General features: G+C 42.1%; 18 protein-coding genes across 18 annotated transcripts; 9 read left to right on the top strand and 9 right to left on the bottom strand.

Annotated features, from left to right (window-relative positions):
* Positions 1-11,476: 11,476 nt before the first annotated feature.
* LOC128714725 (melatonin receptor type 1B-like) lies at positions 11,477-17,276 on the top strand. The gene is made up of 3 exons (XM_053809606.1): positions 11,477-12,026; positions 14,763-14,935; positions 16,557-17,276. The coding sequence occupies exons 1-3, from the start codon at positions 11,477-11,479 to the stop codon at positions 17,274-17,276; spliced, it is 1,443 nt and encodes a 480-aa protein (XP_053665581.1).
* A 25,928-nt stretch (positions 17,277-43,204) lies between these two features.
* LOC128715717 (F-box/WD repeat-containing protein 7) lies at positions 43,205-48,545 on the top strand. The gene is made up of 8 exons (XM_053810628.1): positions 43,205-46,384; positions 46,456-46,569; positions 46,690-47,208; positions 47,276-47,457; positions 47,583-47,808; positions 47,883-48,093; positions 48,171-48,342; positions 48,434-48,545. The coding sequence occupies exons 1-8, from the start codon at positions 43,205-43,207 to the stop codon at positions 48,543-48,545; spliced, it is 4,716 nt and encodes a 1,571-aa protein (XP_053666603.1).
* Positions 48,546-52,349: 3,804 nt separating this feature from the next.
* Positions 52,350-53,147, top strand: LOC128715720 (solute carrier family 66 member 3). The gene is made up of 3 exons (XM_053810632.1): positions 52,350-52,739; positions 52,817-52,937; positions 53,020-53,147. Exons 1-3 carry the CDS (start codon positions 52,350-52,352, stop codon positions 53,145-53,147), a joined length of 639 nt encoding a protein of 212 aa, XP_053666607.1.
* Positions 53,148-53,697: 550 nt separating this feature from the next.
* Positions 53,698-55,213, top strand: LOC128715719 (uncharacterized). The gene is made up of 5 exons (XM_053810630.1): positions 53,698-53,742; positions 53,804-54,089; positions 54,162-54,666; positions 54,732-54,992; positions 55,081-55,213. Exons 1-5 carry the CDS (start codon positions 53,698-53,700, stop codon positions 55,211-55,213), a joined length of 1,230 nt encoding a protein of 409 aa, XP_053666605.1.
* A 1,659-nt stretch (positions 55,214-56,872) lies between these two features.
* On the bottom strand, positions 56,873-59,952 carry LOC128715718 (NF-X1-type zinc finger protein NFXL1). The gene is made up of 5 exons (XM_053810629.1): positions 59,455-59,952; positions 58,920-59,372; positions 58,197-58,855; positions 57,378-58,131; positions 56,873-57,286 (listed from the first exon to the last, which is right to left on the bottom strand). Exons 1-5 carry the CDS (start codon positions 59,950-59,952, stop codon positions 56,873-56,875), a joined length of 2,778 nt encoding a protein of 925 aa, XP_053666604.1.
* Positions 59,953-60,254: 302 nt separating this feature from the next.
* LOC128715081 (uncharacterized) lies at positions 60,255-61,318 on the bottom strand. Its single transcript, XM_053809964.1, has 2 exons — positions 61,196-61,318; positions 60,255-61,121 (listed from the first exon to the last, which is right to left on the bottom strand). The coding sequence occupies exons 1-2, from the start codon at positions 61,316-61,318 to the stop codon at positions 60,255-60,257; spliced, it is 990 nt and encodes a 329-aa protein (XP_053665939.1).
* An 862-nt stretch (positions 61,319-62,180) lies between these two features.
* On the top strand, positions 62,181-64,373 carry LOC128713450 (phosphatidylserine lipase ABHD16A). The gene is made up of 9 exons (XM_053808310.1): positions 62,181-62,240; positions 62,349-62,402; positions 62,479-62,792; positions 62,864-63,003; positions 63,077-63,330; positions 63,402-63,751; positions 63,837-63,976; positions 64,056-64,192; positions 64,263-64,373. Exons 1-9 carry the CDS (start codon positions 62,181-62,183, stop codon positions 64,371-64,373), a joined length of 1,560 nt encoding a protein of 519 aa, XP_053664285.1.
* A 906-nt stretch (positions 64,374-65,279) lies between these two features.
* On the bottom strand, positions 65,280-66,621 carry LOC128712659 (ribosome biogenesis protein BRX1 homolog). Its single transcript, XM_053807547.1, has 2 exons — positions 66,430-66,621; positions 65,280-66,347 (listed from the first exon to the last, which is right to left on the bottom strand). Exons 1-2 carry the CDS (start codon positions 66,619-66,621, stop codon positions 65,280-65,282), a joined length of 1,260 nt encoding a protein of 419 aa, XP_053663522.1.
* Positions 66,622-67,452: 831 nt separating this feature from the next.
* Positions 67,453-72,351, top strand: LOC128711973 (serine/arginine repetitive matrix protein 1). The gene is made up of 5 exons (XM_053806866.1): positions 67,453-67,464; positions 67,672-68,680; positions 69,006-69,204; positions 69,299-69,925; positions 70,095-72,351. The coding sequence occupies exons 1-5, from the start codon at positions 67,453-67,455 to the stop codon at positions 72,349-72,351; spliced, it is 4,104 nt and encodes a 1,367-aa protein (XP_053662841.1).
* A 3,819-nt stretch (positions 72,352-76,170) lies between these two features.
* Positions 76,171-97,347, bottom strand: LOC128712658 (uncharacterized). Its single transcript, XM_053807546.1, has 4 exons — positions 97,315-97,347; positions 82,437-82,818; positions 77,264-77,432; positions 76,171-76,360 (listed from the first exon to the last, which is right to left on the bottom strand). Exons 1-4 carry the CDS (start codon positions 97,345-97,347, stop codon positions 76,171-76,173), a joined length of 774 nt encoding a protein of 257 aa, XP_053663521.1.
* A 2,428-nt stretch (positions 97,348-99,775) lies between these two features.
* On the bottom strand, positions 99,776-108,534 carry LOC128712657 (nucleolar protein dao-5-like). The gene is made up of 7 exons (XM_053807544.1): positions 108,433-108,534; positions 107,092-107,757; positions 105,982-106,447; positions 103,605-104,986; positions 101,601-103,478; positions 100,983-101,168; positions 99,776-99,931 (listed from the first exon to the last, which is right to left on the bottom strand). Exons 1-7 carry the CDS (start codon positions 108,532-108,534, stop codon positions 99,776-99,778), a joined length of 4,836 nt encoding a protein of 1,611 aa, XP_053663519.1.
* A 672-nt stretch (positions 108,535-109,206) lies between these two features.
* On the top strand, positions 109,207-123,234 carry LOC128712656 (mediator of DNA damage checkpoint protein 1-like). The gene is made up of 5 exons (XM_053807543.1): positions 109,207-109,311; positions 118,438-118,701; positions 118,770-122,139; positions 122,628-122,942; positions 123,020-123,234. The coding sequence occupies exons 1-5, from the start codon at positions 109,207-109,209 to the stop codon at positions 123,232-123,234; spliced, it is 4,269 nt and encodes a 1,422-aa protein (XP_053663518.1).
* Positions 109,378-111,191, bottom strand: LOC128715958 (venom carboxylesterase-6-like). Its single transcript, XM_053810882.1, has 2 exons — positions 109,887-111,191; positions 109,378-109,824 (listed from the first exon to the last, which is right to left on the bottom strand). The coding sequence occupies exons 1-2, from the start codon at positions 111,111-111,113 to the stop codon at positions 109,378-109,380; spliced, it is 1,674 nt and encodes a 557-aa protein (XP_053666857.1). The 5' UTR covers positions 111,114-111,191.
* LOC128715956 (esterase-5B-like) lies at positions 111,363-113,150 on the bottom strand. The gene is made up of 2 exons (XM_053810879.1): positions 111,918-113,150; positions 111,363-111,845 (listed from the first exon to the last, which is right to left on the bottom strand). The coding sequence occupies exons 1-2, from the start codon at positions 113,148-113,150 to the stop codon at positions 111,363-111,365; spliced, it is 1,716 nt and encodes a 571-aa protein (XP_053666854.1).
* On the bottom strand, positions 113,772-115,537 carry LOC128715957 (venom carboxylesterase-6-like). The gene is made up of 2 exons (XM_053810881.1): positions 114,329-115,537; positions 113,772-114,245 (listed from the first exon to the last, which is right to left on the bottom strand). The coding sequence occupies exons 1-2, from the start codon at positions 115,535-115,537 to the stop codon at positions 113,772-113,774; spliced, it is 1,683 nt and encodes a 560-aa protein (XP_053666856.1).
* Positions 123,235-124,073: 839 nt separating the features above from the next.
* On the top strand, positions 124,074-125,665 carry LOC128712655 (60S ribosomal export protein NMD3). Its single transcript, XM_053807542.1, has 2 exons — positions 124,074-124,962; positions 125,028-125,665. Exons 1-2 carry the CDS (start codon positions 124,074-124,076, stop codon positions 125,663-125,665), a joined length of 1,527 nt encoding a protein of 508 aa, XP_053663517.1.
* A 662-nt stretch (positions 125,666-126,327) lies between these two features.
* Positions 126,328-127,372, bottom strand: LOC128713591 (mitochondrial import receptor subunit TOM22 homolog). The gene is made up of 3 exons (XM_053808451.1): positions 127,244-127,372; positions 126,745-126,969; positions 126,328-126,657 (listed from the first exon to the last, which is right to left on the bottom strand). Exons 1-3 carry the CDS (start codon positions 127,370-127,372, stop codon positions 126,328-126,330), a joined length of 684 nt encoding a protein of 227 aa, XP_053664426.1.
* Positions 127,373-127,834: 462 nt separating this feature from the next.
* On the top strand, positions 127,835-128,349 carry LOC128714383 (DNL-type zinc finger protein-like). The gene is made up of 2 exons (XM_053809257.1): positions 127,835-127,964; positions 128,042-128,349. The coding sequence occupies exons 1-2, from the start codon at positions 127,835-127,837 to the stop codon at positions 128,347-128,349; spliced, it is 438 nt and encodes a 145-aa protein (XP_053665232.1).
* The last annotated feature ends 11,506 nt before the right edge of the window (positions 128,350-139,855 follow it).

Genomic DNA, 139,855 nt, shown 5'->3' with positions numbered 1-139,855 from the left:
GCATTGTTTTTCAACAGTGTTAGTAGTCGACAACCACAGCTGAGCTATTCAACATGTTCTATTCGGATGGAATGTCCTACTGGACGCCGAATTGACGACTATTCACTATCCGTACTATTTTCTCAACTAAGATCTTTATGTTCGTCAACCACTCAAACACCTTTTTCGAGTTTACGCTTTACGTAAAATAGCATGAGAATGTTTCCTTCAATAAAAAAAATCAATGACCGGGATTGCCTGTTAGAGACCAATCATTCATTTGAAGGCCATCAAACCTTTTATGATGCGGTCATCAAAACATGCATGCCCAAGCCTCATACAAAGGATTTATTCAAATAATTTTGAGGCTCAAACGGAGGGGCACTCAATTGCTAAGGCTACAAAATAGCTGATCCAAAAGCTAACAATCACACTTCGAGTATTATTTTCTAAGATTGCGAATAGCTAACGTAAAATACCTCGGTAAAATGTTGATGCATTTTTTCTAGAACTTTTTTTGAACCGATCAGTCTATTTTTGAAATGGTTACACTTAAATTTAGACGACGATCCTACTTCTGATCTAAGGCAACCTACTGTCGAAATAAGAAGGTGTTTCTGAGATCCACTCGCGATAAGCTAAATATTTTGACAAATTTACGAGCTTTACGGAGCCACAATCTAGGCGAATTCTTCGGCCGAGGAAGAACACTGACGATGACGAAGGTGTAGGTGCACAGCCATCTCTATGGCTAGACTGCAACTAGCTGGAGATTGGATGTTGGATGCAGACGAGGATGGAGGAGAGCAACCCTGGGTCTAGTTTCCAGGAACCAGATTGGTGACCTGGCCAAATAAGCACGACGAGCTTAACTGGAACCAGACCGAGAAGTAGGAGAAGAAAATTGAGACTTCACTAGGAGACAACCACTTCGAATAGACGAAATATATAGACTTGTGGACGATGTATAGAAGAACAATAAGACTGTGAAGAAAGAAAAAGAAAGGACAAAGTGAAGGAAAATGTCAGCAGTTTTCATACAGCATAAAGCTAACAGTAGCCAAACCCATAGACTTCCTACGTCAGAACCACTTCTTATTTCTCAAACGTTCAATGTGCACACTCAGTGCGATGACTTTTCTATTTTCGTATTTTAACAAAAACCATTGTGCTTGGAAAATTATCGGAGAGCATTTATTTTTCTGCTCTTTACTGTTTAAATTTTTTCATTCTTTATAAATCTTTTGCCGGACTTAACCGATATTTACTTAAAAATATAAACAAAAATCTTCCATATTTTACACACACACAGAAACAGGTTCCTTTCCGTTGGCATGGCAATTCCAGGTGGATTTGTTGGACATTCTCCATCGGACCGGAAAAATAATGCACAGACGAACACCGATATTAATCGTAGATTACCGGTGACGCAATAGCCGAACTCGTTCGTCCGGCAGAATTTGCTATGAACAGGTGCAACATGAAACTTAACGCTGGCACCATCGCTGAAGCAAACATTTCTTTGATGAACTTTCGTTTCGGACGAAACGTTTATCAAGGATGAAATAGGATCCCTCAGTGGTGGTCATAATGGTTTATACGTTCATTTTTATCGCCGATTTTCATCGCCGACAAGATAAAAAAGTTTCATCTTTCATTGTCAGAATCGGCGCATAATGTTTTATAAGCGTATCACATTTTACGGCATTCGTGTTTTTTTTTATGAAACACAAAGCGGAACGTACCAAAACAAACCTGTGATGGTTTATAATTCTTCTGAGGCAAAATGCGTAATTTGCAATCTTGACGCGTTGCACGACGGGAAAATCCATGCCAGCAAATGGTAGCACCAAAGGTTGGCATAATAATCATAATAACAATCATTTGATACCGCAAAAAAAGAGCGTCTACGCAGCGTAATTGAGGAGCTAATTTTTATAGCTGCTGTTAAAACAACAATAAAACCTAATGATGGTAGTTCTGCGTGACTACATTACATTTTTTAACAGGCACAGTTACGTAAATTAACTATTTTTTAGTACTTTTTTCTGTTCAAATTACAGTTTAAAATTTATGTAGAGACCCTTTCACTCTGTCTGAATCGGCAAACTATTGGACACAAGCTAATACAGGAAATAACTTTCAGCATACTTTCGGCACCAAATTCCATTTCGCTTCTTTCGCAAGCATTCCATAACAATTCCCCATCCCACAAAAACGGTTGCTGAAAAAAGGGTTTATCGGAATGAAATTTATGGCCATCACTCGGTTAGGCGGTTTGGAAAATGTGTTGCAAAGATTTATTACGGTACTCGGTACTACCTCACCTTCGTATCGTTACGATTGGTCTGTCTTCCAGCATGTAGGGCCTTCACAAAACCAATCTCAACCATGATGAATATGTGAAAATTATACCAGCAAAAAGCAGTAAAACGGTTTGCACGTCCACGTGCAAGCAAAACTTTGTCCCGAATGGTGACCGACGGTGAAATTCAGCAACAATTTTGAACTTTGAATTCTCCGAGTGTGATGTCCTTTTTGCTGGGAAACTCAAACCCGCTTCCCTTTTCGCTCACTCTCTTACGTTGTAAAGTACTAAAGTATGTTAATGGAATCGTCTATAAAACAGGACGTACGGTCAGTTTGTCAACGAAGTATAGGATGGCTTTTTTTTGCACGATACAGAATTTTTATTGTGTTGTGAGTTATTTGCAGGATGCAACGCTTACAATCACCCATAAAAGTATGCACGAAATGTGTGGCTAATTAACATACGCAAATCATTTGCCAGTCTTTTGTCTTGTTTTACCTTGCTGCTAACTTAGCTAGTATGTAAGGACTAAACCATAAATGTGGTAGTTAAAGAATGAACTAAATGGCTTTTTAGGGATTTATGGATATTAACTGACGTTTTTACAAGTTTCATGAAATGTGTAATAGATCGCAATAACATTTAAATAATGAGTCTTTTAATAAAACTCTCTACATAACATTACATACCTTACCTTAGCGCCAAAAAATCGTCAATTAAAATCTGATTTTGATTTTAGCTACAATCAGTTCATTCACTATGTGTTATCAAATCATACAATTAGAATAAAGGTTTATCTTTCTTCATGACAGCATAAATGTACTGATAAAAAACAAAATTGAACATTATTAGGTGTAACATAGGAAAAAAGAAACATTCGCCACCAGAAGTTCATCGTTACACCATCTACCTTAACAAGGTTAACCCGTTATCAATTTAACATCCAGAAATGCACATCGACCAAAACACAACGAAACAAATGATGGAAAAACACGAACATTCCGACCAAGATTCGCGCCATCAAAAAGCCATCGACTTGTGACGACAATCTTTTCATGCGCAATCGACTGCATAATGTAAGAAGTGGAAAAACGGTCCAGCGCCATTACGCTTCCCCGAGCACGAAGAGTCGCTATCGAAATCGCTAAGCAACGACAATGGTTTCTACCACGAATAACTGACATCACAGTAACGGCAACAGGATACAACTGGTACGGATGTACTGAGGTAAGGCGTAAAGATTGGGTCACAAACTTTCATAGCCAATCGAAACCGACGACTATGGCTTTTGTCCATAGCCATTTTTCGGTCTCCTTGTGCTGCTAAATCCTGGAAGCAAAAGTGTCGAACCGTTGCTCCAAGAGGGGTTGAAGACCGCTAAGGCGCATAAAAGATTCAGATTGGTTCTTGCAATAGTAACAATCGTCGGAATGCTGGGAAATCATCAACTGCTCTGCGTTGCTAGTTAGTGTAACACTCCAGCTTGCAGCTTGACCTTACGGTTTAGATACGTAATTGCTTCGGAAAAAGAACTTATTACACTGAGCATTTTCCGATAAAGTTTGGTGATTTTTTCGGGGAAAAGTATATCCGATGGCTCCCGATCCTTGGTGGATGTCCACTACAATTACATGGTATTATCATAAATGAATGTGAGGGACAATGGTACTTCTGATTCGTTAATTATTGATGAACGCACGGAACGAATTGTCCACTACTAGAAGTAGCGTGACAGAACAGGCACTGAGATTGTTGTTTCACAAGGAAATAGAATTGTGCAACTCACTGTCATTAATATCTTCAATCTGTGATATGTAAAGAGAGATTTTTCTAACCAATACCTACCTCTTTTGAACCCAAAAACTGAAGCTTCCGTAGCTTCCTCCTCTGTAGCTTTTGTGGTAATAAATTTTGACTCTATTCAATGGTGAACAGGCTAGTTCTAACGTGGAACGTAACGGTTCAAACTTTCGCTATCTTGATTGCTGTTCTTCCGCACTGACTGCCAGCAAGACGATCCTTAATTATACACCATGAAAACTCACTAAACAGCTTACCGACCACAGCCAAGTGGACAGACGACCAGCCATACTTGTTGTCGTTTGGGTATAAGGGCCTTTTTGGTTCTACTTTTCAGGTTTTCGCATCACCGTTTTATGCTTACCCGGGCGTTATTCGTTTGAGCGAGGGAGGAGGTTGGGAGTTCTGGCTTGATGTCTTGATATTTTCCTCTTTGTTTCATGCTATCTGCTGTGCTTCGTGTCAGCACGCTAGCAATAATTGAGAACACGATTGGATGTTAGCTGCACTTTGCAAGGGCCAAATTTAGATAACGTTTTGTTGTGCTGTTGGCGTGTAGTGTACACTCGGAAGGATCCATAATTGCATAGTTTAAATTAAAAGACGTGCAGAGCTTCGTTTCGGTGGTGCTTCCGTTTCGGTTGTAGACGGCAAAGAGGGCTTTAAGTTTCATCAAACTGTGGGCATATTATTTTTCAACTTCACATCTTGACCACTTACCAACGGGATATGGACAATGCCAACCGAAGAATTGACTTACTACACTTATTTTTACCACGTAGTGGGATAGTTGACCGAATCGGGAACGATACTGTTGGGATTTGTTGTAGGCGCTGACTTGCGAAATGACCGTTGCTACCATACTAAGGAGTCACATCGTGGTTTTGATCTGTTATCTACATCGACAGTGAAAAGTTCTCTATGACATTTTGTTAAAGATCTTATCACCGAACAATTTTAAAATCGTTTAAAACTGTTTCCTACTGAGTGCGATAAATAATAAAAATAATGTTATTATACTGTGCACAATTATCTTGGCAGAAACAAATGATAATTATAAAAACAAAACGAAATTAAAACACCTTCAAACGTTCGATTTTATCTACATTGTGCAGCACAAGTCATAGCCACTAAAGCTTTTGCGGTGAAAGTTATGCGTAACAATATACGAAAGTGATTAAGGAACATAAAAGCTTTTCCTTCCGAACGCAGTCAAGTCATTAGAGAAACTATAGTTTAATGATGTCGAGGAATGATCATTCGTCCTTTTCTACCATTCGCTAACCTTACAGCACTCCTACTGTTACCTATTAAAATTGTGACATAAATTAGATACCACAAGGACGGTAGTCACACACTCACAAAACAAAAAGATTAATTTCCTCTATCGAAGTAATTTGCAACGTACGGATATGGATCGTCGTAACGAAACAAATCCCTCACCCACACTGCATGTCACGGTCGCACCTTTTTATCCACGGTACCACCCTTTTACAAATAAACTTCCTAAAAGCACACTTTACATCCGAGGGGCGTTGTCGCTGCTTATCGGTACGATATATACTGTCGATGTCGATACTACAACATTGAGCTGATGTCACTAGCCGCTCTCATCAACATTCATCAACTATGGTAGCCCGTAATATTACGCCTAGACAACTTTCTCCCCGGACTGTGTGTGTGTCTGTGTCGGTGTGAGTGTGTGTACGAAACAACAAAAAGCGAACAAAAAAGCTCATAACAATCCCGTTAATAGCTTATCGTATGAATAAAACATTTCGTTTACAACGCCTTTCCACTTCCGGATGGGTAAAAATGAGCATGTGCATAATGCGGGACGGATGTCATCGACGAAATAAATCATGCTTTAGCTCACCGTGTGTTTTAGCTCACCGCATACAGGATCAATGGAAGTGGCTAATACTTGGGCCCGTCACCAACAATAGGTAATCCAGAATATGCATTAAAGTATAATGTAAGCCCATATTGTTACGCCGATAACATCGAAAATCAAGTGCGCAACAGTATGTTGCGAATGGGGGAAAAGTAAAAATTCTTCAGGCTTAATATATCCTGCAAGCTTCCAAAATTCGACAGAGAATAATATGCATTTCACACCCTCAGAAAGCTTTGGGTGATTCGGGATTTGGTTTTCTGGACCAGAAACAATTTCCTTGGCATTGCCATGTTTTTCCAGGGAATTTCATTCGAAGATCTTTTAACTGATCCATTAGAAACTCTTGATTGTGTATATATCAAGAGTATATTATTGAATGATTTTTTTTAAGTTTTAACCAACGTCACCTGTTCATTAACAGTTATATCTCTTATGGCATTGCTCTGGGGAGCTTCTGAACATTCGAAACATTTTTTTCTCTATTTGATTACTATGTCCCTCTGTCTCGCTTTCGTGTTCGTTTTCGTGAATCGTCCTCTGCTTCCTAATATGTATTTTTTAAAACCCGGTATCCAACCCCCCCCCCCCCCCCCCCCCCCATTTATATTTACATTTATTTAAATAAGGTTTGCTGCATCTATTTAAGTAAAATTTTGTTTGGAAACTATTAATTAGATGGAATAAAATATCATATTAGAATCTAAAATGTGCAGTACTACCGTTTGGTTTTGTTTTGGTCAGTAATGAAGAAGCCATTTTTTTGTATTTTAAGTCCTTAGACCGTCATCACATCCATTTCATCCCCTTTTGGAAAGGTTGCATCTCTTCTATCACCATGACCAACCCGTCTTCAACCAAATAACCAACCTTTTCGCCAGGTGTGTGGTTTTATTTTTTGCTTCATTCCTAATTTTAGAATACCTTTAAAATAATCCTTAAAACGAGGAACTTTACGTACAATACCTTTGGTTTTGAGAAAAGTAAACAAGTAAAGGATGTTACAGGTTACTGCAATGGAAAATAAAAAAAAAATCTTAAAGTGTCTAATCCATCCATTTCACAATCAATTCTGGCCGGTTTATCAATCCTTGTCGACCCGCGAAATTGCGGAATACCAACAACGTGGCGGTAAGCCGTTCCATTACCCTCCTACTCAACAGTAACGCCTGCTTCCCGTTGTTTCTTCCGGCGACCCGTCCGTAAATGGGGTCGCTTATTATAATTACGCTTTGCGCTCTTGATCCTTCTCACAAATGCTCCCTCACTATACACTAACGCAGCCTCATTGGTTGTTTGTATGTTCGCAATCTCGCAAAGATATCTGTTTGTGTCGTTTGACCGGCGCCAGTGCCGGTTTGCGATGGGTACACCAATCGCGTGGTGAGTGAGAAAATAATTAAATTCGCTCAACGATAAAGCACTTGTGCGTCTTATCGAGATGATGAAGGCCGGATGTCTGATCGGAAGGCCCACGCTACCCGCCCTAGCCTTCCCACCGACGGATAGATTCAATGAATGCGATGAGGGTGATTGCGTTGATTTAGAATAGCCTGCAAGGCATGGTAAGTTTGGAAGTGGATAAAATATACCCAACAACTGCACCATTCTGCATCGTTCCACTGATTGTTTGGAAATTCTTCTACGGATACAGGATTAATGACAATCACCTGGTGGCTGGTGCAACTGGTGCGACAGAACACGGGGGCTATGGAAATTTAATGAAAAAACTTTGTTCCTTCACGAACCCAACAGCAATACAAATACCAGCACCATTAACTGAAGGAATAGTGGCGGAAATCAACAAAAAAATTCCACCAAACACCATCATCACCACACTCGAATTCTAAATGGAGGCGCCTAGTGGATTGTTCTGTTAATGCAGCAAAGCACCGAGCGCAAAAAAATACGGCAGAAAATGAAAAGAAACGAAACGAATCTAGTTTCGGTTCGAGTTTGTTTCAGCCGTACGCAACCCACACTTCCGCACGCCTTAGGGTCGGAAAAAACTTTCCCGTTCTACTGGTGCCGCACGCTACTCAACGCTAAAAAGAGGTTTTGAGTGTTGATCCGCACGCTTTAATCCGTACACTAATTGCGCACTCTTAACCCAGTCGGTATGGCGCAAATGTGAAGGAAAACAAAAGCAAAAACTTACCGCAAAGTGCAGAAATAGTGGAAAAATAATCACTCTAATTACCTTTCGAATGAGGTCATTTAGTGCCGGAAAATGTTTGCGGTAAATACGTTTGTGTCGGGCGCGTCCGATAAGGGTGCGGTACCGTGGCGTTGCTTCTTCACCATTTATAACCATTTCTTCCGTTTTTTCACCCTTTGTGGTTTGAAGCTATACAGTTCAATTGTAAAGCGTATCGTACCATATTCTCATTCGATGTTATCAACATATGCTTATAAATAAGTTTAACGCACAAAATTAAAATTAATCCATCCTTGGCAAAAAAAAATACCCGTGCACCTTTACAACACACCAACTCACACTCCCATTCCCCCCGGAAATTCCTCTCAAATTTTCTCATCAAAATGTGGCATGAAAGTGTACGAAGTTGTGCTCCATCCACAGTGCCATTCCAAACGACTCTAACACACAACCAAATGCCACAGGCGTAAAACGTGATAAGATAAGAATTGAGGAATGATACATGCGACGGCACTTGCGAATGCTCATCACGTCTTGCACTTTGTGCTTGTGCACAGCACAAAAACATTCTTATACACATACACGTACGGCATACTGGAGACGCTGGTGTGGAAATTATACTTGCCGCAAATAGACAAACAGTCACCATTAGTTGAAGAGAGATTGAGGAAAAACACTTTTCACGACGGACACTAAGAGCGATGTAACAATGACCAGTTTGGGATAGACGACTACGAACAGATAACAGCGCAAATCAATAAAAGCTTTGAAACTTATTAATTCTTGTGAGCAGAGGAAACAGGTTTGTTTAGTTTATTGTTTATTGCCTTTTCAATATTTACTACTTCTAGGACAATCTTTAGGAAAGCAAACGATGTTATTTGTTATTTTTTATACAAGAAGATAACAAGTTGTAATGTTAAGTACAATCAGGCAATAATACAAAATACAAAAAAATAATAAAAGATAAAGATTTATTGGTGTTTTATTGCGATGGTTATTTTCAAGTTTTTTAACTGGCACGTGGTGTAAATATAGAAAAAAAAAATTTCTTATCTTCGACATTGCCATTTGTTTTTAATAGGGGAAACATTATACTGAGCAAACCATATTACAATAACACTCCGAGCCACACCTATACGTATTTTCTTTCCGCAACGAAATGTATTATATATTTTAAAGCATTTGATAGCTTCAGCAGTACCATGCTTGCTTACATACTTATTTATTAATCAGGCGCTACAACCGGTCGCTTCGCTTCGGTCTTGCCCTGCTGCAGGAGTCCTCTATACTAGAGATGTGCACGCTGAGTAAGAGTGAGTGAGTGATTTGAAACCTTCGAGAGAGTGAATGAATATAAATCAGCACGAAGAGTTTTTATGACTCCTTTAACCACTCTTTTGCGTTTATACTCACTCTTACTCTCTGTGCCGACTAGAAACTCACTCAGGAGTGAGTAAAACTGTTTTATCACTCTTTGGATTATAATCACTCTGTAAGAGTGAGTAAAAGAGTATTATCACTCTTTGGATTATAATCACTCTGTAAGAGTGAGCAAAAGAGTATCATCACTCTTTCGGGATTGTAAGCAACGAGGATGAGTGAAAAAACGTCCAGGAAACGACAGGAGATCCCCTGGCGGGCGATGAATAAAATCCAAAGAGAGTGATAAAACACGTTTTCTCACTCATCCTCGGTGCTTACAATCCCAAAAGAGTGATGATACTCTTTTACTCACTCTTACAGAGTGATTATAATCCAAAGAGTGATAATACTCTTTTACTCACTCTTACAGAGTGATTATAATCCAAAGAGTGATAAAACAGTTTTACTCACTCCTGAGTGAGTTTCTAGTCGGCACAGAGAGTAAGAGTGAGTATAAACGCAAAAGAGTGGTAAAAACATAAATGCAGTGTAATATTTTTTAATGAATCTCAAAAGAGTGAGTAAAGGTTTCAAATCCTTAAACCCTCTCTTTGACTCCGATTCCGACTCCGAAAAGAGTGACTATTCTCATCTCTACTCTATACCGCCTACGGTCGAGCGCCGTCGTTAGCCAAACCGCTATCCCGGTCTTTCTGATGGACGCACCAACGCCATCACGACATCTCAATTCACTCATTTTCCCACCGGAGTTTGGCGAGTCTTATTCGCTGTACGATATTGAGTTCGCCGTACAGTTCATAAAGCTCGCAATTGTAGCGGTTCTTCCATTTTCCTTCCACACATACTTTCACTCGAAGTTGGACGCCCCTGGACAAAGTTCATGTCTCGATGTTCGATCGTCACGACATGTGTATTGAGCAGAGAAGTTTCCTCAGATTGTAGAACGACAAGTGGCAGCCAGCACCTTGCCGCGTATTTCAATATCAATGCTATTGTCGGTGCAGACTTTTGACCCTGACATGATAAACCAAATATTTTCTATCGATTGGTACCACAGTAATCCTTAAATATCTCCTTATCATAGATATAGATCCCCTAATAATGTTGTATAGCTATTACTTCTTCCTTTCTCATCCAATTGTTTAGTTATAATAATTTCCGAAATATTTATCAACATTAAAAATGCGGCAACCTTTTTCACAAATAATTTGCCTTAAAACAGTTACCCATAAAAAGCGTAAGTTACTCGGACAGAAATCGATCGTCTGCAGGAGAAACTCAATTGACACCTCACTAACAATTGCTTCAAGTATTCCTAGCGGCCATTGCTTCTAGTTCGTCCTAGAAATGCTTCCATCAATGAGAATACTTTTCCTCACTTCCTACCTACATAATTTCCGGTATCATTCTCCCACTCATGTCGTTTGTTTATATCCCTCACGGTTGGGTAGTATCGTAAGAATAAAATTAATTTACCATCACCAACACCCGATGGGTGACCATTCGGTGAGCTGCCGGTTGAAGGTTCCTAACACACCACAGTCACATCGCAGTGCCCTAATCGATCTAATAAGGTTTAAAATTATTTCATCTTCTCTTGCTCAGGCTCGCCCTAAGGACGATCGCAACAGCAAGGCAAGGATGTGGAAAACACCAACACGCTAACAGAGTTATGCGTCTTACCATACGCCACCGTATCACCACAAACACTGAACACGACGAGGACTCGTTAAAACGAACCTTTGAGTGAACCATTCTTGCATCCATTCCCTATGTTGAGGCCTTTCCAGAGCCTCCCTCCGATACCGACTACCAATAAATAGCGTTCAACGGTACGAACAAAACAAACGGGAAGAAGAAAAAAACAACAAACCAAAAAAAAATACCCCTAAAGAGGGCGCTCCCTTTGCGCGGTACGACCGATCACCGCGGCGAGGCAAACACAAACATGGACAATCTAACAGCCGAGCTGTCAAACTTCACCGCCAGCCCGCCGACGGATGGTTTCGTGGGTCCGGTGACAGCCGGGCAGCTGGCTGGCGCCGTCATGTCAACGCTGCTTGTCCAGCTCGTTACGGCAGCAACAAGTAGTTCCCGAACACCAACATCACCGACTACAGACGACCCCGACCATTACTACGACCCAAAACCCACCACGGCGGACGTCCCCCCGGCCGGACTGATGGAACCGAACGGGACCGAGCCTAATTTATGGTTCGTAACCTCGTTAGCCCTCTCCTCCCGTTCGCAACAGCATCAGCAGCAGCAGCAACAGCACCAGCAACAGCTTCAACAACAACTGCACCACTCGACCACGGGAAACAGCGGTGGAGCGGATGCTGGAGCGGGTGCTGGAGAGGTGTCCCCCGTAACACTCTCAACGGAATGGCCCCGCCTCGCCCGGTTGCTGCTCCTCGCCTGTCTCTCGGTCGTAGGCAGCATCGGTAACGTCTTCATGATATCGTCCGTTATGATAGAGGACCATCTGAAGAAAGCAGGTGCGTTTGTGTGAGGATGTGTGTATGTGGTTTTGTTTGTGTACTTCTAGTATTTCTAGTCCACCAGTTGATCCCCGTCAACCATGATTTTCAATTAGGTTATTACTTTTCCCTCCGATTACTTTAGCAATACGTGAGCTTTTCGGATGCCTGCTTGTGGATGAAAATGTCTGACGGACCACGTTCGGTTCGGAGACAGCTTGTCTTAAGCGACAGTTTGAAAAGTTAATTTACCCAGGGAAGGATAAAAGTTTATCGAATGAAATCATTCTAATTCGTAACTATTTTTCCCAGCAACAGCGTACGATACGGCCAGGCCGTTCTAACGAAAAAAAAAAAAAAAAGCGTAGGGATGACATTATGTTACTGACTATAGAGACTGGCGGACATTTTAAAATCGATTGCTCTTCGAAGGACGTAAAATAACATGGGCTAAACCTCTCTTTAACCAGTTCCGCGTGAAACGTCCACCAGGAGTGGGACGACGAAAGTAAAATTATTTTTATGCTTGCTTGGTTGGAAATTAAAATGTTATATTAATAGAATCCAGCTAGTTTGTTTTATATAATTCATTACGAATGATATGGTAAATAAACAAATTTAGATCATTGCCTACGAATTTGTGACACAAAAATATTTATTTTTCCTTATCGTTTTAGTAAAATACATCTTTCAATTTGAACGTACAGTAATATTTATTTAATTAATACGTATTTGCATTAGTCCGGTCTGGCATTTACCAGTATGATTCTATTACATCTATTAGCAAACTATTACAAATTGAAAATGTCTATATTGTTAAGAATTGTACTCTTTAATAGTGCTGTAACAAACAAAACCGAAGTTTATAAGGTTTTAGGTATTACAACTTTCACATGACTAGAAGAACAAAGCTTTTTGTAAGATTAATTTAAGTGGTACTAATGGCGTGCTTATTGCATCTTTTGACCAAAATCATTCACATGAAAGAGATAATACTTTCTAAAAATTAGTCCACGTCTTCTTCTTTATGGTTGTTGTGCCGACAAGAGTTCTAGGTTTGTTATTTCTGGCTTTCATTGACTTTATTTACTCGTAGCAGGATGTTCAGACCTGCTCACGGAAGATTCGGTGTGATGGGATTTTGGACCGGTCCTATCGTGTGGAGACCGGCACCATTGCCAATACTAGACTCCCCCGCAGACCCAAAAATTAGTCCACTATTAAAACCTCAAAGATTAGAGAGCCTAATTGAATTGAGAGTCCTTGACGAATCATGAATCTGTAAGGAGTCTTGGTTATAGTAACCTTTTTTGCATTTGCACATTTTCATTTAGTAATTCATTTAGTTCCAAGACTCATTCAAATTCATGAATCTGAAACTGATTCATCCAACACTAATGTAAATCCAATATTCAACTCCAATTCAACTCCCCTCCTAAGAGACCGACATAAATAAGATGCTGCACAACTAAGTGGAATGGATGAAGTTGCAAAATCGGATATTGTTTGAACTATCCTCTAGCTGTAAGCTGTCAGTTCAAACTTTCTCCACTACAACCATGAGGTGCAATTTCAACCAACACCCAAATCTCGACGAATACAACGAAAACGCCACTCCGTTTACTCCAAACCCGAAAGCTCACGATTGCCAAAAAAAATTATAAGGTTTCACATTTCGGGCCAACCAATTAAATGTAGAAGTAAAACCTAAAAAAAACTTCGACCCAACTCTAAACGCGATACGCCGAGCGTGATTTCTCTCCAAAAACTCTACTTTTACCTTACGCCAAAGAAACAGTTTACCTTCCGGTTCTTGCTCGTCTACATTTAGTACACTTTTGCCTTAATGTCCATTTGTTTTTTGCTATTCTCTTGTAATGAAACTAGTTTTTACCGGTTTGCCGTTATCGTTAAAATGTTCTTTCTGTCCGCTTACGGCAAAAAAGCGGGAAAAACATCGTAGGTAGCAACGAATTGCTCCGCGAGATGGGATTTCGATAGTCTTTGTTCGGCTTCTGAATTCCTCTTCTAACACCAAACTGAATCGTCAATCAGAACCGCTCTTGGTAGAAAAACCTACGTCAAAAGTCGAGCAGAAATAGGTCAAACAGTTGCTACTTTTTCTTCTGTCCTATCATGCGTATCTATAAAAACTAGTTTTACAGCATTACAGTAGTGTCTGCTAGGTTTTGTAGGCAACCCGTTTTGATCTTGTAGAACTCGTGCACTATTGATTTTTCGTAGGATTGCACCCTGATTTTACTTCTCATGGCAAAATTTTTCGCTATTCTCTTACACTTTTATTGGCTTTTCTTAATCGAATAGATTTCAGTTCCATTTTATCAAGACTCTTGCTTTATAGTGATTTTTAAAAATGTAAACATATTGCAAATACAGAATACTTAAAAATATAAAATTTTAAACACATTTTATAACTGGCTTCTAAAGCAAACAATTGCCTAATTACAAAATTTCGCTGGCAGCAAAGTTAGCTGGCGTACTGATAAAAGGTGATCGCACATAACAAATTTAACCACTAATCAAACGTCTCCCTATTCATTTAGCGATCTAGAATGAGAGGCTCATATGTTTCACACGATTCTCATCCGTTTATCACTAGTCCCTTATCACTAGGTTTCCCCCGTATTCTCTTTTCCAATTTTTTTTTTTCATCCCATGTTGAATCATTCCTGTCCCAGTAACATACGATAGAGATTATGGCTGTATGCAACCAATTACTAATACTATTTACAGGCAATGCATTCATAGTGAACATAGCGCTCGCAGATTTACTTATCACTAGTGTAGTGATGCCAGCATCCACCATCGTCCTGCTGGCTGGCATCGACAATTCCGACAAGGAAGTATGCTATTTTCACTGGTTCTTAGCTGCTTGCTCGTTTTTGGTTAGCATTTTAACATTAGCCGTAAGTATGATTGATACGCATTCAACATTATCTGTTTTGTATCTTTGTGCTGTACCGTTCGTTCTACTGTGTAAGTGTTTCGTTCATGCTGGACGCTTAGCACGCCAAACTTGTTTATGCTGCAGTACCGGCAGTGTATGCTGTGAATGCTTGAATGTGTTATGGAACCTTCCTTTATCTCTGTCCAACCAGTAGAGCTTTAATTCCACGCCCCCACGTAAAATGAGACATTGGTTCATACCAAACACTATGTTACCTCTAGCTGAAACTTAGAACAAGAGATAGTCGTCGAAATTCTTGTACGCTTGTGTGATCGTTTTTATTTAGCCTTTCAATTAAAATTGTTTAATGTTATATTAACTTAAGTAAAACCGTTGTTGTAGTTGTTAAGTATTACTTCACACTGTTGAAACTTCAGCGATGGACTATTTATACATTAATGCAATATACCGTACTTAATATAACACAAATTCAAAGAACAACTCATAGAGTTCAGAAAGGCAACATTCCAACAAGTAGAAGAAAAAAAAAGAAAAAGACTTCCCATTCAACCCAATAAATTAGATTTAATTTGTACTAATGTTTTCTTTTTAAAATGTCATCCAAACTGATCAGTAACTAGAATCAATAAATCGTTAGCATAATTGTAAACAACGCCATCTTTCAGATTTATTCATCTCAATCCACTAAGTAAGGACAACATCTCTTTTTTAAAGGATAGTGCACTCGGATTTGACAATCCGCGAAAGTACCTCGAAATTTATTTACCTTATTATCATCTTTAATGGCTTCTATGGTGATTAATAATGCACTTAGTTCAAAACTATACTACAAATACTGTTTAATTCATTTCGTTCAGTAATTCAATAACCACTACTACAAATTGCTTATTGAAATTATATGTTTATCAAGGTCTGTGAAAGAAGCAGTACTAAAGAACCTTCGTATTGCATCCGAGATTGCGATCGTGTAGATTCATGCAATTACTTCTAAACTACCGCACCAACCTAATTAGGCGAGCTTATATCTATTGTTTTTATTGCTTACTGATCAGCTTTTTGTTCAAATACACGCCCCGTTCGCTGTACATTACACTGACGTAAATTCTTGTGTATCCTCGGCCAGGAAACGCCCCCAAAAGTAGGTTAGTAGCTCATTGTCAGTAGTAGAGAGCCGACAAAAGTAAACCATCGCTTATAGATGGAGGTGGGCAAAATTGGATAGATTGCCCCATTCACTGTAGGCGATGAAATCGAGCTAACTAGTAAAGGTCAACCTGGCCGTACAATCAGGTAAGAGTAATTCATCAGCGTCTCGAAACACTTTGTGAAAACAGACAGTAGCCGGAACCGGAAGAAAATACCGGAAGTCAGCAAAAGCTATGGTTTGCTTTATGTTGTGTTATCGTATCGATGTGTATGTTTGCTTTCCTGTCCTTGAAACGGTACACCGCCACTCGTTTTTGCCAACATGGGGAGCAGGGTGTTGGGGGGCAAAGTAATCTCGCAACCGAAACTGCCCCGGTAACTGGGTACGTGCCGCGCATTACCAATCCAGGACTAATTACTTTATTTTCCCATCACTATCTCCACCCCACTTGCTCTTCTATCGACTGAAACAGATGATGGCGGTTGAGAACTACCTGCGGCTGTGCACGTTCCAGAACGAGCGTGGTTGGTTCAATAAGACCAACACGACCGCGATCCTGCTGCTGATCTGGGCTGTGGCCTGCATCTCGTCCGTCATGCAGTTCGTGTACGACATCCGGTTCGACTACTGCAACTGGCGCGTCCATCAGCCCATCCCGCATGAAGCCGGTGTGGTGGGACTGATCGTGCTGCTGCCACTGCTGCTCACCTTCATAACGCACATTCGCATCATTGTGGACGTGAAGCGTACGATGGCAATGCCGAACTTCAAGCCGAGCCTTGCCTACACCTGGGACCTGTCGCTGGCACGCACCAACTTCTACAGCTTCCTGATCTTCGTCGTATTTTGGCTACCGTTCTGTATCATATTCGCCTACGGTACGGCCCGGTTCGTCTCGAACCCTGTCTTTTACACGACCGTCTGGATCGGGCTATCGAAGTCCTGCTTTCACAACGTCATTTACTGTCTAACCAATCGCCACTTCCGGAGCGCGTACATCAGTCTGTTCAACTACTGCTGCTGCAAAACGACGGTGGCCGTCTCGAGACGTCAGCGGGCGGACGGCAACCGACCAACGGCGGACGTCCGCGTCCACATCATACCCGGGTACAACATGTACTCGTACACCAGCCCGCAACGCTCCGGCAACTGCCACGGCCATTGGGGAAAGCGCGACTGTCACGAGTTATGATCGGAAACGTAGCTAAATTAATCGAACCGCACCGCTCCGTCCCATAGTGCGAGCTGCGCGAGTCGATTAATTTAAACCCGACCCGGTTCCCGGTGATCCCATTCACTCTCTGTGGGTTCACAATTTTTGTTCCATTTCGGGCGTGCATTCTGGTCGGTTTTGCTCGGTTCAAGGATTAGTTTATTACGGGTGAATGGAACGCGTGAGACCATCGGCAGCTGGCTGATGGACTGATGCTTTTTCAACGCTCTTAAGCCCCGATGGGTGGAAAAACAGCGAATAAAGAGATCAGTAATTTGGACCGTTGGGCGGAGACGGTGGACTCCACACTATCCAGCTGGCACACGTTCTCACGTTCTTGCGTAGGAAGCTATTATTATCGTGCTTATTATCATGCCGTGGTTTTCGGGACAACGTGTCCTTCGTAAAGGTTACTATACTACTACGTATGCTTTGATCACGCTGGCATGGGAAATTTCCGCAGTTTGAACAAGTAAAAGGTTACCCTAGAAGCATTATCCCTTTATTTCTCAGTTTATTATTTGGAATCTATAGCGAAAGAGATTACCACATTCCGAGCACTATATCATACAAGAAGAGGGCCTAATCCTACGGGCATAAACACAATGTCCTATTTGTGCTTAGCTACAGCAAATAAACTGTAATAATTCCTCTCTACTGCATCTGTCCTACCTACACTTTTGCAAATACAGCTGCTATAAGCATACAACTAATACTACTACTACTACCACTACTCTTACTGATACTATCTTTCAATGTTTCTCTTTACAAAAAGCTTCTTACATAGATGTGCTAATAATTGATGTTTTAAGTTGACCGCTTATCCTTATTGTTCTCAACTGCAAATATGTACTCACAAAACACAAACTACTAAATAGTGCTGCAAGTTGACACACACTTATATAGAAAAAGGGCAAGGATTGAAAACTTCACTACGACCCGATCGCTATTGCAAATGACTGCACGTTGGAAAGGAAAGCAAATAAACGTACACTTATCATAATCCGATTTAGATGGCACGTCGCCCACACTCTGCAGTTAGGGCTGCGGCATTACACCCATAGACTTGATGTGTAATCGTGACTGTGTTTAGGTTAACGATAACTGGTCGGCATTCTTTAGCATAATGTACCGCGTCACCCCCCGCCCCCCCTCCTTCCTTACCCCACCTATTCGAAGAAACCGATAGTAAAAGGAATTGTACTATCCCATGTTAATCGCACACCAGGGACTGCGTGCACCCGGACTGAAAAGTGCAGCTATGCAGACTAAAGGTTAAACACGCTTGATACACGTACAATGAACAATGAGGCACTGACGAACAGCAAATCGGCAAATTGCGAACTGTTTAGAGACAATTTTAACAATTCGAAACAACAAACAAGGAAAACATAATCCGTTTGGGAGAAATTGGAAAACAAACACAACTAGCCACCGGCCACTGTACACAGGGATGCGTGGCGGGCAAGCATACAATAAACTATACAAAACGTGATTTGCGTCCCGGGTTTGCGTGAAGATAATGCAGTGCTTAGTGCTGCGGAATATTGTAAGGTTTTTTGTTTTACTTTGTACCGGAGCGAATGCACACGATCACTAACCCCAAAGACTACTTGCACGGAGCTGATATTATAGTGCGGACATGTGTCCGTGTCGAGAGAACAGAAGGCAGTATAGGGAGAACTCACTATTTTAAAACCATATACAAAGTCATAAGCGTATGTTTTTGTATGTACATACTCTACAATATACACTATACACATTGATGGAAGTATATTTCTAGGTCGCTAGGCAAAGCGTTTATAGAACCGCGTTATAGAACCGTTATAGAACCAAAAGAAGAAAAAAACGTGTTAAACTGTAACGAATAGATATTGAATATTGGAGCATTATTGTGATGGAGTGTATGAACAGAAATCCTAAACTACAACAGCTGAAACTAAATATCAAACTATCGAATGAAGTGGGTGGTGGTCCACGGTCCTGCATTTCTAAAGCGAAAGATTCTAATACAATGAGAAAAGAACCAGTTGCAGAGTTGAAATGGCAAAAGTTGAACAGATGAAAGTAGAATAAAAACACTCACAGAACCCGGACATGCATCCTTGAAGATGGAAACCCAATACGATTCCAAGGGAACAATAGAAACCAACTGATGGACGAACGTATCGGCACAGTGGTGCAACTGTACGTCAATAATGCAACACAGTTTCGGAACGATGGTGGACAAACATTTCTTTTTTTTTCGATTTGTTTGCCGTTGAATTTTCTTCGTCCGTTTACGTTCCGTTCGGTGACTAACATGTATGCAAACAGTCAAAGTCATTCGAAATAACGCCGGGGAAAGGAAGGAGGCCGTTGTAGAAGGAATTGTACAAAGAACTTGGTCTCTTTATCCATGCCCTTATCGTCCCTTTGCCCTTTTGAGCAACGTCGTTCGTGTTCATGTGATTGTGTCGTTATCGATGTATGCGAATGGAGGCAAAAATACACTACATACTATCGCTGCTCCTTGCTGATAGTGCTTGAATGAAGGCAAAGAAATAGCCTTTTACTTACGTTTAAGTTCCCTCTACTGAATATGGTCCACCATCGATCGTAGGGTAGACCGGTCCGATGTCTGACTGTCCGTATGTGTGTAAATGCGTGTCTTTATGTGTGTATGTCCGTGTTTTACGCAGTTTTAAATTGCCTTTCTTGATACACATGAATAGCTGTGATGATGATATAGCGTTTAATTATCCATAATCGAAGGAACGATGATTCCGAAACCAGCCCCACGGTTTGAACGAACCGACATATATGGGACAAACACGTATTTACGTCCGAAGGCAAATACCTCCTGATGGATGCTAGAGCTTGGCTGTAAGGCTAGGTAATTTTAACGGGCTTGATAAGGACAGTTAAATGCCATGAAAATCCATCCCAGGAGGGTGTAAGTGTGTGCAATGAATGGATATGTAAAATGTGTTTTAAATAGAATAACTACCCACAGTGGGACCTTGGAAGTTGGTGTCGTATCGGGCGGCGAAACCAAATGAATAAACCTATCACCAGTACAATATTCATTGAACGGAAAGCGCCCCCCGAGCGCCCATCATATCTTGTTAATCAATCCCGATGTAATAAACCCGTTCCAAGCGGAACGACTACTGATGTACAAGGCTGTTGGCAATGATATTATACTTTTGTTTCATTCATCCGAAATCACAGGTGCACAGGGTAAGGGGTTAAAATAAATTTCCATACAATGTATATTGCAGCAGGGCGGACAAGGTAGAACATTGGTAGCGGTGTAAGATGACAGAACCAACACCAACTGACAGACTGCAGCTGTTTTGGTTATTCTGCCGCTGGGTCAAGACATGCATATTTACTGTTATACTTTACTTACTTATCCGTGTCTACAAAAGTCCTTTAACCCATTAACGGCCGAACACCGTTGGAAGTCAATCGATTATCCCAATCATCTAAATTTGGGCATCTTCTGTCCATGTGAACTACCTAAAAAAAACTTTACGTGCTGTTTTGTTAGCTTCCATTCTTATACTATAGCCAGTCTACTGGAGCCTAGCTAGTATAATTTGCTACACGAGAGTGAGTCGTACAGCTCGTAGAGCATGTCATTTTAGCGAAACCTCCATTGCCATTCCACGCATACGGGGCCAAAAATGCTTCTGATCATCTTCCGCTCGAACGCGGCTTAGAGGGTTTTATCAGTTTTGGACAAAGTCCACGCCAGATGCTTACTTCTTGCGCTACTACATTTTTGTGAGTATAAACATTTTTATGATCCCAACTCAATCCATCGCGACTAGCATTTCCTTAGACTATAGAATACCTGGTAGGAAGAAAACACCCGGGATCTGGATTGACTTAGAGCAAATTGTACCTAAATCTTCCACATCCTAGTCACTAGGTCGAATCTTGAGTCGGGCGCTAGGTTGAAGAGTAGACAAGCTACCCCATATCTCCTTGGGGCTATAAAAAGGCTCTGAGAGTTTTCCGTCACTTGACATGTTACGATGAGGCGGCCCGGTGGCCCCCGGTATTAATGTTAGCTGCGCCGGTCTTCACACGAACGGACCGGACCAATACCCTGTACGCAGGACTGACTATCCAGCTACGGGTAAATAAAGTCACAGAAAGCCAGAAATGGCAGGCCTAGACATCTTGAGGTTGTTGTGCCGATAAAGAAGAATACATGTTACGATGGTCACTGTTATTCTGTTTTAATACCTAAAATGAATAGACAAAATTCATATTTATTTATCATTTGCGAACAATGTTTTCTAACTAGGTAGTCAATACAGATCCTTAACATTCAGCAACACATTTTTCGTCATTCGTCCAAGGAACAACAAGCGCAAAGAACTGCACAGGCTCAACTTTGAATCAAACCTTTTACTAAAGTCATCATTGTTAAGGATGCTGTACGACAATTCTTGCAAGAAAACGGAAGATATATATGAAACAACTTACCGAGAATGTTTCAGCGACCAACAAGCGGGTTTTGGATGAGATTTGGAGCGTGTAAATAAATCCCACGTCAGGGTTGCTTTGTGCTTTGTTTGGTTGTTGTTGTTGTTTGGTTACTGACAGCTCGAACGTCAAGGATGCACAATGGGTCTTCTTCATTTTTTACAATGCACACTCACACCATTGGAAACTATTGAAATCATCGTTATGGCATGTTTTAAGATTTTAGTATATTCTCTAAAGCGCAAAAAATGCAAACAATTTGGTTTTGGAATTATTTAAATTGAAACACCAAATCTCCTCAAACATGCAATGGAATATACACCTTGATTGGAACGGATTACACGTTCCTCAGCGCCTTTCGCTGTTGCGAACCATCACTACATGCTGTTTGTTGCATGTAATCCAGGGTTTTGTCATCAATGCTATGCCTTCTGTAGGTATGCTGAAAGGCATGTGTAATTATTTGGTTGTTTCCGTGTTAATTGCCGTTCGACACGAAATATTATCAATTGAAAAATTAGCAAATATGCCTAAAATTATATTATTTTACCCGCATCACAGAAAAGTACGAAGACAATTCGACAAAACGGCGTCAGATTTGTCAAACGAAACTGTCAAACATTCCAATATGGTGATCAACGCTACCCGTTGAATACACCTCAGCTTCATTTGGCCCTGGGCTACGAGCGAAGAAGGAGCGCCCATCACTACAAAACAAAACTACAAACGCAACTCGATGCTGTCGAATCGCTCCTAGCAAATTGATCGATTTCCCCAGGAAAAGGTAAAGGTTAGCAATGTCTGAAGGCACAGTGGCACCTTATACCAAATGAGTGTTAATTCAAACAGTGCATCACGTATTTCTATCACGGTGAAAAGCTCGCGAATCCGTGTTGGCGACGCATTCGGCCAAAGGCAAACGCCATCGCGCTGCCATCAACTCCAAGCAAAGCACATTTTTCCAGTGTGTGACGGTGCGGTTTGTGGTCATTTCGTGAAATTCGTAATCCAGCAACGCTCGTGAAGCGGGTGATGTTAGGAGCGTGCATTGAAAAATTTGATTTTGTGATTGTTTCGCGTTCCACTATTTTCCTGTACGGTTCACGAGCTCCGTGCTCTCGTTTTTTTTTTCTTTACACGCAGTTGCTTTTGCGAAGTTGTGTGAGTGTAGAGGCATTGTGTCATTGCGTTTCTTCTTCCATTTTTCTTGAAATTTCTGAATTTTGATTCGACATTGCAGTACGCCATGCTTTGCGTAAAGATGTGGGCAGCATAGTGGTTCGACAGACATGCCCTCCCGGGAAAAGGTCGAATTTTCCAAAAAAGCTTACGAAAACCAAAAGTCATCGAAGACGAGAAGCAGGCGCGGCAAGACGACGGATGCGCCCAGCAAAGCAGCCCACTAGTATGTTGGTGCGTGTGTTTGTGAGAGAGGATACTTTTATTGCGCTACTAAAGACGATTGATAGGTGGTGGAAGAAGTGAGCAGATAAGATGAGGTCGTCTTCCGTCTGCATCCAGGTTGCCATGCACTAAGAAAACACGCCAGCGAAAACGACGTACTCATCCCCGTGCGGAGCACGCAACAGCACATACGCGTACTGCCTGCCTGGTGTTATGCAGCAAGCTTCATTTTCCCATGCCTTTTCTTCCCGAAAGGTGTTGTTTTAACGGCATTGTGTCGGAGAAGGGGTGGTGCTGCTTGTAGTGGTGTTCCCTGCAGTATACACGCATACGTACAATACTCCCCTCTCCTGAAGGGTAGCTCTCCCTTCGGTCTGCCTTCGCACCTTCTCTTCGCAAAGCAGTTTTCCGCGGAATGTTATGCAGAGCAGTAGTAAATGGCCGTGAAGCTGGGCACAAACCTCATGTAAAGTAGGTGGGTGAATGGAGCCCTACTGAATCGGCCAGCGGCATAGCATCGCATATGCCAACATTGAACCTCCGTAGCCGTACCCTTGTATTAGTGCTGGAACGCAGTTCAATGAGTGCAAATTTTCCCAAAATTTGTCTCTAAAGTGTGATTTTTCTCATTTTCCCGTTTTCAGTGTCCGCGTTTTTGTTTGGTGTCATATATTATTTTCACAGTGTGTAAGTGTAGTGTGTATGTGTGTGTTCAATAGCTATTTTGTTGTGCGTTGGTGTAGCGGTTAGTATTTTTGTGGGTTAAGGTGTTGTGTTGAAAAGCAAAAATAAGAAAAAATCCCATTCGTGCGAAGTACAAGAGAAGTGCACATTTGTCAGCAAAAGATAAAGGGGAATTGGCACTGTGAAAATTGTAAGGTAAACAGGAACGGCTACCGGTAATAGCACGGCTTCAGGATGGATAGGGCATACTGCTGAAGCGTGCAAGAGGCAGCTGGCAGCAACGCGGGGCTGCTGCAGCACAACGTAACGACTGCCAACGGAAACTGTTCCAGGTGGAATAAAACGTCATCCAACGGTACTGTCTCATTCGTTGGCCTCTTCCACCGCAAACCGCGTGGCACCGGATCCCGATTACATCAAGGACTGTTGAGCACGAGCCCGAAGGACAAGGAAGCGTCGCGTATTATTTGTCCAAGGTCGAGTGTTTGCTAGAGAAAGAGTGCAAATTCAACCTTTGGATAGCGAATTTATCGGGTAAGATTTTGTTGACAGAATGCTCAGGAACCTAAAGCATATTTCTTCTTACTGTTAGTCCCAATTTTATTGGAATGTACACACAAATGAAGAGGGAACAGTTTAAAAAAATCTCTAAAAATAGTTGTACGACCCTGTATGTCTGGATCTTCCAAATAATGTACGGGTTTTTTAGAGTTCATTTGAATCCCTCCGAACTGGTTGGTCTCGTGAAGGTGGTCAAAATGCATATTGCGTCTGCAATAGAGCTGCGTTTAGCAGTCACTACTTCCGTTTAACGCGAACGCAATATCAAACAATTTCCTTTGAGAAGAGATATATTGTCAGCAAATCAGCAAAACATCGTAAAAGAAATTATTGCATTTTAGCTGCGTAAGCTGTTCAAAGCTTAAGGTGTCAAATAACGTGTAAAATACTGAAATACTGGGAAAGAATGACACAAGGGATCATTTTTGCGGAAGTACAATTTGAGAAAAATCAATTAAAGTTCAGAAATTTAACTTTTAACTAAATTCATTTGTCAATATAACAATATGTACAATATGTAAATCTGATTATTAAAATAATCCATAAATCAAAACATTATCATTCATCAACAAAATCAGTTGTTTTTCATAAAACAATTTGTTTACATTTTTCGCATACGGGAAACATGGCCTAATCTGGCTCTGACCAGCTAGAAAAATTCTTTGTTTCGTCATTTGTCTATGTAGGGTTAGCTGTTTTCATTAGGAAAACAATCTAATCCTTGTCTCCTAGGCTTAACTTGGTTTGTTATTTGCATGGGGAGTTGTAAGTGGATAAGCCTGGAAAAGTCAAAACGCATACAACAAAACTTAAGTATGATTCCGGCCACTCATAGCTTGAGGGGTAAAATCGCTCTATAAACTTTAATAATAATAACAAATTTACAGCCATACACCGTGCTCCAACTTTTAAGCCAACTGTAAGCTCGTTTTTCGATCTTCTGATTGCATATCCCTCCTTATAATGATCATGATCCATGAATGATGACTTTTCATGATCATGATGGACAATCTTTTACTGATTTAATTTTGTTGTATCATTCTGTTCTTCTGTTAAATATTGTAAACACTTGTATTGGGTCGTCCGGTGGTGTCCCTGTCTTCTGTGTGACATGACAGAACCGGTTCAAAATCACATACGGACCCGTTCCTCTGTATCAAGGGCTGACTATTTGGCTACGTGGTAAAATTAAGTCTGGTAAGCCAGAAATGGCAGGCGTGACCTAAAAGGTCGTACTCCAAAAAGAGATAGAGAGAGAGAGAATAGGAACTCTTTTCAAATGCTTTTTAAACTTGGATAGTATCGTGAAGCAATTGATAATTCGTCCCAAAAGTCGTTCACAGTAAACCGATCACGTCTCGTAGTATAATCCTTTCGTAAAAAGTAAAAGATCACCAAAAATACACCAATACTGTTACACTACCGGAAAGGCAAACCGGAAATGCAAAACAGCAGCTCCATGTACATCTGTTTACGTATTCCATGGGAAAGTATGATTTGTTTTTCTGTGTTGTCTATGTATATGCCTAGATCGTCTGCTGTGAGAAAGTGTCTCGTAACCGACAAAGGTGACGTTATTTTCTTCCTTTTTATCGACTGCTTCTAGAGAACAGTAGCAACAAATGGGGGAACAGAAAACAAACTTGTTTATTGAAAGTTCCTTTTTTTCGAAGATCTTACTGAAGGCATCCGTTGCTGTCTGTCTGCCATGAAAAAGGAAGCAATTTATTCTTATTTTGAGGTATATGTTTGTCATTTTTTTAGCGTTTTCGATTTGCTCTATTATTTCAGTTATGGAAAGGGCTCTGTAGGTCTAATATCCCGAGTCTTGATCGTCTATTGACATCAAATTTTGTAGCTTGAAGGATCAGTTGTGTGTTTTATCGTGTATAGTTTCATCATATACCGGTACATCAAAAACGATCACGTACACAAACGTGTATACAGTAATCAGTTACTGGGGGATGTATTTGCCATGCATTTCCTCGATAGGAAAATAAACGATTTTTAGTTTCTAATGGGAAGGTTATGAGATTGTTGGAGACGCCTCTGTGTTTCTTCGTGTATGACATGTTCATAGAAAAAAGACTTCAAATATGATACAGACATCCCTACAACTTTCTTGAGCAGAAAAACGAAGATAGAAGGAATGAAAGAGCAAAAGCATTTTTATTTTTTTGTGAATACGAAAAGTATGAAGAAAATTGATGATGGCGAACAGCCCTGGAAAAGAAGGATGATAAACTGATCCACCAACCCACCACATCGCATCCTCAACTGAGCCCTTGTCTGTGATCTTCTTTTAGGCTACCAGGAAACTGGATTTGGACCGGATTTGGAAATTTTGAATTACAAATATATATTCCTTCAATACATCCCTTTTTTCGCTCCCTATACGGTATGTTTGTAGTTATACGGAAAAACTTCTTAGAAACAGAACACCAGCAAGAATTAGACATTGTTTTAGAAATGTTATAAGACGTTAAAAGTTTAAAAATTCACAACACCTTAAACAATAATCTTTTAATCATCACCAGTTTTTGTGTACATGAATAAATAAATCGATTGAATTGGTATAAATTGATTGGAAAAATTCGTACAAGCTGGGTTATTACGTACACAATTCCAACGGGTTTTGTGCCACAGTACCGATGTAATTATTATACGAAATTTACAACGTACCACTCGTCCTCATGGCAGACGCAGGAATAGTCCACAATTTGCAACTGCAATTGCACGATCTGCCTTAAATGTATTGCGTCCTTTACGCTGCCCTCGTCATTGTTTTCACTTACTTTATGGCCCATCACGACGACGCGCGTATATTAAACGGGCAATTTCTTCTCCACGCATATGCACCATTATTTCGCAATTTATGTGCATCTTGTTTATATGCCTTACTTCTTCTGTTTTACTTATGCGTGTGTGGCTGTGTAGTGCAGCAGGATAAAATGATTCACTTCTTGACGGTTTTGTTCTTCTTTTGTTTGATTTCCTTTTTTTATTCACATACATTGCGTTTGGTTAAACTTTTCCTTGGCACTGTATTATTTTCGTTTTTGTTGAAACATCTTAAGATAAAGAGCCTTGGTATCGTTCCTTTTTCTACTCGCTATTAACCATTGCTATCCTCTCTATCCCTTTGTTTCCATTCTCCATTGCTGTCTTTATTCAAGCAAATGCAATCAATAAACATTTTATCCTTCTTTTTTGTCAGAAACAAACCGAAATACACTTCTTCTGCTTGTTTGTATGTGTAGTTGCAATGTTCGCTGTAGGGCTTTTAGTGAAAACGTGCGTCTGCCCTTTTTATGTTCGTGTTTCAGGCTCGAAGCCATAAGCTGATGAGAAAATGATCAGAAATGAGGTTACATTCTTTCAGCATTTATGAAACGAACCAGTTCAGTGTTGGGGAAAGTAAATTTTGGCAGAAACGAACCAAAAACACAAAAGTAGCGTGTTAAATAGTTGGGGTTTTATTGCGCATATCTTTTAGTAATTGGTATCCTTGCTGACAAAGAAAAGAGAAAGTTTGTTTTTATACCTAAATACCTTCACTACGTGTGAGCATTCATTGCAGGAGAGAATTAACTGTTTATCGTTAATGTTGAATGGATTTGTCATAGCTTTTTTTTAAAGAAAATGTACAATAATATTTATATATATATAGGTTAAAATGAAGAATGAGAGGAACATAGCCAGGGAGCAATAGAAAAATAGAACTTACGATCATCCCGATCCTCCATTTTGTATAAGCCTGAAACACGCTTCAGGGTGGGTACGGTGCTGCACGTTCTGTGTGCCCGTTTCGGTGTGTTGGTATTTTTTTTACATTAAAAAAACCCAGCCCTAACGTCCCAACGTCATGCTTTCAATGGCAAGATGCATTCGTTCGATGAAACCATCATGGCCATCAAACCCATTGCACGTATCCTTTACTATTTTTCTTCGTCTTTCATCAAAAGTTTTCTTCCCTCATCCATTTAACGGTGTTTGTGCGGTGTGTAAAATCTCGTTTGATTGCTTACTGCAGGCAAATATTACTGACTGCATCTAAGTTTCTAAAATCCTTAAAACACTGCTAAAAACTAGGTTTTTTTTCACAGGTGTTTGGTTCATTGATGTTACATTTACATAATTATTGTTGGTTTTTGGGATACCGAATACATTGCATATTGAACGAATACATATTATTGGTAATCGAATTCATGCATAAAAAAATGGTAAAATGGCAAACAAATCAGTTTATTAACATCAATTTGGATATTTTATAACACACTACATCGGACAATTATTAATATTTCAATACAAAAAGTACTATAAAATAAAATTTCATAAAATGGTCAGAAGCCAACTATACCAAGCAAAAAGTTGGGTTTAATTACAAAAAGTTCAGGTATCTTAGCGTGTCTTGATACTTCATAGAATTGGCTCTTTTCTACACATTCCGTTTGCCACGGGACCAGGAACAATTCCAACCCTCCTTTTCTATTTAGGTCTATTCTTCTTTCCCATTGCCCCATTGCACAATGCTGTACTTTTATCCTTGCCGATTGAGCAAGGACAAAATTCAACCGAACACACACATATATATGCTTTACGCTTCCTGCCGGCAAGTGTCCTAGAAATTTCATTCGGCATAAAAACACACTGTTTCGATCCGAAGTTGGGTAGCTGATTTAGTACATATCTTCTTCTATTCGATTCTATCCAAACCGATATGTAGGTACGCTTCTATTGCCCAGTTCCTACATATCCTGCTGAGTTTGTGTCTTTTTTCCGTTCCATTGCTGTGCTGGCATGCTTCGTCGGTTGTTCAAGGCTTTGGTTTTCTACAAGCTCGTTGCTTTGCTGAGCTTTGCCATTTTCCTGACAGTTTCAGCTAGTCATCATGATGTAAAATTTTGCTGCGTCTACCGACATTCTGCACTACGGTGGTGGTATGTTTCGCCCCTCTATTCTGCTTTGTAAATTGTCTTTCTTCTACATTTCCAGTCCAGATGGGCTAGTGTGTTGCTGCTGCATTTGTATATGTGTGGCTTTGATGGTGACCGCTCTCAGGAGGAAAGTGTCCTCGGAATTCCAGAACTTCCTTTGACAATCAGATATACTGCGTCCCGTCTTTAGCGGTAATGTCTTTCCCTTTCCCAAGAACGAACCATTTTGCTGCTGTGATGAACGATTTTCCATTCGTAATGGGGGAAGCTCATTTCTATTTACATTTTCGTTTCACACAGAAAAGCATTTTGCTTTTCTTCGGATATGTGCTAGTTTCGGGTTTTTCATTTCTTTTCGACAATGAGACCAAGTCCATGGACATGGCAATTTTGAATCCATTCATTAAGTATTTGCTTTATATGTGCATTGATTGCTTTTTTCCTTGTATCCTAGTAAATAATTTTGTTATCTTTTTTTTTATTCGTTTTAGATTGATGGTGTCCCGCAACTTAAGATTAAGTAAGTATAATATTTAAGAATTTTTAAAAATTATGTCTATTGCATTATGCTATTGGAGCGATCTGGTGGTGTATTTGGTAGCCACTCCTGACAGGACCGAGCCAAAATCCCATCCAGACCATTCCCCCATAGTTAGAATTGACTTCCGGCTACGTGGTAAAATAAGCCGATACGTCATTGCCGTTCTAAGGAATAGGAACTAGCGACCGCTATACGATTCATATAGTACCTAATGCTTATCAACAACTGGTACATGAAGATCATGAACAGATGGGACCAGATCAGTATAAACTACTATGAGTTGTTGAAATTGAACGAAACCAACTCTGGGGAGTGCTTTTTAAAACCAATTATTGAGAATAAACCGAAGATTATTCGTGAAACTACCGGTTTGAAAAAGAGAAAACATGACGTTACCGCTCAGAACCTATAAAACAATAGTAATATTAGGAACTCTACCTTTATTGTTATTTTATCATATTACACTATCAGAAACACATCTGATTCGTACAATGCCACATGGTTTGGCTGATCAGTAATTGCAATGTAGAAATTGTTATAAGAAAATCTAAGAATGCCTTGATTCAATAGACTATTACTTTTACATTAAACAAGAAGTTAAACTTTAAGTGGTTATGAAGATGTGAAAAACTAAATGATATTGTGTTTGTGTATAACGACAAAAAGACAAAAGCTTGCAAAATTGTATTACAGAAGTCACTATGCCGCTAGGAGGAGCATTACGATCGTGTTACAATGTTGAGACTAACATTTACCTGTAATGTGCAGACACAATCATGCAGACAGTGGAATACCATTAACGTTTAATTATCTCTCCAGAGTCTATTAGGTTTGAAAATGAGTTGTAGACAAGGTAATGCTACAGTTTTTGCTCTGTTTGCATGAGCATTTCTATGGAACGCAATGAAAAACTCCAAACAAAAACCAAAGCGTCAATGTGAAGGTGAGCCAACAGTGCAACATGTGACACACTCGACCGAACAAGGCGGGCTCAGCAAATAGGCAGCAACTTTATGTGGTGCGCCAATTAGTGGCTTACAATGCCGACTAGCTAGTTTTATTGTTGCACTCCCTAGTGTCGCTAACACTGTGGAAAAAGAGAGAATAGCCGCTCGGGGTGTGTTGTTGGTGGTGGCGCTGTTATGTTTGCACCCTTTGCAGGCGCTGCCCGTGCTGCTCCCAAAGCACGTTTCTGTGTTTTGCATCCTCGACAGAAGCTCATGGCGATTTGTTTTTATTGCTAGAGAATGCATTAATATCCTTTTCCATGGATTCGCAATTTTAACGATGGCCAGGTTCCTACCGATGGTGTTATGTGGAATGGAAATGGGTTGAGATGGTAGAGGCTGCATCTCGTTTATTTATCATAATCGATGAATCACTCAATTCTTTTTTTCTTTTCCTGGTGTATGGATTTGCAGTTTTCAATGTCATTTTAATGTACAGGAATAAAGTTTTTGCTCGTTTTTCCCTCTTCCGCCGATTGTGAGTAATAATATTACAAAGTTTTAGTATTACTTGTGTAATAATGTTGTGTACGAATTTGAAAGGTGATTTTAAACATTATTTAAGCCCGATTTAAACAACATTACTTAAGCGTTTTCAACCTTCAGAAATACATAATATAAGCACGAAAGCCAAAATGCTCTTTCGGGCCCGCAATCTTCATTCGCAGTTTGTTGTATGATTGAGTTTTTTTTGTTTTTGTTAATCATCATCGTTATTATAATTTGCAACATTTCGAAAATAGGGAAACCATGGGCTAAAAGCGGTCGTGATGAGGCGATAGCTGAAGATTTTTGGAGAAGAGTATTCTTTTTCGGTACAGTATCCTTTTTTTCCTACACTCACTGTTACTCCTCACCAGTTCCTTAATCCCGCCGTTCTTCTGAGATCGATACATGTGGGAAACGTTGCGGTTGTTCGTGTGTCCCGTGATTCGGCTTCGCGTTTTAGAGGGACAAGGGTGCGTGGGAAGATATTCTTAAGCCTTCCATCCGTAAGTTTCGATTCTCGCCCGTGTTGTGCTGTGTTGTGCACGTTTAATACGTTGAGCGGTTCTTCTTTGGATTGTGTGCCTCGCGTTCCCGACCCATCCCTGAACCAAAGATCAATCTGCTGTGTGCACCTTCAAAACTCCCACGACCCGCGCGACTCGACAAAGGATGGTTAATCTGAAAAGAGAAGAGAAAGGAGAGGTAGGAGAAGACGAAGGAAGAAACGTTTTCTTTTTCATCTTCCTGTCTGCAATAGTTTTGTTAATTCGTGAAGGAAGGTCTTGGTCGTTCAGGAAAGATGCCTGGAAGAGGAAGAGGACGACCGATCAGGAGAATGGGTGTTTGTTCGTTAAAGGAATGATCATCCACCACTGCGTGGGATCTCTGTGAAGTCGAAGCGTATGTGTGTGTATGTGTGTGTCTGGGAAGAGCTCATTAGCAACACATTATTTTGCAACGAAAAAAAAAATCAACTCCTACCATAAAATCTCGTCGAAACGTTAGTTCTTACGCTCGGACGGTACTCTGGCTCTGTGACGTGGCGATCTTGATTTCGTAGTTCGTGACTTTCGGTTTCGTATGAGAATTTCATTGCACAATTCGTAGATGTTCTCTTCTTCAGTATGTTGACGATCTGCACTCGCTGATGTCCGGAACTCGTTCGAGCAACATCCTCAGGGCGATCAATCGCAAACCTCTTCCGAATATGGTTCCATATGTCGCGACTGTGGGGTGATCTTCCACTTCAAATCGCATGTTGTTTATTCTTTTTTAAGGACTTGTAACCGAAGAATAAAATGGAGATCCGTCCGAATCTCTAGGAAAGCAAAAAAAAAAAAAAACAGTCCATTTTCGATCGCGATGGATCGCATTTCCCACGCCGTTCATAAACAATCCTACGCCCTTCTGTGGCTGGTGGGAAAAAGGAGTCTTTCGACCATTTGTGGAATCGTTTGATGTGTGACCCCTTTCAGTAACAGTTTCTCGTTAGCTTCCGTTTCGTTTGCTGGGATAAAATACGTAAGGCGATTAGCTCTACCCGAAGCCTTCAGTCGATAGCTGTGGAGCTGAATTTGGGAAGCAACAAAAGATCGAATTGAAACAGGTAATCCTGTATTGTTGGGCCGGCTGGTGATGATAGCCCGTGAACAAGAAACTTTGTGATAGATTCGATAGCGTTTGCTAGTTTTCACCCGAACACGATCACGTCATAGAGCGGGTTGGGTTTAGTGTTGTTTATTTTAATTAAATATTCAAATATTTCAAAAATGTTTCAGATCGAAATCGTTGCTTATTTCCCACAACATTTACGCGACTCAAAAGATAAACGACATGACCGATTTGGAAGCAACTCTCACAAATCTGGATATGGTTTCTGGTTTTCATCGCCTATATTGGTCAACTGTAATTCCGGATGATATTAGACCCTGGTCCCCTTCCATCGGTTGCATGCCACATTTTTCAGATTGTGAGCGGTTGGTTATGGCTTTAGAAACAGCACAAGAGGGAAAAATATCATTCGCTCTATGCCAACTCCATTTCGTTTTTTCCTATTGGAATCTCAGTGGATTCCATGAAGATTGGCGGATTTTTTTAGTTATTAGTCTGACATCTCGTATATATAGCCGACCCAGGTAAGCTGGGCCGAAAAGCATGCAGTACCGAATCGATCTATGCTCATAATTTTGAGCTCACCGCTAGAACAAACAGTTTTAGGCCATTTTCTATACGTCCTGTATAGTAAAGGGGCAAACATTTCACACATACGCAGTGAGCTTGATAGCAACTCATACTCTCCACATCAACCTGACTTACAGCATCGTTCATGTCCACGGATGAATCGTTCACAATGGTAGAAGCGGTGACCCTCGACTGCGACGACCTTCTCAAGATCAGACCATTCTCTTGACTGCCTTAATCGTTTGCCGTTGCGAGGACCCAGGAATGCCTGTGGGAGATTCCGACTGTTTTCTATTGAAGACTATTCTTCGTAGTTCCTTTCATTTTGTCCCGCTCTGTCTAATATCGTCGATCTCCGTTCCGTCCAGTCGTTGGTAAAACCACCTCTCCGGTTATAACCACTGCTCACCCAGCCGTAAATCTCTTCGGCAGTGATTCTCTTCCACGGCGGTTTGTGCCCACTTCAGATCCGCACTTCAAAGACACACCTCCAAGGGTTGGATGGACCGGAGCGATCTTACCTAGCATATGGGTGTACGTCTGCGTTTGTGTTACACGCCAAGCCAAACCACAGGCTTCGATTCTGAGACCGAGAGGAAGAACGAACCAAAGCAACAGTTCCCAGACGAAAACTTCCCTGTATCTCGACGTCGTGCAGGCTTCCCGCAGTTTGATCGTTTCTCCATTTCTGTTTCTTCTTAAAACTCATACAAGCTCATCGCTTACCTTGGTCCGCCAGCTCTGGTTGGACTTACCTCCAATCCGTGATATGATGATTTACGCTCGGTCTGCTCCATGCGTTGGTGCGTTTATTTTCTACGATCGTTAAAATGAAATCCCGTGAAACGGTGTAGAATATCTGCCAAAAGGGGGATAACAAAAATGTATAATGGGAAAAAATGGTAGATGAAATTCCACAAAAGAACAAGTCCTTTCCGTCCAACGACGCGGGCGCGTACTTATATGGGGAAGTTAGATGTCAGAGTTTTTAAAGCCCACGGTACAGTGTACTGAAAAATTCAATTCACTCCCGCGGTTCAGCCCGTGGTTCGGTGTCAACGGCTCCACAGAGCTCCCTCACCTGTTGAAACTGTTTCTCACAGCCCTTCCCGGTGTCTGGTGATTGATGATCCTCAGACATTTGAGAGACGGTAAAGAAAGGAAGCGAAATATAGCAATCCTATAGCGCTTGCCCGTTTACGATCGGCGAAGAGGCAATCTAAAACTTTACGTCCAAATTTGGTTGTGGAAAGTCATGAAGCCGTTTGCGCAATGAAACAATTGAACACAAGACATCAAATAGCTTCATAAAACCGTTCGCCTGATTTTATCACATATGTTTGCTAGCTTTATTTTCATCCCCCCGGCATTGCCGTATTTAGCGCATTGCGTGTGAATGCATTCAAGATCATCTGATGCGCAAGCCCATTTGGAACACGGGTAAGGTTAACAGCGTCATTTAGGAGTTTAGGACATCTAAATCGTGATGGACATCCCGGTATGTGACCATGGAACTGTTCTGCGTGCCCAGAAGATGCAATTCAATGCCATTCCGATAGGGTTACGGAAACCTTTCTCGACCCTACGTCTTGACCTAGGTTACCGTGCCTCCAGTTGTATGCCGTCGATGTCCGAGGTGGAAGCGACCGTGGGAATATAACAACAGCATGTGTGCGAGTCATCATGGAAGGTCAAACAATCGACCAGTCATTAGCCAACAAATGGCTATTTAAGTATGTGTGCCAAGCATATCAAGCGTGTCTAAAGGAAGTCTTACAAAGGGTTTGCGAGCAAACATAGATAAAAAGGAAGTTCAATACATAACTATGTTGAGTTCTTTTCAGATTTTTAAGTCAGCTTGGATTTTTTTAACTTATAGTTACATCAAAAAGCGCAACTAATCGATCATATCATATACGCGCAATCGTGTTCGATTTTCGTTCCAGCTACAATGTTCCTTGACAAGGACGTTTTAGGCATGGCAGAAAAAAAGGCAAAATCATAACACAAAAAACACCCCATTAAGTCGTCGTCACCGTTTCCGTCGGGTACTACTGGTTATAAATTAAGTTAATGATCCAAAAGGTAGAAGGTAAAATAAAGAGGTATATAATCATAAGTCGCCGAGGCTGATCAAAATATCAGATGAACGTGAAGAAGGATCGGCAGATAAGACAACGATCGCAATCCTTGCATCTTCTGTCCTGTTTTTCCCATCCTTCTGTCCGGGTGCGCACCAAAACTGCAGCCGCTTTCCCGAATCGAACCGAAAGGTGTATTGTGAACGAAGGCTGTTTCGAGTGCCATTTCCAGTTTCAATGTTGAAACATTTCTCACATGAGTTATGCCGGTCCTGAACGTGATACACGATGAGAACGGTGATATGACATGATGAAGGGAGACATTTTAAGGTATTCGAAACAAAATTCCTTTTCGATCGTTCTCTTCTTTTTTGTTTTAATTTTTGACAGCTAAATTGCTACCAACACATCGTGTCATTATAAAAATCACAGTGATCATGACGATCATAATCGTTTCGTCGGGGCCAAAAATCAGATATGCTATGCTGCTATTGCACTGTGGGCTGATTGCTAGTTTTGGTCCATGTACTTCCGGTCATGAAGGAAGGAAGCAGAACGCGCAGGCCGATCTGAAAAACAAATGGACGACATCAACCGGCAGGAAACGGCAAGCTTCTTGCACAATCGTTGAACGTATGGGATATATGTGGTGCGGAGCTTGATTTAATTTCAACCTACGGGTAATTCAATACAAAACCAAGCAGACCCGTTGGTCCGGTTTCTCACTCCTTTCTTTCTCCCTCAATGGAGGCACATTTCACAGATGCAGACGGTGACAAAGGATAATAAGCGCGCTCGTTCTGGTAGGCGATAGTAATTATCTTTTGCGAGCTGCTGCTCTTCGGACAGGAAAACTACAGGATGTCCCAATTTACATTCTGAAGAAAGATAAATTGACCATTAATTAAATACTGGTTGCAAATGATCGATCAATAAGGGCGATTAAGCATAATGGCAGATCGACAATCTGATTTTTATCTTTCTCCGGCAAAATATGATTGATAGTTGTGCGCCGGCTGTGTTAATTGAAGGAAATCATCTTTTTTTGGATTTTGGAATGATGAACAACGTCTTAGTGTTTGCGGATCATCTTTGTGCTACACCCGGCAAATTGCTACGCATATTTGCTTTAACGCTAGTTTGATCCATACGATGACCATGTGTTTATTGAAGTTAGTTTCTATTAGAACTACTGTTTTTTTTTTTAAAGAGACGTTCAAATGGAGATACATTTCGATGCAACATATTAGCTGTAAACCGGAGTGAAAGATAAGTTCGCTTGTGTGTAAGAATAATTTATTATTTTATATGTTCTTCTTTCATCTCCCTCCGTGATATCCCAACTCACATCACCCATCCCTTCTTCTGCTGGTCGTCTATCTTCATATTCGTTGCTTCGTCTTATTATATGTAGTTTCTCCGTTTCCGTTCTGCCCCGTGAGAAGCAACGACTTCTCGTTTGGCCACCCTCGGGTCGAAGAGGGTTGTGTAGTCTGTTTTGTTCGCCGGTTATCTCACGGTTCATTCGCGCCACCAGTGTATGAGAGAGTGTGTGTGTGTGTTTAAATCACCGCACGGCGTCTTACTACGCCTCTTTGGAAATGCTGGCATGCCGATACCTTCTTCGCGATCTTGCGCTTCCCTGTTTGCGCTTCCAACATTACCACCGGTTGCTATCTCTTCGATTGTCGATCGTTACATCTGTTACTATATATATATACACATATATACGTCTCATGTCGCTTGTCTGACACTCTCTTGGACCATCCATTTGGACCCTTTGGACTATTCTTCTTTTTTTTATATACGTTCGTTCGTTCCGCGTTTGTTTGCTGTGTTTGGTTTTTGATCGTGAGAAAAATATGGGTAACGTGAGATTTTTCCTCCGACACTACCCAACCACCAATACCGATTTCCGTCTGCGCCTGTATGCGTCTGTCTTTGCAGACGCTGTTTTTTTTTTATTTAATATTCTTTCGTTGCCCTTTTTTATGCGTCTTCTCTGCTTTACTGGGCTCGGTGATTCGATCGATTCATGCTGTATTGGATGCTTTCTCATCAGCCCACAACACACGCACATATTATTACGCTATGCCGAAGGTTTGTTTAGCAATGTGGTAGCATTCTTTCAAGAAGTGGTCCATATACCAGAAGAAACCGCAAAGTTTCGTTTATAGTTGTAAAATTATCCAGCCATGGTATTAATTGCATTGGCTATTCCGGTGATCGTTACGTGATATCGTTAAGAGATTCGCTATCGTTGATCCGCAAATATTAACATCGACGAGTTCATGGTTGTGTACAAGAATATCGAGAAAGATACACCATTAGATATTATCTAGAGTTCTATTATGTCTGTTTCTCTATAATACAGCATACATCTGTTATTAAATTGATTAAATAAAGCACAATTGAATAATGATACGTTTAAAGTGGGCTTTGCTGTTCGTGGAGTTTATAAGATTCTCCAGTTTAGAACCGGATAAACTGTCGTTTGTCGATTGGCAATTCAGAAATTCTTATTTCGGGAGCATAAAAAAAAACGTTACAGTAAATAAATTATTATTATTTTTTTATGAATCGGTCGGGTTTTATCGGTTGTATCAGGTTGTACTTATTTTACCACATTTCATCAATCTATCAGTCCTTGCTACGGGGGAACGGTCCGGATGGGGTTTTCATTCGGTCGATATACCATTGGATCGCGCCAAAATAAATGTATATACAATATGCATCAATATGCATGAATCTTACAAGATTTGTGAATCTGTGAAAATTCTTGTATCTTTGACGATTTATAAATCAATGGAAATTTTGTACTTTTTCCAAGTGCAAAAATTTATGGAAATTCAATAATAAAGATTCTATATTCTTGAATTTCCATTGATTCTTGCTTCCTCAAAAATTAAAGGGTTCTTTAATCCATGAAGATTCATGAATATTCACAGTGTCGAATTTGATAAGAATGACTTGTATACCATTTCAAATATACTTCTATCGCGTCAACTAGCTGTGTATTTTAATCACACGTATTGCTTTTTTGTTGCCTTACGCACACACGCATTAGGTCCATCTTTACTTCAGCAAAAGTGTTCTTTTTTTTTTACTTGAAAAGTACGCCCGTCTATGCGTACGCATATTACCTATGTCCTAAGCCGATTATCCGCATTTGCATGATGATAAGCGCTGTAAAAAGGAAACCACTTCCTTCTGTGTATGCATTTCCCTGCCATGTGGTTGTTACCTTTTTTTTTGCTGTACTTATATTGTAAATGGTGCCTGTACCTAGTAGCATCGTGTGGGCATCAATGTGCTTGTGGAATCGAAATTCTGAAAGCCGCCCACCAACCATAATCTTTCATTCAGTAAAGCAGCGAGGGCAAAGAAAAAAAAAAATAAGCAGATGATGATCCACTTTACTTACCGGCACATCTCTTTGGGCTATTTTTTATCCACCCTGTCTACTGCATGTTGCGAAGAGGTTGGATAAAACATATTCACACTCTAGGTTTTATCTTCGTGTTCAGTTGTTGCTTCCCTTCCTGCACGACAGATGGTGGTGGTTTACGGACTGAACGGCTCCAAGCCGACTGACCGAAAAGCCACATTCATGTACCCGCGAAAGCACTACTTCGATTATGTTTCTCCGAAAACAGGTGCTATGCTGGCGGTGTGCGAAACGCGTCCGAGGAGCTGTGTATATTTACATAAGCCAATGACCCGGTGTGCACGGTTTGCGGTGCACCAGAAGCAGTGAACCGTCTGTGGTACTGATGCGCAAGTGAATGATCAGAAATCCTGAACTGACAGAACCATGTGGCTCCAAATGAAGGAATCTCATTGTGTGTGGAAGTCGACCTCGTCGTAAATCATCATGTACGAGCCAAATCCATGCCCGACGTCTGTGAGATGCACCTGGATGCCTGGGGAGGCAAATATCGGAGGTTAAAACAAAAACAGCAAAAGGGCCAAAATCCTGCATAAGTCTTAAAACGGCAGATTTTTGCCTTTGCCTCGTTTTACGAAATTGCATGATGAAAGAGAGTTACGAAGGGTTGCCTGTATTATCCTGGCTCGGACAGTGCAAAATTTCTACCAGCATGATTCTTTCCCAGGAGGAAGTCGCTCATTTGCGATGGAAAGAAATGGAAAAAAACAAGAGCGAAAACCTTACGTCGCATAAAATTCCTCTACACATTTTAACCTACGACAGCCAGGTTCGGTGCAACCTGCCATTTCTTTTTAACGGTGGCAAAAATTCAACCTGCTCTTCTCGCTTTTCCGTTTTTCCACACCGCTTGCCCGGTTGAAGAAGAAGGTTATGGGTAAGGTTTCACAAATTTGACTAAAAAAAGAAACTCATCGAAAAAAACTAAAAACAAAAAAAAACACTCCGACCAGGATGAGATGTGGACTGTGAACATCCGGTGCAATGTGGTGTGGAACAATTTGTCTTCTTTCCATAGGTGCGTTTTTCATTGCATCTCGCAGCATCCCATCCTCATCAGCTGTGCGTGTCAGGGATGTTACTGCAGCTGTCGAAGCGCTTTTCCTTCTGGCATCAAGGTTTTTAGCTTCCCAATAATCAGCTGCGACGACATTACCTTTTTCGTCCGTTTTCCGTTGTGCAGCCATCTTTATTTTCTCTCTCACTCTCTCTCTCCTCACACACAAGCAGCTTCCACCGAACCTGGATGTCCTTTTTTTGTGCAAACTTTAAAAACACATGCTTATAAACGTTTCGTTCGATAAATGGCTGCAGGGCCCGCCATAAACATGAGGGACAATTCGATCGACACGGCTGATGGTTGGTGGTGGTTAGCTCGGTCACGCGGACAGGTTGCCGCAGCATGACCGGGAGTGTGCTCAATCGATGGTCATCACACACACCGTAATCATTACCCCGACTCGGGCCGGTGGTGCATTTGTCCGAAGAGGATAATTGCAGGTTTTTTTGCCAATACTGCTGTTGCTCTACCCGAAGGCTCGGAAATCGTTTTGCATTTGTGTGTTGTATTTTCTTGCTGCCATGCAAATTGAATGCGCCCGTATGCTTCCAATAGCACCCGACAGCATCCACCAGGGTGTGCGCATTCCTTTACGAAACTGTCCTACAAAATCAATGAACTCGTTTGCTGGCTGATATTTTGTCTGTTGAGTGTGGATGATACGTAGTGTGTAATGTATTAATTAAAAAGCAAATTTTATTTTATATTTCGAGTTCGAATTTTAGAAAGCACTTCAAGTTGCTGCACCGGCCACGCAAAAAATGATAATTTAATGTTAAAAATATAGTCATAAAGGAACCGATTAAAAACCGGATTGTTATTGGCAGGGCAAAAGATAACTCATCCACCAAATTGGTGTGTTGGGTTGTGTTTCGTATACGCTCCAGCCATCGATATGTTCGTATGCCGTTTGACATTAGAAACGAATCTGATCCGCTCGATCGTTCCCTTTTTTTTGGTAGACGAAACGTGAGACTGTCTGTGGTTGTTGTGGTTGCAGTTTTGGGCTTCTCTTCATACGTGTCTAGTGTAATACGCATTTTTTCTTCAATCGAATGTTATGGATGTTTTTTTTTAATGTATTATACACTACATAATGTTGAGCAAAAATAGCAGCACTGTTCAACGACAACAATGGCAATGGCTATATGCATGTGGTATGAATTAAACAAAAAACCGGCACAGGTTGTCTGGAGAAGAAGAAAAAAAACAAAACTCGTTTTTCCTGATGATAATCAGTGTGTAATACAAAAAATGAACCACCCTCCTTGCTATCCTTGGTTTGGCGATCATGAACGACTTTAAAGTAAAGGGTAACTACAAATTTGCTCTCCTTTTTTTCGGGGAAGTTTCACCGTGATGACCATTTACGTTACGTACCTATATGTCGTATGGATTATCCTGTAGAAATCATGACTCACTTTAAAGTCGTTGATTTATTTTTGAAGGATACATATAGCGATAAAAATGGATCAACAAATCTATGAGTGGTTAAATTCTCGAGTATAGTATGCTCCCTGTCCACAGCATTGTAACTAGTACCTGTATTTATAAAGTGCAATCTAAAAAAACCCATTAATTAGTCTAAATCACCTAGAATTGAATGATTGAAATGTTCTGTGTTGAGAAATAATATTTTACACAATTAAAGATTGCGTACAGCGAATTGGACTCGCCATTAGAAAGTAATTAGAATGGCACCCAGCAACCCAGTCCGCAAAATCGTTGTAGATCTTCCACATGGGCAGAGGATGCGTGGTAGACCCAAACTAAAACAGAGCGATGGCGTTGTTGCACTGGTCAAACCCGGCATATTGCATTGGCAGATGAAGGCGCTCGACCGTGAGTAGTTTAGAGGACTCCTGCAGTAGACCAAAACCACGAAGAAGTTGTAGCGCCGGATAAGTAAATAAAACAATGACCAAATCCATTGAGTTTGAATTATTCAATAAATTTGGACAATTTTTAGTGGTGTGAAATGATATATGCCGGACTTCGGCATAGTTCAAGGCTATAAATCGTTCGGTTACGCTATGTATGGCGTCAAGTTTCTTTAATATGATCCACATGTCACCATTGATAATGACGTGGCAATTGTTTCTACAATGCTGCGTTTCATTTTTTTTCCTTCACAAAGAACCGACATCAACTACGCATTAATCGTCACGGCGTAAGATGCGTGTGGCAGGCTACACCAAATGCGATGACGTCGTATACACGAACGAAGCACTTCAGCATGAGTGTGTATTTGTGTGATGATGTTTTTTGTTGGTTTTAATTGTTTTTTTTGGTTTCTACAGTCGCGGGTTCATTCTGCAACCTGTTTGCTTTTACTGATTGTAGCTTTTTCCGCCTTTCTTTTGACCTCCACGGTCGGCGGGGAGCAGCAGCACATAACATCAGCATTGTGAGGGGAAAAAACACCAATTCAGCCTTTCGGGGTTCTACGTCGTTTGAGTTTAATTTTAGACCACCCTTACACCCGATGCACCGACATGCTATTGTACCGGCTGATTGTGATGATGCTGACGGTGATGAGTATGATGACGAGGTTGATGATGTTGCACATATCACAACGAATTTGCTGATGTACAGTTACTGTATAGGCTCTTCTAACTCTGTCAGCAGCACCGACATGGGATAGTAACCTACCCATGTTCTGTGGAGCCATGTTAGTGCAAATCTGCTGAGTCTGATTGCTGGGAAGGACACAAGAATTGCGGATAAATTCTATTTGACAAACAAACGACTTTCGACTTGCAATTATAAAAATCTGAATGATCTATGTTTGTTGAGCGATTCTTCTGCAACGAAAATGGTTTAAAGAACGTTATTTTCTTTACTTATTTGTAACAGCTTTTCATAGATACAGTATAATAAAAAATGCTATAATATTATTGTAATTTGCAACCCGCATGGTGTAGGCCAACAGTTGTAATGATGCATTTTTTTCTTGTCTTTTTTAGCCTATAGTACACCAAGTCCACAGTGCACGCGAACGCATTACGTTGCCTTTGTCGCCGTGCCGAAGAATGGCAGAACAATGTACCGTCAGCATTGAAGATAGCAAGCAGCAACAAGAGCAATCCGCCATCTCCCATGAAGCTAGCAATCCCGCAAGTCCTCTAACCAGTATCAAATCGCCCACGTGCGTTGCGGCATCTGCGGCAAACATTGTGACGACCAACGCTGACGACGAGAAACAACGCAGGGTGGAGGACGGTACGGATGATGGGACTAGTACACCAAGGACAACCTGCGATCATCGCTCTACCACCCCAAGCAGTGGTGTGACACCACTGTTGTTGGTTGGGGATGACAACGATGGCGTGAAGAAACCTTACTGGTTGTTTTCATCCACCGAAGAACATCGGATACAGCATCAACCGCAGCATCATCATTCGTTACGCATGGATAGCCATGGCAGCGATGATATCGATGGCAGCCTACGACATGAACCGGATCGACAGCAATTGGATTGCTCCATCCTGCTGGAAACGCCCGCTCTTGAGCATGTGAAGATCAGCGATGGTGCAGTGCGAATGTCGAGCACCGATGGCATCAGCGATGGAAGGATCGGTGCAGGTAAGCTGGCGACAATCAGCGACAAGTTGGCGGCAGTAAAACCAAAACGCCTCAGCGACGAATTTTTCTCGGCGGACGATGACAACGATGACGAGGAAGATGAAGACGATGAAGAGCGTGAGGAGCATACGAAATCGAATGGACAAATCGTGCCCGATCGAAATACGATGGTAGATAGCGAGGCTCAGGCAAGCTTAAGTGAAATAAAAAATCTCAGTATCACCTGCTGCGGGAAACGGAAAGAGTTCGATAAAGATGATGTACGTGACGAATGCGTAAAAGACATCCGCATACTTCCTTCCGGTTCAAAGGATGTAGAACTGTTGTCTCGCGTTGTTGAAAGTCCGGAGAAGCCAAAGATATCGGCTTTCCGTGCCGATATTGAAAACACCATCGAAGCTCCTCTGGAACACCAACAGCACGCTGCAGCCGACGATGACGACGAAGAACTGCTTCTGGACGATGTGCAATCGATGGACGCGATCGAACGGCGTGATTTCGAACAGGAGGGAGGTTTTTTGATAAGAAACAGATCACTGATATCTGGCGATAGACTGAATTTAGAATTTTTAAATAACACGAATCCCCGTCCCCCGTCGAACGAGCGCACGCATCCGGAACAAGAACCATCATCGGAGGACGGGTCAGCTGGAGCCCCAGCATTATGCTCATCCTCCGATCGAGCTGTCGAAGTTGTTCCAACGTCTTCTATCTACTCCTCCGCATCGGCGTGCGCTACTGCGTTGAACACTAGAACATCCGCGCAACATTCGACCACGCCGACGAGCAGTAGATATCAGCACAAGCATGATCCTCACCATCACCATCATCATCATCACCACAACCAGCACCATCAACATCCTCGGGATGGTAAAACGATCGTAAACAGCACTGGTAGCGATAGCTTTAGTAGTAGTTTTAATAGGGAAACCGAGAACAATAGTACAACCAAGTTCGCAGTTAATAAGCTTACGAGGAACCTCTCCGCTAGTCTAGCTAATTGCAACGATAAAAAGCATGAGCAGCAGGATGTCGCTTCCGGCACTGGTACAGGGTCTAGCGTCACGCCACCTGTCACGTCCTCATTTGCCACTTCTTCCTCGTCCGCTTCTTCCTCCTGCTCCTCTTCAAACTATTCGCTGTACTCAGCATCAGCTGCAGGACCGGGAGGTGAATGTGTCCCAACCCTAACTGCAGATGCACCAGCCCGAAAGGAATGTAAACCGGAACTTGCCGATGCCTTTTTGAATACAAATTCAAACGATAGCGTATCATCGGATCGTTCGCTGTTTGGCGTCCATGCCACGGAAGAGGAAACGACATTAACCGTATCCGATGTGCAAACGAAGGAGGATACTCATACGCATCACGATTCTTGTTCCACCACCTCCTCGACCGCGTCGTACTCGTCCTCTTCCTCGCCGTCCCCTTCACAAGCAACGACGGCACAGCACAACGACGATGTGCCGATGATTATTTGCTCCTCTTCAGTACTGCCCCCGACTGCATCGCATTCGGCCTCCTCATCGGTTTCGTCCGCACACGAGGAAAACACCTCCGCGAATAGTAAACCTTTGTGCGATGGAGATTTTAATGTAGAAGATCATGAAGCGAAAGCAACCGCAACGAAAAACACATCAGCTGATCATTCTTCAACGGCAGCTCCTTCTAGTTGTTCCGGACGAAGTACTAAGGAGGATTCTCTTGATACAAATGGCAAACTATCTTTCAGTTGTGCTTTTCCCAAGGAGAATGGAAGAATATCCGGTGTAGATGGAAATAAGCAATTGCTACCATCAACTTCTGCCAACGGCAATGTGCTACAGGAGGAACAAGATGGCGCATCGAAAGCTCGTGCCAGTGGCACAGAGCAACAGCCTCAGCTGCATCAGCAGCACGCTCAACATAACCATCGACGTCAGTTTCATCATCATCACCGTGCCGCTGGTACTGGTGAGGGAACGATCGCTGCATCTTCCACATCCTCCGCATCTCGCGTAGTAACAGCGAATGGGTCGGTCCAAACTGGAGGAACAGTTGCTACAACACGAGAGTCTATTCCTGTGCCGGAGGTTGTGGTGGCTCCGTCCTTCCATCAGCAGCGCGATGCCAGCACAAATACATCCAATTCACCCGAATCCAGCGAACCTGAGATCGACGAAGAGGACTGGGCCGACTGTGAGGAAGGCACGGACGAAGAAGTGTGTACTTGCCGAGACTACACCGACGAGGATGGATTTGCTAGCAGTGAAGACGAACTGCCATCACGAGATGTCGATCTCTCCAGCTATACGCACCTGGACACGATATCGGACGATCTGCTACATGATGCACAAACGCCTCGGCTCCATCGCAAAAGGAAGTTGACGGAAAATCGAACTATACTCTATGGCGATAGCAACAGCCCATCCGGCGAATCGCTAAACTACACCAGCCGCAAGCGCCTAGCACTCGATGGATCGACCGTTACAGGCACGGCGTCATCTACAGCTAACGGTAGCTCGTCACCTGGATCCGCAACATCCGGAACAGCGGCAAACACAACGGCAGCATCAACTGGTGTAACACCTTTGTCCAATAGCGGTGTATCCACGACACCCCGATCGTCTCTTCGAAGCCCAATGAATGTAAGTATAATAATAGGCATCTTTCAGCTTCTCGATGCACAGTGGCTTACCATGTTTGCGATATATTACAGATTATAACTACACCAACTTCATCCACGTTGGGAGAGCGTAAGACACCAAGAACCATTATACCGACCAAAGATAATCCTCCTCCAGAACTAAACGAATGGTTGATGCAATTCCAGGTAAGTAGGCGCGCTTATAGTAAATTCAGTAGCATTCAGCTTCCTTCTCCAGCTCCTTACTATTGTTACTTCATTATACTTACCATCATGTGTCTGATGATATCTTTTTTCCTTCAATAGAGATGGACGCACGTTGAACGGTTGTTAGCTGTGGATCGTTTGATCGAACACTGCGAACCAACACAGGTGCGCCACATGATGAAAGTCATCGAGCCGCAGTTCCAACGAGACTTCATCTCGCTTCTGCCAAAGGAGCTAGCGTTACAGGTACTGTCCTACCTGGAACCAAAGGATCTTCTGCGGGCCGCCCAAACATGTCGCAGCTGGCGCTTCCTGGCTGATGACAACCTGCTGTGGAAGGAAAAGTGTAAAGAAAGCGGCATTGGCATCGAACCATCAACGGATCGTCCAAAACGAGGTCGCACCGGTAACATGCCACCGATATCATCGCCCTGGAAAGCGGCTTATATGCGCCAGCACATCATCGAAATGAATTGGCGCTCGCGACCAATCCGAACGGCGAAGGTGCTGAAGGGTCATGACGATCATGTCATCACGTGCCTTCAATTTTGCGGCAATCGTATCGTGTCCGGATCCGACGACAATACGCTCAAAGTTTGGTCCGCCATCTCGGGGAAGGTAATCACAGGCATTGGCTAAAGTACCGGGGCACATACTAATGACCTTTATTGTCACTTATTTTCAGTGCCTTCGAACGCTAACTGGCCATACGGGAGGTGTGTGGTCATCACAAATGTCGGGCAACATCATCATCTCCGGTAGTACTGATCGCACTTTACGCGTCTGGAAGGCTGACACCGGACAGTGCATGCACATACTTCATGGTCACACTTCGACTGTGCGCTGTATGCACCTGCACGGCAACAAGTAAGTGTAGTAGTAGTAGGTGAAATATTAGCAATATTAGAATTATCACATCTTAAAAATTACTTTGATAAACATTGATGATTTCATTTAATTCACCAACTGTTTTCTTCACCTTCCAAACACAGAGTCGTTAGTGGTTCGCGAGACGCAACGTTGCGCGTCTGGGATGTGAATTTAGGTACATGTTTGCACATGTTGGTGGGTCATCTGGCTGCCGTGCGTTGTGTTCAGTACGATGGTAAGCTGATTGTTTCCGGTGCCTACGACTACATGGTGAAAGTATGGAACCCAGAGCGTCAGGAATGTCTGCACACGTTGCAGGGACACACAAACCGTGTGTACTCACTGCAGGTAAATGCATAGGAGATGCGTAATCAAAATGTCGTCTCACGAACCTAATGGTGTTGTCATATTTTGTCTTTCAGTTTGACGGTATCCATGTTGTTTCCGGTTCGCTGGATACTTCGATACGCGTATGGGATGCTGAAACAGGCTCCTGCAAACACGCACTAATGGGACACCAGAGCCTCACTTCGGGAATGGAGCTTCGACAGAACATTCTCGTGTCTGGTAATGCTGATTCCACCGTCAAGGTTTGGGACATCATTACCGGCCAATGCCTGCAGACACTTTCAGGTATGGTTGCATATTCTCAATATTTACTGCACCAAGTCCGCAGATGGGTAATTTTGTTTTAATTTTGCTTCATACAGGACCCAACAAGCATCAATCTGCTGTCACCTGTCTGCAGTTTAACTCTCGTTTCGTCATCACCAGTTCCGACGATGGTACCGTGAAGTTGTGGGATGTTAAGACTGGTGAATTTATCCGCAATCTAGTGGCACTAGAATCGGGCGGTTCCGGTGGTGTTGTTTGGCGTATCCGGTAAGATTTGGCTTTCTCGCGAATGACTTGACATATAGTTTATTGCGATTGTTGTATTTCATGTATTATTTCTCCAAACTTCTCCCTATAGTGCAAACGATACCAAACTTATATGTGCTGTTGGGTCACGCAATGGTACGGAGGAAACCAAACTGATGGTTCTCGATTTCGACGTAGAAGGTGCCTGCTTGAAATGCTCATAATTTTGTAAGATGACTTCTACTCTACACCGCTACCACTCAGCTGCTGTTTTTGCCGCTAATTGCTTAGCTTACTTTTAATTCAGTTTCACATTGTCCCCTTTGCGAAACTGTACTCACACACATACAAACCCTCGTAAAAAAAACCCGCGATACCATACCGTAGGATAACATATTTAAGAACACGAAAACATTCATTGTTCGTCCTTCATTTGTATTCTCCAGTTTGCAAGTAAAGGCTTTCGAAACCTTTCGAAAAGTTAATCAATAATTCGATGATAGGGGAATGAGGTCAAAGTTAATAACGGGGGCCCGTAGATAGTATAAAAATTGTGAACATATGCAGCAACCGCGGCCCTGTAACAAACGATACCGGCGAACGTGTGCACCAATCGCGCACATAGCTTTGTCAGCACAAATTGAAAAAGTTTGTTGTCCCAAAAAAACAGTGATGCGTTCCAGTGCCGGATTGATAAGAAAGGTATGATAGTGTAGCATTGTCTTGCCTGCACATCTTGACAGCAATATGTTCATTTACCATCCGTACTATTCTCTCTGGAGACCACCAAGTTTGAAACGGCGAAGTGAATTTAGTAAGTTTGCTAATTGCTGTACTCTCTATCGAACGTATGCATCATTCAAACCGGGTTGGTGTATGTTTCTTTGGATTGTGGATCTTGTTAGACTTTGCGAAACAAGGTCGTGGATTTTTGTGTACTCACGGTCACATCTGGTTTACGTTTTATGTTTTATTTGTTTCTTTAAAAATCCTATTTCTGTTGGCTATCAACCGTTAATGTTTTGTTTCTACTTAGAACGGAAAATGTTATTATTGTCTTCCCCGAGTATGGTTGTCAACGGTAAACATCATTGCTTTGTAGGAACGAATAAGTAAGATGCCTTCGAATGAACTTACAATACCTTTTTGTTCCGTTAGTTGCTGAATATATTCCACAGTTTTTAAACTATTTTTCGTGAGCACATCAACTTAACCGTGTGTCTTGCCAGTGTAAACATTTCTGGCTGTATAAACTTCCAAACGAAAGAATTGAAACAGCCAGCACTGGATCGCAATATATTAGAAAGCATACAAAGGATTACAAAAGAAAGAGAAACAGAATAACACTCATGATAGCAAAACAACAACAATTCGTGGATAATGCTTTATTTTATATGTAACGTTAGTTTGTAGTGTAGTCAACAACAAACGGGAGGAAACCCCGAGATGGTCGTGTTTATTGAAGGCAATATAATAATAGAGGATTTGGTTGGGAATGAGTTATTAGGAAAGGATTCAAATAGCAAACAAATGCTGCTAGAACTCATACACACAAATATACCACCCGCCACCCACAATTGCGGAACTGCGGAGTTCCATTAATGGAGCTTGCGGAGAAACATTAATTCTAGTGCGTAAGAACATGTGGTCAGATAGCGATATAGTGTAACCGATAAAAAAAATTACACGGCCCGTCCTCACCAATCGGTGGGGTGGGAGAGCGAGAAGAATACAAGAAAAGTAGCTGGAAGGGATTTAGAATGTAACAATCTGAAGTGAGAATGTAAACTTCTTGGTTCCAGTTACGTGTTCTCTCTCTTTCTCTCAACCGACAGAACTGCCAGGCGATGTAGAACGATTTTTTTAAATGTTATCTCACTGTTTATTACAATTTCTATTTTTTGGTTATCGGAATTCAAAGTTTGTCTTTCTCTTTTACGGTCGTTTCTACTACAGTGTGTTTCTATTTAATGAAACGATGTTTAATGTACAATTTTAGTTAATTCGAACGCTCGGTCTTTCTTTCTATTATGTTTGTTTGTATTTGTAGTAATTATGTGTAACAGTCTACTTTCCATGTTTTGTTTTCTGTTCTACTAGTAGAGGAGAGGTGTCTATTACGAAGGTGTGTATGTGCTTTAGTTATCGTAGCTAAAAACCGAAACACGTATTCCAAGCAAAAAAAAAATCAGAACGATAAAGAAATTCAATAACACAACACAAGAAGCCCTTAGTGAAAAATGTAAATGCAAGTCCAATGTTCTATTCTATTTCCAAATTGCATGATGCACAGCAAAACTATATCCGAAATCTGATTGTCTTTTCCTATTCCAGCTTTCGTCGCACATTATCCGATTATCGACCAGAGTAGGGTTAGCTATTCGCTATTGGTTAGATTTATTGTGAGCAATAAGCGTCAAAGATCTACAAACGTCTCTTGAAGAAAGCTTGAGGATGGTCAGAAAGACGATACATTCTATTTATATTTATTGTCATTCGGTCCATCGGTGTATGGCTGATCGGTATGACCAACGCAACGGAGCCTGCCGACCTGATAGAGTTCGTTATTGTATTATTGTTCAAACACCTTTTCTGATTATTTTTCTCTCCGTTTGCAACTCTGCAAAAACTCCATGCCTCAAATGGAATTATGAACGTTTTGTAACGTTACGGCTTCAACCATTAAGAGTTCAGGACCCTCACGCTGACTTTAAACCAATGATAGGTAGAGTTTTGATAGGCACGAAGAAAGTTGCGATAAATTTTGTGTGATTCCGATCGCTGTGATTGTGAATCGCTTATCTGAGGTTTGTATGGTGAGAATGACGAAGGTTCAGCATTCACAATATAAAAAAGGCTATTTCGTCGTGACTAGAAATCAAAGGTGTTAAAATTCAATACGATACATCTCCAATATCTTAAGGAGGTTAGAGATCTAGCTTCAGCGATTGAGTTTTTTATGCAAGACAAAAAGAATGACCCATGTATCTGGCAGTGATGGTGTTTTCACTAAACAGATAATTTCTTGGACGGTGAATCGGTCTCAGCATCTTCTGTACTCGTTGTGAGTAAAGAAGTAAACTAAGTAAAGAATTGGGAAAAAATTTGGTTACTGTTTCGACTTCATGCGTTCGACTATTTAAGTTATGTAGCAAGTGTTTGCGCTATGGGCCGACACAAGTGACGATCCTTAGACAAACAGAACAGATCATTTGTGTTTAAGTAAACTCCTTCGCTTAAAACAGTATATGGAATACATCGTTCGATTTGCTGTTTGTTTTAATTCCAATTTGAAATTATGTTTTTTTTTTGTTTGCGCATGCGTAAAAGCGCGCACTCGCACCGCCAGTGCCAGCTGTCAAAATAAAAGCCGCAACCAATGCGATGGTAAACAAACCTATGCTCATAACGCGCTAGTGTTGGTTATGGCACTGCACCAAACCGACCGTGAACAGCTGTCTATCGGTGGTGAGATGTTCCTGCATGGTGTTTACCCCTATTTTTTCTATTGGCTATCGCCGTCATTCCCGATTACACGCGTCGTGCGTTCGTATTTTCGCTAAAAATGCCGTGTGGTCGATAATTACGTATGTCAGTCCAACGCGTAGAATAAGTATGGTGCTGCAGTTCGGAAACTGGGAACTGTACTGGGACCTGAAGATTCAAAATCAGCAAACTCAGCCACCCCGATACAACAGTGCACGGCAGTGTTTTAGTGATGACAAATATCACCATCATTAAAGTGTATATGCGTTTTGGGTGAGTCGAAAATGCATCGCTCAATTACCCACTACACCATTCAACGCTCTAACGTAATTCCCTGCTTCGTCCCAACAATCGCTAGTTAAATGTTCTTCTCTATTTTTAGGTTCACCATAATAATAGCTGATTTTTTGACCTCGCGCTCTACACAGGTGATTTGAAGAGGAACATCGATTGCCGAAGATACTCTGCACCAAGAAACCAACCGAAGCTTAGTGTAAGGCAGAGGCCATCCTTTACTGTTGTGTTGTTTGTTACTTGTCGCAATGGGTTTGCTGGACGAAAGTGGAATTCTGTACGTGATAGCGGATGTGCTGTCGATCGTTACCATCGCATCATGTCTGGTGTCGAAGGTACCGCAAATACAAACCGTCCGGCAGCTGCAGTCTGCCAAAGGGCTGAGCGTGAACGGACTGCTAATGGAACTATGCAGCTACACCGTCACAATGTTGTACAACTACACCAATGGGTATGCGTTCCTGTCCTACCTGGAATATCCAATTCTGCTCGTGCAAGAGTACGTGCTAGTGTACTACGTACTGCGTTATGAGTCGTTGCTTGGCAACCGTGCATACCAGTGGGGGGCGATCTATGTGGCAGTATTTATTGGTTTTGCTACCACAATTATACCTTCCTCACTGCTGATGATGCTTGTGGTAAGACCAAATTGACCATTTCTTCCATAACCGAGTGTTTCAGTTTCTCAACGGACAAATTTTTGATTTCCTAACAGCCATTCACTACCCCCGTCGGTGCAACAAGCAAGGTAATGCAGTTGATCGCCATCTTGCGTTCGAAGGATTCACAATCGGTTAGCTTGATCACGTGGGGCATTTCGGCGTTTACCAACTCAAGTAAGGATACGCACATTGAGCACTAAAAACGAGTTATTATATTCACAGACATTTGCTATTTTTTGCATTTTCTCGGAAACAGCTCGCATCTACACGATCATGCTGGACTCTGGTGACAAAATGTTGTTGGCCAACTTCGGCATCTCTACCGTGCTGAGCAGCTCTGTATTGCTGGCCGCGTGGTACTACAAAAAACCAAAGAAGGATTAACGCCTCTACAGCACCAAAAAACATCACAACAATCTATTTGCGCACGTATTGCCTTGAGCCGATATATTTCGAATAGTTTTATTTCTCAGCAGCAACCAAACAGGCACCATGCAGGGAATGCATACACCTCAGTAGAGAGTTTCCCTCCATGCTTTTACGGTAGTAGCTTAGGAAATTGATCTTCTCTTAGACAATGAGAAGTTTCTTGACAATTTTTAACGAACTTATTAATTATTAAATGTAAAATAACGATATCTGATGTCTGACTTCGAAAACTACGATCAATAAAGCTAAAGCTAATCGATGCTTTCAAATCAAGTCAAACCCTTATTGAACCGAAATAAAATCGTCTACGGTGGTTGACCTTTGTAAGATTGATTAATTTCTTGCTTCACCGTACATACTAAATTCTGTGTCTGTATACGTGTCGAACGATAATCGCATTTCTTGATGTATGGTTTAGTGGGCCAATGGCAAGCGATAAATGATACGTATGCTCTGTTAAGATTGTCAGTTAATCAAGCATCTAACGTGGATAGAGTACAGAAAAATGTATTCCCTTTTAATTGGACGCACCGCCGAGCAGTTCCAGCAGGTATTTACGCGAAAACAACCCATTTCTATTGAACTTATTGTCTTCATTCTTATTGTTGTAGGATTTTCCTCGATGGCTGATTAATATACATCATCCGGTGGAACTATGGGCACTACTACCGAGTTATATTGTCAGTCAAACTTTCTGCGTCGTTGGTGCATTCTTGTGCTTAGGACACGCATTATATCGACGTGGACGATGGCCGTTCCTGTGGTTGGGCAGTGTTGTTAGTGGACTGTTGATAGAAGGTTGTATGTACTTTTCTCCGTATGGCGAAACAATCTGGTTCAGCCCAACCGTGATCGATCTGTTTGGCCAAAGGATACCCATCTTTATATTTTCCGTTTGTCCGTATCAGAACTCAGGAACATTGTTTGTTGCACAAGTGAGTCAAAATGTTCGCTTCCTTTCTTTTTCAGATCCATTTTTCTATTACCAAGCGTTTTGGGCGGTTTCGAAGCTGCGGCTTAAGTGCCGGTGGTCTGAGCATATCGCCATTGGGATGCTGGTAGTACTATTTGATATGCCATTCGACATGATTAGCATTAAGTATTTGCACTGGACACTCCACGAAACCGAACCGTTGTTAAGCGAGCGGATTTACTCCGTGCCCTGGACCTTGTTGCTCTTCTTTGCCGTTACTACGTTTACGTTTTCTTACTTTTTCCACAATCTACGCACATGGATGGATCGTTCAACGCATAACCGCTGGGCATCCGGGTCTTTCCGGACGGAGCTAGTGGTATCCGTAGGAGCAGCAAGTCTTTCACTATCCGTTGGATCGACTTTGTTCCTGGCAATCCATTACCCGCTACACACCGTGCTCGGCATTCCAGGCAGTGCCATAGTCATCGGTGTGTTCTCTGCTGTGTTGACGATCTTTTGGAAGTTTGATCGCAAAAGCAACCGGAATTCCTCACACAGGTAAGCTCTTTAAACACATATGGCTTATGAACACAGAATAATCTATCACGTCCATGTGCGTGCAGGCAATCGTTTATGGACCACATGCTAAACGGCTACATTGTGGGACACTTTGTAATTTATCTGGGACTGGCAATAGCTCTTAATCCCCAACACGCCGTTTCGCCTGGCAGACATCAACCGATCGGCAATTGTCGCAATATTAACTCCTCAAGCACCGAACTCTGCCTAGATACGTTCAACAGCAGCTCTTTTGATTTTCATTGCGTTGCGAACCCACCGTCCGATGGAGCCTACTGGTATACGATTTGTGGCACATCTCACGAGTAAGTTGCCTGACCCTGTGTCTCCAGTAACGCATGTGGAACATTTGTGCACAATCAATCTACTCAATTATTGCTCTTCTGCCTTCAGGAATCGACCGGAGTTTTTGTACGCAATGATTGTAATCACGTTCGTTGCTTTACTCATACACTGGACAATACATTATGACTTCTCTGTTCATCAAAGTGAACCAACCAAAGGAACTAGGAAAAAACTGTTGTAATGATTTGTTCATACTACCTGTACACAGATATCATAAACACCAAGAAATGGCTTAACAATGGTATGAATTTTTTCAATAAAATGTGCTAATAAACTAACCATTTGTACTCTTTCTTCTTGGCGTAAGGTCATAATGGGTCATGCCTGCCTCACTAGACTTATTTTAATACGTAGCCGTATAATTAGTGCTTTCTGCGAGGGACTGGTGCGGGTGGAATTATGCTGTCGTTTGAAGACCGGCGCCGCTACCAGTACACAACCAAGTCGTCCATTTCCAAAAAAGACTCAATATAAATCTTATTTACTTATCCGGCGCTACAACCGCTTGGCGGGCTTGGCCTGCTGCAAGAGTTGCAAAAGTATTTTCTGTTCTGACGCTGTTGTATAGCCCTCAAAGCAAACAATATTGACTTAATAAATAATAATAATAATATTAAATAACAGTTCTCTAAGCTGCTTACGGTCGAGCGCCGCCGTCAGCTAATCCCAAGCTCTGGCCTTTCTGGTGGACGCATCAACTCCTCCTCATCAACTATGCCTCCTCTGTCCATGTGGGCGACCTAAAATGACTTTACGGGTTGGGTCGTCCGGTGTCATTCTCATGATGTGACCAGCCCACCGGAGCCTGGCGAGTGTAATCCGTTGTACGACAGTAAATTCGCCATACTGCTCCTCCATTGTCCTTCCACACATACGGGGTCAAAAATATTTCTGAGCATCTGCGCTCTGCGCTTAAGCCTCTGTAAGTATTTATGTGTATCTCTGGAGGGACGTGAGAGCTTTGTTTAGCGCCTGGTTATGCGCACGACGTTCAGAACTTGAACTATCCTCCCCCCTCCTGTTTTTCCATGCGTCACCACCCGCGGAGAGCTGTAGATCCTTGAAGAGGTTTTAGATCCTGCCCCATTACATAGCCTCAAACTAAATCGCTTTTCGATCTTTTTTTAATGTTTAATGATATGCAATGATGGCAAATCCTCGAGAAATGCCGTGAATATTACATATTTGAACGTTTTATGATATTTTACGTTGGTGGTATTGTGGTAACCGAAAGTGATCGAGACGACACAAAGTAAATAAATTTACAGAAAACAAATTTTATATAGTTTATTAAAATAATATGCAGTGTCACACCACCACCACGTTATCTCTTCGCTGCTTAAACCCGACTCCCGCAGCCTCATCGGAGACGAGATGATGATGTCCAGATCGTCCTTCTCTCTCATCCCTGGACAGTCGTGCCGGCGTCAGCCGATGAGCGACTTAACGCGGAGAGCGCACGTGAGTGTCCGGCTGCGTACGTACCCATCAGTACGCAATGATTGTAATCACGTTCGTTGCTTCACTCATACACTGGACGATACATGAGATTTCTAACTTGTACTTCTATTAACGCATACACAACGCGTAGATTTATATATTGTTTTATTTGTTTATACATGTACAAAGTGGTTCAAATGCTAACCTATATAAAAATGTAAATATTTAAATTCATTTCTCGGTTTATTGTAATCGTATAGCCTAATTTTATCGCAATTGATCCTTGTTTGCGCTTGTTGATAAGAAAGTTATGTCATATGTCATCTCATGGACTTGGTGCAACAATAGACCCAAGTAGAAGATGATAATTTAAACAAAAAGGGAAAACAAAACACACAATTTATTCCATAAACAAAATATATCCAACTACACCTAGCAAAACTGCCACAACCGGCAGCACGTATACAGCCCAATGTCTTCCTGTTTCCTCCTGTTGCACCTGATGACGTTTACGTTCACGATATTTTCGTTTGTTAAATTTGCGCTCGTACTCCTCCAGTTCGCGCTGATTTTCGAGCTCCTGTTGGGCCCGTGCCTCCCGCTCCTTACGATCCCGCTCCTCCTGTTTCTGTGCCTTGATGGCTTCACATTGTGTGTCACAGTCTAGAGTTGGATTGTTGCGCGCCACCTTACAGCTTACTTCTGCCTTACGATGGGCACATTTGCAGCTTATTTTAACCTTCTTAGAGCACAGCTCCGGATTTGGACAACGTCCAGGATGACAGATAGAAAAGCAGCGGTGTCCGCAGGGGAACTGTAAAGCGCAACAAAAAAAAAAATGTTATTATGAGATAAACGCTGTAAACATCAAACAACAACAAAAATCCGTTGTAATAAATGCTTACATTTTTGATACATTTCTGACCACAGCTCAGAAACGATTCTCGCCGGCGATCCAGCTCGGCCATCTCTTCCGGTCCTTTGTTCTCCACACCGGCAGGATAAAACTCATGGCATTTGTAAAACACCTGCGTGAGACCGCAATAGCAGTTTGCTTTGATAGACACCAGGCACGGATTACAAGGAGGCTTGTGGCAAGGTAGGATACACTGATGAATGCATCCTGTCGGACGGGAAAGGGAACATCCAGCGGAACAGGCCTCACAGCGTGAATCTTGCGTTGTACTGGCACGATGCGTTACCTTGTGACAAGCCAGCGGACAACGATGCACACCGCATTTAAGCAATCGATCGCAGGGCCTACCACAGGACGATGGTTTCGAGATGGAGCACGGCCAATCTATGGTTTCATGACCACCCAGACACATGACCGGCACCTTCGCGGTACATGCCGGATGAGGTAAAGTTTTTACCTCAACAATCTCCTTCGGCACATCCCATGGGCCAACAGGTTTAAAGTTTTTGTCACGTGTCACCACCCGTACGGCATCGTGGCATTTTGCTCCGCACGGATGTTCACAGTTGGTCGTATCGTTCCGCTCACCGCATGGCTGCGTACATGCCGGACATTCTCCCGTGTGGCACGAGTGCGTATTAGAATGATGACATTTGGAAGCCACCCGACAGGGAAGCTTACATTTCGGTGCATTCGCTTTCCTTTCACGACCACACGCCACTTCGACAACAGTACCACCACAACTAAAAAGAAAAAATAAATCAGTGTCAGTAGTTGCAAGGAACATACGGAACCAAAATACACTTACCGGCATTTTACGCTGGATTTTTGATTGCACGGATAGCACGGACCCTGATGGCAAAGTGAGCTGCATTTATGCTTCCCGCAGGGTAATGTCTTCCCGCACACCCTATCACACAGCTGACACTGTCCATCGCAACATTTGCGATTGCACTGATGCTTGCCACAATTGCGTAACTGCTTGCATCGACCCTCGCAAATAGCTTCCCGGTGACATACGATCGGCTTTTTCGTTGAACCGCAACGGCAGACTTTTGGTACGAGTTCCAGACACTTCCCACACGGTCCTTGATGACATCGTTCCGGACAGCGGTGTTGTTCACAAGCAAGTAGCTTATCGCACGTATCACCACATGTTCCAATATGTTCGGCGCAGGATGCGACTCGTGTTTCCGATTTACCGCACGGACAGGACCGTGGTAACCCCAACGGACAGGCACCACAAAGTCCAGCATGACAAACACGTTCGCAACGATGTAGACCACATGATAATGGTTTACTACATACTGTTCCACACTGCCAGCGTGATTCGTGACAGTTGACCTCTTTGGTTTGTGACCCACAAAGACACAGCTGCTCACTGCGATTCTGGCACGGTGGGCAATTGTCGCGATCGTGGCATTGGGTACCGCATTCATGTATTCCACAGCTCAATGTACGTTTACACTAGAAGGAAAAAAGAAACTATACACCAAATCCGACCCATGGATTGTCCACCAAGTACACTCACCTTTTTGGTACATGTCCACGTCTTTTGCGCGCATCGGATTGTTTTCACCGGCGAACAACCGCAGCGACATGAAACATTAATTGTTTGCGGACATGGTGGACACGGTCCTGGATGGCACAGTAACCGGCACGTGTGACCACACGCTGGAGTTAGTTTCTTTTCACACGGTTCGCCGCATGAATGCGGTATCAACCAGGGGTGTGCGCTTGGGTCTCGCTCCTTGCCACAGAAGCACTCATAGTGGCGAGGAATTTCCTCCGGCACATACTCCCGTCGACACTTCGGGCAGTCCCATTGCACATTGAGTGCCGGCTTAGGAATGTACTCCCCACGGTTGTTGTAGTAGCCCTCCTGCTGCTCGTGGTTCATGCGCTTCATAGACATGCTATCATTAGCCCATCGTTGTATGCACATGAGGTGAAAGAACGTGTAGCACGCGCTGCAGGACCATATCTGAAAATAGAACCGTATCGAAAAACCGCATGCTGGAGTACGCGTTACACAATTTTCCTAGCGTTATCCCCCTACTACCTACCCTGTCCGCTCGTTTCACCGTCTCGATGCAGATCAGGCACACGGCATTGCGCGATTCGAGCAGGTTTTGCAAATATTCCTGTGTTTTGCCCACATCCGCGTCGATACCGTGATAATTTTTCAGCACATTACCAAGAATGTTTCGGGTGGCCACATCACTACCTTCTCCGTTGTTTTCATCCTGTTCCTCCTCCTCATCGTCATCCTCGCTCGACACGTACTCGGCAGCGTACTTCATTGCCGTTTCAGCATGCTGACGTTGCACCTGAATAAATTTGTCCTGCGATTTTTTCAACATGCTCGACGACACGGTAGGCAGCGGAATTTTGGACCCGCTCACACTTTGTTCCACGGTGGACGGTGAAGCTGGCTTGGAAGTGGTGTTTCCCGTGGATAATTTGCGCGGCTTTCCACTGACCGGCTCCGGCTTCGGTTGCGCGGGCACATTCCAGACGTTTTGCTCTTTCGGAGATATCGTGGTACGATTACGGGAAGCCATTATACGCAATATCTCGCAAAGTCACCAACAGCGGGATCGGATATGATTAGCGATGTTGACTGTTTGGTTACCGGTGCCTACTGTGATGTTTTTACGTGGAATATGCGCGATTCAATGACATTCCGTTCAATCCCGGTGAAAATTATACATACATTGAATTCTGTACCGTTTGTTCATTTTCTTTACTATTTCATTTGATTCGTTTATTGTTTTACTAATCCTTTATTTAGTTTTATTTATCAAAACTGCAAGTCGAACACCTTACAATAAACACACTGAAAATTGGAAATGGTATTATGATTCTACGACATTCTCAGCTTAGGGATTCGCGAGCGATTGGTCTGTTTGGCCGATGCATTCAATTCTGCACTGCCAATGTTACCGTTGCGGGGTAGCAACTTTTGCTCATCAGTTATCATGTTCTGTTTGGTCTGTCCGATGAGAGCCATTTTGCGTATGTTGTTCGATACCGTACCAATGTTGGTCATACATCCCAACGGCGTACGGTTGCCCGTCCTCGGTGTCAATTTACCTTTTTTCGGCGTTTGTTCTCCCCGGTTATGGTTTTCCTGCGGATCCTGCTGTGGGGTATGTTGTTGCTTTGCAACCTCCGCTTTTAAGTCACCTTCGAGAGCATGAAGATTCTCTACCTGTAGTTCATTGTGTTGTTTCGTTGCCTCTTCATCATTACCGTGCTTCGGCAACACCATAGGCGTACGGGCAATTGCAATGGACGGTGAACGGGGATCGTTACCTACGAAGGGTATTACCTCAGCGTCCTCGAATATGGTTATTTCTTTAGCGTCCGTCGTTGCTTCAATAATCGGTGCCGTTTCGTCGTACTCGATTTGAAGATTACATAAATCCGGCATTTGCGAGTCGCAATCTTTGAATGATGCATCCTTACTGTCCTCTTCCAGTGCGTTGTGGCACACTTCATAGCTTAGTGAAGATACCACGTTAGTCAAGGAGCAATTTGCAACGTCCTCCGGTGCTATGACTAGCGGAGTCCTGTTAAATGTGCTTGGTGAACGTGGATCAATGATGGATTGGAAACGCTTCGGTAGTAGATTGTTCGGCGTCTGGAGAGCATATGCAGATGGTTCCGTAAGCACAGATGTGAGATCTTTCCCTCTGGTGATCGATGCATTGGGAGGAACATCAGTTTGCTGAAGGAGTAATCAGTAATAAATAAATGAAAAACCAAATACTACGCTGTGGGGCCAACCAACGGGATTCGTACCTCCTGAGTGATGGGGCTTCTGTTGATGTAGAGCGTTGGTGAACGTGGATCAAGATATGGTTCATGGTCCGATGGCGGTGTATTTTCACCAGAGGGTGAAACTTTGCTATTTAACGATCCCATTATTCTGTTGTATGTTACAATTTCTCACGTTGTAATCGAAAGCGACAGACAAATTTCACGACGAATGAAACAAAACACACCAACGCCACTTTGCTCGTTGGGATGTTTTGGCGGTTGCAGTTGTTTGAAAGTGTGGCAGTTTGACAGCTAGAACTCACCAGATTCGTCCATCGTTGTGAGTGCCCTGAGCTTCATATTCGAAAATGCGGATGCATTTCATGAAAAAAAACACAGCCAATCATGATTTTCTGTGCAAAATGAAGTACAGCTAAATTTTGCATAAAGAATCAATTCAGCGGGCTTGAGAAAAGGAATTAATGGAAAAAACGCTGCATTCGAAATGGTAGCTATATTTACCTTGGTTGTGTGTCACTTTCAATAAACGTCATCGGAACGAAAAACAACAACAAAAAGGTTATAGAAAAGCAATTATATAAAAAAAAACTACCAATACACCCGAACCTTGCTTTCCGCTTTTGTGTTGTCGATCCGTTTCACGGGGAGATGGTGTTATGTTAGATAAGTGGTATTTTAGTTAGTGGATATGCATAGATTGGAGATTAAACAACGATACCGACCAATCCACCGCCGAACTATTGGATTCCAACGCCTCGAATAATTCCAGCCACAGCCAGGAAGCAGATACTCGCCAAGGCAAACCAGCCTCAGTGGCGCAGCAGCATATTTCTACCCCATTCCAGTGTATCCTTGCAGCAGTAGCAGCAGAAGTGTAAGAGTTATCGGACGAGAAAGCAGTTGTGCGCATACGTCCTTTCACGAACAACGTTTCACGGCTCAAGTGACGAAGCAACGAACAACAAGCACAACCAAACAAATACCGTGTTCGGCCACCTTGGAAAACATGCCATTCCATAAGTACATTTTTACACCGAGGCTACTGAAAGAATATGATGGATCCCGGGTTAGTACTAGCTTATAAACTACGGTTGGCCCTACACATCGCTCATGAGTTGCTTAACTTTCTCTTTTTTTATTTTGACTGGTGGTTGTGTTTTTTTTTTCATACCAGGACAATTACGAACCAGGAACATTGGAAAAATATGGAGATCAGCTACTGACAGCTGTTAGTTTGTTGGCATTATGGGAAGAAGTTATTCACGTAAAACTAATTGCACCACACATTACATTTTTGTCAACAGCTTAATCTGATGTGGAGTTTCAGTTACTACACCTCCCCAATCCTCGTGTCCATTCTGTATCGGCGCGGTTATTTTGTCGCCGAATCGGTTGGCACCTTTGCGAAGGTGACGACCGGTATCGGGCTGTTGGTGGCAGTATCCCTGTGTATGCGAGGTTTGGGACGGTCGATGAATATGGTGTACGTTCGATTTGCGGAAACGCTTGAAAATGCACGGCGCAATAGCGATCGCTGCGGCGATCCAAAAACTGCCCTCCGGCGATACGACTTTGATTTCCATCAATGGCCAATCGATTACACCGTCAAAGGTGGAAGGTATGACCAAACGATCGAACTGGAACTGCTGTAAATACACACAATTCACTAACGGTTACTACTATTCACAGTCGTCAAACGACAGCTCAGCGAAATAAGAATTTCTGGATTTCATCGCTCCCGTGCCAGATTGCGGCTTACGTTGCTATACACACGTTTGGTATTCGAATGATTTATCCTGGTTCGGTGCGGCTACTACAAAGCTATGTTGGTAAGCGTGTATTGATTCTACATGTATATGATTTTCGGACGGATACTTACCGTACATTGTGATTCCCTATTAGAACCGATGCTTATTGAAGGCCGGACGAAGCTAGTTACTCAGTGCAATGGCCAACGTAACAAAGTGAAAACCGCCGATGGGAACGAAATAGATACGATCGTAGTTGATAATAGGCACAAAAGTGCCAACGGTAAAACGCTCGTCATCTGCTCGGAGGGAAATGCCAGCTTCTACGAGATCGGCATCATGTCCACACCGCTGGATTTAAAATATTCTGTGCTGGGTTGGAATCATCCCGGATTCGCAGGAAGTAGCGTAAGTAAGCAGGCGATAGTGTTTTGAGCAACAGAAAAAATCCTCTAATGTGATTGATTAACATGATGTAGGGACGTCCGTACCCGGATCAAGATCAAAACGCGATCGATGCTGTACTGCAGTTCGCCATTCGAGAACTTGGCTTTAAGCCGGAAAATATTCTCCTCTACGGTTGGAGCATCGGAGGATATTCGACACTTTATGCAGCTTCTCAGTATCCAGAGGTGAAGGGAGTTATTCTGGACGCAACGTTTGACGATGTGCTGCAGCTTGCTTTGCCCCGTATGCCGGAACGAATTTCAAACATTGTCAAAATCGCCATTCGGGATTACGTTAATTTAAACAATACAGAACTGATCGTTAGATACAATGGACCGGTGCTGTTGATACGACGAACGGAGGATGAAATTATTTGCTCAGAGTAAGTGACGTCGAGAAGAGCGAAGTAGAACTCGCAGCAATTAGCAATAAACACACTCGTTTTTGTGTTTTTTTCTGTTTCCCAGAGATGCTAATTTAGGTACAAATCGAGGAAATTACCTGCTCATCAGTATGCTTAAGTATCGTTTTCCGAACATCTTCAAGCCGGAACAGGAAGCGCTCGCGAAAGAGCTACTATCGAAACCGGTCGATTTCATCAAGAATGGTGAGTATCTTTTAAATGCAAATGGCTTGCGATGTGGGATGTATAACGTTTTTGTATCCAATTTGTCTACTTTCTACAGTGCCGGAAGAGTATTGCATCTCGCTACTGATGTCCTACCTTAGCGACAATGGCAACAATGGTACCAGTCGAAGCTACCCCATAGAAATTGGTGCCGAGTACACAACCGAGCAACGTAACTCAATGGTTAAATTCCTGGTACAATTCTTTGCTTTGATTCCAGTGTAACATCAACGGAATAGTTAATTGTTCTTCCTCTTTTTCACAGATTAAAAAATACTTGCTGGACTTCAAATCGACCCACTGCACTCCGCTACCAGAAGAATTCTTCCAGTCACCGTGGGAAATTCCATCCGAAACGGATTACGTTTTCACATAAAATGTTTCACATAAATCCTATTAAGTAGCCGACGCAAGTGTAGTTTGTGGTAAGCTACTTTTGTACGTTCAAGCAGTGCAGGGTTTTGTGTTATTTTTTTGTATTTGATTGGTTATTATTTGCATGCTTTAATTCAGAGCTTTTTCGTGTGCGTGTGTCAAATCTTTAATTGTACCATCCTAACTTAACGCCCTCGTGCTGTATCCAATCTGAAGAATCTAGCTTTGTAATGCTATGCTCCGTAATAATGAGAGAGGGGAATATTTTTTACGCGTACACATATTTACCCGTAGCACTATTATTTCCATATGGCAGGAGAAAGTAACACATGTGCAAATTTTGTCATGAGTGCATTTGTGGTAGGAAAATGGGAAGCGTTCTACAATTCACAAGATTCCAGACATTTACTACTAAACCCAAAATCTGAACTGAAAACGAAGAACAGGAATGGAAGAAATGGATAGAATGAGGTGGGAGAAAACCAACCATTACATTCTTATATATGATATGATACATGGAAACTTACTATTGATACACGATAAAACTGAAAGGTGAAGGTAAGGCAAGAGACGAAACTGAATGGTGTCCCCTTCAAGGTGAAGGATTTTTTCAACCAAATATCAGGAATATTTTCCTGCTCCAACAGATGGTAAACAGATCTAAACTATTTTACCCGTAGGGTGTGTAATTCTGATATAATCGAAGCGTGGCTGGTGAAAACAAAATAAAACCTCACATCGTAATATATTTATTATCTGGTGAATATGGGACTCCATGGTCGTTTTTTGTGATAGTTTCTACAAAAATTGGGAAATTTTCAATTCTAAGCTTTTTTAATGCCATTTATTCGTACATTTCTTATGTATTTACCGCTCAAGTTATGTTTATATTTGCGACGAACTACAATTATACATCGCCTCCCTTTCTGTTGATCTTCATTTTGCCAACGTTCTTTACCTTTACCTTACCTTTCTGATTTACCTTATTCGCACCATTGCTCCCCTTTCGAGGGCCATCGCCTTCCTTACGCATTGCTCTTCTTGCGGGGACTTTCGTAGTATCAGTTTTCTTGGCGACGGCTAATTTTAGTTTCCGCATCGCATCCTTTTGCTTCATTAGCTGCTGTTTCTTTTCAATCCGTTCACGTACCTGGTTCTCCTTTAATAGTCGCTTTTCTTGCTTCAGTACCTGCTTTACCTGTTCCTCTACGCTATCCTTGAAGATCTCACCGTGCGGCGTTAGCTTATGCGTGTCCTTCGGTGCGTTAACCGCGCGATCGACCTTTTTCTTCGTCTTTTGCAAATATTTCTCGCTGGCGGCTTTGCGTAGCATCTGACGGTGTTTAGCCGGGCTTTGATAGGTAGCGTTCTCCCAGATCGGGTCGCCACCGAACGAACCGCTAAATATTTTGATAGGATTCATCACAAACCGAGGCCCAACCTCCGTCAATCCGCCGTCCTCCGAAAGGATCTGGAAGTGCCGGTACCAGATTCGATTATCGAGGTAGGTGAATGTGATCACTCGATCAACGAACGGTTGGCTCTTCGGATGGTGGTTTGGTACACCGAAAATTTGCACCAACAGCTCCTTAATCAGCAACAGATGAGGATGCTTAGTGAACTCTTCGCTGAAGGATATCAATGGACGCGAACCACGCAAACAGTTACCGGTCAGTTTCATCTCGCCCATGGTGTGAATATTTTCGATTAGAAATTTCACCGAGGGGCCCACACTAGCGTTGGCTAGCCACATGTACAGGTCACGCTTGCGGCGTCCTTCAAACAACATCACCTTGTTGCAATGCTTCATTTCGCTCATTTCGTTCACCACCTGTAGCGTTTTCCAGCGTTCCATCTTCGGTTCGGCACGATGGTGTGGCATTAGCGTTCTTAAATCTCGCATCAAGTGGCGGTCTCGATGGTTGATGCCGCGAGCACACAGTACCAAAACGCGCTGTTTGTTAGTCCATTTGGTCTAGAAATTTCATACAGTTGTTGTTTAGTGTTCCCAACCACTGTGAAGCTATTCCCTACACATAACACGCTACTAAACATACCTTTCTCGGGATCGGTTCATCGGAGATCCGTGTTTCTGCCAGCGGCTCAATACCTTCATCGTCCGACTCGTCTGAGTCCTTGGGTTTCTGCTTTTGTTTCCCTTGCTGTTTTTTCGTCGACTTCAGTTTCTTTTTCAAATTTGCCGGCTCTTTGCCCTTGGCATTGGGTTTATCTGTTTGCATTAGCTTCATTGTACTTAATTTCACGTAAAACAGTTTTGTATCGGAACGATTTGAGATGGGATAGCACGCGGTTTTGTATTGCCACACACGAGCACCGTGATTGTTTTGACAGTTCCGCCGTTGACAGAACAAACTCACAGCAAATTCACAGCATGGCACAGTTGTTGACGAAAAAAGGCAAAGATCTAGGGTCTTCAATCTAGAATGGAACATTTTAAATTCTGTACAAAGTTCACACGGACTATTCGATACGATCGCATTATTTTATTTGATATATCCCATTTCACACATTGCTGTGAGCAATTAGTTGACCGAAGTGGAATGTTTGAATATCACTCCGAGCACTCGATTGTCGTTCCGTTCTCGATCCATCTGACAGCTCGAATTTGACAGGTTGCCTGTGCTTTTTTTGCCGTATTTTTTCTCTCTTCGACTGCTTGCCGAGAACGCCATTTTGCAAAGGCCGCGCGTACACTTTATGTTTGGAGAGTGAAAAACTTGCTGCCGCAGTGTGAAAATTACAGGCACACCATCCCGAATTCAAGCGCTCAATAATGTGTTTTTCGTAGGGAAAGAAGTGGTGCATCCAGTGCACAGAAAACGGTCGGTGCTTCACCTGAACCACGATTGGTCCGGGTCGCCCTTTGGTCGTACGATTTGCCGGGGCCGACGAAATAGTTGTCGGACGAAAAGGGAGTACAAAAAAGTGGTGAAAATTGGGACGAATCTGGTGCTCGGTGTTTTCCCGGTTTTACCACGCCGCAAAAGATATTCCGACTCTGAAAGTCGACCGTGGTGTAGTTTGTGTTCCGTCGACCGAGCTGAATAAACGGCCTTAGGATGATGTTCACTGTAAGTGTTCTCTTTCCCTTCCTCTACCAGCAGTAGCAGCAGGAGCACCGAAGGACGTATATGAATTGTGCAATGTGCGCTGGGTTCCTTCCTGTTGCCCCCCAAAAACACACCTGTTTTGGTGTTACGAAACTTTCGCGCACATCTACGGTGCTATTTTACGGTTATTTTTTCGCCTGTTTACGATTGTGTATTTTTATTGTCTAGGGTACGAACCAGCAGCAGGATTCCCGGTTCTCCGACAAGGAGAAGAAACTGCTGAGGCAGATGAAGTTCAGTGATAATCTCAACAAACGGGTCGATATGTCCAAAGTGAAGTTGGATGTATTGCGGCCATGGATTAGCCAAAAGATCACCGACATGCTCAACATCGATGACGATGTTATCGTGGAGTTTGTGTACAATCAGCTCGAGGAGGAAAAGTTCCCCTGCCCGAAAAAGATGCAAATCAATCTGACCGGTTTTCTGAACGGAAAAAATGCGCGTCTATTCATGGAGGATCTGTGGGCGCTGCTGCTATCAGCGCAGGACTCAGAAACGGGCATACCGGCGGAATTTATACAGGCAAAAAAAGAGGAAATTTTAAAGCGCGAAGAGGAAGCACGGTTGCAGGAGGAAGGAAGCAGAGGCCACCGTTCAAGGAGCCACACCCGTGATAAGGACGACGGTGGTACAAAAACAAAACCTAACAAAAGCGCTCCACGGCAAATGTACAAACCCGAACCAGAGGACTACATCGACGAGGAAGAAAAAATGATCGAAGATTTTATTGAGGCCGAGGTTCCTAAGGAATCGAAAAAGGTAGCACCGGCTTCCCTACTACCAGTTGCAGATTGCGTACTGTCAGAGGAAATGGTAAAAAGTGAAAGTAAACTCACGGATGTGTCAGAGAAAAATGTAAAGGATCATGCGACTAGCCGCCGCAAATCGGCGGAACGAGGAAAATCCGGTGAACGTAATAGTGATTCGAGAGCAAGAAGAAAATCTCGCGATCGCTCACGATCACGCAATGATCGGAGGGTGTCGTCTCGCGATCGGAGAGGATCTTCCCGTGAAAGACGCTCCCCAAGAGACCGTCGGCGATCCCGCTCACCTCGGCGTTCTGTTGATCGATCGCGCAAACGTTCTAGTCGATCGCCAAGGGATAAAAGAACGAACGATCGCGACCGAAGGCGTTCGCGAAGTAGCTCTCTTTCCAGGAAAGAAAACAAGAACAGTAAGTTGTTGAGGGAAAATCTTTTGTGATGCTAAGTAGTTAATTATTGTTGTAAAATTAACTCATATTTGTGCTTTGAAAAATTCTTTCGCTATTTCCAATTTTTTTATGTTGTACGGTAAATCCATAATTTATGTTTTAGTTGTACCTTTCGGTTGTATATATTTTAGTTTTTTAAAATTTTATGTAAATCTGTATAACGAATTATCTCTGTAAACACCGTCGCCTATAGTAATCTTAGACTAAAGTAACAACTTCAGATGATTCGATATAGTTTAAAATATCTTTCCTGTTATCCAATTATAAAACATATAATTTTTTTCAGGCAATGGAAATTCGGGCGCATTGTCTAAGGTGCAATCTAAGCTGATGAACATGGCGGAGGGAAAGAAATCAACGACAAGCAAAAAAAGTCCTAGCCGCTCGTCAGCAGATTCGCGTTCCCGCAGCAGGTCTGGATCTGCCAATAAAGAGGGTAACCGCAAGAAGAGTGCTAGTCGTTCTCGATCTCTATCTAAATCAAGGTTAGCGCCAGTAAAAATGTGGCACTCACTGCTTCCTGCTGTGGGTACATACTTGATATTGTATGATTGGTTCTTTTGCTTTGTTTACTTGTAGATCGAGAAAAGCAAAAAAGGGTTTACCTAGCTCCCGATCTCACAGCTCGAATTCAAACTCGTCCGGTTCATCGTCGTCCAGCGATAGCGAGGACGAGAAGAAACCAAAAGCCACGACAGGCTCAACAAACGCGGCCGGCAAAAAGCGTAACGGACGCAACAGTCGCAGCCGTAGCCGAAGTCACAGCCGCAATCGCCGCGATACATCGAGAAGCCGGTCCGGTAGCAGCCGTTCGTCATCATCGCGTGGCAGAAAGAAGGATGATTTCGAGATACAGAAGAAGGAAAACAGTGTCCAAAAGAAGCGCCACTATCGCTCGAACAAGGATTCATCCGATTCGGAAGCGGATGGTGGTCGTAGCTCGACAGCCAAAGGTTCCGCTGCGTCACGTCGCCGTCCCGGTGATGGTAACGGTGGTGGACGATTCGGTGGTCGGGACAATAGAAACCGCGATCGACGATCCCTTTCGCGTGGCCGCGGTCGTGATGATGGCCCAGGTCGTGGACGTGGAGGTCGATCAAGCTCTCGCTCGAGAAATCGATCTCGTTCGCGATCGCGCAACCGATCGCGATCGCCGAGAAGACGGTCTCGATCTCCTGGACGGCCAGGTGGACGTGGAAATGTTCGGTAAGCATTATTTCCTAGAAATTGGAGCTACAGTAATTTATGCTCATTATGCCCATGAACCATGCCCGTCATGTGAGTGTTTTTTGCTGTTGCAATCATTGTGGAAGTTGATTTAACAATATCTTCAAATGCATAACGTTAATAATATTGGTATCCTTCAAACTTTCAGTGACGTTAATTATGGTCGCCGTCGTTCTCCACCCTCAACGCGTCCGGGTGGTCCCGGTAGAGGATCAGACCGAGATGTTCGCGAACGGGAAAGAGATCGCGAGCGTGACCGTGAACGCGAGCGGGAACGTGATCGTGAACGTGCTGCGCAGCAACGTTACTCAGGCGGTAATGGACCAGGTCGTCGCGGGTCTTCCCGAGAGCGTGACCGCGATCGTGAACGTGTTCCGAGCGATAGTGGTGCAAGAGGACGCGACACATCCTCGTCTGCTCACACCGGGGCAAATAATAACGCTCACAAATGGCGTCGCTCGGACGAACCGCAGAGAGGTGAACCTCCACGACGTCGGCAGGAGATGGGTCCACCGGCATCGAATCGCTACGATGATCGCGAACGAAACCACCGAGATGCAGGTGGCAATCGTTCTACAGTTGGTCGTCGCAGTAACAGCACGGAACCGCAAGATCGTTTCAAAGGTAACCAGGGTGGTCCAGCTCGAGGTAGCAATAGGAAAGCTTCTCAGAGTCCTGCAGAATCCAGCGGTAGTCGACGGTCGGCGACGAGATTGTCTAACGCAAGAGATTCTACAGAAATGTTTGACGACGGCGGTAATGGTAGCAGTGGTGGAGGTGTGTCACAAGAACGTCCCCACAATTCCACCGAGCGTATACAATCGGATAAAGCAACTGCCAGAGAAGATAGCACCGAAAAGGAAGAAAAGTTGCGTGCGGTCAATTCTTCTGCTTCAACCGGTGCACGCAAACAGCAAGATTCTCCAGCAGCTGTAGTCGCTGTGACTACGCGAAGATCAAATGAACAGCAGGTATCTTCAGGTCGCGAAGCAAGCAAATCGAACGACGAAAGTAGAAAGCCCTCAAAATCTACATCCTCACTGGTCAATAGCTCGCGGTCCGAACGGGGCTATAGGAGCACACTGTCGAGAACTCCATCGCCCTTCCTGAAGCCACATGAGCGTGAGGCCGCCGCTAGCTTGCATGCTAGCGCAGGTAACACTTCTGGATCGGGTGGATCATTAGCGATTTCTGCTGATCAGAGAAAGCAACATCAACAGCAACAGCAACAACAGCTGCAAAAGTTAATCAAGGCTAGCAGGCAAAAGAAGCATGCAAGCTCGGAAAGCGATGACGATAGCTCTGGTAGCGATAGTGATGATTCCCAAGACGAAAAGCAGCAGAAAAAGCCTGTATCCAGCAGGCGTGTCGATGGTAACGTGGAAGAGGAAAAGGGCGAAATTGACAAGAAGGCCACAGTGGCTCACAAAAAGCGAAAATCGAAACGAAAGCTAGAGTCAAAGAAACGCAGCAAACAGATACAACACCATCGTCGCTCTTCGTCATCTTCTTCGTCGAGCAGTGGGGACGATGAGGAGGATGATCAAGACATCGACGAGGACGATCAGTCGTCCGGCGAAGAAAGTGCGGGAAAACGCAAATCGCGCGCAAAGGATCGTCGAGAACCAAAGAAAGTGACTGCTGGTTCGGGAAAGGGGACGGTGAACGTGTTGCCCTCCGTAGAGCATGATTTCCGCCGCAAACAACAGTCTGTCCCTGTGTTGCACCCTAAGGAAGGTGGCAACAACCGCAAGGTGCACCGGGACAGTACATCCTCGGCTGAACAGCAGCAGCAAGGTGGTGGAGGTGGCAAGAAACGAAAGCATTCCACTTCCGAAAGTATTTCGAAGGTACCGGTGCATCCGGAAGAATCGTCCGCTGCGAAGATGGCCGTAACGAAATCGCTCAGTTGCACAAACAACAACAATGTGTCCTCGTCATCCACCTCGACAAAGAGCAAAACCGTCGCCAAAGTGACAACGGTGGTCGAGACCACAAATCGTTCGTCCTCTTCGAGCGATGATTCGGACGATCGTGTATCGGAGCGGCAGCGAAAGAAACGTCGCAAGGAGAAGAAACGCCAGCGGAATGTGTCACCCGACGATGCTAGTGCTTCATCCGGCAGCAAGCGCAGTAAGAAGCACAAGAAGCACCGAAAACACGCGAAGAAACATAAGAAACACAAGAAACATAAGAAGAACAGCAAAGCAAGTGGCAAGTATCATCGCAATAGCTCTTCGTCCTCCTCCGACGAGGAAGATGGTGGTGTGCCGTTGCGTTCCAAAAAGAGCATCCTAGCGATCGGTGCCGGTGGGGGCGGTACGGTGATCAACGATGATCTGGAGAAGCAACTGCGCGAACGGGCCCTAAAGTCTATGAAAAAGCAGCAAAGCATCTCGGACTGAAGACGATTACAAGGAAATCGTGATCGTGACATAAATGATTGTATAGATTAGGCTATAGGAGTCGACGTTCGGAGACAGATTTCAAACATCGGCAAAGGAGGTCGTCGCCTTGCCACGCGTACCACAGGTGTTCGCACTTGCGGAGGATTGCTACGGTGTCGACCAGATTTCGGATCAATGCAAACACGTAATCGCGCGTGCTTTCCTCTATTTCCATACCCATTTTATCGACGTTGCAGCGACGTTTTGAGCAAGGACGAGTGGTCCCAAGGGTACGATTTTTCTAATCGTATCGATTTACTCTTGCTACATTAGTACACTTAGATTATTGTGGGGAGGGTTAGGGGACTTTTGGGGTGGATCTGTTTGTGTGTGGAATAGCACTTTTCACGTATGACAAAAACACCTAAAATAGTTTCACTTTATCATTAGAGTGAAGAAGAGATAGCGATAAAGGGAGAGAGAGAAACAGTTAGGTCGAGACAAGAAGTGATTTAGGTGGCTGGTTGGATTGCACTAGATTATGTACTGACTCGTAAACAAATGTTTAACACTTTTGCTTTAAGTGGTTACATTAATCTTAGCAAGGAGAAAATCTTACTAGCAAAGTTTTACAACGTGTGTTAATTTTATTACTCCAAAAACAAGTCATTTTCAACACTGGTCAAGATTTATCCACTTGTTGTTGCCATGACGACGACGACAACGAAGGAGTGTGTGTGTATAGTAAGCTTTCGCTGCGATCGTCACCCGTCATCACACCTATTACGCAAGCCGTCATCAAAACTTATGGTCACTCTCTCTCCCTCTGTCCTGCGTGTCTCCTTCACTATTAAGATGAATCGTTCTCTTGCAATTTTAACCGACCGTATTTCTCCGGGGAAAATCAGTTAGGGTCGTACGAAATGATGAGGCAAACATATACTTTGAAGCAGGCAGAGTAAGATTTAAGTAACCAAATTAGACTAGTACTTGAGCATACCCGTTAAGAAAAAATAATAAAATAATGAAATTCTTTTATCCCTCCATGTTTGTCCTTTTCCTCGCTTTTCTTACGGCGAATAAGGCGTAGCGCAATAGCATGCAGCATCAACAACTGACACGCCACGAATAACATCCGGTATGGAAAGATGTCGATGCATACACATTAGTAGCCCAGTAGAAAGCTTACTGTGTGCAGAAACTAAAAAAGGAAGAAAACACAATATAAACTAGGATGAAGTAAATTATGATAACGAGTTTCGACATGTTTAACAATCTAACGGACAGACGAGTACCACTGCGTAGGGGGGGGGAAATAAACCAGCTCTTAAATCTTATTCGAAGCGTGTGAAAATAAACAAACACTATTATTGAACAGTTGTAGAAGCAGAATTCAACCAAGCAAAACACAAATAAAGAATAATCATAGAAAATATTTCTATAACTGTATATAATCAAACATTGTCTTCCCCAAAACAAAAAAATGGAATCGAAAGAAACCAAGCAAAGTGGCTGAAAAGAACAGCGAGTTCAACGCATGGAAGGATAACAACAATGTTACCAATGGAATGTTGATAACTCTTCAAAATAACCACTATGCTAAGGGCAAGCAGATTGAGGTTTTGACAGCGACGGCACACGATAGGACGCTACCAGCATCCATTCCAGGCCGTGCCCCGCGTTAGTAATAAAAATAATTCGATAAAAACAGAAAGGGCAAGTATAACCTTAGAATGTCTTTATGCCATAAAGAGGAAGAAAAAGGTCGTTAAGCTAAGGGCGGCTCGATGGTGTACAACCATTACCCGAGATACGCCGAAAATGCGTTCCAGGAAAAAAACACGTACCTCGAATTTCCTTTAAACCGTATTGCCACGTTACGAAACACAATCAATGTTGATATTTTTACGTCTATTTCAAGAAGTACAATAACATTTTATCGAAAGTGATTTCTACTATAGCTCGTTTATGGAAATATTTGAACCAAATACCAAATGCGCCCTAATCTGCGTTAGTCGCGAACCGCGTAACACGGATAAAGACACTGACTATCCAGCTAAGAGTACATAAATGGCAGGGAATATATTACTGCGGTACATAGCTAAAGGCTTTCTTGCAAGTTTGTAATTCCAAGATTCAAAACCACTCGAGAAATATTAAGTGAGCTACGTTCTGCATTTCTCTACAATGGGGCATAACATGGAGGCTCTCCTTCTCAACTCCTATTCTGGAACCGTGCCTGCTTCACGTCCTCGTCGTGCTAGGTGGAAGCTTGTATCACCCTATATTCAAGCTTGAGTACACTGGCTGGTCCCATCCGTACGGGAATAATAATAATCACGAGATCCTTCCGAGGTGATTGAAGGTTGGAGCATAACAGTGACGGATCTAACGGTGGACGGAGTAGGCGATCGCCTAGGACCTCGTTGTGCAGGGTGCCCCACAAAGATGTTTAGTAGAAAAAATTGTATGAATTTAAAGAAAAAATCTATAAGCGAATCTGGAATTTATATAGCTTCGATACGCCACTGAGACATGGGCGTTGTCCAAAACTGACGAGACTGTCTTAACCCCGTATGTGTACAGGGATAACGGAGGAATCGCTATAATGACGAACTGTACGATGAACTCCTTACCGTACAGCGAATTAGACTCGCCAGGTTCCGCCCCGTAAAGTCTGCTTAGGTCGTCCATTTACAGAGGCAGAACAAAGGAAGTCCTTAGTGACCAAAATCCACCAGAACGATGGTGTAACAGATTAATGAACCAAGGGGATCGACCATGAGCGGGATAAAGGGAATCCTATGACAAACCAAGACCACAAGATTACAGAGGAATTGGCTAGAATCAACCAGAAAGAAAAAAAGAAAGTGCTATTGGATTGGTGGACGATGGTGCTGAACCGTGAAATGGGTTAAAAGTCTCCGTCATGAGGCAGCGAAGCGCATGTACCGCTCGATAGCTAAGTAAGTAAGCATGTTCGGATTAGTAAGTTTGGAAGTAGTTTAAAAAATTCGGTTATATAGTCAAGCGATAAAAAAGAAGACATCAATAGGAATATGATAACTAAAGAACTCAGATAAGTTCTCTGATCGAAATATTAATCCATACAAAGATAATAAAGACAAGAAAATTTCGCATATTCGCATGAGAATAGAATTTTTTTGTGTGGAATGAACAGTAAATTTCGTAGCCCATCACATACCGCGATTAATCTGATCGTATCAATCAATGAGAAAAACAATGGACGAAACTTCATTTGTTAAATCGCATAGAAATATTTATTTGTATTTACAAAAAGTATACTAAATGCGCCCTCACACACGGTCGATTGTTACCTATGCCTATAGTTGATGATAGTCGTCGCCCGAACGAACTACATATTGCTCACATTAAACCTTTCCTAGCTTCTAAGATGTGTTCCTCGGTCTGTTCAGCCCGTTTTGCGTTCCCTTAGTACGCATTCCCATTCAATCCGGAATCTTGTACTGGAGCAAGTGTAGCGCGTAGCATTAACCCTGGGGTGTATACTTTTCTGCTGTACTAAAGGACACAACGAGATGCTCAGGACGGGTGAGAAACGAATTGTAGAATAATTTAAAGTCAAATGCCTATTTAGTGTCGCACGGTGTTAACAGCCAGTTCACCACACCTACAAATCGGCCGGTACCCATGTCGTCCCTTGTCCGTGCTTCAATCACATGTTTCCTCTATTGCGCAAAATGCCTTCCTGCAGACGGGATTTACTTTGTTCTTTCCGATTCCATGCCTTCCACTTCCAGCATCAAGCACATCCTTCACACCCATGGTGATCGTAGCGCCTACGATCGGCGAGCTTTAAGGGATAAAGTTGCCACCTGTCTCACGCGGTTTTTCGGTCGCGTACTTCGGCTTGCAGACGCATCCACTCTCCACCAGCACATAATCCTGTCCGGTGAGCGTTACCGGACCGAGCGGGATCACCAGAAACAGGTACGGAACGTAGGTTTGTGTGCATTCGCCCCGCACGACATCACACTCGGAAGATCTGTGGAAGTAGAACGTATGGAAATTAGGTATCTTATCGTGTACAGCGTGTAAATGGGTGCGCTTTTGCTTTTCGACAATTCTATTTCGGGTTTATCTGCGAGGGCACGGGCTCGGCGTTTGGGACGGTAAAGCAAGAATGTGGTAGACACTATTGGTGACTTTCTCCGTTCCATTCGTCCAGCGAAAGAGAAAATCGGTCAAGTTTAAAGGCCAATCGTAAAGCTGTACCCGATTAAATTCCATCGAGCGATATGTTAATATCGCACTCAAATAAACACACACACATAGATGAAGGAGTCAATGCTAATGTTTTTCCATCCTTATCAGGCGACGTCGCCGTTATGTGGGGCGTCGAGTAAAAGTTAAACTTTCGCACCGTCCATCCGTAGTGCACACAGAGGACAAATGAACGATCGGGGGATGGAAAAATAATATATGTACGAATCCAAACGGCAGCAAAACTGGAAATACTTCGAAATTGCACAGCAAGTGGACAGAGGCAAACAAAGAGAATATGTGCAAGGGAGTGAACGACGAGCGAAATTTCGTTTGTTGTGTCCAACAGTGGAAAATGGCTCACGTCGCTGTTTGCATAAATAATGACACACAGAAGGAAGAGCTCGTGTACACGCAGTTTCAGTGGCGGTCAACTTTCGATCGATGCCGGTCTCGCATAGCAGGGTAAACGAGCGAAAAAAAAGATGTCCAAACGTCTTTACTCGTATATTGATATGAAGTTTCCTTTAACAGTAGGAAGCGCACTACAAAAAACAGTTAAATATTTGTTGTTGCAATGGTCGGATTTGTGGTCAGTTTAGCCTCAAATTATAATCCTACCAGATCTGTAAAATAATAATAATAGAAATTTACTAGCCGTGATACAGTTCCATTCGATACTTACTCGCACACCTCGAAGACGACCTGCTGCAGCAGATCGGGGAACTTCTGCACGATCGTGACTGGCTGGCCGGAAGTTAAGCTGACGCCGTACATGGGTGCGGTGGTGTTGTAGCGAGTTTTGCAAAGGCGTGACGGCGTATCCCGGCATTGGCTACTGTCCAGCGAGCGACCTTTGAAGAAGCGGCAAAGAAAAGACACAAAGCATTTGGATTAGAATTTGGACGACATTTAGGCGTGTGTGGTTAAATGCTTCCGGTTTCATGGAAACATAATTAATTTCGGGTGCTTCGATCGATTCGAAACGATCTAACGTCTCGCCACCAGACGTCAGATGAAAAGTGCCACCAGAATACTAACTAACCAGCCTGGATGACATTGAAGCAGTAATGTGTTTTCATTTCCTCATCGCTTAACGGCTAGGCGCATATGGCCGCACGTGATATTTGCTTCTTATGTCTTGCCCTATGTTTTATTATGGATCTAATTTGATTACCTTACTAAAACAGGGATGTTTCCAATGCGCAAATCTCCTTAATGTCCCCTTAATTTTTTATAAGTATGCGCTTCTTGGGCAGAAATGAGGCGCTGGTTAACTATCTGCTACATGTACGATTGCAATGAGCTCCGAGGGAATTCGTTGGAACATTTTTAAGTTCCACTAGCACTAGAATATACAATTTATCAAACTGATATTGTGGTATAAGGGTTGTCATATTATGCTTATCTATTGCAATCCTAATATCTTCTTTTGTTAGAGTGGTATTACAAGATCTCTTCCCTTTTGTACAAGAAACAGTTAGAATCGATTGAGGAGAATTTTAAAACAGAAATTTATTCACTGATCAAACTATCTGCAGCTTAAGTCTTACCTTCTGTTCATAGAAATCTACACAACATATGACAATACGGTAATCCAAATGAAAAACTATACGACTCAACATGAAGTTTCTGAATCTGAATGTCCAAATTAATATGGCCCTAATGCATTTCAATTTTGCGTTCGAGAGAACCATCCGGAATTTTCATAGGCTTGCGCAAATTTTTTCCTATATTTTTGTACTGCTCAGCTATATAGTTCCAGTACTCACATACGCCTCTGAGACATTGACGTTGTCTAAAACCGACGAAACCCGCGTCCGAGAGGAAGTTGCTCAGAAGGATCTTTGGCCTCGAGCCACTTCAATAACAAGCTCTATGAGCTGTGCAGCGAACTTATTGTCGTACAGTGGGTTAGACTCGCCGCCAGGTGGGCTGGTCACGTCATGAGAATGACACCGGACGACCCAGTCCGTAAAGTTCTTTTAGATTGGTGGATATCGCCTGATGGTGCCTGATAAATCAGCAAATTTGCATAGTTTTCTAACGAATTTCTTACAAATTTTCGATAAATTGTCTTTAGGAATGTTTGGAATACGACACTAGGAATTTACAGTTTTCCTCGAGTTTTCAAATAATTTTCGTTAAGTTCTCAAACAGTGTTCCTTAGAAGTTTTCCATAGTTTTCCAACGGCCATCCACCATCGATGTGTTTTTACTTTTTTGAAACTTTTCTTCTTATGTTAAGGGGACTTTTCATGAGAAAAAACTAATGACGATTTATCCAATTGCTGTTAAGGATGTCTAAACAAACCTGACCTTTTTAACCTGACCTGATGACCAATAGTCTTGTTCAAACAAGAACATTGATGTTGAGGTATGAGCAATGCTATTGGTAGCCTGTCGGTCTGAGCCAATTCTGAGACCAGGAAACTGTTTCACTCAACATACCTATCGAGATGAACGAAACTGGGACTATGAACAACATTAATTGATCCGGTTCTCACACACTTAGCAATTCTGCTTGCTCAACATTTTAGTGATATTGAAAAGGAATGGGGATGTTGGTACGATCATAGTTTGGAATACTCCAGCAATAATCGAAGATTGCTGAAAGGTGCCAACACCATTTACTCGAATAGAATTAATGCACAAAATTCTCGACATTTAGCTCAATATCTTACAAACTCCTGTCCTGCCCTAATTCTGATCTATTCGGGAATGATAGATTTAAATAATGCAGCAAAAGTATGGCAGGTCAAGATTGACTATGAATGCACAGTCATATTAGTAAATTTAAAAAAAATATACCAACACTATTTCTAAATTATATTCATAATCATTCCAAAGTCAAGGTAACTTCCATGTAGAACTTCAGCAGCTGCCAAAATGTTGAAGTACTTCCAAACCTTTCAATCAGTTTTGAGGTAATTTGTATGTCCAGCATCAGTAAGAGCCATTTCATTTCATGCTTCGTTTAAGTGAAGCTTCACTCCAAAGAGAACTCGTCGCGTTCTCTGCCTGCGTCAAGCATACGCGTTGCGCAAAAGCTGCAATAAACTCGGCGCGGGTTGTCTAGCTTGTTTCCAGCGTGCCGGATGATGCTGTTGGATGACATGGTGGAAATTTGGAATGCATCACTCCTGTCCCAGGCCACCATCACCATCCCATCATCTGTTCCAATCATCAACACCGGACGTTCTGACGGGTGTCGTCAGGCCCACTTTACCGTCCCCTAAAACCGTTACACACGATATCCGTACATTGCCCTGAAGTAACAGTAACTATAGAAGTTCGTCCGTGTAGAATACGTATTGGCCGGTCTTCGCTGCCGGTGTTTAGACGCGGGCTTGCGAACCGGGCGCTTAGAATGGGGTTTAAGGCGAAGAAAAGCCACCTCGGCGCAACATGTTAATGCGACAATATGCTAATGCTTTGGTTGGGTTCGTCTGATGGCACTTGTGTTGTTTTAATACTGGAGGACTTCAAATTCCTGGCGGTAACGAGAAGTGTTCAAGGTGGTCAAGTAATGTATATGATATACTTAAATAACTTCTGGTGGAATTTGAACGCCCAAAACTAACCTCGAAAATGTTTTTTGTTTTGTGTTTTAGAATTAGATCGGTTTCATCCGTAATGAGTGATTTTCTGGTAAGTTTTAGTACCTTAAAAATTATAACAATAAACAGTATTTGACAAATGTCCGTACAACATGTATTAATTTATGTTGTCGTGTTGATGAGATTGATATACATTGTTGAGTCATTTTTTGTCTACAGGATCGCCTTAGATGATCGATGTTAACATAGTCCTATTTTAAGTTTTTTACATTCGTTTTGGTTATATGATAGTCGTTTTGCTCGTTTCATTTATTAATTTATGCATGAAATAACGTTGCAGATAGATTTTATTCATATAATTTAGATAGGGTTTGTATATCGATTCCAATATTCAAATTCCACGTAAAAGTCATTATGTAAAAAATTAAGATAAATCCGAACTTATTGCAGCGTTAATAAAACCGCGATGCCTTTTTAGCATCAAACATGCATCGAAAATTTATGAAGATTTCACACCCATTACGAGCCGACTCTGGTCTGATGTCCGAACAATGAAAGGTGATCGCTTTGTGATGCATTTCCCTCCAAACAGTGGTACATTCCCATACATCCTCTCTTTGTCTCTTGTCTCTTGTGTGTCAAACCAGTTAATGTTGCGTCTCCAAAAGCAAGAGCAAACCGAAACCAAATTCCACACTGTGGACGCCTCGTTCCGCTTGTCCATTTTCGCAAAACTTTTCGGTCACGACAAGGGGTCAACATCTTCCCAGGCACCATAAACTAATTGTGTCAAAAAGGTCACTTCCACGCTGCTCGTGGGTTTGAGCGAAAAACAAAAAGCTTCCTCCCACCAGGCACGAATGTCACTGCGGGGCTCGGGGAAATTTCTCTCCTTCTACTTGGCCCTGAACCTGAAAATGTTGACACTTTCGACACTTTCTTCCGTGTTCCGTGTCGTTCGTTTTGTGCAAGCCGACGAGAAGAAGCGCCACCGCCACCGGCAAGAGGCAAGAACTGTGAAAACGGTTGTCCGTTAGTTTCGCTTTTTCCCAGCGGCCGTGACGGGAAGAAAGTGAAGTGTTGTTGCTGTTGTTATTATTTTTTTACTCGGTTTTTGGTTCATGCTATTCGCGTCCAGTTCTCGCCACTCGGTCGTGCAGTGCGGGCGTGTGAGCTACAGTTCCGTTCGCTTCCGGCTTTGACGGTATACCCGCCTGCGGTGGCTATGGTGCGTGTGGTAAATTGTGGCGATTTACTGATACGGTATTCGGCGGAATTTCTTTTAGGTTGGCACCGATTTTATTTTTCTCTGCTACGCGTTTGCTTTCAATTTTATTAGTCATGGACAAATGGGTGGGTTGAGTGTAAAAGTGGTCTGCAGCTCCTCACGCATATCGAGTGCGTTACACTCATTTAGCCGGCAATAGTTAGGCAGTACACTTGAGTGATACGGTAAATTTCTAAATTGAATTGTTTTTGGCAAAGATTGGGTTTTTTGTTGTTGTGAATCGGTGATATCGGTGAAAAATTCCAGCGAAGCGAACCACCGAGTTGAAGTAAAACCGAGTTTCCCTACTCTAGCAAGCAACTTTTTTGAGCAGAGCTCACAGCTAAAGTTAGAAAAAAATCATGTAAAAAATATCTTCACACACGATCGATTTACTCAAGAAATGTAACTTAATTGAACCTTGTGAAGGGAGCGGCCCGGCAGCATGATGGTAGCGGTCTTCACACGACCGGACAGTACCAAAATCCCATCCGGACCAATCCCCCGGACTGACTATCTAGCTGCAGGTTTTGTTTTTTTACAGGAAAACGTGTAAAATGATAACATAAACAAGACGTTGAAGATCACTTCTTCAACCTTACAACCTGAATGAGTCTAGGATTTTCATTTCTGGCTTTCTTTGACTGTATTTACCCGCAGCTGGATAATCAGTCCTACGTGCATTGAAGCTCAATACTGTAATCTAAAGCAATAAACATAGTGACACGAAATTCCTTAATGACCGTTAACCCAAGGTAGCAACCATTTCTCGATGTTGTTTCATACAACTGCAAATGAAAGGATCAAAGGCAAGACTTTAAGTATTTACTGGACAATTGGTATCTTCCGTAATAATGACTTTGGGAAAAGACACAACATCACTCTGCTCTGTTTGTTTGGAGACAGATAACCAGTTGTTAGACTTTACTATTACAACTCAAACTAATGAATGATCATCTGCGGCACAATCCTTATTACAGTTAAAAGTTATCTTGCTTAAAGCGGTGTCAGATGTCAAACATTTCACTTACTGTATCTCGTGCGAGCGCTTTCGAGCGAGGCTGCTTCATTTGCATCACCGTAGGCCTGCAACAGGGCACGTTGCGTCAGCTTGGGATCAAGCGTCGGCAACTGACTCATACGACCGCGACGCGACGAACCACCGGGCGTCCAGTTGGAAAACGTTCGTGCCACTAAGTTCGCCGGGTACGGGGCATTGTTGGGTCCGAGGCAGTTGGGGCTGTCTGTGAGAGCGTCTCCGGAAAGATACTTGAGACTACCGCTGGAGGAACACTTTTCCGCGCTCGTTCCGGCCGTCGCTGGTCCATCCGACCAAAGGGTATGCCCTCGGGTGGAGGAGGAACTGTGAGCGAACTGTGGACCGTACGCGGGGAGAAGCAATAGTGTAATCAACTGGAAATGGAGAAATAAAGAAGAAAAGGTTATTGATTAATATCAATTAGGCTCAAAAGCACCCAAATAAACGAAAAACTCATATGTACTACGATGGCAAAATGTTCCCGTTTTACAAAGGTTACAGACTCTCTTACATCCCCAGCTTAGATGTAGCTGTCTCTATATCTCGAAAAAAAATAGTTCCCTCATTAATCCTCCAGGTGCACTCACGCAAATTGCTCTTACAAATTGGGGCCCCTGCATGAGCTAATTCACACGTGGTTAATTAGCTCCATATTAGCCCTTCTCCAGAAGCCAGTGAAGTGCATTCATCCCAAAACATAAAATAACACACCACACACATTCCCCAACGTTGTGCTTTTACCGTGCCTCTCCAAACGAAAACCGAACCGGAACTACGTGCCAGACAGACGATTCACCCGACGAAGAGTAGTCGGCCCGGACGGCCAGACCTAATATGTGGCCTAATATTGCCCTGCACCATTCCGCGCGGTGGATTTTGCTAGAAATGGAACCAACGAGCGCACAGCACACACCACCTCCATCGTCGATCCCGGTGAAGGAAGGGCACATCGCTGGGTTACATTTTAAAATCTTGCAAACATTCCTACCGTTCATGCGAATGAGAAGGTGAGCCATTCATGTAGGTCAAAAGTGGGAGTCCTACATTGAATTTTCCGTTTAGCCCTTATCCAGTGACGTTGAATGCGCACGGTGCGAACCACTACCGAACCCATAATGATGCTGGTGATGACTCCGGCATGGGAGCTTGCAGCTTGCACGGCAGCATTTTACGGAATTACCGAAACAATGCGGCAATAATCTTTCCCTTTTGGGCGTGAAATTGCGGAAACTACCGTCAGAGAGGAGACCCATGAATCGGGGAAAAACGGAGGAAATTAGTAACCGATTCAACGCCTTTTCTTCCACAGCTGGACATGATGAGTGTATTTCTTATCCACCAAGGCGTTACTACATCGAACCGGTTGGTTTTGGGATAACCCGTTTCGTTTTGTTTCGTTTGGGCATTTTTCTCCATGGTTTCTGTATGAAAAATAGGTTAAGAACCATCGTGATCCGATTACACGAGATGCCGTGTCGGGAAAAGAGGCCCACTAATGTTGCGTGTGGGGGATAGTTGTTTTTCTCGCCCCATTAATTTGCTGCCTCTATTGTTCTGCTCGATAATGTCTTTCCTTATCTTTCCATCACTTTGAAATCATCAAGTTTTCGTCGAATGCCGTAATAATTTGCGAACACCGGAATATCCGCAATTTCGGGAACTGGCTCGTCTGCCTATGCGTACTTGATGATTTGAGCAACGAACCACGAGCAGCAATATGGAGTCAAATGGTTCACACCTGGCGATCGGTATCATTACTACTGCACATGGATAATGAAGCAACAGTCATTAATCAGTTCATTATTACATTATAACAGTATATATGTTAGTCTGTTTCCATGCTCTGCTTAGCCAACATAGAAGAAAGGGGTGTTTCAATCCGTCAGTTAGTGTTATTTTATGTCTATTCATCAAATTAAAATAGAAGAAAATTTATTTGGATACATTGTTTTGATATTTTTCAGAATAAAATAAAATAGAACGCTTATTTTCCCAATTCAACTTGACTGTACATAACAACATTAAAATTGCATGAAATGGAGAAGAAAGTGCATTAAGAAGTTATAAGAAGCATCGTGGATCCGAGCGGCAATAAGTATGCTAAGGAAACGAAGAAATAAAGTATATGAAGCTATAACTACGCACTGTACAAATACAAAAACAAAATTATAAGATCGATGATTCACACATTATAAATGGTGTATAATAGACCCAGAATGAAAGATGCACTTTAACGAAATAAAATAAAATAAGATGCAATAAGAAAATGTGCCCAAACTAATGTGAATTGTACTTTAGATTAAGATTCCAATATATTTTGGTCGTTCTTCAGACCGTTTCCTCTTGAATTATGAATGGAAAAACATAATTTAAGATCTAAAGTCATACAAAGCAATTTGGCATTACTCTCATTAAAATGATTTGATTATTGTATTTATGGAACGGGAGGATAATGTTACTTAAAAAATGGCAAGTTTTCAATCGTTTTATTTACGTCCGCATTTGCAGATTGGAAAAAAAAGTTAACTATTACAATTTTTATGCTTAAACGTTACTTCTAATCAGGTGCATGAAGTTTGAAAAAATATTACTTCGTATTTTTCGCTGCATCATATGTTTCCAATCTACAACTCGCCATTCTGCTCGAAAAACATTTCACGACGCACTAATTGCTTAATTATGTTGCTTAATAGTTTTGTTAAAGCGCCGATGTATTCAGTTTAGAAACTCTGCTTCCTCGATATTTCCCACTTCTAACAGGTTATGATCACCATCCAACCCTAACATATTGCCTTAATTAGGCGATAAAACTGTCTCAGTCAAAGCAGACGATCATCGTCCCCAGGTACATCGTGAGTGCATTTTTAAGGCCAACGAAACTGTTCCTTCCTTTTGCGCCTTAATGGACTCTTGTCTATTCCTTCAACCTGGCGCTGGAATTGAGTGAGATTTTTTCACTGTAAATTCGAAAGCACGTGCACGCGATACGGTCATTTAAAGTGTTTCTTTTTTCATCTCTCCTGGTTGCGTGCGGTTGTTTTCTAAGTGTTATAAGACATATTCGTCACGTGCATACTCTACGCCTTGGCGCAGATTTTTCTCTCCTTTATTTTTCTTATACTGCGCATCTTAAGGAGGCCGAGAGGCAGTAATACTCTTTATGATCGTGACGATCTACAACAACTTCCATTACTTCTGTCATACTTTATGCGGTGCGTGAAGAATGGCACTACAGCGATTGATTGAAAGTTTCACTCCAATACATCACACGATCTATTCAACGTTCTCTTAAGTTCATCGATCGTCTATCGAGAGCTGATGGGTGTCACATGTCCAACAATGGGGTTTTATTGAAAAGATCATGATGCTTTTCAGCAAATAGATGTTTGATGGGATAAGTGGGGGGGGGGGGTGTTTCTGAATCTGGAACTAAAAAATATCGTTACAGTAATTACCTCTTTTTTTAACCCCAGCTTTTATTTGGTCCATAGTAGTGACGGGAAATACCATTTTTTTTCAAAACAGAACAGAACAGAACAGGTTCTTTTCTTGGTGTTTTTCTTTAGGAACAGAATGAACCTAGTAGGTTCGTTGCCCCTACTTTCACGAGAAAATTTAAATAATCCTGCATGATATGATTTTTACATATTCGTTGCCATTATTAAACATTTCAGAATAATTTATTTACAGGTTTTGGTTTACACAACAAAAAAAGAATCTGAATTTGTTACTATGAATTCTTCGTTACAATCGACGATATTTTTTCAAAGTTCATTATTAAAGAGAGGATGAAATTAAAACAAACAAACTGAACTGAAACTGAAGAATAAAGAAAATGAATTGTATGTCAAGATCGTATGATCTTTTTGAAAAATGTCAAAAAATAAGACTTATATCAAACGAAGTAATCCGACCGCAACTACAAGCATTATCGAACGAAGTTATGTTTGATAAACGCATTTGATTAAAATTTCGTAATAGCATACAGTGACGGTGACCAGTGATGTACTTCAATCCGTCCTGTGGGAAAAATGCATTCTGAACAGAACATAATCTTCTTAACCTAAACAAAATATTGTGGCACACGGACAGTTGCCATTTGTTAGATTAAAATACAAAATAATTGATTATTGGAATTGTTCTCTAAAAAAAACTATGATTGTAGAAGACGACTAAACAAACGAGGGAAAATTATTGTTAACATGAGCGTTACTTAAATTCCACTACTGCTTAGAGCAAGAGTAAACTTGCGTGAAAACACACAAGTGCAAAAAAGTAAGTAAGTAAGTAAGTAAGTAAGTAAGTAAGTAAGTAAGTAAGTAAGTAAGTAAGTAAGTAAGTAAGTAAGTAAGTAAGTAAGTAAGTAAGTAAGTAAGTAAGTAAGTAAGTAAGTAAGTAAGTAAGTAAGTAAGTAAGTAAGTAAGTAAGTAAGTAAGTAAGTAAGTAAGTAAGTAAGTAAGTAAGTAAGTAAGTAAGTAAGTAAGTAAGTAAGTAAGTAAGTAAGTAAGTAAGTAAGTAAGTAAGTAAGTAAGTAAGTAAGTAAGTATTATAACCCAACGGCTTTGAAGAAGTCATTTCATCAGTTTGTAAAGTATTATAATTTGACAATCAGCTAATATGTCGATATGTCTATAATGCCTTCATTTTACTAACAAAAACTAGGAAAACCTCTAAATGTTATACTTTTAGATTTAGTACGTCTGCAATACATTAACATATGTTTTTAACGGTTCAAATATCTAGATCAGGGGTCTTCAAACATTTTAACCTGTTTCATGGAACATTATTTCGGAAACAAACGCAAACGAACGAAGTACTTATTTACTTTAACTCTCTCACAACTAGCGTCGAGTGAAATACGCTAACAGAGCTATTGTCATTGCTTGCTGTTTGGTATTTTATCAATAAAGTCAGCATCTTCACATCATCAGCATTTGGTTCCATGCGCCTTCCTCTACATCGTGTTCCAATTCCCAGCATGAAGTTCTCAGTGAGCGAATGATGGCCTGCCGCAAACGGTAGACTGTTGTTCCGTATGTCACCAACCAAGTGCATCCTATTCCCAGCAGCACAATAGGGATTGTGCAGCGATCAGGCAGCAGACTAAAAGATGTTCCGGAAGAAGAAGAAAAACAAACTCCAGGTGCCGGGCCTAAACCGGTAGCTTCGAACCACCATGGCCAGTTCAACGCCATGTGCCATACTCGTTCGATTTTCTCCTGCATTTGTTGGTTAGCTTACGGGGACGATCGGAAGCACGAGGATCGTTTTTCACTTCAGCACCATTCGATCGAAGCTGAAGAGTGCTAACACGTCTCTTGATTCCTTTATCCACCAACTTGATTGGTGGTTTTCAATTTCAATGGAAATTCCACTCCACACTCGCAAGATCTACACGCTTTCCCTCATCCCCACAATGTATTATCCTCTCCGCTGCACTCGACCCCGGGTAGTTTGGCGGGACTCAAATGGTGGAAAATGTTTCTGCAATCTCTGCACCATGCCCATGCCTCGATGAGCGCGACCTCAATTTGTTTCCCTCTTTGCATCGGTTCGTCAAAACGCAGTGGACGTCGCTCGCAGCTGCCGTAGGTGGCCATTAAGCTGTTAGCTCGCGAGCACGGGAAATCATAAGAAACAATCGCAAGATTAACCTCGCAGCTGATTGTTCACGTGGGTAGGGTGTATTTATTGTGCTGTGTCGTTGCATTTGATCGGACAACTTTAATACTGCATCGGCAAACATGCGCGAGAATGCTCCCGGCACGCCATCATTTTCCAATGCATTCCAGGGACCAGATGCCAGGGTGCATATGCAAATGGGATGGCATGATTCTACACCCGCCGGCTTCCGCAAACAAAGCCGTATGAACAAAAACAAAATGCAAAACTTTCGACTTCGACAAACCCTTACTGCCGGTAATCATAGGAAAGAAAGTTGACACCGATCGATGGGAAATTGGGAAAGGCACCAGTGAGTGATAGTGAGCCGCGGGTGGAATCTGCTCATCGAAGGAGAAAACATGGCAAGGTCTATACGTTTTTTTTTTCCTCGTAACACCTTCGCCACATGCAATTTACTGGTATGCATTCTTTGCTTCGTGCGACCAGATGCGGCTGAAAGGGAAATTCATATTCGCACCGTTTGCTTTTCCTTCTTTCGGGTTGATTACTTTATTTGATAAACAATAGTGTTAGTCGGTCTGGCGGAAGAATATAACACGTTTGGAACATCTGCTCCAATCATGCTGAGAATAGATGGAGGCGACAGTCGAGCAGCTTCTTTCGAAAATCGGCAGGTGTCACAGTGTAGCGAAGAAGTTTTACACCGTGAGTCACTCTGGGTTCTACGCGTTTAACTGTTCTATCAACTGCAATAACTTATTCCATATGACCAACGAATGGCCAGAGTGTTTGTTATAAGTCCTGACGACATAAGGGATCGACAATCCTCTTAAAGGTATTTTGGTGCAAAGTTATGTACTTTTTAGGGCAAACAGAGAGTTAAATCCAATAACTCCAATTCAATAACAATAACGTTGTGGTAAGTCGCCTAGGCTAAAAGAAAACATTTACTAGTTCAACGGCCTTCGCTCATGTGCTGGCTACAGCAGGGGTTAGGTGTTTTTCTAGATGGATTATCAAACACAACATCGAAAGTAAATTTGTATAATGAAATTATGTATTTTGCATCGCGATTTCAATTTAGTATTTTGTTTTAAACACAGGCGTAACTGTAAGTACACCACATAGATGTACATTTGACGATACTATCAGTGCGATTTGCGCATCAACTCTTGATACTAGGTTATCTGATTTGCGGTAAGATTTGTGGAAAGGATAATTTTTGAAAGACCCATCAACATCTTTATGATTTCAATTCACTTACAACCGCAGCGAATCGCATCGTAAATATGATTAAATATGTTCCCCACTATCAAATCAATTGTTCTCCAATCCTCAAAATAAATTGATGTTCACGGCGACGCGAACCTGTGAACACATTAATCGCTCACACCTCCCAGAATTGGGTCAGAACTGCGGGATGTATTTTGTTTTATAGCGCACCTGTAAAACCTATCCGACCGCACGCCACTATGCTAATGAAGCCGGACCGTTCTTTTGTTCCACTTCTCGTCGGTGGCCCGTGTGGTGAAATGATCTTAACACCATCTAGATCCCGCCTCGCTTGTCCACGGTATGGGTATGAAGTAACGTTGATCTCAAGAAGTTCCCGGCCCCGCCTGCACAACCCGATAGGGATGGCTTTCATTTCTGCGTCCACACGTTTCATTCTTCGTCCCGTGCAAGGGAAACGCAACAGCCATTGCTTGACCCATTTTCTTACGCTTCCTCCTTCCATCTTTAGATTTTTTGTGCTCCCTATTTTTCGTTCCTTCCTTCACTCGGTGGCGCTGTCTCGCTCTCCAAAATGTTGTATCGCGTGGATGTCGTAAAACTTTCCAAACCCACACCACACGGATGATAAGTAAGGTGACGATTGGAACGAGGGCAGAAGGGGAAAAAGAAACAAAACACACCCGGCCCAGAATGAATGGAGCGCGTGGGGACAGAAGAAAATATCTCACTCAATATTTGGGTCAGTGACAAAATCCTCCTATCACTCTTGTAAAATCCGGATCTGGAACCTGGAGAGATGACGGGTTGCTCCCCGGGGTTCAGAATGGATGCTGCGGGCTAGATTATTCAAATCATGTCGTTTGGTACTGTGCTAAAAGGCGTTCATGCGTTGGTGTCGCCGTACGGTGACTTCTTGGGATGGAAAAGCCCGCGGTTCAAAGACGCACCTCGAATCCCGGTGTATCACGGAACTCCGAACAGGTACACACTAAACGGGGTCATTCTTTGGCATCCGGCTGCACAAAATTTGCCAACACCGTGCCGGTGCCGTGTGAATTGCGCTTGCAAATGAACACATTTATTTACATCGCGAGTGCGTGCCACTGTTAACAGTGCTTCGTAATTCTGAAGGGCCGAACATCGCAACGCGGCTCGGATGTTGACGTAAAACCGGTACCGTACCATGCTCTTCTGGTTCCCGCTGGTCAGCCAGCTGTAGCGTGAACATTTCAACCTGGGCCAACAACCGTCCACGGATTGCGCGTTAAGAGAGGAGATAAATTTAACGGTATCGTCCCGGAGATGCTGTTGCGTCGACCGTTTTCTATGTTAATAACAACTGAAGGTGCTGACCGGGTACATGCTTAACGGCGCTTCCTTTCGGAGGCCATGTACATGCCAACGATAGACGCGAAATATACCACGGACGGATTAAATGTATAAGGCAGCTAACGAGCATTGACGGATACAATATTACACCGATTTTTAGATACATTATTGTTCATTATTGAAGTCCTTGACCTTTTGAGCTTTGAAATAAATTTGTTTCATGTGAATTTATTTAAATAACAAAGGAAAACTACTAGAATTTTATTGATACATTATGATGCATTCTCCCAAGGAGGCGCTTATATTTATATTAGACTTTTAAAATAAAAAAAATACTGATAGTTCGATTTTTTTTATATCGTTCAAGCGGCATTAATTACCAATCAGTATATTTGATAATTGTAAAAAAAAAAACATAATCCAATGGTGAGAGAAGGAAATGTCTCCCAAGCACATATCGACAAGTTTTCTTTCTGAAAATACTAGATATACTATATACTTAGCCTACAATATATAAGGGCCGGCAGTTCTTTTGTTATTCAAAAAAATTATAATTTTCACTGTGTCTCATTATTCTAGATTCATTATTAAGACTAATTATTCAGATAAGGGTAAATAAAGTAAACGAAAGTCACGACAGGTCACTGCTGAGTTGAGATGAGTTGTAACGAAGAAGGTCTCTACGTAATTTCTTAATACCGCAAGTTCGTTTTTCGAAATTCCTTTTTTTATTTGAACAAATTTGAACAACAATTGAATAATTTTGTTTTATGACAGCAAAAATGACTAACTTTGAATCTTTTTTTTAATCTGGTTCGTCAATTTCTTAATTAGTGCTACTATTTAACACGTTAATTTAATACTACATCCTTTTTTACATTATATTATTAAAGTCTCTGACTATTTTATCGAAACGGCTCGAAAAGAGTACAGAAAACTATTTGTTTTTCTTGAGCTCTCCAAATAAATTGTCAAGAACGGCGTGTAACGAGTTTTTTTTTATTTCTTCCACGCTTCGATGTGTATACTTTGGAATGACAATATTCCCAGTACTAAATATTCAGTACTTACGGTAGTTATTCTTTTTTTTTTTTTAATTTATAAAAATAACCTATTTTTCTGAATGCCTAAGTTCTGAATGTGTATTCCTAATGTACTAAACTAAATTAAGTTAAACGAAATAGCATGAACATTTTAAGTTTAAAATAACGTGCTCCTCCCCAAGCTGTTGCTCCTCAAACGAAACGAAACTTGAAATGAAATACTTCAAAAACTGGACTTAAATATCCAAATTCCAACAACCTCAATAAAATTGTATCGTATCGTGACAAAATCGTCGGCAAAGCAATTTAGTTAACGGTGCACTAAACATGTCTACTACTATTGGGAAGCAATCAGATGGGTACAATAGATTTTGTGGCCAAACATTGATTCACGAGTGGGACTGAGATAGCCAAACTGCCATCTTCTGACCCAAATACCAGTGGCCGGTGCTAATTATTTACCTTACTTCACTTCTTTTTGCCATCGCAACAAAAAAGCCACACGAGAGAAACGAACCGAACACACACCAGCACCGTTTTATGCAATTTTGCGTTTGTGTTTAGCAAACGGAAGCACATTAAAGCGACCCAGCACGCCGTGAAACGGGTGATTTAGGAGACGTTTTTTTCTATTACTTCAACTACGAAAGACTTGGGCGACAGCAACGGCAACGAACCCGCGCAGAAAAATCATTAAAAATCAAACAATCTATCAAAACCGGTACTCCACATTCAGTGTTCGGCGGTACCAATTTGCTTGCTGGTGTGTAAGGTGATCTGGCCAACTTTTATTCAACCGAGACTAGCTAGACACCGTTTCTCCCCAGTCATGTTTTCTGCTCATCGCACTTTTTTGTGGCACGCATCGTTTGGTCGATTCGCAACCTTGAAACCTTGAAGGTGCGATGGTGGTCGCACGTCGCCTCGACACCTGTGGCCCTTGCCCGGTTGAGAAGGCACAGCATAGCATGAACTTGACCGTGGCCAATTTTCAACCTTGGATGGTTCGTAACCGTCAAAGTCGAAGTTCGCGTGGCCGGTGATAGTTGAAGCCGAACTGGGCGGAATTGTTTTATGTTTTTATGGGGCTCTCGTTTTTGCCATGTCTCCCCGTCCCCGCTAATGCTATCTATTGTGGGGGAAACGATCATCAGCCTGATGGTAGCATTTTGCGCAGATTAAGCGCGAACCGACGCGATCGCGGTTCGATTGAGAAAACAAAGTGATCTTTTAAATTAAATGCGCCATCACCGCGAAGCCACCGACTTGTTGGCGAGTAAAAAAAAACAAAAGCGGGGGGACCATTCATGCAGCCGGGAGCCATTTTGCGAGTAGAAAGTTGGCCCATTCGAATGATGTGGTAAATGACCGTATAATGCAGAAAATAGCCAAACAGTATCACTTCATTCGGGAGCGCTATTGTGAATAGTTAGCAATAAAATGGTAGCCACCAGATTCGTGTTTAACCGCCAATGGAGCACAATTTATGGCCATTCATTTGTTTTATTTGCACTAAAGTGAAAGATGACGGAGGATATCGTATTGTTTTTTCTTTAAACCATTAAGCTCGCTCAATGGCTTAATCTTGAAGTCAAAATGCGGTGAAGGATCTTTATGGTATTGCTAATAATACTAACATTAGCAATATTGCACGATACTAATCTTTTTTCATAATTAAATTAAATGCATTTAAAAGAATAATAATTACAAAAAAGCCCTACTATGAATATCCGTGGCAAACACTGTTTTTCTGAGCTATTTTATATGATTCAGTCTATTATTTTATATCTTACTACACCGTCAAAAAATGAAATTTTTGGTAAAACATTGCTTACATACGGCATAGTTGATACAATTTTACTTTCCCTCGTTCAATGCCCTAAAAGCACTTTGGTTGGATCTCTCCTACCATTTCAGCACCACGATAGAACAAGCTTTCAACCGGCACAAGTTTGGGTCAACCGAAAGGAAAACCACCTTCCTCCTCCCGGCTAGCGTTGTAATCGATTATAAATGTTTAAAGCGTGCCAATTCCGCTTGCTAGCGAACCATGCCACACGTCTGTTCGGTCAAGCGACGGTTCTCCGGCTGCATTTCGGTTTGCTTTCGCCGCCCAGGCCCATGCCCATGAAATGGTTGAGCAGAGTGCCATATATCGGGCGGCATGCAACCACATGGCGGTCTGTTTGCGAAAGTGAATGCCTGTCCAAAACATGGTTTGGGTTTGGAAAAGGATGGCCTACTTGTGCACTGTTCAACAACTTCGGGAAGAGTTGCAGTTGCTGCAATGAACAGTATTGAACCATTGTTAGAAGATTCAAGATGTATATTGGCGTGTGCTAAAATCTGTCATAAAAATATACTATTGTGCTTAAATAAAGTATAATCTTTCATAAAACGGTATTTTCTCACCTTGAGTTCAAATCTATATACCACACCCTTGAAATGGCTGGTTAATGGCAGATTAAAATATAAATTAAGACTGCTATACCACTCATCCTCAGCATAAACTAACCAAAAACCTACAAAAGCTATGCGGCAGCAAAGTGGCGAGTGTACAAAGTGTATCACCACCGCGTCGGTTCCTTACATTTTTCCTTCGGGGCGTATTGCTTCGCTTTCCGCCGCATTAACTTTTAATGGTTTTCCTTCGTGGTCGTGTGTTTAGCACCTACATTCGTTACGAATCACTGAATACAAGAACAAAGCAACAAGTTGTGGAGAATGGAGGAAAAAACAGGATTGACCGAAACATGGCTAACACATTGCACTCAGCGCGTATGACGCTCTTGGTAATACTATTATCCCGGTCATCATTTTAGCCACACTGTGAACAGAGAGAACGCAGACACATAACTGAAGAAGCAGTTCCATTGAAAACTTCGTCAATGGTTATGTTTTCTTTGGTAAGGAAATGGGATGATATGTTGTGTGAATTTTCTCATTCTTAGCTGCTATTATCTCTTTCTGGTTATCCAAACTCAACATGTAGACAGACCGCTGATAGAATCAGTGCTTATAGGAAGGCTTATGTTGGTGTGCTTCATTCCGGATGGATAAGGCGATAGCATGAAAGGTTCAAGGAAAGGAAAGGAAAAAAAGATTCGTTTTGCATGTCAGTGCAATACAGAAATGCATAAGTGCAAGCTTTTTGAAGGTTGTTCGGTGTTGTCGAGAGCTTAATAAATACAAACATTCTTCTGCTAAAGATTTAATTCTTTGTAAGAATATGACAAATACAAGCTTTGCTTTCCGAACGACGCACGGCAGGGTGATAGTAGGCCATTTTCCTAAAAGAAGTTTATTAGGAAAACAAATTGTTTCCTCTTCCGAGAAATCGATTTGCAGCAATGATTTTTTTAAAAGATCGTCCAGAAAATCACACGCATATCCTACTGGAGGAATGGTTTCGGCACAAGGTGCAACATCACAGACCAGTTTGCAATGTTTTGTAGGCGCGCAATCTTGAACTTGAACGGTGTCACGCAAGCAGTACGTACAGTTCAGTCGAAGACACCAAACAAGTTTGTCAACCGCAGCGAGGCGACTTGCTCACCTCAGTTCTTCTCAAGCAATGCCATCGGAAACATACAACAACAGATCTTCTTGTGGCTTTGGTGGAGCTATGAATGGGCCCGATTGGGGTAATTCCATCGCAAGAACAATCAGTGTTCTGTTTTCTCTTGCCAATGGAACAACAATTCACCATAAAGACGGTGCGTGCTGCAAGTAACAAACTTAAAACCCCCCGTAACCGTCTGTGTGCTATCGCAATCGGGTTGGAGTTTTGTATGCAAATCACATCCAAACCCACACACAACACAACGCATGTCTCATGTCAGAGGGCAGTGGAGTCATGTTTTGGGAGCGAATGTATATTGAATGGTTGATGGAACGCATAAGCCATTCTATTTGTAAATCATTTCCCTGGAGTAACAATGGAATGGAAGGGTTATGAAATTATGGGTTTCCTCAAAACCGAAATTGGGAGAAAGTACGCACGGTCCAGCATTAGGACAATTCGGTCGAATTATTGTCAGCTGAATTGATTGCAATTATTTTTCTGGAGCGTACAATAAAATGCAAAAGAAAATGTACACTGTTAACACTCAACGCTTTTTAACGGCAAATTTTGCTTATATCATCGACTATTGCTGAATCTTTTACTTTCAATCCATTCAATTTAAATGCTGTTCAAGGTACCACCTTCTATTGTTTTAAAAGCGAATTTATCCGCTGCACACAATACGGACATTAATTTCATTGCCAGCGTTGCTACGTTTCCTGCCAGTATCCCATAATCCGGAGTGGTGAAAACTTCAAACATCTGGTGGAGGTTGGTTTTTCCCCACTCAAAAAGCAACATGATGCCGCTGTCCAGTGGTCAAACTCCACGAAGAGAAAGCTTCCGAATAATAAGAAACACGGCGTCTGTGACGTTGGTTCATCATCATGACGCGTTGAATCACATCATACTGCACCATCATACTGGCGAATGATAGTGGCCAATCTGTTCCACTGCTTCCACAAAATTGTTGGAAGACAAGGGGTTTGTTTGTTTGGTGTTTGTCCCTGAAATTGGACCCATCAAAAGGTTTGAAATGAAGGCGCCCGGATTTCCAGACCGTTTATGAATTAGCTCTTTGGAATTGTTCTTTCTTGTCGGATGGGAATGCGTATATTTTAATTAGCGTGCAATTAAACTTCATGCACTACGCTTAACATCACAAGACTAGCCGACCAGAGGACGCATTTTTGACATTTGGCAATGTATTTATAAATTTGTTAAAGAGCAAATTATTACACTAAGATTCATTCAGAGAGAAAAGACAAAATTTAACAAAAATAAACCAAAAATAGAGTAATTTAACAAAAAAACTTTAAATGCATTTATTTTTATATACAATAACTAACGGACTGTATACATAACATAAGTTTGGATAAGAAAGCGTAATATGCAAATTTGAGCATAAACAAGAAATTTGAAAACGAAATTTACGAGATTCGATCCGATTTTATACATTTAATTTTTAATTTTGTATTTGTTGAGAAAAAGTTATAAAAGTTAAAAATACCTAAAGAAATATTATTTTTAACAGAAGAGAGTGCATTTTTTGTACATCATCTAATTTACAACGCGATGATAATTTATTTAATCGAATGACAAATAAAGTGTCTCGCCAAAATGAGCATAAAAAGAAGGAAAAGAGCTTAACAAACGAGAAAGTTTGGTTGTGTTTCCTTCTTGGTCAAAGTTGGCTGGCCAGGCGCAGAAGAAGTTGCTATGTTTGCTATGGTTTTGCGATTTTTTTTTTTAATTCGCTCTCCACACCGCCATCATCGCCCGGGTCTTGCGTGTTCCCATTTTCTCGCACGCCCTCTAAAAAAGCTCCAACAAATAATTGAGCTGAGTGCAACAGAAACATCATCAGGCGAACAGCTTTAACAAAACCTGCCCTCTGAAGACCACACGGGGCCAAAAGTGCCGAAAAAGCGGACGTTCTTCCTCGTGTGGGATTCGCACCTTTTCTGTGAAGTGTGGGTTACTCCGTTGGAGGGTTTTGGAGGCAGTGAAACAAATTAACCCTCATCCGCGGACCATGTGGTCCGGTGTTTATCGCTGTGCTCGGTACTTACTTGTGCCAAATAGTAAATCCACCGCTGTTCCATGTTGATGTAGCTGCTGCTGATACCACTTGTGAGACGCAACCCGTGGAAGCTGGCTTGAACCAAACTATCGCGAACGTTGGTGAAGGAAGATGGCAAGGATCGGATGGTTTCTACGTACAATTTCAGCAATACACATTGGCCAATTAAAGCCGGAGCAGGTTAACGTTCTCGGATGCGCGCGCGCACGGTCTTTCTTCTCTTACGGGAAACAGCACACACTTATACGCTTGCGCACTCGTACACAAACACGCACTGGGCAGGAAGATTGCGGACTTGAAGCAAGATCTTCGCATACACTTCAGCTTCTTGCTGCCAGCACAACGCCGGGTCAATTACCCTGGCTCGGAAGGAAGAAGGAGTGCGTTTAAAGAATTTCGCTGTCAGCGGTGATCGTTGTCAGGAGAATCTATTTGGGCTGACAAAGCTTTCCAACGATTGCTGGGATGCGATTTCACTTTTCTCGCACGTCCTCCGTAGCTTCAGTTCTCAAGCTCAAGTTTAATAAAAGCAAGCGTTTTCTTTCCCTTCCACATACACCACACAGCGCCTGATGATCGTAGATGAGATGATGATGTTTACGCCGATCGCTCAGGTAGCACCAAGATTAAAATCACTCCAACACACTTGCACACAAAGCTTCTGCGCCTTAAGGAAACCGCTGCGGAAAGGATTTCAGAACGCTAACAGTTAAGTTACTTCCAAATTCGGCTAGCATGCGGAACAGCAGCTGTATGGCGTTAGTGCTAGGAATGCGACCCGTTTATGTTCCAAAAAGGCAACCTATCTTTGAGCCGGTTGCACAGAGGGGATGATGAGTGATGTCGAAAGTCAGGTATCGGGGGTGCAAGGTGCACAAACTGTTGATTCACTACAGTTTTTACCTGCACGGTAAATTCCGAACGGACGGACGATACCTGAGAGAGCCGTCCACGCGAGACGACTGTCGGGAAAGAATTGAACGATGGATCAACGACGAACGCGAACCCAGGCGATGAATTGAGAGATGGAGTAGCGTGTGCTTGAGAGTCCACTCTTGGAAGGTTAGGTACAGCAAGCGTCCGCTAAAAGAGAGAAAATTTATCTACAAGCACTTCGCGGTAGAATGTGGTTCATAAATGAACCCTTGAAGCAATTCACTAAGATGAGCGTGGATTTGTTTGCGTACTGCTCAAGAGTTTCCCGTGGTTCATGCTTCCCAAACGACAACGCCGGCTGTCAAATAATCGCCAGATAGCGCATTTCAGTTAACTGAAAGATTGGTTTAATTTAGTTCTGTCATTTGTGAAATATTTAATGAACCGTATTGTAAATGTTGTATTCTTACATTAATGAAACGAACAATATCCATATGAGAATATTAAGGTAGCACCGCACTTTCTGCAAATAACCATACAAATAGTTATACTTGTACTAGTACTTTGTTTAAATCTTTCCGCACTCCAACCCTATGATGGTCTATTGACTGTAACAAACCCAACGGAAATATGGGTAATATAACTACAATGTTCCAAACAAATGAACTATATATTGATAATTTGCAATAATTTTCTACTTTCATTTTACGCTAATTCCTCTTCATAACTTTTGGTACAGCTTCAGCGTTGTTGAAACATGTAAAGAGCACTCCAATGGCTCTCATCTGAAATACATTGCACAGGCATGAGAAAGCTGCAGTTGGTAAAGGCTAATACACTTTCAAGCATCTACTTTAACGCGAATTGTTTGTAACGTAGTGTTGTAATTACGAAAACGATCATCGAGAAATATGTACTATTAGCTACGCAATGTCTTATTTGGGTAAATGTTGAATTCCACACTACTAGTAAGAAAACTCGGATTTGCTTGATTAGTATCAAGTCAAAGTTTGTCTGTTTATTTATTTATTGTATGTTGTGTACTAGATACATGTATAAACACTTAAACACATTGTAGTCATGTCATGTTTGATCATTTCTGACATGATCAATATATTTTATTAATACAACATATACTATTGCAACGGAACGAAACAATATAAATCGGATGCTTCTAGTTGACATTCCGTTTACGCTTGCAATGAACAATATTAAATGTTGTTTAATATCTGTATAATGAAATACTTGTGAAATAATCTTTACTTGTTACGATTTACGATGTAAACCGTACATCGTTGTTTTAATGATTTGAATAAAGGTTTACAAAAAAAATAACGCTATGGACAAAATTAAACGAGATACTTTGAACTGATCGCAACAACTGAATCATTGTTCAGCGGAATATTATATGACCTTCCACAGGAATATACTCCATGAAGAATATGAGACCTTATTCATGTATCGCAAACACGTACGTCCTATCGCAATTAAGAAAGTGACTCTTGATTTTCATAGAAATAGCATGAACATTTTTTATACATCCAATTTTGCCGCTCTTTATGTGCGATGCAACTCTAGTCTTCAAACTTGATAGAATTTACAGATTTATCTATATATCCACCCTGGTATCCAGAACGCTTCTTTTTCGTCTTTTCGTGGCGGAACAATTTGCCTTTCGTTTTCTTTAAAATCTGATTTGCTCGTTCACCAAACGCACCGTGTGCATTTTGCTGCAAGTTAAAATAGAACGAAACAAACACATTGTAACTGTTACCTTTTATCATTATTTAATAATAAATTAATGTAACATCTACGTAAGCGCTGGGACAATCAATCAAATTTACGATCACCGTTCATTACCCTTGTAAGTGTTCGATGGGCTTCAGAGCGTAACATTGTTTGCATTTTAACCTTCTAGCAAAATTATGTTTTTTACAATCCACACACTCCCAATCACCCTTCAATAACGGATACTTGATTCGTTTCACTTTCCCATCTTTAGTATCTACAGTGGTTGATCGATGGGCACATAAACAAACATCAAACTCCTCTTTGTTTTTCATCTTGCATTCCAAACAAGTCCACATCCCCGTTCGCTCATTTAGATTACGACCAGTAACGTACGGTGCGACAGTGTTGCAAACTTTGCAAGAATCCTTATCAAGACTCTGCACTACATTCTGTTCGTAGCACTCCTTACATTTCCAGGTCGTACGTGCCACTTTACACTTGGGACATATTCGGCGCACTCCATTATTAATAGCAGAACATCCGATACATTTCCACTGGCCGCGACGTTCGTTGGGTTGTTTTTTTTCAGTACCCGGTTTCGTTTCAGTTTTTTGCAATACAGTGTTCATCTTCTTTGGCTGACATCGACATAGGCATGTGTGAAGGATAGGATTATACACATTAAGTGATTGACCGTGTTCTTTTCTTCACATACATTTCATACGTGACAACGGAATGGAGAGCGTGAAGAAATCATAATCTACAATGTCTTACACATTCCGATGCCCGTATTTCATCACTTTTTTCAAAATAAAAGCGTAATAATAGTAGCGTTCATCGAAACACAAACATATAGTTTACCAAAAAATTGAGATCCTGGGAAATGCGATCCTTGCGAAGTTACAATCCCTTCTACAAGAAGCGCTGCAGAAGCAAACATACGTACGAGGGAACAATGGGTGACCGTAAATTATGATTATTTCATTTCTCCATTTATGTACGTTTCAATGCTGCACATTTTCAACTATTTATTGTTTGTGTTATACATACCTTAGCTTCGTAAGAATTATCCATTAGTCGGTCATCAATTTCAATCTCCTCCTCCCGTACGCGGCGGAACCGCTGTACACCACGCTTTTCGTCGCTGTTGGTGAATGATTTGCGTCCGCTACCGAAACCACTGCTGGCGCTACCATTCTGATTTCTAAAATTTCCTTTGTTCGGTGGAGTATCAATCTGGGGACAATAAGCAATTATTAGTATTACATATTTCATAGGCCGAATATTGTTGTATATAGGATATAGGAAACATGATTTTTTATAGTCGCTCTAATATAATGAAAATAACAACTATATACTCGCGTTGTATTTGAAAAGAAGTATTCCTTGGTCTTGTGGTCTTACTGTCACAATGCAACAGAACCTATCACTCGTTTTGCTATCAGGTTGATACCGTGCAGACTAAGTAACAATAAGTGCCATACTAACAGAGTTTTATTCTCATGGGAGACTTGTAATCTTACAGTCCAATTTCGCGAATGAGAGAGATTAAATGAATCGAGAATCGAAAAAAAGTTGTTTCCCAAATCTTTTAACCTAAGTTTAAAAAAAACGACATACTTGTCTAATTTGACATACAGCTTAGTTATATTAAATCCACCGACATACCTGGTTATTGTAGTTTTCTTGTTGATCACTGGACCTAACGAAGTTGCTGTATGGATTTACTTTCTTGGCTGGAGGATTGCCCTGGTTCTGTTGATCATCCATTGTTCTTTTTTGTCCCACTTGCAAATTGGATTGTTTCGTTTTTCCTGAAGGCTCATCTTCTGTTTCTGAATCTGAATCTGTTTTCACAGAAGGCTTCGAGTTAGTTGAAATCGATGGGGCAAGCTTCTTTGCTGCTGGTTTTGTTTCCTCTTCCTCGGAGCTATCTGAATCATCCGATGATTCTGCTTTTCGTTTGCCGTTTGACACCACCGGTGTATTTACACCAGCCGCTGATTTCTTCGTCGTTGCTTTCTCATCCTCCGATGAATCATCACTGCTGGATTCTTCTAGCTGTTTTTTAGCAATTGCTGGTGTAGCTGCCTTAACTGGCGTCTTGGCGTTAGCGGCAGCTTTCGGTGTAACAGCTTGAGCAGGTTTCTTTGCCGTTGGTTTCGAATCCTCTTCTGAACTATCGTCAGAGCTATCATCAGACGATTCTGCCTTCTTTGAAGTAGCTGCGGCCGCTTTCGCAGCAACCGCTGGTTTCTTGGATGTTTCTTCCTCCTCCTCGGATGAATCATCACTGCTGGACTCTTCTTGCTGCTTCTTAGCAACTGCTGGTGTAGCTGCCTTAGCTGGCGTCTTGGCGTTAGCGGCAGCTTTCGGTGTAACAGCTTGAGCAGGTTTCTTTGCCGTTGGTTTCGAATCCTCTTCTGAACTATCGTCAGAGCTATCATCAGACGATTCTGCCTTCTTTGAAGTAGCAGCGGCCACTTTTGTAGCAGTTTTCACAGCAGCAGCTGCTGATTTCTTGGATGTTTCTTCCTCCTCCTCGGATGAATCATCACTGCTGGACTCTTCTTGCTGTTTCTTAGCAACTGCTGGTGTAGCTGCCTTAGCTGGCGTCTTGGCGTTAGCGGCAGCTTTCGGTGTAACAGCTTGAGCAGGTTTCTTTGCCGTTGGTTTCGAATCCTCTTCTGAACTATCGTCAGAGCTATCATCAGACGATTCTGCCTTCTTTGAAGTAGCAGCGGCCACTTTTGTAGCAGTTTTCACAGCAGCAGCTGCTGATTTCTTGGATGTTTCTTCCTCCTCCTCGGATGAATCATCACTGCTGGACTCTTCTTGCTGTTTCTTAGCAACTGCTGGTGTAGCTGCCTTAGCTGGCGTCTTGGCGTTAGCGGCAGCTTTCGGTGTAACAGCTTGAGCAGGTTTCTTTACCGTTGGTTTCGAATCCTCTTCTGAACTATCGTCAGAGCTATCATCAGACGATTCTGCCTTCTTTGAAGTAGCTGCGGCGGCTTTCGCAGCAACCGCTGGTTTCTTGGATGTTTCTTCCTCCTCCTCGGATGAATCATCACTGCTGGACTCTTCTTGCTGCTTCTTAGCAACTGCTGGTGTAGCTGCCTTAGCTGGCGTCTTGGCGTTAGCGGCAGCTTTCGGTGTAACAGCTTGAGCAGGTTTCTTTGCCGTTGGTTTCGAATCCTCTTCTGAACTATCGTCAGAGCTATCATCAGACGATTCTGCCTTCTTTGAAGTAGCAGCGGCCACTTTTGTAGCAGTTTTCACAGCTGCAGCTGCTGATTTCTTGGATGTTTCTTCCTCCTCCTCGGATGAATCATCGCTGCTGGACTCTTCTTGCTGTTTCTTAGCAACTGCTGGTGTAGCTGCCTTAGCTGGCGTCTTGGCGTTAGCGGCAGCTTTCGGTGTAACAGCTTGAGCAGGTTTCTTTGCCGTTGGTTTCGAATCCTCTTCTGAACTATCGTCAGAGCTATCATCAGATGATTCTGCCTTCTTTGAAGTAGCTGCGGCGGCTTTCGCAGCAACCGCTGATTTCTTGGATGTTTCTTCCTCCTCCTCGGATGAATCATCGCTGCTGGACTCTTCTTGCTGTTTTTTAGCAACTGCTGGTATAGCTGCCTTAGCTGGCGTCTTGGCGTTAGCGGCAGCTTTCGGTGTTACAGCTTGAGCAGGTTTCTTTGCCGTTGGTTTCGAATCCTCTTCTGAACTATCGTCAGAGCTATCATCAGACGATTCTGCCTTCTTTGAAGTAGCAGCGGCCACTTTTGTAGCAGTTTTCACAGCTGCAGCTGCTGATTTCTTGGATGTTTCTTCCTCCTCCTCGGATGAATCATCACTGCTGGACTCTTCTTGCTGTTTCTTAGCAACTGCTGGTGTAGCTGCCTTAGCTGGCGTCTTGGCGTTAGCGGCAGCTTTCGGTGTAACAGCTTGAGCAGGTTTCTTTACCGTTGGTTTCGAATCCTCTTCTGAACTATCGTCAGAGCTATCATCAGACGATTCTGCCTTCTTTGAAGTAGCTGCGGCGGCTTTCGCAGCAACCGCTGGTTTCTTGGATGTTTCTTCCTCCTCCTCGGATGAATCATCACTGCTGGACTCTTCTTGCTGCTTCTTAGCAACTGCTGGTGTAGCTGCCTTAGCTGGCGTCTTGGCGTTAGCGGCAGCTTTCGGTGTAACAGCTTGAGCAGGTTTCTTTGCCGTTGGTTTCGAATCCTCTTCTGAACTATCGTCAGAGCTATCATCAGACGATTCTGCCTTCTTTGAAGTAGCAGCGGCCACTTTTGTAGCAGTTTTCACAGCTGCAGCTGCTGATTTCTTGGATGTTTCTTCCTCCTCCTCGGATGAATCATCACTGCTGGACTCTTCTTGCTGTTTCTTAGCAACTGCTGGTGTAGCTGCCTTAGCTGGCGTCTTGGCGTTAGCGGCAGCTTTCGGTGTAACAGCTTGAGCAGGTTTCTTTACCGTTGGTTTCGAATCCTCTTCTGAACTATCGTCAGAGCTATCATCAGACGATTCTGCCTTCTTTGAAGTAGCTGCGGCGGCTTTCGCAGCAACCGCTGGTTTCTTGGATGTTTCTTCCTCCTCCTCGGATGAATCATCACTGCTGGACTCTTCTTGCTGCTTTTTAGCAACTGCTGGTGTAGCTGCCTTAGCTGGCGTCTTGGCGTTAGCGGCAGCTTTCGGTGTAACAGCTTGAGCAGGTTTCTTTGCCGTTGGTTTCGAATCCTCTTCTGAACTATCGTCAGAGCTATCATCAGACGATTCTGCCTTCTTTGAAGTAGCAGCGGCCACTTTTGTAGCAGTTTTCACAGCTGCAGCTGCTGATTTCTTGGATGTTTCTTCCTCCTCCTCGGATGAATCATCGCTGCTGGACTCTTCTTGCTGTTTCTTAGCAACTGCTGGTATAGCTGCCTTAGCTGGCGTCTTGGCGTTAGCGGCAGCTTTCGGTGTAACAGCTTGAGCAGGTTTCTTTGCCGTTGATTTCGAATCCTCTTCTGAACTATCGTCAGAGGATTCTGCCTTATTTGCGGTAGCGATTGGCTTTACTGGAATTTTTACAGCAGTTGTTAGCTTTGTCATCTGTTTTGGAATAGTTTTAGTATCCTCTTCGGAACTACTATCATCACTGGAAGCATTATGGCTTTTCGTTCCATTTCCATTCATTAACGGTTTTCCATTAGTAAGAGGTTTGCTATTTACGGTAACCTGGATGAAATAGAACAATATAATGTCTCACATAAATATTACTAGTATGCATTTTTTGATAATTTTAGAATTATTAATATCGTTTTGATAATTTTAGAATTATCAAAAACAGAAATAGTAAATGATTCAGATCATCCCTAGGCTTGGTCTAGACATGAAACAAAATCAAGGAAATAAATCCTGCAACAGAATAATTGTTATAAATTTTGGAATGTTGAAATATTATGTCGATTATAAAAATACGAATAACAATGGAATGTATTTGATATCGCGATGATGATTTATTTGTACCACAAAAAAGAGAAATACGATGCCAACAACAAGGCAAAGATGCAGTATAAATACCAAGGGCTGGTATCTTTATATGTTTTAAAGTGTGTTATATATTCTGTTCTGATGCCTTTTACTCGGCATTTCATTTCCGCTTAATTTGCAATAAGGAAAATTATATCATTTATAAGTTTTTTTTTTGATTTCAATACACGCGATAAATAAAATCTACCGCGAAGAATCGAACAAACACTTGGGTTAATCTTAACTGTATAATGCTGATAAATGCCACACATATATACCCTACGAAAATTGTCCTCTCTTAGAAGCTAACTGTGAGGGGAGGCAGGGGAATTGTAATGATTGGTCCGATAAACAAAAACCTAACGATATTTTTTGCATTGAAAAAAAAAAAAATGAACATAAGCTGTATCTTTCTTCGTTCAATGTAGCTGTTACTGAACTAGTTCCTTTCGGTGACACAGGTTCATTCATGCATCACCGAAAGACATCTTTTTGTTTGGTGGCGCTCCGCTAGAATCGAAACTCCGGTTGCCACCAAAACCCCCGCGTCCTCCTCGACCGCCACCACCTGGACCACCACGGCCACGGAAACCGCCTCCACCTCGGCCACCACCACCAAATCCACCGGCACCACCACGGAAGCCGCCTCCACCGCCACGACCGCCTCCACCGCCACGACCGCCACGACCCTCGCCAAAGCTTCTGTTGCCACCCCCGTTGTCATTTGGATTTTTAGTTTGACACTTGAAGCAACTCCAACGGCTCGAGAAATTATCAAAATTACAGCTTGGGCAGCTCCAGGTGCTTGGTGGATTTGGGTTGGCTTTGGCACACTTGAAGCACTTTTGGCGACTTTGGAAGTTGGACTGTCCGCAGCTGTCGCAAGTCCAATCTCCGGGGCGACTTTCAAATGTTTTTTTCTCGCCGTACTGATCGTTTCCTCCTTCCTGTTTCTTAAAGCCACCACCGTTGCGGTTGTCAAAGCCGCCAAATGACTTTCTGTCATTCTGTGCCAGAGAGACCATCAGGCGTATGCGATGCAATGAAAATAAAAAAGAAAGAAATAGAGAAAATGTGTTAGCACTTCACAATCTAACCGTCCGAGAAAAAGGATTTTGGGCTATTTCAATAATAAATGGTAGATAAAAGTATTGCAATGTCAGATCACACCAGAGTCTTATTGTTGTACGCGAGGAAACACAACGGATCCCTCCCCAGGCATGTAATTTCAAAAAAGACAAAACAAACAAATTTAAATGCTTCATGTTTAACTTCTCGTGCGCCTTAACCTTTAGCACAAAGATTCAATGTTTCGTTACCTTTGGAAGATAATAATGAGTGCATTTTTTCTCTATTTCTATCCTTCTATCTAGATGGCAAGCTATGACAACTTCACAACAATTTACCCGAATTTGAAGTATTGAAAAATCTCGATATATGCACACATTGATGATTTTTGCTTAATAAACGAAAGCAAACATCAGCAACACCATCATTTAAAAAAAAATATTGCAACTCAGTGCAAGACTTCTCAAAATCTACCAATTCCATCATGTTGAAGGAACACTCTACGGTATCTAAATTTAAAGTGTAAATCTTGCCAACGAATATAAATATAAAACTGTTACAAAATAACAGGAATATTGCCTACCTTTTCATTTTTCTGGGGCTGCTGGTTGTCACGAGTTTTCGCGGCATTGTTTGCTTTTTTCACCACTGGTGCGGGTGTATCCTCTTCCTCCTCGTCGTCATCCTCGTCCTCCTCCTCCTCCTCATCATCATCGTCTTCGTCATCTTCATTATCATCTGCTTTACGTTTCTGTCCTGCTAGTGCCGGCTTTTGCTGCTGGGGCTTTTGAGGTGTAGGTTTCTCCTCTTCGTCAGAATCCTCCTCGTCCTCGTCGTCATCCGAATCATCTTCGTCTTCTGATTCTTCCTGTTGTTTCTTAACGAGAGGTGTCACCTTTGGTGTCCCCTTCTTTGCGGACGCCTTTACGGCTGCAGGTTTTGGAGCCTGTTCTTCATCCTCATCATCTTCTTCGTCGCTGTCGTCCTCGTCCTCCTCATCATCATCCTCTTCATCAGATTCTTCCTGTGGTTTTTTCACAACTGCTGAACCATTTGCGGCCTTCTTACCGTTTACAGCTTTACCATTTGACGCAGGTGCAGGGGTTTCTTCTGCCTCGTCGGACTCCTCTTCTTCATCCGAATCGGATTCCTCTTCCTCCTGTTTGTTGTTAAACAATAGCTTCGTTTTAGTGGATTGATAGTGTTTGACTATTTCATCCAACTTAGGTGCTCCTTTCGGTAATTTAGGCTGTGGATGAAAAACAAAGCGTAAGTGATTTTTAGGTTATGTTCGTTCCTACTTGTAAGCCAGAGATGGATGTTAAAACTGTTGGAATCATTGCCAAAACAGGTGATAATATCAATTAAATCATCAATCCCAAAGTAAGGCGTGATCCCAAAAGAGCATTAATGTTGGAGTAGTAATTATGAAACAAGAAGAGAAAATATAACCTCCAAGTTCGCCTGAATGTACTCCTACACCCTGAAGTTTTCCGAAAATACGAAACCAAAAACGACTCACATTCAAGGTCTTTGCCACCACGCGGTTCTTAGTTACAACCAAAGTATGGAATGGGCTGGGGTGCGGGGTCTCCCACTAACAGGGGAAGAAGAAAACCTCATGGCGGTAGCAAATACAAGGCGTCACATGCCATGCGGCGGCATTTGGGCGGCGAATTTTAATTAAGCATAAGGATAATATTAACAAATATAGCGCCATTTTGAACTCGCGGTATATTTAACTTAATTTTACCGACTATATGAAGTGAACTCAACGATACAGGCTATACATGCCATAACTGCGTCATACACTTTGAAAACACGTGGATCCGCACGCCGGGTGGTGGAAACCAAAAAGTCCGAATAAATCATGAATATTGCCACTATGCGCAATAAAAACCCATTTGCACCGAGATTTACTTACCGATTGGAACTTTTTCTGGAATACAGCCGCAAACGTTTTGTCTTTTTTCGATAAATGCTCAAATACCAATGCATCGAGGACAGCATCACTGAGGGCAGCCATTTTGAACAAAGGAAAAGATTCGGGCAGCACCTCACACCACGAAGACTACAGAACGAATATTTTTTCCGAGCGTGCTGGCTAGGCAGGGAACTTCATTTTAACATGGTGAAGAAAACATGTGCTCGAAATGTCACTTCCCACGTTGTGCTTTTGACAGCAACGTCAAATAGAATTCCGTGAAGAGCGTAGGTGGTCTCTGCTCGCTGCTCTCAATTTACAGCGTTGCCGATTGTTTTGTTTTTTTTATGTTCTATTTAGGGAATATTATAATATGTATGTGTTTTGAATTTCAAGCAATGAAATTCGTGAACCAATACTTCCTTTCCCTTAATAAATCTATTGACAGCCTACGTAAATATAACCAGTGGTTGAGCATCCCTGCCAATCCAAGTTTTGACGTCCGCGAACGAAAACAGCGGGAACTGAAACGTCAAATGTTCTAGACGACGCAAAATAATTCAGTCGTTTTTGTTGTTCATGTAATTTCGCCGTCCTTTCGTGAAAATACTCGTCGTTAATCGTACTGTGTTTTGTTGAAGTGTTTTTTTTAAATTAGAATATACCTTCGATTTGCAACGTAAGTAGTCCGATTCACTCTAAAAAGATTTCTTCCACCATTCTCCTCATGCGATTCCTTTTCTGTTGTCTGTCGTTTGCGACCGTTGTTTTTAGATGCATTTGAATATCCAAGGGACGAAGCATCCCATCCGGCCGGGAATTACCTTAATCGGTTCTGTACAAAACAAACGCTACAACACGATACTGCTGCAGGAAAGGGTAAGACGTTTGCTTTTATTCTTGCGAATAGTTTGAATCTTCAGTCGCCGTAGCGAGTAGGTTGCTTCAATCTGTCTGCACGGTGGAACTTTCATTGAAATTCAAAATGTTCCAAAATGGTTCATCGCTTAAGAAGTCGTCTGAGACGATGGTACTAACGGGAGAATTGATCAACAGATAGGTCAACCGGGTGGGATCTGCCTGAGCTGGTAGCAGAAGCTTGCCGAATCTTGGTTGATGGCCGTATGCAAACGTTTCGTACAAATCGCAAAATTTCGTAACCATGCTCAGCTCTTCCATCGTGTAGGGATTACCGTCGCGTAAACTGCTGGGAAAAATTAGTAATATATCTTCGCCATGCGGCACTCCCAGGAACTGTTTGGATCCGGAGAGGGCTTCCGAAAGGCCGTATGTTGTTTTGTAATGGTCGTAGTAGAAGTAGACAGGAATGTGAGGTTGCATCAATTTTGCCGCTTCCGTAACGCCAGCAAAGAACAATCGATTTGACACTAGCTATAAGAGAAGATTAACATTACTATCGTTAAACACTATTTCTACTTTTGTTTGTAACTTACCCGCACAAACTGAGGGAAAACTCTTTCGTTTAGCTTATGCGACCCTAAATAGCGTGTTCTAATTACTTGGGACAGAGCATCCCTCAGGTGACTATCTCGGACGGCATATTTGTAGTCTAGGATGCTGGGCAGTACCTCGTTCCAGTGATCGTTGATATGGTGGAGGTAGCTTACGTTGCTGAAAAATTCCGCTGCCGGATACAATCCTTCCGCTTCGGTTACGGAAAGTAACAATGGTATCCTGGCTAACTTTCCGGTGCGTGTTAAATCGCGTGGATGTTCCGTAAGGAATGGTTGGGAATTGTACTTGCCTCGCTTTTCAATCACAACACCTAACGGAGAGTAGGGATTGTAAAGAAAATCTTGCAATTTCGGCACTTGGCGTACTATTTTTTCTGCTGGGAGCTGCCGTAAGCACTGCAAAAGTTCTTTGCTATTTCCTTCAATTGTACAGCCAGCTCCGGTCGCTATTATTTTAGCCTTTTCGGCAGCCCGTTCTACCATAACCCAAGGGTTCAGTGCCGAACCGCTATGCCCAATGGCACGGTGAAAGAGACCTCGTGAAAGGGGAGAAAGGTAATGCAAATGAACGCTGGCAGAACCGGCCGAGAAACCAGAAAGTGTAACCCTGTTTGCATCTCCACCAAAGTATTTAATATTTTTTTGCACCCACTGCATGGCCGTAACCTGATCTTTCAGCCCGAAGTTGCCAGCGATCACATCATCTTCTGTGCTGAGAAAACCTAGCGGACCGAGCCGATAGTTCACTGTTACAAGTATAAGGGGTCGTTGAAGTAAAAAATCTGGCCTAAAGTAACCACCGCCACCGTACATGAACGCGCCACCGTGGAGATGGACGATTGTCGGTAAGCGGGCGTCCGCCGATAGGTTTGGTGTGTACACGTTAAGGAACAGGCAGTCCTCCGCGCCTTCCATTTTGTCATCATCGAATTTTAGGTGAGACCACTGCAAACAAACTGGCCCAACACGGGTTGTGTTCCTTGGCTCGTACCAACGCTCCTCGAATAGTTCGGAAGCAGCGAAGCGACGGTTACCGATAGGAGGTTTTGCGTACGGTATGCCTTCAAAAGCAAAATGTCCCTCGTGTTGTATGCCCACTATTGGACCATTTTTAATCGTCACTTTCACTTCCGTTGCGTAGCAGAATTGTTCTACAGTAAAGATCAGGATGTTCACAAACGCCCAATATGAAACTAACCACACCATCGTAAGGTGAAGATACTATGAGGAATATGAGTAAAATCAAACCGAAGTCGCTCCAAAAATCAGTCAACGAAAATCATCTAAACATTTGCCGCTAACGGGGATGTGTTTTTATTTGATAAGACAATGTTTGTTATTTTAGTGTCTTCAGCCATTGCAACCATACGTGACCGTTATCGTCTAACACATTTATTATTTCTAGAGTGATTGGACATACAGTCCAAAGCGGATGATGTAACCTACAAGAATCCATCACAGTTCAATGTGATGCTGGCTATGAAGAACTTTTTGAGATGGTTCATCGTTGAAGTCCAGCGTGTCCCAAAACTGTTCATCGCTTACACCATATGCCGTCTGCACTAATCCGCATGTCGCACAATCCGGTTCGTTCACTTCTATGTATTGCAGCTTCCCGGTAATGTTTTGCACCGGAAGCACATAAGCACCATATTTAGGCTTTAGTCCTTGCGAGAATGTATCGTATAGGTTTACATAGTTTGAAACCATACGCATTTCATCCTTATTCAGCGGGTGATTGTCCCGCATACTGGAAGGGAATACCAGCAGAACGTCGTCACCATGAGCGACACCGTAGTTTTCCATCGACCCCGAAAATAACTCTCCGATACCGTATGCCGCCTTGAAGTTGTAATAATAAAAGTAAACGGGAAGGTGAGGTTGCAGGAGTTTTGCGGTTTTTGTAACACCCGCAAAAAATAAGCGGTTCGATAGAATCTGCAAACAAATGTGAAACAGAGGTTTTTAAATTTCCGTCAGTTTTTTATGTACTATAAAAATGATTCTTACCGACACAAAATCACGAAAATTATCTAGCGAAAGCTTGCGTTCTTTACCGAAGTAACGTTCGCTAATGGCTTTAGATAGCTCATCTCGCTTTTTAACGTCAGGAACGGCTGTTTTGTAGTCCAAAATACTTGGCAGTAGGTCATACCAGCGTGAGTCTATGTCTTGAAGATATTCTGGTTGGCTTATAAACTCCGCACCCGGATATAAACCTTCGGCTTGTGTGACGGACAGTATAAGCGGGACTTTGGTTAATTTTCCCTTTCTTGATAACACCGCCGGATGCTCGACTAGAAATGGGCGGCGATTGAGTTTGCTTTGCTTCTCGATCACTACACCGAGCGGTGAGAATGGATTGTATAGGTAATCCAGTAAGAAAGGCACCTGTCGAACGATATCTTCAGCTGGTCGGTCACGTAAACATGAAAGTATGGATTGACTCGTTTGGTCTACCGAACAACCTACACCTTTGGCAATTAGTTGGGCTTTGCTAGCGGAATCTTCAGCCATCACCCACGGATTCAGAGCGGTACCACTGTGGGCAATTCCGTTTTGGAACAGCCCACGCGACATTGGAGACAGGTAATGCAGATGCACACTTGCACCCCCAGCAGAAAAGCCTGCCAGAGTGACCCGGTTCGGATCACCGCCGAAATGATGGATGTTACGCTTTACCCAATGTAGTGCCGTTACCTGATCTTTTAGCCCAAAATTGCCCGGTATCACATCGTCTTCAGTGCTGAGAAATCCGAGTGGACCAACACGGTAGTTAAACGTGACCATGATCATCGATTTGGTGAGGACATGCTTAGGTGAAAAGAATCCTCCACCACCGAACATAAAAGCACCGCCATGGATGTAAAACAGCGTTGACAAGCCGGTCGTTTCGTCGAGTGAGGTAGTATAGACGTTCAAATACAGACAGTCTTCCTCTCCGAACAGCTTATCCTTTCCCGGGATCGTGTGGCTCCATTGCATACAGAACGACCCTAAGCTGGATGCGTTTAGTGGCTCACTCCATGTTTCGTCATTAAGTATCGGCGCAGAAAATCGACGATCACCGATGGGTGGTTTCGCATAGGGAATACCTTCGAACGCGTAGTATTCTCCACGGTTCTCACCGATTATAGGGCCATTTTCAATTTTCACTACCGGACCAGTCGAAGCTAATATTCCACATAAATAGCTGACCATCAATGCTAATTGCAAACCGTTGAGTTGCCATTGCTGTACCATTATGTTACACCAATCCCTCATAAACGCGATGCTCTTTTTCGAAGGTACGAAAGTAATCTTATCAAATAATTGCACAGAATATTGATACCCCTGGTAACACACGTTTAGCACGATGGTTACACATAAACTGGGCGTTCTGCTACTTTGGGTTTTACTTTTGTTCCGCTCTCTCTGGCGTGATTTTTAGGCTCTCTGTAAGTGCATGCAGGTAGATGCGTTCGCATGCTTTAATCTTATCTAGGTACGAGCTGGACCGCCTTTTGCAGATGTTGCTCTGTAGATGTTTCGTTATTATCTGCCGAGCTATTTTTGTCGACAGATTGAAACAAAATCGACCTGCTTTGGTGTTATAGGTATGACGGGACATAAAATAAAGACGAGGGAAACCTGTTCGCAGGGTAAATTTTTCAAGTGATCCGCTTTACAACTGACCATTTATAAATAATTAATGTACGGGTACAAGATGTTTGCATTGTACATCATTATATTCTGGTACCTCTGATCATGGGACCTTCCTGGAATTTATAGCAATTAGTTCTCAGCCTATGACCTTCGGATTATTTTGAAGAAGCATTATAGTAATTTCTTGCAATTTATTTGTTTTAATAATCTTCCTGAAACCTACAGCTCGGTATGCATATGCTCAGGAGATGATGGATAGGGTCCATCATTAAAATCAAGAGTGTTCCAAAACGTTTCATCGCTCAATTCCGCGGCACGTACAACTTCACTGTTTGGATAGTTAAGTTTTAAAAACCCCACCATATCGTCGGAATCTTGTAACGGTAATTCATAAGCACCAAAGCGTGGTCTATCTCCTTTGGCAAAGGATTCATACATTGCAACAAATCGATCTACTACCACCATTTCCTCCTCTGTGTATGGTATGTTTTCTCGAAGAACGCTAGGGAATATAAGCAGCACATCATCACCGTGTGCAACTCCCAGCAATCCCGGTTGATCGTGGTGGGATAGAGCCTCGCCAACGCCGTACTTGCTTTTGTAGAGATCGTAATAAAGGTATACATTAATGAAAGGATGCATCAGCTTTGCTGACTCGGTTACGCCTGCGAAGTAGAGTCGGTTGGATATGATCTGAAAAGAAGAGCATACCGACAGTGGTAGTTGGTAATTATTGCTCGAACATATTCTTCTCGCTTAATACATCACACTCGTACCTCAATAAGCACATTAAAATTATTCAAAGTTAATCGTTCGTCTGCTTTGAAGTAGTGGTTCCGAATTGTATCTGATAGATTGTTACGCTTCTTGGGATCGGGAACGGCATTTTTGTAGTCAAGAATGCTTGGCATAAGCTCATTCCACTGGGAGTCAATTCGTTGCAGATGTCTTTGATCACTAATAAACTCTGCCCCCGGGTAGAGACCTTCCGCTTGTGTAACCGAAAGAATCAGCGGTACCTTGGCAATGTTACCATGCTTCATGAGCGAACGTGGTGAGTCCGTGAGAAAAGGATGAGGATTAAGAGGACCATCTTTTTCCACGACCACACCGAATGGCGAGAAAGGATTGTATAAGAAGTCGAGAAAATGCGATACTTGCCGCACGATGTCCTCTGCCGGAACTTTGCGTAAACAGCTTAGAAGTGCTGGTGTGTTTCTTGTTGGACAACCTAGCACTGCCCCGATTCGTATGGCTTTTTCTATCGATCGCTCAGTAAATACCCAAGGATTAAGTGCGGATCCGCTATGTCCAATGCCGGAACTAAATAGTCCGCTCGATAGAGAAGATAGATAATGGAGATGCACGCTAGCAGAACCAGCTGAATAGCCCACTATGCTGACAGTGTTGGGATCTCCACCGAATGATTGAATGTTTTCTCGAATCCATCGTAAAGCGGTCACTTGATCCTTCAGTCCATAGTTCCCAGGAATCACATCGTCTTCGGTGCTGAGAAATCCGAGTGGTCCTAGTCGATAGTTGAAAGTAACCAGGATCAACTGCCGACGCATTAAATGGTCCGGCTCGTAGAAGTTTCCCGTACCAAACATTAATGCGCCTCCGTGTATGAACACTACCGCAGGTAGCTGGGCAGATGGATCAATTGATCTCGTGTAAACATTTAGATAGAGACAATCTTCAGCACCTTCCAGTTTATCATTGTTCGGATTTAGGTGGTTCCACTGTAGACATACGGCGCCTCGCTCTGTCGTGTTACGGGGCTCAGTCCAGCGATCATCGTTCAGTTCTGATGATGCGAAGCGTAACTTACCCAGCGGTGGTTTCGCATATGGTATACCTTCGAACGCATAATATTCTTCACGTCTTTCACCAATAATCGGTCCATTCTTGATGTTCACGGACGCAGTCGTATTACATAGTACAGCAGTAATAAAGGGGAAAATCAGACCAAATGCCAGAATCATTGAAGGCTGATTATTTGTAGCTATTCACACACCAACAGCTGCTTCGCGTCTATTTCTGAGCGGCTATCTTGCACAAATGTACTTCTCATAGGCTGTTATTGTACATTTGATTAAACTTGGCATCGTAGGGTGAGCGAGGCGACTGTGCTCCCTCTTATCGCTACAGCTTTGTTTTGATTGTGGGAAAACTGTGAGAATAAGATCAGACCTAGAAGATCTTTGTGTATGATTGGTAATTTACTGCAGGGTGAAATGTAGGACGCACGCGATCTTTTAAACTCAAGCGAATGCATATTAACAAGAGTAGATCAATTGGAGAAGTGCGAGTCGATGAATAATGTGTTTGGACATATTCAGCGACACATTAGCGTAGTGAGCACGAGATAAATGTAAACTTTATGTGATCGTCCATATGGTTTTATGTTTTTTATTCGCCTTAGAACGGCAATTTATTAAGACGACTTAACTGAAAAGGATGTTGTTACAACAGTCGTATCTATGGCATGAGATAAAAACTGTATTGGTTCAATCGCTGTAATTCTTATAGTATAGTATTTTCAACAAAAAAAATCACCGTCTAGATTCATTTCACTGGTCTTCATTTCACTGGTTCCAAATTTATGTTTAATCAAGGTTATTTTGGTATAAGCATAGCTGTATTATCAATGACAATGCATGTTATGGCATATTTTGTACATTAAGCTTGTCAGACAATCTACATTTCATTGCAACAACAACGCTAAGATTTTGTTGCTTGTGCTGATTGAAAGTTTAACGTTGTCCGTACGGCGCATCATTGAAGTCAAGACTGTTCCAAAAAGTTTCGTCACTTACACCCTCGGCTCGGACCACTTTGCTGTAAGGATAGTCCAGCTTCAAGTACGTAATCATGTTAGTAGCTTCTTGCGAAGGTATTACGTAGGGGCCAAATCGAGGTATTTTTTCTGTGACAAATAGATTGTACATAGCTACAAATTGGTTTATAACTTCCTTCTCTTCTTTCGTATAAGGCAAATGCTCCCGTGCAATGCTGTGGAATATCAAATCGACATCTTCACCGTGGGACACTCCATATATCATTGATTCAAGGGAATGTGATAGCTTCTCACCGATGCCGTACCTTGTTTTGAAATAATCCACATATACATATACTTTAATGTGCGGTTGCATTAGTTTGATAGATTCTGTAACACCTGCATAATACAACCGATTAGAAATAATCTGTAAGAATAAAAAAACGGACAAACATTTGTTATGGTTAGTTAATGTTAATTAAGCTAGTAAATGTTCAATATTCAATCGACAGTCTTACCCGAATAAGAACATTAAAATTTTCCAGAGTTAACCGTTCATCAGCTTCGAAGTAGTGATTCCGAATTGCTCTAGATAGGAGATCGCGTTTCTTGTGATCAGGCACAGCTGTTTTATAATCAAGAATACTTGGCATAAGTTCATTCCATCGTGAATCAATCTGTTGTAGATGTCTTTGATCACTAATAAACTCTGCCCCGGGGTAGAGACCTTCCGCTTGTGTAACCGAAAGAATCAACGGTACCTTGGCAATATTTCCAAGCCTCATTAATGAGCGTGGTGAGTCCGTGAGAAAAGGATGAGGGTTGAGAATGCTTGTCCTCTCCACGACTGCGCCGAATGGTGAGAACGGGTTGTACAGGAAATCAAGAAATTCTGGCACTTGACGCACGATGTCCTCTGCCGGAAGCTTTCGCATACAGTCTAGAAGTGCTCGTGTTTTACTCGTTGGACAACCTAGTGCCGTTCCGATGTGAATAGCTTTTTCCGTTGATCGTTCTGCCATTGTCCAAGGGTTTAGGGCTGCACCGCTATGTCCAATGCCGGAACTAAATAGTCCGCTCGATAGAGAAGATAGATAATGGAGATGCACGCTAGCAGAACCAGCTGAATAGCCCACTATGCTGACAGTGTTGGGATCTCCACCGAATGATTGAATGTTTTCTCGAATCCATCGTAAAGCGGTCACTTGATCCTTCAGTCCATAGTTCCCAGGAATCACATCGTCTTCGGTGCTGAGAAATCCGAGTGGTCCTAGTCGATAGTTGAATGTTACCAAAACCACTTTTTGTTTTATGATGTGGTCTGGTCTATAATTACTGCCTACACCAAACATAAATGCACCACCATGTATGAATGCAATCGTAGGCAGATGTAACGTACGATCAATTGATGTTGTGTACACGTTCAAGAAGAGACAATCTTCCGCACCTACCAACTTTTCTTTCGTTTTATTGAAATGAATCCATTGGAGACATATTGGTCCTGGCTGGGTAACGTAAAGGGGTTTCATCCAACGATCATTGTTAAGTTCCGATGGTGCGAAACGCAATCTACTTAACGGTGGTTTCGCATAAGGTATACCTTCGAACGCATAATATTCTCCACGCTTTTCACCAACAATTGGTCCATTTTTGATATTCACTTCAACAGCATTATTTTTGGTGTACACTACAGTCTGTTGCCTGGTGGTTACAGTAACAATAAAATTTGTCATTATTAACCAAAGTTTCAAAGTTGACATTGTATCGTCAATCATGTTGAAGCTGTACGAAATGACTAGGGTTTGCTTAGCTTTACTGTTGAACGAGCGCAAAGTAGACCCATTATTCTAGCTGAAGTTGTTTGTTTATTGTATAGAGTGTTAAACAAAAACTGGTGATGTTAGTAATTTGCTACACACTAATGTAACAGCAACATAATCAGGGCGTTTTAGTCCAACAAAGAAAAAAGTTCTCTATCACCATTCAATAACGAACTAAAACCATGCTGTAATCCTTTTAATGTTGAAATAATCATTCCACAAAACCAAAATCTTAAGGCTGCTTAAAATAACGTATCTGGTATATATTGCTTTATTTTCATTACAGAGTATCTGTCCCATGCATGCTGGTCTTCGCCTTGATGCTGCTACAGAAAAATTGCAAATTTCGGATCTTTGCTCGTTCCACGGGGTAACTGTTGACCAGAAACCAATTGCTCCAATAACCTGGATAGACATCACTACACTGAGTGTACTACATGTGGGCGACGTGCTTGCTTCCGTTGAAGTAGATCATAAGAGCAAGGCTGATGACGTTGCACTCTTGCAAGATGAAGACTCAACGTTCGATGTTATCGATTGCAGTCTTGAAGTATATACGATTATCTCATACCACATGAACTACGCTATACATATGACGTTATATAAATAAATTTTTAGGAAACACAGCCTCTTCAAGCGACTAGAAAAAATGCACATACCGCGGTTAGTGTGTTGGGAACTTTCGGAAGAAGATCTTCGTTACTTGAAACAACCGCTACTGTACACGACCCTCCTTGCCCTTCTTCAGAAGGGCGCAGAAGTAGTTTCTTGGTTCCGGAAACTCAACAAATCGATGGCAGTATGACGTGTGCAAAACCAGCTGAAATACCCATTCTTAATGTGGATCACCGACAAGGATCACCAGACAAGGATGCCGAAGATGACGAATTATGTTTTATTCCGGAAACACAGCAACCGGAAGATGAACTGGACTGTCCGTCCGTGATCGAACCTATCCTTCCCGATGTGCAACAAAAGGAACAGGTTGCGACGGAAGAAGAATATTTTCAAATAACAATGGAGAACGATGACAACAGTAATGATGCTATGTTCAACAACAAGTTTATCGAGCAATCACAAAACTTGCTGCAAAATCCAGATATATCTCATAGCGGTGCTGTTGTACCTAAAGTTTCCATTCTGCTGGAGGGCTCGGTTGATTCGGTTTCGTTCCAAGAACACCGTAATACAACGATGGAAATGAGTCGAATTGAATGGAATGACAGTAAAAAAGATCATGAGCAATCCATGATAGATCAACGATTGCAGCAACCAAAAGAACGAGGAGAATCTCTGGCAAAGGGGAGTAAAATTTCCGAGCTAATTTATGATAGATCTATCACGCCGGAACTGAATTTTGAGGATGATCCTCCAGTTGAAAAAGAAATTCATTTAAAAACTGGTCCAGATGTAGGCAATCGTTCGATTGGAAACGATCAGCCTTCGGAGCAAGCAAATCATTCGTCAAAGACACCCGATTTGTGCTTCGACGTAGAGGAAAATGAAGACGATATGCTTGAAATTTCACTGAATCAAGAAGGTTGCAATAAACTGAAGTCACACCAGTCTTCCTTCGAAAAAACGAGACACGAGTCGCATATGGCAAATGTGTATGATATGGAAACACAGGCTTTTGGTGTTGATGATCCATACGAGCTGTTGACACAGCCTCTTCACAAATTGGAAGTAAAAACCAAATCTTCGGCACCGAAACAGCAATTAGAAGACCCATACGAATTACTGACACAGCCACTGTTGATACATAAGCCCGGTGCTAGCAAACATTCGGAGAAATCGTCGTTTGTCAAACCAATGAACTCAATAACATCACGCAAATCTGAACACTCCCATGAGATCGATTATGCAAATATGCCAACGCAACTATTTACACCTCCAGAATTATTATATCAGCCAACGAGATCATATGACGATGGTTCGATTGTTACCGAAAAGGGCGAAATAAACGCATTGGTGTCACGGAATGAATCGCTTCGTGCTGACTCCAAACGAACATCATCTTTCGATAAGCAAACGTGTGCTGTAGCGCAAAGCAAACGCAATGGTACTCCAGAAATTGATTATGCAAATTTGCCAACGCAACAATTTACCCCTCCAGAATTACTATACCAACCTGAGATTGTACCTGAAGAAGACAATAAGGATCCCCTGCCAACTTCTGAAATAATGATAGATGATGATGATTTGCTAACACAACCGTTAAGTCCTCCAAAAGATCATATGGATACTCCCGTTTTGTATCGGAATGATAAGAACATAGCTAGCATTTCAGTAGGATGTACAGCGTATGATTTGGACACGCAACCATTAAATTCACACATGGCAACGAACAACGGAAGATCCGTAAAGAAAAATCCAGTTCTCAAACTAGTGGATATTAAAACATGCCATTTGTCAGCTCCGATTGATTCTAATTTGATAGAGATAGTGAGTGATGTAGATGATAATATGTACGACCTTGGCAAGCTTAAACTTTTCGAAAATGGTACATTGCCCGAGAATGAAATTACACAATTTAGTCCAAAAATAAATAGTACTACGCACTTGTCAATTGGGCAACAACCAGAAGGACAGCAACATATGGAACCGTGCATGCAAATATCATCATCAACATCTAATAAGGAAAATAGCACGAAAGCAGTAGATGAAAAAATCGATGACTCGTTCGATACGGAAGATGAATTGTGCTTGGCATCAACTATTCCGATAGATGCTCTTTACCCACCAAAAATGAACACAGAATGTGTAGAGAAGGCCGATGAAGAAGTACAGACAAGCATGTTTAAAATACCGCTCAAAACAACAGACTCACTTGCCACTCCCAAAGCCATACGAAATAGGAAACTTAATAATGCGGAGATGACAGAATTTCTCACGCCGGAACACCCGATGTTATTCTTACCGAAAGCCGATTGCATCCGCTCAGTATCGGAACAAATGCGCGATCAAAACACCACTCGTGCACTCGCCGGCAAGGGGAAACCAAAGTATCATTTTAACGATAGCAGTAGTAGCAGCGGTGATGATGATGATGATGACGCTATCAATCGGCAGTTGTTTAAGAAAACGAATGTAAGTGTTGTGTTGGAGAAAGAGTTAGAAAATGTGCGCAAAGTTGTAAAGTTGAAACAACAAGCACTGACGGATCGTGGAAAAGTTCAACCCAACAAGGATGACCAAGAGAAAATGTTAGCTGAACAGGTGAAGGAGCGATATGAGGGCAGGAGCAAAAGAACGGTCTCCACAAAAGTAGAACAAAAAGAAGCGGAAGGAGTTGGAAAAACCCAGGCAGATTCTCGAAAAACATCTACCAGGCGTAGAGAAACAAAGGATACCAAGAAAACATTGGAACCGAAGTCGAAAAAATCGAGCCGAGCAGTGAGGGATAAGAAAATCGAACACAGTAAAAGTACGGAAGCTAAGCAGGAATCTAAATCATCGGAAGCACAATCCTCAACCGATCGAAGCCAGCTTTCTGATCATATCCCTAAACGTGTATCGACGCGCAATCGCGTAGAAACGTACAAGAAGCGAATGCTCGATGAATCGGTAGACTATTTATCAGAATCGACAAATAAACGGTCTACAGTGCAAATGTCAACTCGTGCTGGTCGAAAACGAAAGGAGGAATCATCAACGGATCGAGAGGAAAGTTGTAATTCGGCAGATGTCGAAATGAAACGATATAAATCAGGCTCAAGAGCCGCTGCTCTTGCCTCGGAAGTGGAAGTAAAGGAGCGAGCACGAAGAGCAACCAGCCGCACCAAGAAGGTAGTGGGAACTTCTTCTGATTTGTTTGAGGAACAGGGCAAAACGTCAAATTTGAAAAGTGCAGTCCTAGGGAATGATAGTGCAACTAGCAGTACAGGAAGTGATACCTCATCGGTATCGACAACACGGTCTAATCAACCCAGACTAATTTTCACAAAAATGAGCCCTGAGCCCTACCGAAAGTGTATAGCTCGTGCTGGTATGTTGATTTCAACGTAGATGTATAGAAACATTCGCATGAGTTAGAGCTTATCGTGTTTTTTTTGCAACTTCATTACTCATTTTGCACATTTCACTTGATGTATTTAGCTGTTAGGTATGAACATATTGCTTTTTTTTATTAAGGTATGGCTTCCAGGTTATGATTGTTTATCTAACATTAGCTAGACTATGCTGTTAACTCTTAAAACCATGATGCATGCACATTAATTAATTATACTGCACATTAATTATTTCATTGTTAACATACAATGCTTAAGTATGTTTGAAATTGGAAACACAGTTAAATTTACTTTAGAATCTTTTGATTATTGCATTCTACATTCTGGGTTAGCATGGACATTGCAAACATTCGCAAGCTACATTTATTTGTTTCTATCATGAAACCGACCGTGTTTTCTTGAACTACGAATATAATAATCGTATATCGAAAACAATTTTAATAATGTTTAACTTTGTAAATTTCAGGTGGCAAGATAGTGGACATACCAGAACTAGCAACCATTCTAGTGACGGATCGCATTATTCGAACGTACAAATTCCTGTGTAGTGTAGCGAAGGGAATACCGATCGTTGGTCAGTCATATCTGGATGCGTTACAGAATAGCGATGAAAAGGAAAAGATTGATGCATGGGATCATATCTTATCCGATCCCGCCAAAGAGAAGCGCTACGAATTTCGTCTACGAGATACGCTATTGAAGGCAAAGCAGCGTAAATTATTTCAGGATTATACTGTTTTTGTTACCTCGAGCACACAACCGCCACCATCGGAGCTGTACTGTAAGTATGCCCAATCGAAGGATATTACATTATAAGTGATTTATGATTTCATATATTTTATACATTTTTTTATATAGTAATACTTTCGTGCGCCGGAGCGAAAATATCAAAGCATTGCAGTCAACCGCCGAAAGATACAAACAAAATGTTTGTCATCTCCGATCCAGCGGATAGTGCGTCATGGGTGAAATACAGAGAAAAGTTCCCGAGCATAGAAATAGTGTCGGCAGAAGGGTTTATGCTTTCGATTATGCAGCATTCAATCAAGTTCCAGAAATATCGTTTGATGTAAGGCATCCATCCAAAGCGTTAAGCTAAATATCGTTATTGTCCACCATCCAGTTTATTTTACTAGTTTTGTCAATAACGCACTGAGATTTATTATATTCAACAGTTTGCTAAACTGGGTTCAAAGAGGCTATGAATCGTTTGTCTTCATTTATTTGCGTTACATAAAAAGAGTGCTCATATTTATAAAGCGCTTACATACGGATGCAGTTGTTCAAAGTTTAAACAAACACAAAACTAATGAACGACACTGCTGCGTGCAAGTTAGCAATTCATCACCAGTTTTCGAGGCATGTAGGTACGATTTAAAGACGTATGAAGTTTTTGATATGTGTAATATGAGTAGTTTTCTGTTTAATAAGTAATATGCAATGTTGTGCATGTATGCTACTGAAAATATTCGTCAATTAGTATCGATGATAGCGTTATAAAAGGTTTCTTTTTGTTAGCTTTTTAGGTACTGATCGTTTTATCCACTATCCACGACCAGCAGTCGATTAGAAAGTTTGGCAGATCTCGGAAATAAATTGTTTTCCTGAATATATTTTGTTTGCATAATCAAAAGATGAGGAAGTCTATAAACTTGTACTTCAAAAGTGTTCCTTTGTACTAAGAATGAAAATAACATAAAATGCAAATATCTCACCACATTTGAAACTTGAGCGCACACGTGGGCAGTGATAATTTTGGGGAAAAATAGCAGCAAGTTTCATCTTTCAACCTGATCGTGTAAACGCATGGTATTCCTATACAACATTTTGACAGTTGGTTAAATTGTTGACGCACGATCGCGCACATGTTGTGGATTCCCTGGGAATTAGGAAGAAATCAGTACTGTGAAATATGGAGTACATCGACAATGCTACGGTTGGGGCTGTTTCGTCGGCTTCCGGAACGGTGAATAAAATTCTTTGTTGCGAATGTGGTGTGCCGATTGAACCGAACGCATCGAACATGTGCGTTCCATGTCTACGTTCGCATGTCGACATCACGGAAAACATTCCGAAGCAAGCGGTAATTTTCTTCTGCCGAAACTGCGAGCGCTACCTAAACCCACCGAATGAATGGGTACAGTGCAGTCTGGAATCCAAGGAACTGTTGAGTCTTTGTCTGAAGCGTTTGCAAGGTTTGCGTCATGTGAAACTGGTAGATGCAGGTTTCGTTTGGACGGAGCCTCACTCGAAGCGCATCAAGGTAAAGCTGACCGTACACGGAGAGGTAATGAGTGATGTCGTGCTACAGCAAGTGTTCGTGGTGGAGTTTACGGTGAACAATCAGATGTGTGATGATTGCCACCGAACCGAGGCGAAGGACTTTTGGCGTTGTATGGTGCAGGTACGCCAGAAAGCAGTCAACAGGAAGACACTATTCTACCTCGAACAAATGATACTGAAGCACAAGGCGCATGAGAACACGCTCGGAATCAAGCCCAACACTGGTGGGTTGGATTTCTTTTACGCGACAGATGCCCACGCCAGGAAGATGGTTGATTTCTTGCAGGCAGTCCTGCCAGTAAAGGTTACCAACTCTAAGAAGCTCATTTCGCACGATATCCATAGCAATTCGTACAATTACAAATATTCGTACGCTATCGACATCGTACCGGTGTCGAAGGGTAGTTTGGTGTGTTTGAGCAAGAGATTGATGCAGCAGATGGGTCATATATCGCCGATCTGTTTGGTTTCAAAGGTGGCCAACTCGATTCATCTCATAGATCCACAGACGGCACAATGTAAGTGACCAGTAAGGCGATCAAAACGTTATCACACTATTTCTAAATGTATTTTTTATTTCCAGTGGCGGAAGTACAAAACATGGCCTTTTGGAAGACACCTTTTGAAGCGGTCTGCAATCCCAAGCAGATGATCGAATTCGTTGTGATGGATGTGGAGATCATTCGGGAGAGCCAACGAAAAACGTTTCCTGGTCAGGGTCCAGTATCTCAACGTCATTCGCTGGCAGACGTTTGGGTAGTGAAGGCATCCGAGTTGGGCATTAACGATAATACCATTCACGTCAAATCACATCTGGGTAATTTGCTGAAACCTGGTGATTCCGTGTTGGGATACGACTTGCGCGAGGCTAACATAAATAATGCCGATTTTGAGAAGCTAAAAGCTGACCTTGTGCCCGATGTGCTGCTGATAAAGAAATCATACGATAAGACAGTGCGTAAGCAGAACCGTAATTGGAAGCTGAAGCATCTGAACGAAGACGTAGCGGTCGATACGGATATCGAAAACGAGTACAACGAGTTCCTGGAGGACTTGGAGGAAGATCCAGAGCTGAGACAGAATGTGAACATTTTCAAGGACAAGAACAAGCAGATACCGGTAGATACGAACGATATGGATGATCCGTCCGTTCCACGGATCACGCTCGAAGAGATGTTGGACGATCTAGTGCTGGAGGATGAAGAAATGGGCGATGTTTGAGTATGCACACTGTATCTACATGTCCACCGTAGAAATCATGTCATTCGATATAAATAAATGACAATTTCAATATTGTTTCACTATACCTCACTGACTGTGTGTATGTTTTTTGCTGTTTATTGGGTTGTCTGGCTTTCTTTCCCCATAGAGCTACACATTTCTTATTTGAACAAAGCAGTATAAAGTATGTATAACGTATTCATGCTGTGTTGGTAGAAATGGTACACCATTCACTACGAAATGCAACGAAATGACTGGAAACAAACCTGCTGTTTGAGATGTGAGTTAGCAGAACGGACAACTGCCAGTGGGGCAGCAGATCGAGAACAAGAAAGAGATACCCACATTCCACTAAGATTATAAAGGGATTGCAAATATCGTAAGTAGCGTTCGACTAAGAAACACATCGCTTTTTGCTTTGTTGTAAGGTTTGATATTCTATTAGGCAACTAACTGGGGTTATCCAATTCATGCACATGTGTGATTGGCAACGTAATAAGTTCGATTACGGGGTTTTCTTCTGTGTCCTGACTGGATAACGAAAAATTGCAAACCAAATCCTCGAAGATGTAAACAAGCAAAAAAAAGAAACTTAAAACAGGCTTACACCGCACTAAAACATTAACACTGGTTAATAGGATTGCTGCTACTGTGAATAACGTTTATCGAGCTGCTGCCATCGGCGGTAACGCCGGCATGCCACCTGGTGCACCACCACCACCGCCAACGGCCGTGCCTGGTCCAAGCAAGACCTGCTTCTGTTGTGATTTTTGCATCTCCTCCATTTGGGCACGCTCAACCTCGAACACAACCGGTGCCAACAGGACCATGGAGCTTGTAAAGAAAATCCACGACACATTACAGGTGAGCGAATACAGTCCTTTCACGCTTCGTACGGTAAGATCCGTTACGGCACCGGAAAACTGGCGCACCGGTGCAGGGAACATTTCCGTCAAACCCCAAAGTCGTTCGCCCAGGCTCTCATCTGGTTCCTGCAGTGGTAAGATAAGTGTTTATTGTGTATCAAGCCCTTTCTTGTGTGCTATACATTTTGGGGTAACTTTACATACGTCACTTACGTCATCGTAATCGTTTGCACTTGTGCGTGCCACTGTCTTTGACGGTTGCGGCGGGGTGGATGCGGAAGGTCGGGAAGAGGAAGGTGCGGATGGTGCCGATGGCGCAGCTGGTTGTGCTGGGGCTGCTGCTGATGACGAGGAGGAGGTAGAAGCCGCAGCGACAGGTGCTGCTTCCGGTGCAACGGCTGTTTTCACGGGTTCGGATTGTTTGGACTCTTCTTCTGGCTGTGTAGGCACAAGACATAAAAAATGGAACATGAATTAAAAGATTGTTGCGCAACAAACCAGCGGCGCACTAATTTATCTTTGGTGGGCTAGGTATAACGGCGATGTGATGTGATAACAAAACAAACTTCTTTTAGTATTCCTATGCAGAACGAATGCGTATTTGGACATTGGTTTCACAGCGAAATTTCCTCAAAAAGAGTACAACATTGCTGTGCAAGTACTACACGACACACGCCTACTGGAATCGCCTGTGTGCACTGATAGTACGTACCGTTGAGGGTTTGCGTTCCGGTGTTTCATCCTTGCTTCCGGTGGCTGATTCCATACCACTGTCTTTATCTGTAGAAATTTCGTCCTCTTCAATTTTTTCCACCAGCACCACCTCTGGGTCGGAATCCATTCGTACTGTGGGGAAGATGGGAGTGCAGCGAAGCGAGCTCTGTGTCTACCCGTACCAGTTTTGCACCAGTGTTTCACAGCTCACTGCGTTGCGGTATTTAGTTTAATTGCACAAAGTGTTTGTTATTTGTAACCGGCGTTACTCAGGACAGAAACACCGCACAACAATCTTTTTTCTTCGACAACTGTAGCTCTTGCTAAGGAAAAAACACATGCAATCTCCTCGTTTTTGGTGTAGTTTGTCAGAATTGGCCGCGATCGATAACAGCACCGATGACAGCTCTGTGTTGCTGTGTAGCAAAACCTTCGGCAGTCGCCTGGATGACAATGTTTGGCTGTATGTCAATTGAAAGCATACTGTTTGACAACATACGCAAATCATGTTTTGTTTTGTTGAGATTCAGGTTGTAGAGCGTGGTTTCCCGGGTTATTGCATCACAAGATACTGAAAGCTGTGGTTCAAATGGCTCTAGCAAGAAATGTGCTCGGTCTAATTTGGCGACGTAGTATCCTGCAGATAGGTAATAGGTCTGTAGGTTTCAAAGTTACCTCGCCAATATCGTGCATAGGAAATAATTCAATTCTCCGCTCATGTGAGTTAGGCATTGCATTGCATCATCACTATAAACCGAACATGCTCATTTGTATTGCCACATGTTTTCTCTTGTAGCGTTCTGTACAACAAATGCTCCAGTAGTTGACGGTGCTCAAAGTAATCAGACAGATGAGTTAGGCCGGATACAGGCGCGTAAGATGAGCCTAATTTTTACATGCAAAGTGTGCAACCATCGGAACATGAAAATGATATCCAAGCAAGCATACGAAAAGGGAGTCGTAATAGTGACGTGTGATGGTTGCAGTAATCACCATCTGATAGCGGACAATCTGAACTGGTTCACCGATTTGAACGGAAAGCGAAACATTGAAGAGATACTAGCAGAGAAGGGAGAAAAGATCACAAAAATATTTGAAAAGTAGTTGTTGTCCTGTGACATAAAACAACCACTATGTTCGGGCTATACGGTGGTAGCGGCGCCGGTCCCACACGATAGGAGAGAGATAACGTACTATCCGGATCTTTCCCCGTTGCAAGGACAGACTATTCGGCTACGTGGTAAAATAAGTCTAGGGAACCAGAAATGGCAAGCATAATCTAGCGGGTCGTTAAACCAAGGAGGAGAAGGAGATGTTTATTTAAAAAATGAAAAGTGAATAATGTGATGCATACTGAGTGTTATCAGAGAATAGGCAATTATCGGAGATTGTATTAAATTATCAAGTATATTTCAATCAGAATTCGATTCATCTGTAGAAGCGGAAGTTGAAATGGTCCTGACTTTGTCGTGTGTTCATGTTTGACGTTAGTGTGAATTATAGAAAGCTGTTCTCGAAGTCTATGGAAGCAGTGTCTCAAGGGATGTTTATCGAGATTGCTATTGTTGATTTCTGATATACGCTTACGATGTGGAATGTTGATTAATGGTACGCCGTATTGTGTACTTTACATTTCCTACCCCTGTTCAATACGCCCACAGCGTACAAAATGGTAATAAGTCTCTTCAAATTTCTGCGCTTTAGTATATGGGGAAATCCAACCTCTTAGGATGATGTATAATATTGAGGGTTTAAAATTGTGGGGCGGAGTGTCTGTTTTTCAAATCTTCTTTTACTTGTGCTCTGGCTTTCTACGGCACTGTAAACAACTGTGTATGCCTTGTGATGAGACAGAGAGTGATTGCATATTGAACGAATATGAAACAGAAATGATTTAATTGGGTGCTCCAAAAGTCTTTGGTAATGATTAGATTTTAATGAATGGTCCACTGTAGAAAACTATGCTCAAGTTTAAACAAAAATTACAGATTTCTCTGGCAACAGTCGTGGTTCAATTCCTTCAGTTTAAATTGGTATAAGCCTGATACTGCCATCTATATCTCATTTAGAAGGTGAAATGTATGAAGGTAAAAAAAATCGACTGTCATACCCGTGCTAGCGCCACCTGGTGGACATTCTTTGCTAATCCATAAAGCTGTTAGCGCCACCTACATGTAATAAATTGAAAAATATGTAACTAGCGTTAAAACAAATATCAGCGCTAGCGCTACCTGTTTGCCAACAGCCGTATTGATTATATGTTCAGATATGCAATTCGCAGTACATCGTGCCCCGAAATCTCGCTCACACAGAGCAGGGTCGGCAAAGTGCGGCCAATAGATTTGATTATTAAATTTGGAAAGACCTTACAAACAGCACAAGATCTCTTCACCAATTTGTGATTCATCATTGACATCAACTGTTTCATATTTGTCCACATTTTTGAACAAAATTTCTTTGGTCATCTTTTCCCAAGCAATTAATATTCTCGGTAATTTTTGTTTTTTTTGTTAGAACGGCCTGGCCGTATCGACTTATTTTACCACGTAGCCACGGATAGTCAGTCCTTGCTACGGGGGATTGGTCCGGATGGGATTTTGGTCCGGTCCGTTCGTGTGAAGATCGGCGCCGCCACCTTCATGCCACCGGACCGCCCCATATTCTCGGTAATAATTAAATCGGCTTAGAATCTATCTTAAGTTTATTCAGGTACAAATACATTAATTTCTTAATCCTATCACCCATACTATTTGTGTTACCACTAATGCTTTTACCCATGTAACCTTTTTCTTGTAAATTCCATGCAATCTAAGTGTGTATTCGAGGTTGCCTAATTATAGGCGCCAACATTCTCGACCACTTAAAATTCACAATTTTACGCAAGTTCGTGTAATTAACTAAACAAATTCCTTACCAAGAGTTCATCCATGCAATCCATGGGAACCTACCTACTCATCGATCGCATTGTTGCCTCATATAAACCTCCAAAATGTGGAGCGCCTGTTAGTATAAAGTTCGACTTGATTCCTTGCTCGGTGCACCATTTGCTGCCAGCATCCTTCATCGCCTTAACAAAGTCTCGTAACTCGTTCGAAGCACCTTGAAAATTCGTTCCATTATCGGACTGAATTTCCGCTACAAGACCCCTCCTTGCAACGAATCTGCGAAGAACTGTTAAACATCCTGAGGTTTGAGACTCCCTGTTTACGAACTCCAAGTGTACAGCTCGAGTTGCGAAGCATACAAATACAGCTACCTACACCTTAGTTGGTACTGCTCTCCGTTGGCTTCCCGTCACATACAGTGGTCCGCAATAATCCAATCCGAATACAGCAAATGGCCTCGCCTCCGTAACACGTGACCTTGGCAAGCTTCCCATGGGTTAGGTAACACAAGTGGGGTTGTTTCTGCAGCATCTCACACGGTTTTTTCGGTGCTCCACAACGACGAGTTTCCAAGCCTTCCGAATGTGCCGATTTTCGTGATAACTGTTTTCCTACTTATGGTAGTCTTACTTCTTCCAGGAAAATGTTCGAGTTGTGCATGTCGGCAAATAGCCAAATCCGCTTGTTATAGTTCCTTTGTAGTTAGAATTGTGACTGTAATTTGTTTATTGATCAACGAACCGCAGGGCCCTCTCGATAGCATAACAGATATACATGAAACTTTAAATCTTTACATCCCGGAAAACGACGCACGAAGTGTATTAATGTGGTTGATAAATACTGAGTTCGACATGCCAGGCTCGAACACGATGCAGACCTCATTAAAGTTTCCTGCACGTCAGCAGGAACGGATCAGACGATCCAAACACCGTTCGCCGATCATCCACGAGCACGGGCAGGAACGTAAAGGTTGGTGGCTGAGAGTAGTGCAGGAGACTCTTTGTGACCATTTAAAAGCCCCGCCACGAACAATCGCCTTGCGTAAAGTACCCTTTCCTCGAGAGGCGTTGGTTCTAACAGCAAACATCTCGTCCTATAATCCAGGTGATGATTTCAGGAGCGTAGAGCATTTGTATTCAGTAATTGCTGGGGTTCGCGATCGGCTGAACTATGCTGTACTTCGAAGGACAGAGAGCCAAATCATTACGCCAGGAATTAAACAGCTCAAGCGAATCCTAATATGGCATGGCCGATAGGACAGCGAATACCAAGGAATATTTTTGCATCATCAGCGTAAAGGAGATGGTTGTGTAGTTGGTAGTATTGCTGAAACGTCATTGATGAAGATAGATCAAAAGGCCCGAGGTTGCTGCCTTGTGACACGCCTGAGGACGCCAGAATGGTGCTAGATAGGGAATCGCCTATCCACACCGAACAGCAGCGATCGCTGAGGTGAGATCTAAACCATGCCACTAACAAAGTTCCCCCAGCATATTGTTAATGCAAGCAATCATCGAGGCAGTTGCTCGTGTACGCGGATTTGGAGATACGCGGTTTTTGGAAATTTGATAGCAGAGTTAATTTGTAGAACAAAATCTAAGCAAGAGGGCGAAAAATTGGTCAAAAATATCTTCCCTTGTGGTATCAATCATTTTTTTTTTCGTTTAATTTAACGTATTCTTTCAAAAAGTCGCCCGATTTGCTGAATAAATTAAGTCCATTAGAAGGATGTCAACCATGTGACAGAAGTATGCACGATTTTACTCCCGGACTCGACTTATTGCGGAAATTCGAGATACGCGGATGTTTCCCGGGTTACAGTGGTCTTCTAAAAGAGCGTATCTCGGGGACTGCCTGTAGTCCCTAAGTGTAATCCTGCTATAAATGTAGCCTGATGTTTGTGCCGCCGATGCACCAGTTTTTCGGGGCGATGACAGCCCACATTATGGGATGGCAACGAGGATCTGTCAGTCCATCGTTGCTTGTGGAAAGTGTGCCGAGTGAATTTTTGATAGTGAACGTGAATTGTGAGAGTGAATTCAGAATAAGATATTCTGAAATATTTTTACTTTTCAGTTGCCCTTGTTTTGTCCATCGTCAAGAATGAGTTTTGGTAAGAGTAAAACAAATGTTTTCAGTATTTCACGAAACTATGTCAAATATGAATGAATAATTACTATACAGCCGTGGTGGTTTGAAAATAACTTTTACGTTTATTATTCATCTCTTATTTCCATCCATCACGCCATCAGCCGCCCCACTCTCAATAACAAATGTATCCAAACTTTCTAATTCATTCCACTTAGGTCTTGCGCTGCTATATATATATTTTTTCCTCTTATATCTGCTCGCCATCACTTATCGCCGAGCGTATGCATTAAAGCAGTACAGTAGTGTTTGTGGTAACGGGTTTTTAGTATTATGTTTTGATTTATATTTTCCTGTTTTTAAATGTTAAACCAAACCCATGCGGCATGCTTGCATTTGACTAGAAGATGCTCACCCACACTTGTGCTGTTTTTGTTCAACAAATCCACACCGTTTTTTTTTATCTATCTTCCATGCGGACGTGTTATTGGATGTATGTTTTTTCATCAGTTGTTGTTAAATCACAAGAGAAAGAATCGTACTGAAACACAAAAAGTGTGTTTGGGTGTTTTCTTCTTCCCTTGTTTCTCTCTTGTCTACTTTCCTGTGTTTTCGCAATAAATCTACCTTTAGTACTTTGGTTGGACGATGTTGTTGTCATGTCCGTTCTCCATTCCCCCAGACACTCGCTCATGGTAAAATCAGGAAAACGCCATCCGCCAACGCATATATTACTGTATATTTTAAAATCAGTACACACGGTTAGTTATTTATTGTATGATTTACTGTGTTGTTTATCATTAAACCTCTCTCTAACGTCCATCTTGCTGATGAGTTGTTTTCGCGTCTAGCGCTATCAAAACATCGGATTTCACCTCCCACCCTTCCCCTTTCCATTGCGCCCTGATATGATATAAGAAAATGTGTGTGTGCTTTTCGCCCTAAAGCCGAACAGAAAACTGCAAGATGTAACCCTAACCTAAACAGTAACAATAACACTGTTGTCGAGCCATTGCTAAAATGTGTGCAATGCGTGAAACGTTTAACCACTTGCTTCTTTGTGCTTCGGCTATTACGCGCCGAACAGCACCCCAAATAAAATCACGACAATGCTCAATGACTCACTGTAATTTAACATTCTCTTCGCTTGGCGCATGTGTTAAACTCATTTGTATGCAACCTTTTGTATGTTGGTTGGGTTTTCTTTTTGTTGCTTTCTTCATATTTCACTCAAAAAGGCCACAATATACATATATTTCGCTCTTTTTTGTTTTTATTACTTTATTTGTTTGCTATGCTTCTGAATTTTAACTGTTTGCATGTAAAATGTACGCTTTAGTGCTTCTCTTTTGGCATGGTTGGCATTGCAACTGGGGGTTAGCTGAAGAACGCCAACACACTAGACTGAATGGTAATGGGACTGGTTGGTTGGTTGCATTGCGGATTTTTGGTGTTTGTGGTGAGTAAGTAAACTGGCGGTACTAACTATAGCACACTAGGTTGGAAAAGGTATAGTTCTGTAGCGTGCAGTGAAATTCCTCTTGCACGTTCTCATAACAGTCGTAACCCGTATGATTGACGACCTTACCTTTTGAAAGATTGTTACTTCGGATCGGATAAAATAAAAACTCTCAAAACAGAAACTACCTCCATTCGCTAGTGATGGATTAAGGCGTTAATTGCTTAAAGCATGCAGTCAAAAGAAGTTGGTAACCAATTAGTTATGTTACTAGATCTACCGATTAGTTTTGGTTTTGTTTACCCAACGATCATCTTTTGGGCACTGAAATGATCAGCTTAGTTGGGTTCAATCTCAGAGAAATACTTGAAGTTTGAGCAGTTTTGAAACATTCCAATTGTTCATCCAGATTACTTCCGGTTACTTCCGAAAATACTGAGAGCGTTGCCTAACTAGGCATCGAAACTAGATAAATGACGAATACGTCATTAACGGAGCAATTTCCGAAAGTTTTCGACCAATAAAACCACGTCTGTTTGAATCAAAACTGGTCTAAAAGGTATCAGTTTATCTTACATTCTGTTCAATACTGTACGCGGTATTATCGGACAAAATGTTCCGATTGTTTATGAGATTACACTCATGTCGTGTGGTAGTCGGTCCACCAGTCAGAAGTCAATATATACTAGTTTACTATATACTGTACTAGAAGTGACAACTCCATCAGTTTGTTTGAGGCAAACACGGCCACTATAGTGCTTCGATGTATGGTTCGATATATTTCGTGCCAGTCGAGTATGGAGAAGTCACACCACTCCATGCGTTCGGCCAACGTGAAGTCTGTGCAAAGGTCCAATTGGTGAAGAACTGTTTGACCATATTGGATATTCATATGCGGCAGGGTCTGTCCAAGCCATCTTTGTCGAAAAGCCAAGCGACAACCCAGAATTACAACGACTGCAGTTTCTGGTCAAAGAGATGTTGCTTATTCGAAGAGGAGATTATATTCATATAATTTCGTGACCAACAAAAAACTTGGGAGATTCGTTGTGAAGTGTTTCTATTTAGTTGGCAGTCAGGTTTCTCAAATTTCCGCCGGTTTAAAATTTATCGTTTTTTTTAATGCGTACATTATAAAGCCCCTGTTCAGCAATGGACTACCCAGAGCTGATCCTACCAGATACACAGAAACAGCTTGAAAACTTGGATGTTGCATGGGCAACTGGTGGAAACCAACATATTCTTAGTTTTCGATGATCATCATCACGTAGTTGTCTTTCCATATTAAGCTTGTGGCTTGACGGTGATTGCTAATTGACTGAAGTGCTGAAGCCATCCATTCGAGTATGACGGAAACTAACCGGTAAATGTAATATGAATAATATGTAATATGAAAATGAATGTTGCAATAAAAGCAACAACTTCTTTCTGCTCTCGGCAACAATAACGACATGATTTGTTTATTCTTCCGCAGTATGACGGAAATACTCCCAACTTTGGTATCCCTTGCATACTAGCACTTTTAGGTAGTAGTAGAACGTTTGAGAAGGAAAATTTGGAGCTTTCCAAATTGAATTACAATTTGCTACCATCTGATGGTAGGTACTATACAGCTAACACGATATGATTTGCGGTAAGAGAAGGGGTTTTGCTTATATGGAACTCTACAGCCGTTATTTAGTATGTAAAATGTGTGTTCTTAGACATTATTAGTTCAGCAATAGGATGCTTATTTGAATGCTGTCGCATATGTGTGTTAAAATAGCTATGTGTTTGCTATTCTTTTGGTGAAAAGCCTTAAGATTCACGCACATAGAGACGTACAATAGAAGCCGAACGGAAGAACCAGTAACGTCCAGTAACGTAAGTAAGCCCACCGGTTAAGCATAGAGTAATGTGTAACAGGCTTAACATTTTATCACGCACTCACCTTCCCACACATTGTCATATCTTAGCTCCTAACACACGGATAAACTATAGTTGGTTTGCTTTTTACGATTTACGCGCACATTGCCTGGCTTGCTGTGCTGCACACAGATCAGCAAGATTTAAAAAAAGTTCCTCCAAAAATAGCTAATTATCGCTCCCGAATTATCGTATTAATTGGGTGATCGAATTTGCAGCTTCTCGTTCTTTACATTATTTTTTAGATTGCTGTCTGGTTTTCGTAGTTGGTTGCCACCTTCGCTTCTCATTACACCGTAAATGTAGCAGCGTGTGTTTAGCTCTCTGTTTGTTGTTTAGTACAAGGGCATCATTTGCATCAAAACATTATGGGATGGTGTGGTACAAAGGAGTAAATGTATGGATGCGGTTGCATCTAAGGAAGGAAATGCAGGTGAAACCTGAAGAAAAAAAAAACAGAAACAAATCATGCATCTTCACAACGTCCCCATCTGACGGGGGGAATTCGGAGGAGACAAAACGAAGCACGGCTACCGGCTTTATAACGTTGGTGTTTAACTTTGAAGACCGTTTTTCTTTAGCTTATTAGCCTACCGCTTATGTGGGTTGTTACTTACATTCGCACACACAAACACGCGCACACATACGTACACAAACACATGCCGTTTAACTACTTAGGGTCGGAGGTTGAAGTGATCGTTCCTTCCGAACACTCACACGCGCAGTAAGTCTTTACACATTCGGGACTGGCTAGATGGGGCGCTGGAACATATTAGTTGAAGGTAAAAAGCTTTCAAGTTTTTGGGTGCCTAAATATTGGGCTTTACTGGGAAGGACACTAAAGTCGTGGGGCATTGGGACTCATCACCCTATTGAACCAACCGATCGCCAACCATAGGATCGACTGATAAGGAGATGACGATGGAACAATAACAGGAGAAAAATGACCTTTGGGTAAGAATGTGTCACCATCGGTTTTTTTTTTTTGTTTGACTCTGCCATTCACAAACACATGGCCTGAGCTTCCGTAAATGAGAGCCGCACGTGTCAAAAATATCGTTTGTTCTAAAAACTGTTCTAAAAACTGACCCCGCTCACTCGGTTATGCCTTAACAATTGTTAGTTTATATTACCCCAGCGATTGTTTATTGATTTTTTTTAAATTTTATTTCTTATTGTGCACGTTACATGTCATTCGGCGGCCAAAAAGGTATGGCATATTGTTTGGGAGTGTAAAAAGGTTGCATTTCAAAAGGAAGGATAAAACATACTTTCAATATTGGGATGCGCTTCGCACTTGGTGTAAAAATCAGTCACTCGACTTTTATTATTCTGTGTCCACTGTTTCCCCTAAACTCGCAACAACTTTCTGCATTGTGTTTCTCGTTGGGTTTTTTTTCCAATCCATCCCATCCCGGGCGTGTTGTGTATAAAAGCGTTGCGATGCATGCCGTAACAAATGTGTTGAGTGAATGCATTGCTCTTGCAATAACATTGTTAATTACATTTAGCATTCACGTTGTGTAGATTTGGTTTAACATTAAGTAACAACAACTGCGTAACGATTAGAGCATATATTGTTGCCTTTTTTTTTTACTTGACGCGATGCGACTTCGGTTTCGCTTCTTCGCTAATTTTTCTGGGCGCATTATCCGCAACAAGATGCAACATTTCAGAACGGTAGTAGTTAGTGTAGTTTTTTAGTGATAGAAAATGTATACTATCCTCTATGTAACGTTCATTAGCAATGGCTTGTAACATATTAAGAAACATGTACAAACAAAATGGACGCAAATCGATGTTCGCGGAAAGCAGCGGAGAAATTGCACATTTTCTGATACGTGTCGCCTTAATGTCTAGGTTTGTCTTGATTAGATTGACTTAGTATACGGAACGGTTACAACAAAACATACGTAACCGAAACGTAACTGTGCGTGTGGGTGTTTTTTTACTTTCTACACAGCGATACATTGATGTGTTTCCACATGTTTATGTAGCCACAAATACAGAGAGAGAGAGAGAGAGAGATGTATAGTACACTTGTAATACAATAATAATACAACTTTTATGCATAGGAAGGACGGGCACGTGGTTTGTGTCAGTGTGTGCCAAAATAAATTCCTTTCCCTATTCCTAAACATTAAAGTGTATAAGCTTTAATTTCCTATCAACAAAGCACTATGCTGACAACATTTACGCTCACACACACACACACAATACACATATAAAATAAATAATAGGGAAAACAAACCAATCATGTAACAAATCCTCGACTCATGACCCGGGAGTCCGCTTTCTATTCACAAAAACTGGGCTGACCCCACTGTCTCAACAGCGCAACAGCTGAACATTTTTTTTTCGTAGCGTTAAACGTAGATGCTTTTCCCACCTTTTTTTGGATTTGTGTTTGGTTTGTAAACCGTAGTTTGCAATAGTGTCTTGCTTATCTTTACAATATAATAGTTACCACCACCGATCGTTCGATGGTCACTCATTCATCACGCATTCATACCCGCGCAGGAACATCACTAAGTACCATTCGGCCGCCACACCATTATCAATTCCTGTATCGAATGTCATTGGCTCATTGAAAAAAATGTACCCAAGGCTCTTCACAAAATACGACGAACAAGCGGTCCACTTTTTATACACTAATTCTGGTTTGTTTTGTTTTTTTTTTTATGTTTAGAGCGAAGCACTGCAATATTCAAACGTGGATAGAGGGATTATTTTGGAAAAACGGTAGTTAGTATGTGGTTGTACATGGATAAGTACAACATTAGGAGTGGTTATTGATATCCGATTAGCCAGTAAGGTTTAGATGCACTTATCATCCGCACATTCTATCGCATCTCCTCACGTGTGTCACAATAGGACGACGTCCTGCTATATTTATTATACATTTTTCAAGAATCTGCATATATATATATTTATGATATATTTTATGTTATTGTATCCTTCTACGTTTAAAGACAACAATCAAACAAACTTAAACGCGATAAAATCAAACGGCAAAACTCATGCTACATTTTCGGTCGAAAAGGGGGCGGCACAATTAATGCAGCTGCAGACGTTCAACAGCAATGAGGAGGCTTAAGTGTATTATATGCGTTTGTTTTTCACTTTTCGCTTCTATCGCACATAGCGCTGGCCACAAGTTTGTCTTTTGCTGATGACGAATGGATAACGTTTTGTAAATGGTTCATTTACTTCTTCCAAAAGCAAAAACTTTTGCATCAATAACGTTTTATTCTTTATGCATTGCATGGTAGGAGTTTTTTTTTGTTTCAAGCGAATTTCAAGGAGAGAACTCGCATTATATTGAAATGACGTTTATCTAAATGGAAACTTATTGGACATGTTTAGTAATTAGCCGCCTATGCCGTTTCTCAATTAATTTTACACTTTTACTTCAAACAAAAAGTATGTAGTAAAAACAAAAACAACAAACAATTTTAATTCTTCTCAAGGCGGTTGCTGATAATGGAGAACATATTATTTTGGTGCAACATTTGTCACCCAAAATTCGAGCTTTTCAGATGCGTAAAATCCTACGATCCAGAAGAATGTCCCATTGCAGAATTAAAGCCATTTTTGGTAAATATTTATGTTCAGCTTGTAATGGCGGACCCGACTGCCATTGCTGTTGAACATTGTGCTGATTGGGTTGGGTTGTGGGTTGGAGTTTGGTGATGATGATTGGAGGCGAAGTCCTGTGGCCAGAATCCTTCCTTCCTGAGCACCCATTTTACAGCAGCAACCGGGCAAACTCTGTGGAAGAAAAAAACAATTTCAATCCCATCCACGGCAGCGCGAAAGAGTGAATGAAGATATACAAAAAAAAAGAAAACATTATTATTACTATCTGATCGAGAGGTAGAGAAAAAAAACACGATGATATGTTGCAAAAAGATTGATCGAATTTACGTGGAAATAACCATCCATGGTAAAATATTCGTGTGACAGCCAGGAAGGAACAGAGAGGGAAAACGGAGAGTGGTGTTGCAAACGGAATGATACGGACGTCGATTTTCGTTGTCATACTGGGAAATTTTCATCAAAAATTGAAACGTACCCGAGGGGCAAACAGCAGCAGCAGACTATCTGGGTACGTTGTTTACGGCACGAATTAACTTTGACTCCAAACACTCACACAGCTTCGTTTCGTAGATTCGTTTAATAGTGTGATTGGAATTGGTAGTGAGGGTTTATTTTTTTCCCTGCTTATCAATCAAAACAAACAAAAACGCCAGTGTGCCAGGAGAGAGTCATT

This window comes from Anopheles marshallii, chromosome 3 (assembly GCF_943734725.1).
Source record: "Anopheles marshallii chromosome 3, idAnoMarsDA_429_01, whole genome shotgun sequence".
Classification (NCBI taxonomy): Eukaryota; Metazoa; Arthropoda; class Insecta; order Diptera; family Culicidae; genus Anopheles; species Anopheles marshallii.
The sequence above is the reverse complement of the archived record's forward strand: the minus strand, read 5'-3'. Positions and strand labels throughout refer to the sequence as shown.

What these genes read in the sequence shown, in the direction of transcription:
- LOC128712659 (XM_053807547.1), bottom strand. Translation starts at nt 66,621, where the DNA reads ATGAAGCTAATGCAAACAGATAAACCCAATGCCAAGGGCAAAGAGCCG. An exon ending in ATGAACCGATCCCGAGAAAG is followed by an intron (nt 66,348 to 66,429) that starts GTATGTTTAGTA and finishes TGAAATTTCTAG; the next exon opens with ACCAAATGGACTAACAAACA.
- LOC128715719 (XM_053810630.1), top strand. Translation starts at nt 53,698, where the DNA reads ATGTATTCCCTTTTAATTGGACGCACCGCCGAGCAGTTCCAGCAG. An exon ending in CATCTTTATATTTTCCGTTT is followed by an intron (nt 54,090 to 54,161) that starts GTCCGTATCAGA and finishes TTTCTTTTTCAG; the next exon opens with ATCCATTTTTCTATTACCAA. An exon ending in AACCGGAATTCCTCACACAG is followed by an intron (nt 54,667 to 54,731) that starts GTAAGCTCTTTA and finishes ATGTGCGTGCAG; the next exon opens with GCAATCGTTTATGGACCACA.
- LOC128712657 (XM_053807544.1), bottom strand. Translation starts at nt 108,534, where the DNA reads ATGGCTGCCCTCAGTGATGCTGTCCTCGATGCATTGGTATTTGAGCAT. An exon ending in CGGTCGAGGAGGACGCGGGG is followed by an intron (nt 104,987 to 105,981) that starts GTTTTGGTGGCA and finishes TAAAAATTCCAG; the next exon opens with TAAAGCCAATCGCTACCGCA. An exon ending in CAAAGAAACCTGCTCAAGCT is followed by an intron (nt 103,479 to 103,604) that starts GTAACACCGAAA and finishes GAAACATCCAAG; the next exon opens with AAATCAGCGGTTGCTGCGAA.
- LOC128712656 (XM_053807543.1), top strand. Translation starts at nt 109,207, where the DNA reads ATGCATTTGAATATCCAAGGGACGAAGCATCCCATCCGGCCGGGAATT. An exon ending in CGATACTGCTGCAGGAAAGG is followed by an intron (nt 109,312 to 118,437) that starts GTAAGACGTTTG and finishes TTTTCATTACAG; the next exon opens with AGTATCTGTCCCATGCATGC. An exon ending in GCCACCATCGGAGCTGTACT is followed by an intron (nt 122,943 to 123,019) that starts GTAAGTATGCCC and finishes TTTTTTATATAG; the next exon opens with TAATACTTTCGTGCGCCGGA.
- LOC128712655 (XM_053807542.1), top strand. Translation starts at nt 124,074, where the DNA reads ATGGAGTACATCGACAATGCTACGGTTGGGGCTGTTTCGTCGGCTTCC. An exon ending in AGATCCACAGACGGCACAAT is followed by an intron (nt 124,963 to 125,027) that starts GTAAGTGACCAG and finishes TTTTATTTCCAG; the next exon opens with TGGCGGAAGTACAAAACATG.
- LOC128712658 (XM_053807546.1), bottom strand. Translation starts at nt 97,347, where the DNA reads ATGGAACAGCGGTGGATTTACTATTTGGCACAA. An exon ending in GGATTTACTATTTGGCACAA is followed by an intron (nt 82,819 to 97,314) that starts GTAAGTACCGAG and finishes CTCCATTTCCAG; the next exon opens with TTGATTACACTATTGCTTCT. An exon ending in AAGCGCTCGCACGAGATACA is followed by an intron (nt 77,433 to 82,436) that starts GTAAGTGAAATG and finishes GCTTCTTCAAAG; the next exon opens with GTCGCTCGCTGGACAGTAGC.
- LOC128713591 (XM_053808451.1), bottom strand. Translation starts at nt 127,372, where the DNA reads ATGGATTCCGACCCAGAGGTGGTGCTGGTGGAAAAAATTGAAGAGGAC. An exon ending in CGGAACGCAAACCCTCAACG is followed by an intron (nt 126,970 to 127,243) that starts GTACGTACTATC and finishes GTGCCTACACAG; the next exon opens with CCAGAAGAAGAGTCCAAACA. An exon ending in GTGCAAACGATTACGATGAC is followed by an intron (nt 126,658 to 126,744) that starts GTAAGTGACGTA and finishes TTACCACTGCAG; the next exon opens with GAACCAGATGAGAGCCTGGG.
- LOC128711973 (XM_053806866.1), top strand. An exon ending in CAGGAAAGAAAACAAGAACA is followed by an intron (nt 68,681 to 69,005) that starts GTAAGTTGTTGA and finishes AATTTTTTTCAG; the next exon opens with GCAATGGAAATTCGGGCGCA. An exon ending in CGATCTCTATCTAAATCAAG is followed by an intron (nt 69,205 to 69,298) that starts GTTAGCGCCAGT and finishes GTTTACTTGTAG; the next exon opens with ATCGAGAAAAGCAAAAAAGG.
- LOC128715720 (XM_053810632.1), top strand. Translation starts at nt 52,350, where the DNA reads ATGGGTTTGCTGGACGAAAGTGGAATTCTGTACGTGATAGCGGATGTG. An exon ending in CACTGCTGATGATGCTTGTG is followed by an intron (nt 52,740 to 52,816) that starts GTAAGACCAAAT and finishes ATTTCCTAACAG; the next exon opens with CCATTCACTACCCCCGTCGG. An exon ending in TTCGGCGTTTACCAACTCAA is followed by an intron (nt 52,938 to 53,019) that starts GTAAGGATACGC and finishes TCTCGGAAACAG; the next exon opens with CTCGCATCTACACGATCATG.
- LOC128713450 (XM_053808310.1), top strand. Translation starts at nt 62,181, where the DNA reads ATGCCATTCCATAAGTACATTTTTACACCGAGGCTACTGAAAGAATAT. An exon ending in AAGAATATGATGGATCCCGG is followed by an intron (nt 62,241 to 62,348) that starts GTTAGTACTAGC and finishes TTTTCATACCAG; the next exon opens with GACAATTACGAACCAGGAAC. An exon ending in TACACCGTCAAAGGTGGAAG is followed by an intron (nt 62,793 to 62,863) that starts GTATGACCAAAC and finishes TACTATTCACAG; the next exon opens with TCGTCAAACGACAGCTCAGC.
- LOC128715718 (XM_053810629.1), bottom strand. Translation starts at nt 59,952, where the DNA reads ATGGCTTCCCGTAATCGTACCACGATATCTCCGAAAGAGCAAAACGTC. An exon ending in CGGTGAAACGAGCGGACAGG is followed by an intron (nt 59,373 to 59,454) that starts GTAGGTAGTAGG and finishes TTCTATTTTCAG; the next exon opens with ATATGGTCCTGCAGCGCGTG. An exon ending in AAATCCAGCGTAAAATGCCG is followed by an intron (nt 58,132 to 58,196) that starts GTAAGTGTATTT and finishes TTTTCTTTTTAG; the next exon opens with TTGTGGTGGTACTGTTGTCG.
- LOC128715957 (XM_053810881.1), bottom strand. Translation starts at nt 115,537, where the DNA reads ATGATTCTGGCATTTGGTCTGATTTTCCCCTTTATTACTGCTGTACTA. An exon ending in ATTTTAATGTGCTTATTGAG is followed by an intron (nt 114,246 to 114,328) that starts GTACGAGTGTGA and finishes TCTTCTTTTCAG; the next exon opens with ATCATATCCAACCGACTCTA.
- LOC128715717 (XM_053810628.1), top strand. Translation starts at nt 43,205, where the DNA reads ATGGCAGAACAATGTACCGTCAGCATTGAAGATAGCAAGCAGCAACAA. An exon ending in GGTCCGCCATCTCGGGGAAG is followed by an intron (nt 47,209 to 47,275) that starts GTAATCACAGGC and finishes ACTTATTTTCAG; the next exon opens with TGCCTTCGAACGCTAACTGG. An exon ending in ACCGTGTGTACTCACTGCAG is followed by an intron (nt 47,809 to 47,882) that starts GTAAATGCATAG and finishes TTTGTCTTTCAG; the next exon opens with TTTGACGGTATCCATGTTGT.
- LOC128715081 (XM_053809964.1), bottom strand. Translation starts at nt 61,318, where the DNA reads ATGGGATCGTTAAATAGCAAAGTTTCACCCTCTGGTGAAAATACACCG. An exon ending in GAAGCCCCATCACTCAGGAG is followed by an intron (nt 61,122 to 61,195) that starts GTACGAATCCCG and finishes TTACTCCTTCAG; the next exon opens with CAAACTGATGTTCCTCCCAA.
- LOC128714383 (XM_053809257.1), top strand. Translation starts at nt 127,835, where the DNA reads ATGGCTCTAGCAAGAAATGTGCTCGGTCTAATTTGGCGACGTAGTATC. An exon ending in TAATTCAATTCTCCGCTCAT is followed by an intron (nt 127,965 to 128,041) that starts GTGAGTTAGGCA and finishes TTTCTCTTGTAG; the next exon opens with CGTTCTGTACAACAAATGCT.
- LOC128715956 (XM_053810879.1), bottom strand. Translation starts at nt 113,150, where the DNA reads ATGGTACAGCAATGGCAACTCAACGGTTTGCAATTAGCATTGATGGTC. An exon ending in ATTTTCGTGATTTTGTGTCG is followed by an intron (nt 111,846 to 111,917) that starts GTAAGAATCATT and finishes ATTTGTTTGCAG; the next exon opens with ATTCTATCGAACCGCTTATT.
- LOC128714725 (XM_053809606.1), top strand. Translation starts at nt 11,477, where the DNA reads ATGGACAATCTAACAGCCGAGCTGTCAAACTTCACCGCCAGCCCGCCG. An exon ending in GGACCATCTGAAGAAAGCAG is followed by an intron (nt 12,027 to 14,762) that starts GTGCGTTTGTGT and finishes TACTATTTACAG; the next exon opens with GCAATGCATTCATAGTGAAC. An exon ending in TTAGCATTTTAACATTAGCC is followed by an intron (nt 14,936 to 16,556) that starts GTAAGTATGATT and finishes CGACTGAAACAG; the next exon opens with ATGATGGCGGTTGAGAACTA.
- LOC128715958 (XM_053810882.1), bottom strand. Translation starts at nt 111,113, where the DNA reads ATGGTGTGGTTAGTTTCATATTGGGCGTTTGTGAACATCCTGATCTTT. An exon ending in TTTTCCCTCAGTTTGTGCGG is followed by an intron (nt 109,825 to 109,886) that starts GTAAGTTACAAA and finishes CTTCTCTTATAG; the next exon opens with CTAGTGTCAAATCGATTGTT.